This window comes from Bubalus kerabau, chromosome 2 (assembly GCF_029407905.1).
Source record: "Bubalus kerabau isolate K-KA32 ecotype Philippines breed swamp buffalo chromosome 2, PCC_UOA_SB_1v2, whole genome shotgun sequence".
In the NCBI taxonomy this organism is placed as follows: Eukaryota; Metazoa; Chordata; class Mammalia; order Artiodactyla; family Bovidae; genus Bubalus; species Bubalus kerabau.
The window spans coordinates 16,368,429-16,512,141 of NC_073625.1; the positions used below are offsets into that span (position 1 = coordinate 16,368,429).

The 143,713-nt window shown below is 43.1% G+C and overlaps 3 protein-coding genes, 1 long non-coding RNA gene, 1 other non-coding gene and 1 pseudogene across 7 annotated transcripts; 3 read left to right on the top strand and 3 right to left on the bottom strand.

The window, feature by feature from the left end:
• Positions 1-1,247: 1,247 nt before the first annotated feature.
• Positions 1,248-1,352, bottom strand: LOC129645182 (small nucleolar RNA U13). The gene has a single exon (XR_008711269.1). It is a non-coding gene; the product is annotated as a small nucleolar RNA U13 (small nucleolar RNA).
• A 641-nt stretch (positions 1,353-1,993) lies between these two features.
• TTI2 (TELO2 interacting protein 2) lies at positions 1,994-15,308 on the top strand. The gene is made up of 8 exons (XM_055567117.1): positions 1,994-2,752; positions 3,861-4,047; positions 4,637-4,729; positions 9,240-9,427; positions 9,501-9,644; positions 11,726-11,888; positions 12,737-12,920; positions 14,836-15,308. The coding sequence occupies exons 1-7, from the start codon at positions 2,106-2,108 to the stop codon at positions 12,839-12,841; spliced, it is 1,527 nt and encodes a 508-aa protein (XP_055423092.1). The 5' UTR covers positions 1,994-2,105; the 3' UTR covers positions 12,842-12,920; positions 14,836-15,308.
• MAK16 (MAK16 homolog) lies at positions 12,293-22,423 on the bottom strand. Its single transcript, XM_055567118.1, has 10 exons — positions 22,276-22,423; positions 19,970-20,019; positions 19,768-19,877; positions 19,598-19,662; positions 19,251-19,402; positions 18,474-18,528; positions 15,643-15,717; positions 14,804-14,917; positions 13,741-13,806; positions 12,293-13,570 (listed from the first exon to the last, which is right to left on the bottom strand). Exons 1-10 carry the CDS (start codon positions 22,288-22,290, stop codon positions 13,379-13,381), a joined length of 894 nt encoding a protein of 297 aa, XP_055423093.1. The 5' UTR covers positions 22,291-22,423; the 3' UTR covers positions 12,293-13,378.
• A 129-nt stretch (positions 22,424-22,552) lies between these two features.
• On the top strand, positions 22,553-23,628 carry LOC129643048 (uncharacterized). 2 transcript variants are annotated; one of them, XR_008710035.1, is made up of 2 exons: positions 22,553-22,928; positions 23,389-23,628. It is a non-coding gene; the product is annotated as an uncharacterized LOC129643048 (long non-coding RNA). The 2 variants fall into 2 exon arrangements; XR_008710034.1 differs by having other exon boundaries at positions 22,553-22,682.
• A 6,656-nt stretch (positions 23,629-30,284) lies between these two features.
• FUT10 (fucosyltransferase 10) lies at positions 30,285-107,580 on the top strand. Of its 2 annotated transcripts, none has more exons than XM_055567124.1 (5): positions 30,285-30,760; positions 37,691-37,920; positions 45,272-45,566; positions 95,982-96,817; positions 105,260-107,580. In XM_055567124.1, exons 2-5 carry the CDS (start codon positions 37,774-37,776, stop codon positions 105,482-105,484), a joined length of 1,503 nt encoding a protein of 500 aa, XP_055423099.1. In that variant the 5' UTR covers positions 30,285-30,760; positions 37,691-37,773; the 3' UTR covers positions 105,485-107,580. The 2 variants fall into 2 exon arrangements, with proteins under 2 accessions (XP_055423099.1, XP_055423100.1); XM_055567125.1 differs by having other exon boundaries at positions 30,296-30,760; positions 37,691-38,044.
• On the bottom strand, positions 85,020-85,974 carry LOC129642904 (PC4 and SFRS1-interacting protein-like; annotated as a pseudogene).
• Positions 107,581-143,713: the final 36,133 nt, after the last annotated feature.

Consider the following 143,713-nt stretch of genomic DNA (forward strand, 5'->3'; position numbering starts at 1 on the left):
TTTAACTTCTTTATTTCTCATACCATTCCTAAGAAGACAGTATTACAACCCACAGAGAAGTTACTGAAATTTTGGCCAAGGTCGGGGATGGGGGTCGGGGGAGGAGGGGGTTAGAAGCAGGAAAGAATTGCAGACAAGATCTACAGATAGGGTGTTTGATGCTTTTGAACTGTGGTGTTGGAGAAGGCTCTTGAGAGCCCCTTAGACTGCAAAATGATCAAACCAGTCCATCCTAAAGGAAATCAATCCTGAGTATTCATTGAAAGAACTGATGCTGAAGCTCCAATACTTTGGCCACCTGATGCGAAGAACGGACTCACTGGAAAAGACCCTGATGCTGGAAAAGATTGAAGGCCGGAAGAGAAGGAGAGAACAGGGTTGATATGGTTGCATGTCCTCACCTACTGGATGCAAGAGAGTTTGAGCAAGCTCTGGGAGTTGGTGATGGACAGACACCTGGCGTGCTGCAGTCTTATGCGGTCACTGAGCCGGACAAAACTGAGCGATGGCACAACAGTCCTGTCCACGGCGGAATGAAAGTTCAAGTTTCCCCTCACCCTAATCATACTCTGGGGATCGGAATCTGCTCTTGACACCGTCCCACGCCCCGAGATCTGCCTCAGGACGGCCTAGGGGCTCAAAACCCAGAGGAATCCGAGAGACCGGAGACAACCTGATGGGCACACCGCGGAGGCTAAGCCGGCCCTCGGGGCCGCGTGGGTTTGCGCAGCGACCCCAGGCCTCCCTCTAGAGGCGGCCAAGGAGGCTCTCCGACGCCCCCCCCGGGTGTCAGCCGCGCGTTTCTCCGCGCGCTCTCCCGCCCACGCCTGGGCACAAACGGAGTGTGCTTCCCCAGATTCCTACTGCACGATAGAAGTTACGGGAAATCACCCAGCAAATTCCCAGACCGGCCCCTGAGAAACGCGGGAACCAACCTTCACGCCGGGAACCCACTGAGTCAGTGGCCGGCTCTTTTCCAGCAACTTCGGGTGGCGGCCCCACCCCCACAGTCGCGAGAACACAGGCCGGCAAGCACGTCCTGACACCCTACCCTCGCGACCCCTCAACGTCCCCTGCGGGTGAGTTCCCCCACAGAACCGCGACTACACGCGCCAAACGGTTCTCAACATTTGACGTCAAACGAGAGTAAAAACAGTGCGCGCACTAAATATGTGAAAAACATCAACCACAAAAGTACAACTAGTTTATAAAACTTTCTTGTAATTATAAATGATCCTTTTAGTTCACGTCAGACGGGTAATGTGCCAGTGTCGTAACAAGGTTTGCGGGGAGGCACATATCACGCAACAGCGTGAACACCCAATCATCACGTTCATGAACTACAAAAGGATCAGCTTGGCTACCTGATTCAGGCGCTCCAGGAACGGGACCACTAGCTTTTCACGAAGGACGACAGGTGTAGGGCTTATTTATTTATACTTGCATATAAAATCTTGTGCATTTTATCTCCGTCACCGACATTCCGTGATATTTCTTTTGTTTCTACCTTAGTAGGCGGAAACAGAAAGAAAATATCTAGGGCGGTTATTCTCCATGCAAAACTCCTCCTCACGGCTCCACCCTTTTTGACCCTGGGACGCCATTGCTTTACGATCGTCCGTCGTGAAATGACGGAGCGTTGCTGCGGTAATGGCGGAAGCTAGCCTGCTTTGCGGCAACGACGTTGGCTGAGTCGGATCCTGACACGCCCAGGCGCGTCGCAAGGGCTTCAGGTAACAGTGGCCTTGCGAATGTCGTGCGTATAGAGTTTATTTCTTAAAACTCTTTTTTTTTTTTTAAGTCTTCAGAAAGGCAAGAGTAACTTACCCCTCCATTTTGGGAATCAGACTCTGTTACTTCCAGAGAGACCTCTTCCCCGCATCTTTTCCTTTATATCTTTACTCTTCTGCCGGTTAGACCGTCTCTCCCCGCGGTCCTCCTAGACGTCTCACCGTTTTATTTGAAAAAAAAAAAAAAAAAAAAAAAAAAAAAAAAAAATTTTTTTTTTTTCTGTGCTTTTCGAGAATCCCAGGCCCCGAAGTGATCTTTCCTCCCGCTCTGTAGCGGATCCCCGGCCACCTCCGTCCGCGTTCTCGGTCTGAGGGATGGAGCCTCACGGCCCTCGGGAATCCCCACCTTGGGAGGGTTCTTCCTTGCCCGGAGCATGGTCTTCCTCCGCCCTCGGGCAGGCCTTCTCCCAGATCTTGCACCAGTTTGCCGGCCAGGAATCCCGACGGGGCAAGGCCAGAAGTGCAGCTCTTGAGGACCTCGCTGCTCTGCTCGAAGCTAAAGAATGTGATCGGTTATTTGAAGGGAGTGACGCCTCGCTCCGTGGAATGCCTGAGATGCTGGGGCAGGTGGCAAAAGCCCTAGGGAAGTATGCAGCCCCTGCCGAGGAGCCGGAAGGGAGAGGTGACCGCCACCCCGACGTGGCGGAGAAAGCGGCGGCAGTTGCGTTACTGTTTCTTAAGCTCTTGAGGAAGGTCGAGGCCGCCAAGAATTCCTTGGTTTGCCCTGCATGGAAGACAAGCCTCCGTCCCTTGGCAGGACCCATCTATATTTTTGCAGTCACACACAGCTTGGAGCAACCGTGGACCAGCCCAAGATCTCAAGAGGTCGCTGGACAGGTGCTCGCCTTATTGCTTCAGGTCACTGAGTGTGGTTCTGTGGCTGGATTCCTCCACGGAGAAAATGAAGACGAGAAAGGGAGATTTACTGCGATCATGGGGCTTCTCAAACCCGATTTGAATAAGTGAGTACTCTTGCCAATAAAGGCCATCAACTTGAGCATCAGCCTAATATTTTAGAAGGCTAGAGCTCAAAGGAGTCTTGTTTTTTCATCACTAAGATGAGGGCGTTTAATAGCAGGTCTCTTAAGGCCCAGAAAGATTGTGATTTGCTATAAATGACATTAAGTAGGTAGTGGCAAATTCGACATTAGAACCCAGGTCTTCGGACTCGATTTTCCAGTCCTCCTGACGACTGCCCTGCAATTGGAAGTTCTGTCCCATTTATTTAGACTTAACTTTGTTTAGTTAGGTGGGGTTAGGGAGTTGGAGATTTAAAGATAAGGTTTAAATTTAAACTATTGAAACTCATCGCTGTTTATTAGATGTGGTAGTGATGTTTGGTGGCTCAGTGGTAAAGAATCCGCCTGCCAGTGCAGGAGACGCAGAAGACACAGGTTCGATCCCTGGGTGGAAAAGATCTGGAGAAGGAAATGTCAGCCAACTCCAGTTTTCTTGCCTAGGAAGTCCCATGGACAGAGGAACCTGGCAGGCTACAGTCCATGGGGTTGCAGAGTCGGACACAACAACTAAACAACAACAACAATGGAGTTAAAAGACACTTTTGAGGCAGTCTAGTGCTGGTTTTCATTGCTTTGGAATAGGACCAGTTTCATTGTTTGTAATATAAAGATAACATTACCTGTTAGACTGTATTTGAAGATTGGTTGAGTAATGTATATAAACTCACTTATAGGTTATAAATTGCTGTTTGAATGTTGAATCATTTGCTCCCTTATAGTAATAATAATAATGTTACTGAAGGCACTTCCTTTCCACCTCTCTCCCTTCTCAAGACTTTCTCACTGTAGCCACCACCACCATCACCACAGATTCTTTACATAGCTGTGGCTGTAACTGCCTACTTCTCCTTGGATATGCTTTAGGCCCAGAGCCCTGGGTAATAAATGTATTTAGTGTAAGTTCTGTAAGTTACTTTGATCCAAATCTTAAAAATGTATGTTATAACATCGAGTTATCTTATGTAGGACTTTTTTTTTCAAGTCCAAGAAAATACATTTGCGCTTCACCAGGACACCATGTCACTTAATGTGGTTTCACATTTCCATTTAGGGACTCCTGGAAGAATAACCCAGCCACCAAATATGTTTTCTCATGGACTCTGCAAAAGGTCCCTCGACCCTGGCTGAGCCAACATCTGGAAAGAATACTTCCTCCATCATTGCTCATCTCAGATGACTATCAGACTGAAAACAAAATCCTGGGTGTCCACTGCCTCCATCACATTGTGCTTAATGTGGTGAGTGACCTCTGCTCCCTGGCATGTGTATTGATGGCACAGACTGAGTCTTGGCCATTCCTCATTCACGATATCACCAATTTATTGTTGCTTGTATTTATATCTTTTATTAACTATTAATGCTGTTATGTGACTCAATTCAGTAATTTATATTTTTGCCTATATTTTCCTCTACCAACCTAGAAGCTTGTGAGGTGAAGTGAAAGTCTCTCAGTTGTGTCCAACTCTTTGTGATCCCGTACACCATAGCCTGCCAGGCTCCTCTGTCCACGGGATCTCCCAGGCAAGAATACAAGTAGCTTGTATCTCAGAGGTGATATATATAAGAAACACAGACCATTGTCAGACTGAAGAACCAGACTTTGACTAATTAACAACTGACTTTCAAGGAACAAAAAATTCAGAAGCTGAAAGGGATTATACCCAAATGTGTAAGCTATTACTCAAGGAAACTTTTTTGCTTCTGTGTATTATGAGCTTTTGAAATATACACAGAGTAGTGTAACCCACATACCATGTTCAGTCTCAAAATTTATCAACATTGTGCCAACCTTGGGAAGCTTTAATTGGGTAATTTGTCTGATTGCAGCCAGCTGCTGATTTGCTGCAGTACAACAGGGCTCAGGTCCTCTACCACGCCCTTTTCAACCACCTGTACGCACGGGAACACCACCTCATTCAGGTAATTGTAAGATTTGCTCATAACGGTAAGTCTACGCTTTCAAATTTGAGTAGAAGGTGGCATTATGTGAATAATAGTTGGTAGCATTTTTCTCTTCTTGGAAGGTGGGGATGATAACTGAGAGCCACTAACAAGTTGAAAATACAGGGATAGCTGGACTTCCCTGGTGGTACAGTGGTCAGGAGTCTGCCTGCCAATGCAGGGGACACAGGTTCGATCCCTCGCCCAGGAAGATCCCACATGCTGCAGAGCACCTAAGCCCCTGTGCCACAGTCCCTGAGCCTGCGCTCTAGAGCCTGTGGGCTGGAGCTACTGAAGCCAATGCACCTAGAGCCCGTGCTCTGCAACAAGAGAGCTCAGCCTCATTGAAAAGTGAGTTTGCTGCAACAAAGAGCAGTCTTGCAGTCTGCAACTAGAGAAAGCCCTTGAGCAGCAGCAAAGGTCCAGCACAGTCAAAAATAAATACATTTAAAAAAAGAAAATGGGGATAGCAAATGGCGAGTGAAAATAGCTTCATCTGGGTCAATTATATATCACTTGGGGGCAGTTTTATGTCTGAAACAGTTCTAGTTTCAAAAAATTATTTTTTGTAGTCTCACCTATTTATGAACAAGAGAGAAAGATGGGATCTTTCTTCCCTCTGCCTCCATTTTTTTTCTTTTTAGCCACATGGTTTTTAGGATCTTTGTTCCCCCTACCAGGGCTTAAACCCTGGCCCCAGCAGTGGAAGTGCAGAATCCTAACCACTGGACCACCAGGGAACTCCCGAGTAAGTTCTGTTTTTATTACGTGTCCTTCCTTCTGGGCTGCTTTTATATCAATACAGACACGGGGAACTCTTTGTATGTTGGGTAAGTGTCACTTGCTGTTTCATCCAGTACACTGAGTACCTATTGTGTGTAACCTATTATGTGTAACCACTGAGTTACCATTGTAGGTTCCAAGATTGAATGAGTCAGGCATTCTGGCTTTAAGAAATCCTTTGCAGACACATTTATGTAAATATATATACTGTAAATATAAATACAGTACAGAGTAATCTATTAAAAGAGGTTTGTATAAAATGCGGTAGGTGTTTAGCAATAGGCAGCTAACGAGGTTTGGTGGTATTGGGGTGTTTTTGAATGCAAAAGTAGGAAGTCAAGAAACACCTGGAGTAACAGGCAAATTTGGTCTTGGAATATGGAATGAAGCAGGGCAAAGACTAATAGAGTTTTGCCAAGAAAATGCACTGGTCATAACAAACACCCTTTTCCAACAACACAAGAGAAGACTCTATACATGGACATCACCAGATGGTCAACACTGAAATCAGATTGATTATATTCTTTGCAGCCAAAGATGGAGAAGCTCTATACAGTCAGCAAAAACAAGACCAGGAGCTGACTGTGGCTCAGACCATGAACTCCTTATTGCCAAATTCAGACTTAAATTGAAGAAAATAGGGAAAACCACTAGACCATTCAGGTATGACCTAAATCAAATCCCTTATGATTATACAGTGGAAGTAAGAAATAGATTTAAGGGACTAGATCTGATAGAGAGTGCCTGATGAACTATGGACGGAGGTTCGTGACATTGTAGAGGAGACAGGGATCAAGACCATCCCCATGGAAAAGAAATGCAAAAAAGCAAAATGGCTGTCTGGGGAGGCCTTACAAATAGTTGTGAAAAGAAGAGAAGTGAAAAGCAAAGGAGAAAAGGAAAGATATAAACATCTGAATGCAGAGTTCCAAAGAATAGCAAGAAGAGAGAAGAAAGCCTTCTTCAGTGATCAATGCAAAGAAATAGAGGAAAACAACAGAATGGGAAAGACTAGGGATCTCTTCAAGAAAAGCAGAGATACCAAAGGAACATTTCATGCAAAGATGAGCTCGATAAAGGACAGAAATGGTATGGACCTAACAGAAACAGAAGATATTAAGAAGAGATGGCAAGAATACACAGAAGAACTGTACAAAAAAGATCTTCACGACCCAGATAATCACGATGGTGTGATCACTGATCTAGAGCCAGACATCCTGGAATGTGAAGTCAAGTGGGCCTTAGAAAGCATCACTACGAACAAAGCTAGTGGAGGTGATGGAATTCCAGTTGAGCTATTCCAAATCCTGAAAGATGATGCTGTGAAAGTGCTGCACTCAATATGCCAGCAAATTTGGAAAACTCAGCAGTGGCCACAGGACTGGAAAAGGTCAGTTTTCATTCCAATCCCAAAGAAAGGCAATGCCAAAGAATGCTCAACTACTGCACAATTGCACTCATTTCACACGCTAGTAAAGTAATGCTCAAAATTCTCCAAGCCAGGCTTCAGCAATATGTGAACTGTGAACTTCCTGATGTTCAAGCTGGTTTTAGAAAAGGCAGAGGAACCAGAGATCAAATTGCCAACATCCGCTGGATCATGGAAAAAGCAAGAGTTCCAGAAAAACATCTATTTCTGCTATATTGACTATGCCAAAGCCTTTGACTGTGTGGATCACAATAAACTGTGGAAAATTCTGAAAGAGATGGGAATGCAGGTCAGGAAGCAACAGTTAGAACTGGACATGGAACAACAGACTGGTTCCAAATAGGAAAAGGAGTTCGTCAAGCCTGTATATTGTCATCCTGTTTATTTAACTTATATGCAGAGTGCATCATGAGAAATGCTGGACTGGAAGAAAGACAAGCTGGAATCAAGATTGCCGGGAGAAATATCAATAACCTCAGATATGCAGATGACACCACCCTTATGGCAGAAAGTGAAGAGGAACTCAAAAGCCTCTTGATGAAAGTGAAAGTGGAGAGTGAAAAAGTTGGCTTAAAGCTCAACATTCAGAAAACGAAGATCATGGCATCCGGTCCCACCACTTCATGGGAAATAGATGGGGAAACAGTAGAAACAGTGTCAGACTTTATTTTTCTGGGCTCCAAAATCACTACAGATGGTGACTGCAGCCATGAAATTAAAAGACGCTTACTCCTTGGAAGGAAAGTTATGACCAACCTAGATAGCATATTGAAAAGCAGAGACATTACTTTGCCAACAAAGGTTCGTCTAGTCAAGGCTATGGTTCTTCCGGTGGTCATGTATGGATGTGAGAGTTGGACTGAGAAGAAGGCTGAGCACCGAAGAATTGATGCTGAGCACCGAAGACTCTTGAGAGTCCCTTGGACTGCAAGGAGATCCAACCAGTCCATTCTGAAGCAGATCAGCCCTGGGATTTCTTTGGAAGGAATGATGCTAAAGCTGAAACTCCAGTCCTTTGGCCACTTCATGTGAAGAGTTGACTCACTGGAAAAGACTGTGATGCTGGGAGGGATTGGGGGCAAGAAGAGAAGGGGACGACAGAGGACGAGATGGCTGGATGGCATCCCTGTCGATGGACGTGATTCTCAGTGAACTCCGGGAGTTGGTGATGGACAGGCAGGCCTGGCGTGCTGCGATTCATGGGGTCGCAAAGAGTCGGACATGACTGAGCGACTGATCTGATCTGATCTGAAGAGGATCTGGTAAGGTGATATTTGCTTATAAAGAATGAATTAGAATTTCTGGGGGATATTGTGTGGGGAAGGGTGCCAAGACCATTCTGAAGTCAAGAAGTTACATAAAATTAGAGTTAGAAATAACCTTGTTTCTTATTTTAGGCCAGATATTCTCCCTCCTCCTACCTCAGCCTGCCCCTTTCTTTTTAAAATATTATTTTAGATTTTGAGAATCTAGGCTATCCTAAAAGACAGGAAGGTTAGGGCTCTTGGAATGGTGGTTAGAAAGTAAGAGAAACAAAGATCCCGGGAGAGCTAAAAGGGATTGCATGGACACTGAAACTTCAGAGAGGGAGGTCAAAAGTGGATACAAATAGAGTCATCTTAGATTCTGTTTGGGAGAGGTCTTATAGTAGATATTATACTTGTAACTATCAACTTAGGTATTTAGTGACAATAGACTGAGACTCCTAAATTCTGGATTAAAGTCTTGGCCCTGCTCCATTCTATAGATTAGCAAAGAACAGTCCTGCTGCTGCTGCTGCTAAGTCGCTTCAGTCGTGTCGAACTCAGTGCGACCCCACAGACAGCAGCCCACCAGGCTCCCCCGTCCCTGGGATTCTCCAGGCAAGAACACTGGAGTGGGTTGCCATTTCCTTCTCCAATGCATGAAAGTGAAAAGTGAAAGTCAAGTCGCTCAGTTGTGTCAGACTCTGCAACCCCATGGACTGCAGCCCACCAGGCTCCTCCGCCTATGGGATTCTCCAGGCAAGAGTACTGGAGTGGGGTGCCATTGCCTTCTCCGAAGAACAGTCCTAGGAGATTTTAACTTGAGACTGTCTGATGGAAATAAAGAATGTTTAAAAAGTTTGAAAATATAAAGTAATACATAACACGTAATGTATTATTATTACTAGCATCTTTTAGGATTCTATGACATGGACACTGAGGATGGTAGATGAGTGGAAGTTGCAAGAGAAATCATTGAGTGTTATGACTACCGACTGGTGAACTACAGCTCCTTTCTCTTACTTCCTCCTAGGCTGTGCTCCTGTGTCTGCTGGATTTATTCCCCATCCTGGAGAAAGCCCAGCACTGGAAGGGAGATGGGGCCCGACCCACCACTCACTGTGACGAGGTCCTGCAGTTGATCCTGACGCACATGGAGCCCGAGCACCGCCTTCTCTTACGCAGGACTTACGCGAGAAACCTACCAGCTTTTGTGAAAAGGTGAGTCTGAGCAGCTGGGTCTGGCCATACTCCTCAACTTCACTCTTCATCGCATCTTCTCTGTTGTCATTAGGTTGGGGATCTTAACTGTCCGGCACTTGAAAAGGCTGGAGCGAGTCATCATTGGTTACTTGGAGGTATATGATGGACCCGAGGAGGAGGCCAGATTGAAGACACTGGAAACCCTAAAACTTCTCCTGCAGTATACTTGGCCCAGGTATGACAGCCAGCAGTCAGGTGTGCTCAGGGGCAAAACTCCACCCATACTCCCTGCGGAACTTGCCCAGATGTATGTTCAGTACAAAGTATTAAGGACATGTTGTACAGATGGAATACCTTCCATTTTCCCGTACCAGTTGGACTTTAAACTGTGGAAGTGGCATTGACAAGAGATACACTCAGTTCCTTCAGGTGGACATCCTATAAGGCCTGTTAGAATCTTAAGGCTGTTGAGCAGTGCTACAGTAGACATACTTGACTTGGTTCACCCTTAGGTTTCTTAGGTCTCATTGAGAACAGAGCACTTCCAGCACATCATTGAACATGTGTGATCAGGAGAATGCTGATTTGGGATACCTTTGCTTAGCATTCCAGCTCTGGCTCAAGGGAGGTGTCTTGAACAGCAAGCTGGAACCCAAACACATTGAGTCTGCAAAAGGCTGTCTTGAAGGAAACGTTCAGTTCCTTAGTCGTGTCCGACTCTTTACAACCCCATGGACTGAAGCATCCCAGGCTTCCCTGTCATTTACTGTCTCCCATAGTTTGTTCAAACTCTTGTCTGTTGAATCAGTGATGCTATCTAACCATTTCATTCTCTGCCACCCCATGCTCCTTTTGCCTTCGGTCTTTCCCAGTATCAGGGCTTTTTCTAGTGAGTCTGAATGAAATAACAAGACTTAATTGGGCACGAGTCCCAGTATCTTAGCAACACCTATGTGTCTGTTCTGAACTGTATTCTCTCATCTCCTTATAATGTACTCCAGAATCACATTTGTACCCAGGTTGCATTTATTTACTTACTCTCTCCTCTGCTGAATTCTAAGCTCCAGGAAGATGGAAGATCACTTTAGGATACCGAGAACTCCAAAATTTACTCAGAACCTGTTTAGTCACTAAGTCGTGTCTGACTCTTTTGCAACCCCATGGACTGTAGCCTGCCAGGCTCCTCTGTCCATGGGATTTTCCAGGCAGGAATACTGGAGTGGGTTGCCATTTCCTTCTCCAGAGGATCTTCCCAACCCAGGGAATCCTCCTGAGCCAGGGACTGAACCCAAGGCTCCTGCATTGACAGGCGGATTCTCTACTACTGAGCCACCAGGGAAAGCCCAGTACCAAGTACATAGATATTTCAGAAGTGACTGGAATAGATGGATGAATGAAATTGAATCAATACTGATACTAAGTAGAAGTCAAGAAAATGTGGAGAGGTCAGAAAACAAATGTGAATATGGAGGGGGAGAGGTCTGGGGACTGACTGTGTTGAAAGAAGACAGGTGAAGTGCTGAATAGCACCCACGTTATTGGAAACCACTTAATGGTTTTCAGATCACGATGAAAGATGTAAACTTTTCTTCTCCCAGTCACATTTCTGCCCAGAAATGTGGTTTATTTTTATTTTCACACTACAGGTTAAAATTTTCAGCTTCCTTAGGGCTTTTTAGTTTTTTTTATTGTGGTTAAAAAATACATAAAATTTACCATTTTCAAGTGTATGATTCAGTGGCATTAAGCGCATTTACGATTTTATGTAATCATCATCATAAAAATGTTTAGAAAGGCAAAGCAGAAGTAAATAGAGACAGGGCCTAACTGGTGGTAATCTAGGATCTAGCATTAAAGTGACAGAAAAGTTAAATCAACACTGAATTCTCAGAAGCCAAGCTTATTTCCCTCACTGTATCTTTAACCTTCAGGCCTAAGACCACATCCAAGCTAAAGAACTGTGTGCCGTTTCCTGTTCTCTGGCCAAAAGTATAGGCCCCTGGTAGGGAGGGCCCAGTTCTCCCTTTTCAGGAGGGCTGTTTCCTAACAGTAAAACCACGAACTTCTGGAGGGCAACCAGGTGTTCTTGGGCAGGACAGCGTGTCAGGGTGTGTGGGCAGTGTGCTGTAGAGAAAATCAACAGGCTTGGAGTTCAGAAATCTGGAGTCTGGTCTCATTCTGCTTCCAGCTCTATGGTCTTAAACTTGGACTTCAGTTCCTTCCTTTATGAAATGAGGGCTTTCATATCCCAGGTGCCTTTTTCGGTTTTAATATCCTGATTCAGAGTATGAATACCATGTTTCTTCTTGATTCCAGAGTCTCCTGTAGACTTGTGGTCTTACTGAAGGCTCTGTTGAAACTGATATGTGATGTAGCAAGGGATTCAAGCCTCACACCTGAGTGTGTTAAGAGCGCCTTGTTAGAAGAGGCCACCGACTGCCTGATTCTCCTGGACCGCTGTGCTTCTGGACGGGTGAAGGTAAGGGACAGTCCACCGCTCGGTTTCGGTTAGGCCTCGACATCCTCAGGCCATTTCTGTGATAGTTTTGTGCCTGACCAAGTCTGTAATTGGACATGGAAGGTTCAAGTCTCTACCTCTGAGTCTTTTAGCCTTCAGCAGAGTTTGATCAATACCTTATTCTCCCTTTAAAGCTATTCAGAACTTTTTAGATGAAAAGGGAAGAGGATCAGTGGATGCTTCTGGAGCTAGGACAGAGAATGGGCAAAAAGATCATGATCAAGACTGCAAAATGGAAATTCTCTTCTAGTGGTCTGAATGAAGAGAGAAAGTTAAAATAATGGTCTGTCATCCACCAAGGAATAATTTAGGTAGAGTAAGTAATTCAGGTAACAGAGATGTTTCCAGTTTTTCAGAAGCAATGATGTTTTCCACATACTTTATTTATCCATTTGGGAATTCTTCCTTTGGTCTCATATTCCACAGAAGTTTACTTTTCCAAGCCATCGCATATAACAGCTGTGTGTCCACGTATACATAATTTATAAATCATTGTCTCAAAATCTTCAATTTACAGTTACAGGCAGCACAAAAAGAAATTAACATCCTAAAAATATTGAGGGATACTATATTCATCTTGGCTTTTTAACCTCAAGCAGTTTTCAAGCCCTAGATCTAATCTGCTTCATCCTGGCTGGTAGAAGGCTGCTGCTTCGTGAGCCAGGAGGACATTTCCAGTTCCCAGCGTTACACCAGTTCGTGAACTGCCCTAGTGTCATCAGTCCTTTCCTTCTTTGAGTCTGATACCAAGGAAGAACCACCAAGGTGAAGTAACAATCAAAACAAGCCTGTTTGGTTTCACGTTTCAGGGTCTCCTGGCTAAAATCCCCCGCAGCTGTGAAGACAGTCAGGTGGGGAACTGCATCCGAAGAGTGCAGCAGCTTTCTGAAGGAGCTCCCTGCGATGCAACTTAAGACTTGTATTACTTTCCTGAAGAGGAAAGGATTTTCTTTCTCTTCCAGTTGTTTTAAATGGAATTATTTCAGGCAAAAGGTATATTTATACTAAACATTATAACTTAGACCTTCTCTTGCCTTCTTTCTTTTTAACTCCCACAGAAGTAGGGAAAGGAGAATATGAACAAATGGAATCTGGACATTTCTAAATAAAGGGGTGGGGGAGGCCTGCAAGGGGGAGGATGCCAAGGAAACAGGGGTGAGTGGGTAACATTTAAATTTAGAAATATTTATACCCACAGACTCATCCCTTATGCTTCTTGGGCTCAAGCTGTTACTTCAGCACATGTCATGTAACAATGCTATAAAAATATTCACAATTTAGGCCTTTGTCCATTCCCTCCCAGATTTTTTGCCACACAAAACTAGCATAAATATTAAAAACACAAATATTGTGTTAAAAAATAAGATGAAGAGCAAAACCCAGAAGTGTTATGTGTTTAAGATGTAAAAAAGGAAAGTGTTCAGTCCTATTTACAAATGTCTGAAGGGAAATCACGTGGTTTTGGCCTTGGCCATGGGCTCTGTCTCATGCTCATACTCTATCTCTACGTAGGCTCTTTTCCTCCTCAAAGGCCCTTTCAGAGGTGTTTTGCCTTTGTGTTTGGCATCAAGGGTTTTTTCTTCTTCTTCACTGGAGGATTTATCATCCTGATCATCACTGCTGGCATCCAGTTTATCCATATCCTAACACGTGAAGGGGGAAAAAAAAGAAGACACTAGATTTATTCCCCAAACTCCTGTCTCTGTTCTATTTAGAACTACAATTAGATAATTTACCTATTCTGTGTGATCTGAACCTCCACCCCCCATTTTTGGTTGAAGCCAAAGGACAGTTTTTTACCCATGAACCTCACCTCAAAATCACTTATGTCACTCTCATCCACTTCATCATCTTCCACAAACTCTCTTTTTCCCACATCCTAAAATAAAACTAACCATTAGGTTCAAGATACATAATGAGAATTCAGCTTAGACATCTAGTTGTATTCTTTGATAAGTATATCAGTAACAAAAACACAATGAGAGAATGGTTACTAGGCAACCAAATCAACTTTTTTCTTTAGGGATATCAATTCTCATGCCTGATTTAAATCATCAGAGATAAAACAGCCTCATTTTAACCAGTTAAAATCAGTATATAGGAACAAACAATTCTTTATACATTCAACTAAAACTATTCATTTCAAATATTAAAAACTAGATTACTAATAGGAAAAGTATACCTGTGTCCCTATGTGAGTCTCCTGCAAATCAATTTGTTAAATCTGCCCTTTCCCAAAAATACTATCACTTAAGTACTTCCTGTATAGTAACAGTAAGATTAAACCCTTGGTAAATTTCAGTAGGTTCCTTAATGTTATGTTCCCTAAGGCAATAAGGACTCTTTGTCACCTTGCAGGAAAAATTTTAGAAGGCTACTAAGTAAGATTACGGAGAAGGCAATGGCACCCCACTCCAGTACTCTTTCCTGGAAAATCCCATGGACGGAGGAGCCTGTTAGGCTGCCATCCATGGGGTCGCTAAGAGTCGGACACGACTGAGCGACTTCCCTTTCACTTTTCACTTTCATGCATTGGAGAAGGAAATGGCAACCCACTCCAGTGTTCTTGCCTGGAGAATCCCAGGGACAGGGGAGCCTGGTGGGCTTCCATCTATGGGGTTGCACAGAGTCGGACATGACTGAAGCGACTTAGCAGCAGCAGCAGCAAGTAAGATTAAATTGTCAACATGTGGTTTATTGGCTGAACCTGGAGAACAAAGAAGCCACTACTGAAACAAATTAATAAAAAATGATAGGAAATGAGTGGCCAGCTAACTATTTTTTGGTTAGGGAACTGAAAATGATATTCTCTATTACATAAAAATAGACCTAATCCTACAGATTACTGCTTGACAGAGCAAAAACACAAAGCTTACTTCTTCATCTTCTTCATCATCTTTTTCCTCAGCATCCGAAGAGTCACTCTCTGCCTCCTGCTGTTCCAGGGCCTTGTCGAAGGCGTGGATGGGGAAGTTGTAGATGTCACCGTACTGAAGAAAAGAAACACGGGTCAGCTTTCGCCACGTTTGACCGTGTGCTTCAAGACCACTGTCCAACCAGCATATTATTTTTCTCAGTGATTAAGAACATTTAGTTTGATAAGTAATAGTACTATATTATATTCAAGCCTAGAGCCAGTGGTGTCTTTAAAAAACCCATATATGACATTTAAATAATCAGCAGTTAATACCAAACTGGTAACTTCTATCAAGGACGGACGCCAGATCAGTTAAAATTTAGTAGTATATAAAACTCATGGATTGAAACAAATGTAGTTTTACCAACAAAGGGGAAATAAGGTTTAAAAAGCATATTGTATTCATGTTGTATCTTTAAGTGACATTCATTTTTCAAAAGAGAATAAAAATTCATTTTAAAGAACCTTAAAAGACTAGGATGAATAAGCAGGAGGATCAAAGCTGTGTGGCTTTTTAGAGACCTGGAATTGCTGTGTTTGGAGGAGGAGTTGGGAATAATGGCAAAAAAGGAAAGGCCTCCAAACGGGTTAACTGCAGTAGTTTACATGCTTGCATTACAAGCCAGAGCTTGTACTTATTTTATAAAATGATACTTACTTTATTCCAGGAATAAAATCGAGGTAAGGCTCTTTCTAACATCTTTAAAAATAAATCCCATTTCCAACTAGTTCCATATCTCCTAGCATATTACCACCTAAAAAATAAAATCGGTACCCCAAAGTTTCTAGCTTTCTCACCGTATCCTGTTTCAGTCTCTCCAGCAACTCTTTTTCGATGGCATTGTCCAGCTGAGCAGCTATTAATGCCTTTTCCTATAAGAGAAAAAGAACAAACCCATTCACTTTATTAGTACTCATTGTTCAGCCTGTAGAAGGGAAGAAACCAAGTTTTTATGTGAAAGATGTAATCGCCTTTTCCCTCTTCCTGTAACAGGAACTTCTGCCTGTCTAACCAGATAGATATTTTTTTTCCTTTTCAAACCTTGGAAATCTTTCGACTTAAAAAATTCCTACGGTTTTATGAATAGATTTCTAAATTAAATTCTAAGAGTCTGATAAAGCAAACTGGTATATGAACACTTAAATATTTCAGAAAATTAGCAATCCTGAAGCAAGGCTATAAAAGCTGCAAAAAAGGAACAGCGACCGTCACTCATTTACATTTTCTAAAGCCATAGACACAACATGTTAGAAAAGAAGATAAAAAAATCTCTTCCTTCTCCTACTGTATAAATCAGGGAACTATATTAAACATCCTGTGATAAACCATAAAGAAAAAGAATATATGTGTAACTGAAGCACTGCTGTACAGCAGAAATTAACACAATACTGTAAATCAAATGTACTTGAACAAAATCTCTTCCTTTAGTGATTTCTTACAGGTGATGATACATGGTATCTCTGCCTTTACAAAACTGAAACATAAAAACCAAAATGTAGCCTCAATCTACCTTTTTCCCCAAAGACTGCATTAAGATGATAGTAGAAATCTCAGAGGATGTTAGCCTTACACTCTGAAGCTGTGTTAGAATGAATAGTGCATAGGATCAGTTACAGAGGGGATGGGGGCTCACAGAGCAGTGAAGAGGTTATTGTGATGTTCTACATTTTTCTCTAAAGTGGGTGCTTACACCTCAAAGGTGATCTACTGAGATGTAGGAAAGAAATGCTCAAAACTTCTGTAAATATTTTTTCTTTAAAATGCTACACAAAGAGTATGAAAGTGGTGATCTCATTCAGATTCTTGTAGCATACAGCTATTTGGTTAAGTTTGCTTGGTTACGTGGCTCTATAGATGATAGTGAATAGTTTGCAATAAGATAGGCAGTAGTTATATATGCTGGTTATTTAATGGTTTAGCACTTGAGTCTCAGAACTTAAAGAACCATGCATTTTTCTCACACACACACACACACACACACACACACACACATCGTTCAGATTTGTCAACATTTTCTAAGATAACAAATGGCTGTCAGTGGTATGTAATATAAAGAAGTTTTTAAAGTTTTGACAAGGAAGATGAAAACTCGCTAGCCACATTTAAACAAAGGTGTCTGCATAACTGGTGGTGGAGAATGAAAAGTGAACAGCAAGTACGAAATGCAGGCACTCAACAATACCCTCCTTTCGGTCTTTGAGCTCTATCACCTAATGACAGCCCTTAGAGGCAAATTTTACTTTGCTGAGAACCAGATCTTCACTACATCACAAACTATTATTTAAATATATCTACAGCACAAGTGTACATGTATAATAACATTTGCAAATAATATATTGGGGAGCAAATGTTCAAAAATTTTATTGATGGAGTGATCAAAAAAGTTTGGAGACCAATGACTCAGGCTTGAAATGCAGAACTCTATGTGATTAATGGAAGCAAAAGCATCAAGATTACTAAAGCTGTTTCTTGATAAGATATGACAAATGATGAGGTACGTGTTTGTGGATGTGGGGTAAGCAAAGCAAATACTTAAACTGACTGAAAATGTGAACTTGTCAGGAAGACCTAATTCCGGGTCTTAAAAGCGTAAGAATGTTCAGCCTGAGTGAGGTCCCATGAGGTTGACAGGGAGACTGCTCTTTTCCACAAAGGCTGGAATTTCCTGACTAGATCTTCCAGGGTTGGCATGATATTACCATCACTGTTGACTACTTCAGGAACAAAGCTGACTAGTTCAGAGAAACAAATAATCTCAATCCCTTACCAGCAATTTCAAAACCCCCAAAGCTCAATTTGGGCTTCTCTGATAGCTCAGGTGGTAAAGAATCCGCCGACAATGCGGGAGACCCTGGTTCGATTCCTGGATTGGGAAGTCCTCCTGCAGAAGGGATAGGCTACCCACTCCAGTATTCTTGGGCTTCCCAGGTGGCTCAGACGGTAAAGAATATGCCTGCAATGCAGGAGACCTAGGTTCGATCCATGGGTTGGGAAGATCCCCTGGAGGAGGAGACAGCAACCCACTCTAGTATTCTTGCCTAGAGAATCTCTATGGACAGGAGCCTGGCGGGCTACAGTCCACGGGGCCACAAAGAGTCGGACACAACTGAGTGACTAAGCACAGCACAGTGCTCAATTTAGAGGCCTAATACTACCTGGACTGGCGTGAGGCTACTTAAAAAAGTTTTTTTCAAAAAATTCTACCTACTATAAATTCATCTAGTGAAACACTGTTATATATCACTGTACAACTGCTAGTGTGTGTGACTAGAATACTCAAAATTAGCTGAGAGTAAAATGTAAAATATAAGATGGGCAAAACAGGATTCTAAATCTGAAATCCCTGACTCAAAAATTTCAGACAAGGAGCTATGGATCTCTGTTGAAGGTATTCTTCCTGTTTTGTATTACAAATGTCCCTGAAGCACCCACATTTTATACAGCTCTGAGAGTCATAATCTTCAGATACAGAATACCAGATACCGTATGCAGCTAACACTGTTGTCTGTTACCAGGGCGTGAACAGTTCACAGACAGTGGTGACTCAATGGTTCTCATGAGCCCTGCTTACACATCCCTACTCTTCAGTGAACGTGTAGACGTTGTGACTATCAGAACACTAAGTTACCTCTCTTCGTTTTTCCCTCCGCTCCACCTTCTTACTCAATGGAACAAGTTTCCTCCTATGGGAAATAAAACACATGATCAGAAAACACGTTCCTTTATTTAAAAAATGAGAAGAAAAAAGAACTGGAATTGATTTTGTAGGGCTCACCTCAATATAGCAAGATTATATACTAAAATATCCTCGATAATGCTATAAAGTCAAGCAATTTTACATATATTTGACAGACATGTTTCACATACATGGCTGTTTTTGTTTCTTTAGGCATTCTGAGATCTCTAAGGGCATTCACAATGCTGAAGATTAACGCTTCTGTGAACTACAAGAAAATAACTTTCTAGAGAAGTGACATCTCTAGCTTTCTCTGCAGGTCACAATGAGAAAGCATTAGGGCTGTCACTCCTTAAAGAAGGCATGCAATTAACTGTGTGGACTTCATACCACTTTTCAAAATTAGTTTTCAGTGAACCCAGAGTGAAGTTCTTAACATTCACTTTAAATTCTCTAGTTTTAGGATTCCCTCAGGGTTATAAAGACAATTTTCTGAAGCTGATTTTCAGACAGGAAGGGGATAATCAAATTGTACTATACGCTTTTAAAATCCTGCAAAAATCAAAGAGCACAATTTTAATTTGTGGTAAAACTGCTGCTGCTTAGCATGTTATTAAAAATTACCCAAAGCTGAACTTAAGAGAAAGCATTTCTAGAGGTTTCACCATCTCTCAGCTTTCATAATATGATGCATGCAAAGACACTTAAAAATGAATGATCAATACTTACTGTCGCTTAAGTGTAAGTTTTCGAATTCGAATTAGGTACTGGGTGATCTTGGTGAATCTCTGCTTACATTTGTGTCGAATGAAACGGGGCCAGTAAATTAGGTTTTCATCTATTTGCTCCAGTGCTTTCTCATAGTTTTTATGAAGCCGGACCTGTCGAACAGATTAATGGAAGCATGATGAACAAGGATAAATGATCAGGTCTTCACTGTTACTGACACCCATGTGGCCTCTTAGAGGCCTTAAACTCCAGGAGTTTAAGATAGATGTGGTCAAGGAAGGGAGAAAAACATGTGGCCTTTTTGCTGTTGATCAACGGTCATGGTAAAATAATACCCCAAGTCTTACCCGTTCCCAGAGACGCCTGGGGAAAGCTGCTCGTTCTATAACCTTCATATACAAGTAGCATTGTCCTGCAGGATACAGTAAATACTTCTATTATTATTTGCAGAGACACTAAAGAACATCCTTTTAAAAGCTGCTGAGTACTTCCCATGAAGTTAAACCTGAGGAGTTACCTTTCTCCTCTTTGATAGTGGCATACTGACTGTTTGCCAGGGGGCAGGATGACCGATTACACAGTCCAGTCAGGCTGTATTCATTTCTGCAGAAACTCTGAGTCTTGGTTCTAGAATAAGAGGGAACGAACCAAAATTATAAGATGGGTTACCAAGAGGGCAACTGAAAGAATCTCTGTTCAAGCTGAAAATCTAGACTCACCTTATTTTGAAGGAACAAAATTGCTTGTTTCCTAGTGTATCCCAGATAACCTGTAAGACAAAAGTAAAATCCATTGCAATTGCTCTCACCTAACAGACGCCACATTAATCCAAGAAAACAATGCCCTAGGGCAGCACCCTGCTTTACTGAGAAAGTCTCTGAGGAATGAGGACAAAGTGCTTTGTAAAATAGTCTGATTTATTTGTTATTTTACACAAATAACAGATTCTTACAGGAAAAGTAAATACAAATTTAACAATAACCATAACCTTACTGCCCAGAGATATAATTTCATTAGTATTTTATAAATAGTTGTATGTTATACCAACTAATATGCCTACATGGATATTTTGAACAATATGAGTTTGTAGTATGTATATATAAACTATATTATATATATATATATAATAGTAACTTTCCTTTTTTACTTAATATGTTCATTATCTATTGTGAAAGGCTGCACAGTACTAGGTTTTTAGATATACATTCCATGATTTTATCTCATTGAGGACAAGGAAAATCATCTACTATCTTCCACTAACTCTTGTGCTCTATATTCATTCGGCATTTAATGTACACTTAGTAGTTACGTAAGACACTAACACTTCAAAGTCCTGACACACAGGAGGTACTCAAGCACATGCTGAATGAAGGAAGGTACAGTCCTTAAAGAGTGTTCTCTATCTAGTTAGAAAGATACAAAACATCGGGAAGCAGTAGTTGCTAAATACCACAACAGAGGTGTATAAGCGCCTGAGAACCTTTGAGTGAGCCACCTTCAGGAGTTGCGAAAGGGCTCTAGAGAAGTTAAAGGGAAAAACACAAAGAACTGTTAAAGAACGAAACATTTTTGGAACCTTATGGGACCTGTTTGGTGAGGGACGGTAGGAAACAGGTACGAGGAAATGAAATTGGAAAAGCAGGAGCTAATTCTGGCTTGTGGTTTTAAATATCATCTCAAAGCTGATGACTCCCAAACTGTCATCTCCTAGTCAGACTTCTAAGCACCAGATTCGTATATACATCCAGCTGCTTACTTGACATTTCTGCCTGAAAGGCCTCGAACACATTAGCAGGTCCAAATGGAGGTTCCAATTCCACGCCTCTCAAAAGAATACCTTCCCTAGTCTTCCCCACATCCATAAACAGAATCACCACTGAACAGCCTGTTCAAATCCAAAAGCCCCTTGATTTCTTCCCTCTCCTCATCACACCATAACCAAGTCTTGCCAGTTACACTGATACAACAGATCTCAAATCCATCCACTTCTTTTCATGACCAGTACTACCTTAGTGGAACCTACTTTCATCACGCTGTAGTCTCCTTGCTTTCATTCTTTCTCTCCTTTCATAGGACAGAAATGTTCACAAATGCAAGTCAGATGTCATGTCACTTTAAAACCTTTAAAACACCTCCTTCAAGACCTCTACATGATCTTGTCCCTCAAAGACACCCAGCTTCACTACCTTTCTTCCCTTGACTCCTGTAACACAGTCACACGAATGTCCCTTCCCACATTCCTTTCTTACCTCCAGATCTTTGTACTATATTGTTCTATGGCCTGGATTGATTACTTTTCTTCTCATCTTTCAGATCTCGGCTTAGATACCTTCTATTCAGAGAAATCTCTGATCCGAAGTGGTCTCTCATCACTCTATCACCCCGGTGTTTCTTTCACAGCAGTACTACACATTTCAATTGTATTTAATTCGTTCACGTGTTTACTGTCTCCCCTGCCAGAACTCCAGGAAAGCAGAGGTCTTTTGCATGGCTTAATAACAACCAAATTGCCAGTAATTACTACAACGCCTGGCACGCTGTAGGCGCTTGAGTATATTCCATACAAATAATGAATGAACCTAGGATGCTTCCAAAATTATGACGCGGGCAGAGAGTGGAGCAAAGGTAAAGGAAAAACCTAACACAGGGAAAGCAGGCTGAAGAGTAACGCGCACGTGGATGAAAAGCACGCTTAACTTGAGTGCCTAAAGCTCACCATACCGTCCCCCACGCCGGCACCCACCCCTCGCCCCGCCGCCTCCTAAATTCCGAGGGACCACATGCAAAAGCCTCCCTTGCGAGGCATCAAGGGCCGTTTACACCGAACCCGGGGACTGAGGTGGCGGTGAGCGGTCCCCTTAACCCCGAAGGACCCGGGTAGACACGTGAGAGCCATACGCTCGGAAATCAGGGCTCTGGAGGCCTCGCTTCCGGAGCCCCACGAGGCTGACGGGTGGCTCTTGAGTCTCCTAAAGCAGGTGAGACACCCTGTGCAAAACCTGGGTGGCAGAGCATCAGGACTCACATCGTCCGACTGCATCTCGTCAGCAGTTCACCAGGTAGAGCCGGATCAATTGAAGGGAGCCGCCATGCTGCTTCCGGAGAATCACTTCCGCGAAGCCCAGTCTCGCCTATCGCGAGAGTTCTGATTTCACGGCCTTGCAACAGCGGCTCCTGGTGGTCTGAGGTTCACGCTCGCCGCCAGTCCCCGGACTGTCCCCACACGCTCGTTCCGCCGGGTTCTCGTCCCCGGCTGGCCTTGGGACTGTCAGCCCCGCTGAGGGTTCGTGCGAGGCCGCTCCTGAGCCGGCCGATTCCGATGCGAGAAGACCGTGGACGCCAGGAGCGCCCCCTGTCGAACCCGCGGTTTGTCGGTTCTCTGGAGAGTCGGCCGCCGGGACTTGGACGCGGGCTCGGGCTACGTGCGGGGCGGTAAGCTAGGCTGCCGCTTCCTCGCCCCGTCTGTGGACCTCAGACGCGTTCTTTTAAGACCTAAGACCCTCTCTTCCGCACTTACCACGCATTTGCTTGGTGTGGAATTGGGTCCTGACTTGAAATTCATGCATCAGAGGATATTTCAAGAGCAACAGGTTTTTTTCCACGCTTTTTCTTTTGACAAGGAAAGAAGAAAATCTTCACTAGTTCATACCGTTTTCCAAAAGAAAGGCCACGAGAAGAGTAAGAAAGACATACTCTCAGAATAAAGATGGTCCTTGATTTGCATACCACGTTATAAAATAATTCAGTGTGTCATAGATAGTATAACTTCGTTGCATGCAGATGAAAACCAGGAATTGGAACCACCCTGTTAGAACGCATTGATATAGCACTGGGTTTTGAAGCCAAACTTAAAAGAGTATAAAAACCGACTTCAGTTTACTAGATATTTGGGTGAGAGTCACTTAACCTTTAGCAAACTCAGGCGTATGCAAGCTCTAGAGGTATTACAATAGGGAAGAACAAATGACTTCATATTGGATTCCCGTCCTCCCCCCCCCCCCCCACCCCCGGTCTGTATTCCATTGCTCTTTTTACTCCTTAATAACTAAAAGGATGTTGCCTATAGCCTGAAATATATAGGGTGGCCCATTCTCAAGGATCAGACCTTTAAAGGTGTAACACTTTCCCATTCATACAGAGAGAAAAAGTTGCAGAACAGAAAATAACACTTCTCTTGTTGGACACTCATGGGAACATCATGACCTGACCCACCTTGACAGCTGTAAGAACAAAGGATTCTGGCACCAAGAAGTTTGCAACAATCAACCTAACCTTCCTTTTTTATAAAAAAGGCCTGAGTCCTCTATCTTCTCCATTGTCTGGCTTTCCAAATAAAATTGCTATTCCTTGCTTCAACAATTAATCTTTTTATTCATTGGCCTGTCTCGCAGCCAGCAGTAGGAGCTTGGACTCAGTATGTTAAAAGTATGGTTTACATTGCTTCCTAAAAAACAGTGATTTTTCTCACTAGCCTATTGCCTTATACAAGACTGGTTTAGAGACCATAGGAAAGTCATACTATAAATACACGTACCCTTTTAGCTTAGTAAAATCAAGTATAAAACAATGTGGAAGAACTGAAAAGCTGGGTATTACATAGACTACACTTACCACCTGGGCTACAGCACCCTCTCTGAATTAAGTAGGGGAAATCGTGTGGGTTTTTTTTTTCAAACTTTTTATTTTGTGTTGCAAGAGACCCCGTTTAATTCCTGGGTCGGGAAGATCCGCTGGAGAAGGGATAGGCTACCTGCTCCAGTATTCTGGCCTGGAGAATTCCATGGAGTGTTTAGTCCATGGGGTCGCAAAGAGTCGGACAGGACTGAGAGACTTTCACTTTCGCTTTAATTCTTCCCCAAACCCCCTACCCATCCAGGCTGGCACATAAGATTGTGTAGAGTTCCATGTGCTGTATCATAGGTCTTTGGCTATCAGAAATGGTGTCTTTTTTTCAGTTTGGTTTCGTATAATACTCTGTCCCTGCTCACCACCACCAGGTGAGTTCTGTGAATATATTTTTAGCTGAGGTATAATTAACATATATTAATTTCAGGACTATAACATAATGATTTGATGTTTATGTTGCAAAAGGATCACCACCTTAAGTCTAGTTAACATTTATCACTATACATAGTTACGAATTTTCTTCTTGTGATGAAAACCTTTTACTCCTTTAGCAACTTTCAAATTTGCAACAGTGTGATAAATTATTAATACCATACTATTTATTATATATACATACCATGCTGAATATATCTGTATGCTCCTAAGTCACTTCAGTCGTGTCCAACTCTGTGCGACCCCATAGATGGCAGCCCACCAGGCTCCCCTGTCCCTGCAGTTCTCCAGGCAAGAACACTGGAGTGGGTTGCCATTTCCATCTCCAATGCATGAAAGTGAAAAGTCAAAGTGAAGTCTCTCAGTCGTGTCCTACTCTTAGCAACCCCATGGACTGCAGCCTACCAGGCTCTTCCGTCCATGGGATTTTCCAGGAAAGAGTACTGGAGTGGGGTGCCATGTATATATACATATATATACCCCCTCCAAGCATTTTGTCCCCACCCCACCACCCCACCACCCCATCCCTCCCCTCCCCACCAATCTGTTCTTTGTAGCTCTGAGCTCTGTTGTTTTGTTTTTAGATTCCATATGTAAGTAAGATCATAGGGTATTTGCCTTTCTCTGGATTAATTCACTTAGCATTATGCTCTCAAGGTCTATCCATGTTCTTGCAAATGGCAAGGTTTCGTTTTTTTATGGCTGACTAATACTCCATTGTCGGAGAAGGCAATGGCACCTCACTCCAGTACTCTTGCCTGGAAAATCCCATGGATGGAGGAGCCTGGTGGGCTGCAGTCCATGGGGTCGCTAAGAGTCGGACGCGAATGAGCGATTTCACTTTCACTTTTCACTTTCACGCTTTGGAGAAGGAAATGGCAACCCACTCCAGTGTTCTTGCCTGGAGAATCCCAGGGACGGGGGAGTCTGGTGGGCTGCTGTCTATGGGGTCACACAGAGTCAGACACGACTGAAGTGACTTAGCATAGCATAGCATAATACTCCATTGTACATATATATGTATGTACATATATGCTGCATTTTCTTTTTAAATTTATTCATCAGTAGACATGATTGTTTCCATATCTTGGCTTTTATAAATAATATTGCAATGAATGTGGGAGTGAGTCTATCTTTTTGAGTTAATGTTTTCATTTTCTTTGGATAAATACCCAGAAGTGGAATTACTGGATCATATAAGTGGTTCTGTTTTTAAATTTTGGAGAAACTCCATACTGTTCATGGTGGCTGCACCGGTTTACATTCCTATCAGCAGTGTTCAAGGGTTCTTGAACATTTCTCCACACTGAGCATTTCTCTACATTTTCACCAACACTTGTTATTTCTTGTCTTTTTGATAACAGCCATTCTAACAGGTGTGAAAAGATACCTCATTGTGGTTCTGATCTGCATTTCCCTAATGATTGGTGATATTGAGCATCTTTTCATGTATCTATGGCCATCTTGTATATCTTTGAAAAAAATTATCTGTTCAGATCTGTCCATTGTTTAATCAGATTGTTTTTGGGTTTTATTTGCTACTGAGTCGTATGAGGTTTTTAAAAATATATTTTGGATCTTAACCCCCTATCAGACATATGATCTGCAGATATGTTCTCCCCTTTAGTAACTTGCCTTTTTGCTTTGTTGATGGTTTCCTTTGCTATGCAGAAGCCTTTTTAGTTTAATGTGGACTCGTTTATTTTTGTTCCTGTTGCCTTGGCTTTTGGTGTCAGATCTGAAAAATCAGCACCAAGACTGATGACAAGGAGCTTACTACCTATGTTTTCTTCTAGGAATTTTATGATTTCAGGTGTTACATTCAAGTCTGTAGTCTATCTGGGGCTGGTTTTTGTGCATGGTGTTAGACAGTGGTCCAGTTTTGTTCTTTTGAATGTGGCTGCCAGTTTTCCCAGCACTGTTTATTGAAGAGACAGTCCTTTATTCATTCAGTGTTCTTTGCTCTTTGTTGTAAATTAATTGACTGTATAAGCATGGGTTATTTCTGGGCTTTCTACTCTGTCCCATTGATCTGTGTGTTTGTTTTCAAGCCAATAACATACTATCTTTTATTACTATAACTTAGTCATATAGTTTGAAATTGGGAAGCATGATGCCTCAAGCTTTTTTCTTTCTTAAGATTGTTTTGGCTATTCTGAGTCTTTGTGATTCCATACAAATTTTAGGATTGTTTCATTTCTGTGAAAAATCCATTTGGAATTTTGATAGGGATTGCATTGAATCTATGGATTTCTTTTGGTAGTATGGACATTTTACCAATATTAATTCTCCCAAAACACAAGCACAGAATATCTTTCCATTTATTTGCATTTTCTTCAGTTTCTTTCATCAGTGTCTTACAGTTTCAATGTACAAATCTTTCACTTTCTTGGTTAAATTTATTCCTGAGTATTTATTCCTTTTGGTATTTTATCCTATCATATTCCCTACCATAAATATTATTATGCATTTAAATAGTTTTATTTTTTAATGGCCTATAATCTTAAAGCTCTATGTGTAAAGAAAAAGTTACGGAATGAATTATCACTGCAATTAGTATTAATAGAAATTTGACTTAAGACACCGCTGTTAGAACTTTTCAACATGTCTCATCTGTCCCTTAAATCTTCTCATAGTCAGTTAAGAGATTGCCCTTCTTTTTAAAAATTCCTTATGTCTTTATTTTTGGCTGCTCTGGGTCTTTGTTGCTGGGCGAGGACTTTCTCTAGTTATGTCGAGCGGGGGCAACTCTCTAGTGACAGTGTGTGGGCCTCTCATTGCCGTGGCTTCTCTTGTTGCGGAGCACGAGGGGTCTAGAGCACACAGGCTTAGTAACTGCCGCTCGCAGGCTCAGGAGTTGCGGCTCGTGGGCTTCAGAGCTCCAGGTCAGCAGTTGTGGTGCATGGGCTTAGTTGTCCCTCAGCATGTGGAGTCTTCCCGGGCCATATTTTTTGAGCAGAATATGGGCCTGATCTGATTTGTGACTTGAAAAGATCACCCTGGCTTCATATGGAGGCAGATGTGGAAACAGGGAACGGTTGGGAAGGTATTACAGTAGTCACGATGACATGATGTCAAGCATCTTTTCATATACTGATCTGCCATCTCTATATCTTCCTTGATGTGTCCAGGTCTTTCACCCATTTTAAAAATTGGGTTGTTTGCTTCCTGATTGTTGAATTTTAAGAGTTCTTTGTATATTTTGGATAATCAGACTCTATCACATATAACTTTTGCAAATATTTTCTCCTAGTCTGGACTTGTCTCATTCTCTTGACCTTTATTATCTTTTAATGTTCATGGGGTTAGTAGGCATGACCCTTCTTTTACTTCTGATGTTAGTAATTTGTGTCTTCTCCCCTTTTTACTGGTTATGCTAGAAAAGCGTTTGTCAATTTTATTGATCTTTTCAAAGAACTAGCTTTTGATTTCCTGTTAATTCTCTGCTTTAAGTTTCATTGATTTCTGCTCTAATTATTATTATTGCTTCTCTTCTGCTTACTTTGAATTTAATTTGCTACTCTTTCTTTAGTTTCCTTCAGTGGAAGCTTAACATATTGATTTTAGATGTCTTCTTTTCTAACATTCAATGCTATATTTCAGTGTTACAATTTCCCTCTAAGCATTGCTTCTACTGTATCTCATAAATTTTGATAGGTTATATTTTCATTTTCATTTGATCCTAAATATTTTTATTTCTCTAGATAATTTTTCTTTGACCCATGTGTTATTTAGAAGTGTGTTCTTTAATTTTCAAATATTTGGAGATATTCCAAAATACTGCCAAATATTTTAGAATATTTCTGTTATTGATTTAATTGGTTTCTACTGTGATCAAAACCATATTTTGTATGTCTGTTCTTTTAAATATGTTATGGTGTGTTTCGTGTCTTTTGATATATATACCTATCTTTTGATGTACATACATGTGCATGTTTCCTAGACGTATACCTTCGAGTAAAATTGTGGATCACAAAATAAGTGCATATTTGGCTGTAGTGAATACTGATAGACAAGTTTTCCAAAGTGGCTGTAACAATTACACCCCCACCAAGCATGCACTAGAGTTCCATGTGTTCCACAGCTCTGCTTTTGCTCTGTGTTACGTTTTAAATTCTGTAGCCATTGTGGTGGGTGTGTAGTAGTGTCTCATTAGAGTGTTAATTTGCATTTCCCTGATGACTAAAGCATTTAAGCATGTTTAACTGCGTGCTCAGATGCTCAGTTGTGTTTGACTCTTTTGTGACCCCATGGACTGTAACCCACTAGGCTCCTCTTGTCCATGGATTTTCCAGAGTGGGTTGCCATTTCCTTCTCCAGGGGATCTTTGCTGACTCAGGGATGGAACCAAGGTCTCCTGCACTGGCAGGAGATTCTTTACCACTGAGCCACCTGGGAAGCACTATTTTTTCTTGTCAGTTCACTTCAGTTCAGTTCAGTTACTTTGATCCCATGGACTGCAGCACACCAGGCTTCCCAGTCCATCACCAACTCCCGGAATTTACTCAAACAATGTCCATAGAGTCAGTGATGCCATTCAACCATCTCATCTTCTGTCCTCCCCTTCTCCTCCTGCCTTCAGTCTTTCCCAGCATCAGGGTCTTTTGCAGTGAGTCAGCTCGTTGCATCAGCTGGCCAAAGTATTGGAGCTTCAGCTTCAGCATCAGTCCTTCCAATGAATATTCAGGACTGATTTCCTTTAGGATGGACTGGTTGGATGTCCTTGCAGTCCAAGGGACTCTCAAGAGTTTTCTTCAACACCACAGTTCAAAAGCACCAGTTCTTTGGTGTTCAGTTTTCTTTATGGTCCAACTCTCACATGCATACATGACCACTGGAAAAACCATAGCTTTGACCATATAGACTTTTGTTGGCAAAGTAATATCTCTGCTTTTTAATATTCTATCTAGATTTGTCATTGCTTTTCTTCCAAGGAGCAAGTGTTTTTTAATTTCATGGCTGTAGTCAACATCTGCAGTTTTTTTGAAGCCCAAGAAAATAAAGTCTGTCACTGTTTCCATTGTTTCCCCATCTATTTGCCATGAAGTGATGGGACCAGGTGCCATGATCTTAGTTTTCTGAATGTTGAGTTTTAAGCCAGATTTTTCATGCTCCTCTTTCACTTTCATCAAGAGGCTCTCTAGTTCCTCTTCACTTTCTGCCAAAAGGGTGGTGTGGGTTCTTTACCACTGAGCCACCTGGGAAGCCCTTTCTTTTCCTGTACTCACTGGCTTTTGGATCCCACTTTGGTCAAATGCTGTGTGTCTTTGGTCCCCTCCCTCCCCGCTTCTACCAGATTGTGTTTCCTTATTGCATTGTAGCTGTTGTTGCTATATTCTAAATATGAATTCTTTGTTTGATAAATCTATTGCAAATATCTTCATCTACTCCCTGGGTTGTTTTTAATTATCTTCATAGTGTCGTCTGATGAACAGAATTTACTTTTAATGACATCCAGTTTATCAGTCTTTCCCTTTGTGTTTGGTGTTTTCTAAAAGTTGATGTCATTGTCATCAACCTGATTTTACAGAGAAGCTAACAGAGGTGCTGGGCACTGGTGCTCTCAGGGCCTGGAGGAGAGCGAGGCAGACCCTGGGCAGCAAACAGCAGTCACTGTCTGCAGATATGCCCAGGAGGTGCATGACTCTTAATCCCTCCTCAAGTTTTTATCCCTAGACACTCACCTAGTCCTGGCCCTCCCAAAGTCTGAAAAGACCCCTCTAGGTTTATCCCTTTCGGTCTAGACTAGGCCAAAAGTATTTTAATTGGATTCTCTGAATTTAGAAGTCAAGTAACTAAAATCACTTTTTCTTCTCCAGTAAAATAGAGCTAAGTGATCATCCTGCTCAGCCTACCTAACACTGACAGCTGATGAAAGGTACCGAGGCCTCTGCTTTGCTTAAAATGTCCTCAATTTTCTTGGATAGGTGACTTTGAATGAGCTGCGCTCAGAGTTTGAGAAGCAAAAATCCCTGGTGGCTCAGTGGTGAAGAACCCTCCCGGCCAATGCAGGAGACCCGGATTCGATCCCTGGGTCCGGAAGATTCCCTGTAGAAGGAAGTGGCGATCCACTCCAGTATTCTTTCCTGGGAAATCCCATGGCCAGAGGAGCCTGGCGGGCTACAATCCATGGAGTCACAAAAGAGTCGGACACGACTTAACGACTAAAACAACAACTTGCTTTAGAAGAGGATCTTGGGAGCCTCCCAGGAGCTTTCCAGAGGGTGGAGCGCCTGGGACAGGCAAAGGAGGGGCCGGGAGGTGCTTTTAAACACGACATCCGCGCGAAAACCCGGATCCAGGATCGCTAGGCCTGGACGCGCTCGGGGTTATGGTCCCTTCTCTCAAATCTCCTCTCCGAGTCTTCGCTCGAGCTGCGGCTGGGAAGCGAACCGAAAGTGAAAAACCGTGGGGCTGCACCCGGCAGAGCGCGCCTCCTTCTCCGCGCTGCGGTGAGTAGCATCTTCAGGGTCTTTCCTGAGCGATGGCTTGGTGGGAGCAGGGTGTCGGTGCGGAGAACCGAAAAGAGACTTTAAAGAGGCGCGCCGAAGTTGAGACTCTGCTCGCCGAACTCACAGCCCTAGGGAAATCTCTTTGTGCCAGAAGGGAGTGTGTGTGAGAGGAAGACGGAGTTAAATGCTGAGAAAGTGTCCGCGTCCGCTTTGGGAAGCCTTGGGCAGCGCTTTCCAGGGACCCTCCCTGAGATGCAAACCCATCTGGCTGCTGAAAAGCACAGGTGGGAGGAAGGTGATGTGCGGGGGCCTCGGCGAGAGCGGGTTCCCGCCCGCTCCCCCGTCCCCGCACCTCCCCCCAAGGAACGTTTCGCATCCCTCCCCGTCTGCCACCATCTTCCCAGCCCCACTAACTTCAGAATCTAACTTCACCTCTGTGCGCTGTGAACAGCTTCCTTCTCCCTGTCTTGAGTCGAGCATCACTTGTTGCTAGAATTGTGTGCTGAAGTAGGAGCGAGGCTGGCTGTCCAGTTGGGGAGAGCGTTGCCTATTTAAGGCAGAAGATGCTCTGGGAAAACCGCGGAACTGCAGGCTTTGCCTACGATATGCAAGCCATTTCTTAAGTATTTTGGTACCCTATTAGCATCCTCAGAATAGAACACATTTTATGTAAGCTATGGAAAGAACATTGGCGTGATTTTAAGACGTTTCCTGGGACTCTTAATGATTCTATAATATGTAGCAAATGCCACGCAAAATGACTGTTTTTCTTAACACCATGGCTCCAGCAGGCTGCCCCCTCCAAACCCCCAACACCAACAGAATCCCCCCCTCACCCCCGTCCGCAGAGCGGTCAGAGATAGTCAGGGAGAGTAGTATTCATGTCCGGACTTGGGTTGTTTATTTCAGTTGAGGGCTACGTGCAGTTTTGAATTTGGCAAGTTGGTCTTCAGGACCTCGTTCCCCTTTTATGTCCTCCATTCACTGAAGATGAGACCCGCCCCCACCCCGGACGCTCAGGGCCACTCGTGGACGTGTTAGTGACGCCACTCTACAACTGGGGCATTGTTTCTCCTGCCCGGCCCACGTGGTCTCTAGAGGAGCACCTGGATCGTGCCTCTCTGCCATGAATAAGCAGCCCTGGGTATTTGCACAATAAAGTGGCAGAGAAACCAGTCTAGCCTCAGTGTTAGAACTTTCTCCCTCTCCTGCCTGAAGCCAGAGGCAATGTCCTAGTACGGCTGCATCTTTTAAGTCAGCCCCTTTTTTGGAATTGCTGGGTGACTCTTCATTTGCTGCCTTCCTGCTAGATGGCAGTGTGTAACAGTCGATTTAAATACACAGTCTCAACTGTTACTCTTCTTATCGCTCATCTTTTACTCTTCAGTTTAAAAAATATATATTTTTCAAGTTTTGTCTTACCACAAACAACATATTTGAAAAAAATTTCAAACCAGAATTAAAGTTAGGAAATAAAGAAAATGAACATATTGTTTGGACAAACAATGATGTTATTCATATAAGTGTAAGCATTGCTCAGTTTGCAGGCATTTCCAACCCATATTTAAATACTTTCTAAATTTGGAATGTAAAAAGTTGATTTCAGATGCTCTGTGATGACCTAGTTGGGTAAGAGGGGTTGGCGGTGGAAGAGAGGTCCCAGAGGGAGGGGATATGTGTATACATGTAGCTGATTGACTTCATTGTGCAGCAGGAACTAACACAACATTGTAAAGCAATTATATTAGAAAAGAATTGTCCAGTTTCGATACACGATACTGGATGCTTGGGGCTGGTGCACTGGGACTACCCGGAGGGATGGAATGGGGAGGGAGGAGGAAGGAGGGTTCAGGATGGGGAACACATGTATATCTGTGGCGGATTCATTTCGATATTTGGCAAAACCAATACAATATTGTAAAGTTTAAAAATAAAATAAAATTAAAAAAAAAAGAATTGATTTCAGTATGAAATCCAGTACCTATTTCACATACTAGCCTTCTATTAATACAATAAACATTTGTAGTAGAGTTCTTGACTATGAATTTTTAAAAATTAAAAACAAGTTCATCTTTATTGACAGTATTTTTCAGATATTTATTTACTTGAAAATAAGATCTCAGTTTTTAAAAGTTAATGCTGAATTAGTCAAAAGGAGAATGAAGATCAAGTAACCCTAAATTGTCATATAGAAATATTTCTTGTTTTATATTTCCAGAAATCTTAAGTTTGTGATGACTCAGCTTGTCCCGATTACTGTCTCTTTACTTGATTGACTTTTCTTCTATGGAGTGTTCCTGGGCACTGTTCATGAGATCAGAGAACTTAATTTTGGGATGAAGATCCCCAGAAGATCATTTGTTCCAGCTCTTTGTTTTTAGGCACATGAAGTATTAGCCAGATTTTATCATGTTATTTGATTGTTTCCTCACTCATGATTACAGGAATGATCAAAGCAGCTGAGGGATTTTAGTTCCTATCTTTGCCAGAAAGGAAAATTGTTACAGAATAACCAGTAAGACCTTCCTGGAGAAAGAAGAGTTATAAAGAACACCTTCCAAGGAAAAAGCAGCTCAGCTCTTAAGTGTCATACAGAATCTTCCCAATAGTGGACCCCCGTCTTCCATTTAAAAAACCTATTGTTTTTGAATGCTTCTGTTTGGGTCTTCATGTCAGTCTTTTTATTTAGTTCTTTAGTGGGTTTGTTTTTATCTAGAAACTAGACCCACTAAGTGAGATTGTATTAATACTGTATACTTTGGGTGCTTCAGTTTGTGTCTGGAATTTAAGAATTTAAGAATGGCATCACTTTCAGGAGTAGAAGAATGAACGTGCTCATGCTGCCACTTCCATCCTCCCATTAATCTTTTTTATTAATACAGTCTTTTTTAATTTAAAAAAAGGTATTTATTTATTTATTCGGTTGCTCTGGCTCTTAGTTACAGCATGTGGGAGCATGGGAGTTCTCTAGTTGCCACATGCAAGCTCTAGTTCCCCAGCTAGGAATTGAACCTGACACCCCTGCATTGAGAGTATGGAGCCTTAGCCAGTGGACCACCAAGGAAGCCCCTAATCACCAGTCTTGATTCCAGCAGCTGCCAGTATCCCTTTCTCTCTAGTGAGTCGCTGTTTGTCTATCCTGCCATGTGTGCTTGGTCCAAGAGGATGACCCTCCCAGACAGAACTCTGTAAGGCAGAGCACCACTCAAAAAAATAAAGAAAAAAAAGCTCAACAAAGTATGCAGTCCATTAAAAAAGAGTGAGGAACACATTAACACAAATAAGGGTTAATAAAGAAAATGGGATGAAAAGGGAAACTGTGGAACCACCACACCATGCTCATCAGGTGCCCAAGGGACAGTCTTTCTGCAAATTAACAACACTGGTCAACTTTTTAATGTTCAATGGTTATTTTGTATTCATCCAATAAAGCAGCTTTAAAGAGTTGCCTAACTCCCCCAGCATTCTGTCCACTGATGTAGTAGAATTAAGCACAATGAATGGCCATATATCGTCTGACCTGGCACTAGGGTGGAGTAAGGCTTCTCAAAGCAGGTAGCCTTGAATGCCCAGAATGCTCTGGTAGTGAAAGAGGTATGGGTCTTGCAGGTAGGGACCAGAGCACAGAACAAGAAACTATATTCCAGGAACAGTTAGAACAAAGGGTTTGTCAAGTAGAAGGTAGAGAAGTAGGGCGGAGTCCAGAGACTCTTGTTTTCTAAGCTAATGAATTTGGTCTTTATCTTGAACTCTTTGGCATTGAAATCCGTTGATGAATTTTAATCAGAGGAGAGATACCCAGTCTACATTCCAACAACATCTCTGAGCTGAGTGGGGGATGCTAGCAGGTCAGAAATCCTAGTTATCAGACTTTTGATTTTTTTTTTTTTCTTTGCCACACCAAGAAGCATGTGGCAGCCTAGCTCCCCAACCAGGGATTGAACCTGACCTAGAAACACAGTCTTAACGCTGGACTGCTGGGGAAGTTCTTATCAGGCTTTTGGAGTCACCAAGTAGGAATAGATATGGAGTGTTGGTGAAGTCAAGTAGAGTCGAAGGCAATTAGTTCAAAATTGCCTGGAGATTTGTCCAGAGGCCCTTAGACTTTCCTAACTGCCTGCCACGTCATCTGTCTTTCCTCGGACAGCAGCCCCTACTTAAGGAGTGCTCCGAGGATTTTATACATTATGAAATGAAAACATCTTGGAATGTTTTCGTTTGAGAAACGACACTTTGGTGTGAATAACATGTCTGGTAATTAGACATATTCCTTCAAAAGACTCTCTCTGGCATAACTTCAAACTCAGTTAAGAGTCAATTATTAACCCAATGACTTCCCTGGTGGCTCAGACGGTAAAGCATTTGCCTGCAATGTGGGAGACCTGGGTTTGATCCCTGGGTCGGGAAGATCCCCTGGAGAAGGAAATGGCAACCCACTCCAGTGTTCTTGCCTGGAAAATTCCATGGACAGAGGAGCCTGGTGAGCTACAGTCCATGGGGTCGCAAAGAGTCGGACATGACTGAACGACTTCATTTTACTATTAACCCAAATGACTCACCAGTTACTAGAGGACAGAGGATCTAAGACTTCCCAGAGCTCGCTGGTGGGTGTCACCCAGGGTCGGTTTCTCATTTTCCATTCAGGACCACAGGGCAGAAATCACCTGAGTCCCATGGCTGAGACCGTTGACCCACACCGGGGACCGGCCCTGCATGGCTGGGGCCGTGTGGGAAGCTGGCATCCTCAGGCTGCTAATTCACTAAGATGTCCAGTCTCCCTCCTGTCTATTTTAATTCAACATAAAGCAGAGAACCTGGGAATGATTTTGGGCTGAAAGTGTTGCTGCTTTTAACGGGACAGCCCTTGCAGGACTATGCAGTGGTGACTCTCAGCTCCAGACCCCTCTCCAGGCAGCAGATGGCCGGCCCCAGGCCCTGTGCATGGCCCGACGATGCGTCTCAGTGCTCAGCGCTTGGGTCAGGCGGGTTGGTTAGTGAGTCCACTTCAGCTGTTATCGACCTGGTTGAGCAAACACACACTGCTCCAGCCTGAGAAGGGGTGTTCTGGGGGTGCTGTCTTAGAGTGAGGGTCTGAGATTCACCCTGAGGGCAATGAGGAAACAGAAGGGAGCTTTCTTCTTGGGGTCCCTTTGTCTTGGAGCTTGTCGGCCTTCAGGGTGCTCTCTGCAGGTCCATCTGTCCCCCCCGTCGGGGAACCGCTGATTTGATGACAAACTCCCAGGTAACTGGTGCTGTATGTGTATTAGATTGATGTGCCCCAAGGCCTGGTTGGCTGCCGCCTACTCTAAATCATCAGACCATCTACCCTAGCTGATTCTGTTCTTTAGTGCTGGGTGTTTACCCACCGCTCAGTCCTCGAGACCGTACTGTGTACATCTTGTTTGGGAACTATGACCTCTCTTGAGATTCTTTGGATGAAAGGGATTTTTGTAACCTTAAATTCTTCTGGCATGATTTGTGAAAAAGTGAAAGTGTTAGTTGCTCATTTGTCTCTGAATCTTTTGTGCCCCAGTGGACTGTAGCCCTGTATCCCATGGCTCCTCTGACCCATGGAATTCTCCAGGCAAGAATACTGGAGTGGGTTGCCATTTCCTTCTCCAGAGGATCTTCCCAACCCAGCGATGGAACCCGTGTCTCCTGCGTTGCAGGTGGATGGTTTACCTGCTGAGCCACCAGGGAAGCCCAGAATGAGAATGAGAAGAGCAAACGATTATTGGATATTTCTTTTGTATCAGGCTCTGAAATAAGTGTTTTACCAATTTTACCTCATAGAATTCTCACAGTAACTCTCTAATTGGGCACCTCTATGACCTGTATTTTGGGAATTGAATCGTGGTATCATGGACAGTCTGAGGAGTTGAGGTTTGAATCCTGGCAGGCTGACAAGAGCCCATTTTCTTAGACCCTGTGGATTGTAAGACTTCCGCGGATGAAAAAAAAAGTTTTTGACTGTCTCTGAGACCAAGAGTCATTTTGTTGCTGAGGGGAAGAAATAGCCTGGACTTAAAAGTTGATCAAGGTAGATGCGTGAGAGGGGAGCACACCTTTAAAACCAAGGTTTTAAAGCAGAATTCTGCATCACTTGTGTATTTCTCATTGGATCTTCAGCTCCATATCTGAGAGGTGTACAGTCAGATCTTAGGACCAGGCCCTTGGAGCACACCCTTCCTCTGAAATGTGGATCCTTGCTCTCCTCTGAACTCCACAGTGTGGTTTGCTCAGCATGTTTGACTTTAGGGAACCCCAGGGATAAGAGGCATTCTGTGGGACTATTTAGTTCATTTGAAAAGCTTTTGGAAAAGACCATCCATTTCAGATAGATGGACACCTTGTTTCAAGACATCCAGAGAACCATACTGCCCACACAATCCACTGCTTTAGTGCACTTGCTGTAAAAGACTAAGCAAATAAAGCAGTAATCTAAATTCCTTATGTTGTGGCCGAAGTGGTTTTCCCTGGCGGGAACTGAGGTCAGTCAATCATTTGCCATTTCTGAGCAAAGCCTGAAACTTTTGTTCTTTCCCTAATTTTTACAGGGCTGAGTGGACAGTCACGGCTATTTCTGCTCCACTTCTCTGTTCTTTTGAAACTTAGATGAAAGGAAATGATCACATGTCAGTGACTTTTGGAATTCAAGTCTGATGGCAAAGAAAATTAAGTGGAAGCATCATTTTAGTCTCGGGACCTGATTGTCGATCTCTCACTCTCCTCTAATGGACTGTATGACCTTGAGCAAGTCTCTTCACCTCTCTGGTCTTGGTGTCCTTATCTATGAGTGAGGTGTTAGGTCTAAATGATCCCAAAGATTCCTTTCAGTTTTAAAGCTTTTTGTTTCTACACTGCGGCCCTGCAAGACTGCATTAATAAAATCTCCTGTGCTAAGGTCAAACTATTGTTCATTTGTTACAGATATTTTTTGGATGTCTTCTGGTTTAAAGAATCCCCAGCTGCTCTGATGATAGCTTAAGAAGACTGCATGCTGTTCCCTTTCAATGCCAAGCCGGGCGCCCTCAGAACCTCACTTCTCAGTCCTTCATGGAGCCCCGATCCCAGCAGGAATGGCAGCGGAGGAAATTGGCACACAGATGGTTCCTCCACGTGAAGTTGTCTTGGTCTGCAGGCCGACTCGAGAACACCTGGTAACCAGGCTCGCCCTCTGTCAGTCACCCAGGGCAGGGCAGCATGGTGCGGATTCAGAGGGGGAAGCTTCTGGCATTTTGCCTGTGCGTCATGGCTACCGTCTTTCTGCTCATCACACTCCAGGTACCAAGAACTTGGATCATGTAGTGTTGATTCCTGGGCCTCTTCCCCTACTGCCAACCCCATCCCATGCTCGCCAAGGACTTTACTTTTTGCTTCATCTCTCAGGGTCGGGATGCGCTCTCTAAGGCAAGAAAAATACTTTCTTTTTATAACATATGGAATTGAGGTTTAGTGAGTGGATGTGGTAGGTAGAAACAAGATCAGTGAGTTGGGAAATTAGTTTGTGACTCGCAGGATCCTAGTTTTGAGATTTTTTGGATGTGGACCGTTTTTAAAGTCTTTTTTGAATTTGTTGCAATATTGTTTCCTGGTTTGAACCAGGGATCGAACCCACAACCTCTGCATAGGAAGGTAAAATCTTAGCTACTGGACCACCGGGGAAGTCCCAGAGTCCTGGTTCTAGTAGGGCCCTGTCTGTCTTGTTGGCTGAAGACAACTCTGAACAAAGTAGCCCTCAATGTATCCCTGAGGACTGTGTAACAGCCCCAATTGTGCTACTGATGGCGAAATGCAATTAAGATCCAGATGAAGGTTTAGCTTGGATGACTTCCTCCCAAGTCATGACCCCTTCTGAAAGATGCCATTCTTAAAGAAGCAGTGACTGTTCCAAGGACACCCTAATTTGTTCTGCAGAACACAAACGTCGGCATTAATAAATTTGTTGGTAGTAGGGTGAATGAACTGAAGCATTTCTTCAGTCCTCCTATTTATCTCATATGGTTGGTTCTTCTGAACTTCATTTGCTGATTTCAAAGTAAAATAAAAATTTCACAGTGAAGGTAAAATATAAATATGAGTTCAGATTTTTTAGCCCCCACTTGTGTCCCTCCTGTCCCTTTCAAAATCCAAAAGGACTTTGAAAGATTACTTCTGGATGTGAGTAGTTCACATACAGGCCTGATGGAGACAAAGTGTCCTCTGGGCGTTTTATTCTGAAGGATTGCCCTTCTCCTTGCTTAGGACTGAATGAACAAATGCTTATACCAACACTTTGGCAAGTAGTCTGCACTGTTTCCACCACCTTCCGCTGCCAGGTTGAGATTCTGATCAGAGCAGACCCCTGGCTCTCTGTCTCTCTTGGAGGTAAGGATCTAGGACCTGCTTGAGCTGGAAAGGCTGCAGTTTTCTGCTTCATTCTGTGGGAAATTATGAGAAAGCTTTGATCTTACTAGACAGCTGACCTCTTTTCCAGGCTTGAGGAATGCCTGTGTACAAGTTAAGAATTTTGCTTTTGATGTCAGAATAAATTACCATGCTTTTGGTAGGCATGTCATCTCTAAGTTTCCAGAATAGAAGAGGTAGTAGTGTGTTTATTGGAGCTGAACCTTTGCCTGGATCTTGATTGCAGTTTGCCGTTGGTGGTCTGATTTGGGGTGTTACCCAGTCCTCATGGATACATTGAGTGCTTCATTGTTCAGCGTTGCTGTAATACTGTTTTTATTTGAACACTATAAAATGAACAAATATAATGCCTGTATTTTTAGTGTCGTAGTCTGTGCACCGGTTGGAAAAGAATTTCCAGACATGAGGCAGAATGAGAGGAGAACAGAGTTTATTAGAGTGGGGGACGCTGTTAGAACAGTGGGCAGGTTCAAGGGAGAGCTGACCCCTTTTGTGGTCTCCGCAATGCGGGAGACCTGGGTTCGATCCCTGGGGTGGGAAGATCCCCTGGAGGAGGGCATGGCAACCCACTTTGGTATTCTTCCCAAGAGAATCTCCATGGGCAGAGGAGCCCAGCAGGCTACAGTCCATGGGGTCGCAAAGAGTCGGACATGACTGAGCGACTAAGGATAGCACAGCACAGCCAATTTTTGTAGCCTCAAGACAGAGAAAATTCCTGCTGGTAGGGTAACATGAGATGATTGGTTAGGATGCTAGAAGGTAGGTATTTTTACCTAATATAAGGTCAGGGGGCCTCCTGGCAATGGTTGATTAATGGTGCTTAATCAGTTCCAGAGATGATCTTGGTGCAGGGGTCCACATCTATGCCCTTGGTACAAGGCTGTACACCTGTGACCTTGGTAGAGAGCTCCACATTTAGGACCATTCCTGTTTTTACTGGCTTGTAGACTATGCAAGGTGAAATAATTTGCCATGTAGGTAGGGAAAAGGAAGGCTAAATTAAAAAAAAAATCATGTCATAATCCTGTATTAGTTTGCTAGGGCTGCCATATATAAAGTACCAAAGATTGGGTTGGGTGGCTTACACAACAGGAATCTATTTTCTCACAGTTGTAGAGGCTAGAAGTCAAGGTCAAGGTGTCAGCAAGCAGGGTCGTTCTCTCTGAGGCTCCTCCTTGGCCTGTGGACGCTGTCTTCTCCCCAGGTCTTCACACTGTCCTCTTCCTATACTTCTCTGCATCCCTGTCTCCTCTTTTTCTATGGACACCAGTCATATTGGATTAGGGCCCACTCTGATGACCTCTTTTTAACTTAATTGCATCTTTAAAGACCCTGTCTCCTAGGTCAGTCACATTCTGAGGTGGGAGGGGTTAGGGCTTTAACATATGAATTTGGCCAGGGGGGCAGGGGAGGGGGCACAGTTCAACCCAGGACAGATCTTATAATGTGATTAATAATCTAAACTTGAAATAAGCTAAACTTTCATTGACCTACAGTTAAACTAAAGCATTGTGGTTCTCTGGAGGAAGTCATTCATCTGAGACACTGTTTTTGATTCCCATTTAACTATATTTTATATATAGTATCTGTAGATTCTTTGGGTGTATGGTATCTTTACTTTTTTTTTTTTTGAATTTTATCTACCTTTCAGTTGCACAAATAGCTGACAAAATCATTTTATAGCAAATCTAAGACATATTATTTCACTTGAACTTTCTTTAATGTGATTCTCTAAAACAGGGGCCCCCAGTGTCCAAGATCTAATGCCTGATGATCTGGGGTGGAGCTGATGAAATAATAATAGATATAAAGTGCACGACAAGTGTTATGTGCTTGAATCATCTCGAAACCATCCTCCCCCCAGTTTCCTTCCCCCAGTCCGTGGAAAAATTGTCTTCCATGAAATCATTCCCAGGTGCCAGAAAGGTTGGGGAACCACTGCTCTCACAGATGGGAACTTTAAATTTAGTATAACCATATGACTGTTGTCATACTCAGCAAAATTAATATTACTCAGGACCATCTATGTCTCAGGCCATATTAAATTTTCCCCAGTTATCTCAAAAAAAACTTTTAATGGGTTGATTTGAATCTGGAGTAAACAAATCCACATTTTGAATTTATCTCAAGTTTTGTGGATTTTTTTCTATAAAAGTTTCTTCTGCCCCACATTTTATTCCATGTCATGGGTTTGTGGAAGAAACTAGGTCATTTGTCATTTTGAATTTCCCAGATTTTGGATTTGGCTGATTTTCTCCTCACGGTTTTGTTTAATATGTTCCTCTGTGCCCCGTATTTCTTACCACCTGGTACTGATGTCTGAGGCTAGACATTTTTTAAAAAGCTGTTTTGGTAGGACAGTCTCTCCTTAAAGCAATCCCTGTTATTTGGATATGACCTTATGCCTTGCACAGTAGATGCTGATGAGAAATGTGGAGCAAAATTTGTCTTCAAAGTTATACCCATGGCTTTCCCAACATGATTCTTTAAAGTCGCTGGTTGTACATTTGCAGGGAAAAGTTGGGTGAAAATATAGAGCATTTGTGGCTAAAGTCAACACCATTCCATCAAGCTCTGGGGAGTACCTGTCTTATTGCTGTGCTGTGCTTAGTCACTCAGTCGTGTCCGACTCTTTGTGACCCCATGGACTGTAGCCCTCCAGGCTCCTCTGCCCATGGGATTCTCCAGGCAGGAACACTGGCGTGGGTCGTCATGCCTTCCTCCAGGGGATCGTCTCACCCCAGGGATCGAACCCAGGGCTCCTGCATTGCAGGCAGATTCATAAAAGTGCCAGGGATACTGTTGGCAAGGGTTTTTAGTTTTCAGTGACAGTTTTACTGTTCCAACGATGACTTTAGTGTCACAAATGATCCATGCTTTTTTCAAGGCTAATAGAACTCTTTCCTCCTTTTGGAATACTGTGTGGCTTTTTGCCAAGTGGCTCTTAATAGTTTTTTTGGTCTTGGATCCCTTAGAGAATCCAGTGAACATTACAGACCCTCCCCTGGGAGTTACAGACCCTCCATCACATCAGTGGGCAGGGGCCCTTTTCTGGCACCAAAGGTAGCAAATGCGTAAAGAAGACGCCACCCTTGGCTGCTGAGAGTGGGGCCTGAGGGCCAACAGATAGTCTCCTCTGTTGACCGGTGGAACAGTTAATACATGAAAATATATCTTCTTTTAACTGCTTTATTCTTTGCATAGTCTGACTATTAATGTTTTGTTACATATGATGCAGACCATCCTCTACTTTTATACTGCTCTAACATATTTTGTAATTGTTAGAAATATATTACTTTTTTTGGTAATGTATTATATTTGTTTGTATTACATTTGTTTGCCATCTGAATATCAAACGTTTAAGTTTGATGAAATGGCAGCAATTTTGCCTCTGATTTTACTCTGCCCACCCTGCCCTGCAGATTACTTTGATTGATGGCCTTGCTCTCCAGAACCCAGACTCTCTGTCTCTTTTTTAAATTTGGCTTTGAACGTGAATGTATGTGCTCAGCAGTGTCTGACTCTTCGCAACCCCATGGACTGTAGCCCCCCAGGCTCCTCTGTCCATGGGATTTCCCAGGCGAGAATCCTGGATTGGGTTGCTATCTCCTTCTCCAGGGGATCTTCCTGACCCAGGGACCGAACCTGCATCTCCTATGTCTCCTGCATTGGCAGGTGGATTCTTTACCCCTGAGCCACAGGGAAGCTGTACCAGGTCTTGTTAATAGTTGTGGCACGTGAGATCTTGCATCTTTGTTTTGGCAAGCGGGATCTTTAGTTGTGGCCTGTGGGATCTAGTTCCCTGACCAGGGATGGAACCTGGGGACCTTGCCTTGGGAGCATGGAGTCTTAGCCACTGGACCACCAGGGAAGTCCCCAGACTGTCTTGAAATACATAAAAAACATGGTTTTAAGTGAGAAGGAGCCCAGCACTATGCCATCTCCATGCCATGGTGGATATTATTGGACTTCCAAGGTGGAACTAGTGGTAAAGAATCTGTCTGCCAATGCATGAGATATAAGTGACATGGGTTCCATCCGTGGGTCAGGAAGATTCTCTGGAGCAGGAAATGATGACCCACTCCAGTATTCTTGCCTGTAAAATTCCATGGACAGAGTTTTAAGTGAGAAGGAGCCCAGTACTTAGGCCATCTCCATGCCATGGTGGATATTATTACAGACATAAGACCCATGTTTTAACACCTTTGAAAAGTGAAAGTGAAAGTCGCTCAGTTACGTCCAACTCTTTGGGACCCCATGGACTATAAAGTGCATGGAATTCTCCAGGCCAGAATTCTGGAGTGGGTAGCCCTTCCCTTCTCCAGAGGATCTTCCCAACCCAGGAATCGAACCAGGGTCTCCTGCATTGCAGGCGGATTCTTTACCAGCTGAGCCACAAGGGAAGCCCTATGACACCTTTAATTGTACTAAAAGGAAATCAATAGGATTTTTATAATTCACTTTCCCCAGAATGTAATCTCCAGCATTAGCCAGATAATAGCCCTGACTCTTGCAGGTTTCATTAAGAGACACAACCACTTCTGGATTCTATATATGCCTACAAAATGGAGGAGAGATGTATCTGTTAAGTGTTTAGTAGAGAGACATGTCCTTGTTGGTAGATATTTTGGAGGCTGTGTCTCTACCCCTAACCCCCAGAAACTGTGATGTGTTATTTTACTTGTCTAAAAGAAAGAAAGTGAAAGTGAAAGTCACTCAGTCGTGTCCAACTCTTTGCAACCCCATGGACTATACAGTCCATGAAATTCTCTAGGTAGAATACTGGAGTGGGTAGCCTTTCCCTTTTCCAGGGAAAGGTTGGATCTTTCCAACCCAGGTCTCTCACACTGCAGGCAGATTCTTTACCAGCTGAGCCACAAGGGAAGCCCAGGAATACTGGAGTAGGTAGCCTATCCCTTCTCCAGGGGATCTTCCCGATCCAGGGATCAAACTGGGGTTTCCTGCACTGCAGGTGGATTCTTTACCAACTGAGCTATCAGGGAAGCCCACTTGTCAAAAGGGACCTTGTATATGAGATTACAGCGACATACCTGGAGGTAAGGAGATAACACTGAATTATGTGTGCAGGCCTGGAGGAACCACAGGAGTCCTTAACAGAGGAGGCTCTTTCCTGGCCGTGGTCAGAGAGTGATATGACAGAAGAAGGGTCAGAGAGATGCAGCATTTCTTTCTTTCTTTTTTTTTTTAAATTTAAAAAAGTGTATTATTTATTTTGGCCATGCTGTGAGGCATGTGGGGTCCTTCTTCCCCTACCAGAGAACAAACCCGTACTCCCTGCAGTGGAAGCACAGAGTCCCAACCACTGTACTGCCAGGGAAGTCCCAAGAGGCAGCATTTCTGATTCTTAAGGTGGAGGAAGGGGGCCACGAGCCCAGAACTGTGGGTGCCTCTGAAAGAAAACCAAGAAATGAATTCCCTGTCCAAGTTTCCTGAAAGGATCGTAGCCCTTCCAACACCTTAATTTTCTTTATTTTTTGAGGGGACTCCACACACTGAATGGAAGACTTTAGGGGGCAGGGAAGGAAGCTGCTGGGGTACAGAGACAAGGGTAAGAAGTCCCTCCAAATGGGAGTGGAGTGCCCGCCACCCTGCCTTGCCCTGAACATCTGCCTCCAGGGCCATGGCAAGAGTCCAGTCCATTAAGTACAGCGTACAGTCCTAGCACTTGGAGTCTCCTGTCCTTGTCAGTGAAGTGCCCAACACCTTTTAGCCCAGCAAGACCATTTCACACTTCTAGCCTCCAGAGCCAGTTTATTATTGTGAGAGTAAAGCTGTATCATTCGAAGTTGCTCAACTTGTAATAATCTGTTAAAGTAGCAATAGGAAGCTAATAAAACACTAAGTCAGGTTTGATCCCTGGGTTGGGAAGATCCCCTGAAGGAGAAAAGGGCAACCCACTCTGGTATTTTTAGCCTGGAGAATTCCATGGACAGAGGAGCCTCTTAGGCTACAGTCCATGGGGTCCCACAGAGTCAGACATGACTGAAGTGACTTAGCACGCATGCATGCAAGAAGCTAAATCCTCATGGTGCATAGGAAATTATAACCAGTCTGACACGGGTAATAGGTTGTCATCTTTTTTAGGTCGTGGTTGAGCTGGGAAAATTTGAAGGCAAGACGTTTAAAAATTCTCATTTAGAAGATGGACATGCACAAATGGAAGCCGAGCCTCTCCACCTCCATCCATTCTTTAAGAGAGGAGGACTGACCCTGAACAGGAAGAAGACATTGGCAGCTGACAGCTTCCCCATCATGCTCTGGTGGTCCCCACTGACTGGGGAAACCGGAAGGCTCGGCCAGTGTGGGTCGGATGCTTGCTTCTTCACCATCAATCGGACCTACCTCCATCATCACAGGACCAAAGCCTTCCTCTTCTATGGTAGGTAGGGCTTCTGCCTTTCTTCGTGTTTGCTGACATGCCCCTTCGAAGCTGAGTTACTGCTTTTCTCCCAAGGAGGACATGGGGGCTACACTTGAAAGCACATTGCCGGCCTGAACCCCTACACTTGCCCCGGAGAAGGCCTGAGCACTGAGCCAATACGATAAATATGCAAGCTGCACCAGCAGAGGGGTGGTGGGCCGGGCCACCTGGCATTTATTATGGGGGAGAAGAACTGTTTCTTCTCACCTTTTCACAGTTGGGTACCACGCTCACTGGATTTGGTATTTAGGAACTGGGTATTGGTTACACCGCTGATACCAATTCAGAATATCATCTGTGATAATGGCCGGGAGATTTTGATTACCGTAACAGATGTGTCATTGGACACACGCTCAGCACAGTTATTTTTTTATTTCACTAGTCAGAAATAAAGAGTGTTCCACATCAGCTTTCGAGAGCAAGTTGGTATTCATCCCTCCCCCAGGCTGATTATATGTCATGCTGGGATTGAAGGGCCGCCAGACCCAGCCAGGTGGAGGTGGCGAGATGCCAGCAGCTGTTAGAAATATGGAACTCTTGGACGCTGAGTGATGGTGGGTGTGGGGAAATGCAGATTAGCAAGCTTGATGGAAGACAGGCAAGATTAGTCACTTACGTTAGGAAGTCAGTGCAAGGACAGCTGCTTTAGAGTGGTGTGTGTGTGTGAATGTGTGTGTGTGTGCACGTGTGTGAATGTGTGTGTGTGTGTGTGTGTGAATGTGTGTGTGTGTGTGTGTGTGTGTGTGTGCGTGTGTAGTGGTGCTGGCTTTGGAGTGGCAGGACTGAGACTAGGGTGTAGGGCTGAGTCATCTTCAGTGTTCTGCCTGACAACAACTTAAATAAAGCGGAAAGTGGCCTCAGCAGGAATCAGGTGGTGTGTGGGCCCTACCGTTGGTCAGGGCTTCAGAGCAAGGGGGGCTTCCATGGTGGCTCAGCAGTAAAGAACCCGCCTACCAATGAAGGAGATGCAGGAGATGTTGGTTTCAATCCCTGGGTTGGGAAGATCCCCTGGAGGAGGAAAGGGCAGCCCACTCCAGTATTCTTGCCTGGGAAATCCCATGGACAGAGGATCCTGGTGGGTTATAGTCCATGTGCTCATCAAAGAGTCAGACATAGCTTAGTGACCAAACAACAAATAATCCTCTAAATGGTGTTTTGAGATAAAGCAGCATTAAATGTATGAGTTTAATTTCCCCAATTTTAACAGAAGCCCCTAGACATATTTCAGTTAGACATAAAAATATATAGGTAATGTATATAGAAAACCTATTACATAGCTTAAAAAATAAAATATTACAAGTAAAATTGAAATCTTCTCTGAGCCCTTCCCTGACCCCATCACATTCCCTTCCTTCTCACCCCAGAGGGGATCATAATTCTGAAATTCATATGTGTGTGTGTGTGTGTGTGTGCTTAAACAACATAAAGTATTATTTTGTATGTTTTAAAATTACCTACATAGCATGATAGGTTAACTTTCTGTAACTTACTTTTTCTCTTACATGATTTTTGAAGACTTATTAATGTGTCCTTATAGCTCTACTACTACTACTAAGTCACTTCAGTCGTGTCCGACTCTGTGCGACCCCATAGACAGCAGCCCACCAGGCTCCCTCATCCCTGGGATTCTCCAGGCAAGAACACTGGAGTGGGTTGCCATTTCCTTCTCCAATGCATGAAAGTGAAAAGTGAAAGTGAAGTCGCTCAGTTGTGTCCAACCCTCAATGACCCCATGGACTGCAGCCTTCCAGGCTCCTCCGTCCATGCGATTTTCCAGGCAAGAGTACTGGAGTGGGGTGCCATTGCCTTCTCCACCTTATAGCTCTAGTTCACCCATTTTACTGTTGCATGGAATTCCATTGTATTTATCACACTTCATTTAACCATTTTCCTGTTGTTAGACATTTAAGTTGTTTTAAAAGAAAACTTGCTTATGGAAATAGAGACACACAAGTAGAGAACAAATTTATGGATACCAAGGGGGAAAAGAGGGTGGGATACACTGGGAGACTGGGATTGACATATATACACTGTCAATACTCTGTATTAAAGAGATAGGTCTTCCGTCGTGGCTCAGATAGTAAACACTCTGTCTGCAATGCAGAAGACCTGGGTTCAATCCCTGGGTTGGGAAGATCCCCTGGAGGAGGGCACGGCAGCCCACTCTAGTATTCTTGCCTGGAGAATCCCCATGGACAGAGGAGCCTGGTGGGCTATATAGTTCATGGGGTCGCAAAGAGTCAGACACAGCTGAGCGACTTTCACATAACTAAGGTAACTAATGAGAACGTGTTGTATAGCACAGGGAACTCTTCTCAAAGCTCTGTGGTGACCCAAATGGGAAGGAAACCCCCAAAAAGGAGATATATGTATACGTATAGCTGACTCACTTTGCTTTACGCTGGAAATTAACACAGCATTGTAGAGCAACTATATGCCAATTGAAATGAATAAAAAAAGTAAAGCAAAACCTTGCTTATGACAAAAAATACTACAATAAACCATCCACATACATGTGAGATTCCATGAGGACTCATACCCAGCAGTGGAATTATTTGGTATGAATTTGCGTTTACTGGATATTTCCAAACCAATATCCAGAGCGATCGAATCACAGTCACTATCTTTTAAACATTTAAAACTTTTAACATGTTATATGTGCACATATAGCTCCAGTATTTCCAAGTAACGCACTAAGGTTGTGACTTCATGGTTTTCAGTTTTGGGGCATTATATATTGATTCTTGGGAGAAGGCAATGGCACCCCATTCCAGTACTGTTGCCTGGAAAATCCCATGGATGGAAGAGCCTGGTAGGCTGCAGTCCATGGGGTCGCTAAGAGTCAGACACGACTGAGCGACTTCACTTTCACTTTTCACTTTCATGCATTGGAGAAGGAAATGGCAACCCACTCCAGTGTTCTTGCCTGGAGAATCCCATGAATGGAGAAGCCTGGTGGGCTGCAGTCCATGGGGTCACACGGAGTCGGACACGACTGAAGCGACTTAGCAGCAGCAGCAGCAGCAGCAGCAGCATATTGATTCTTACTATGGAGGATGAGTATTTCACTGTCCTGCTTCACCCTGCTCCTCCCACTCATTTCCTAGCCCCACATTCTTCCTCAAAAGTTATATCATCATTTTAGACAAACATCTAGTTTCTATATCTTCATGTAGTCACAGTGAGCCATGATTTAAGATACTAAGATTTCTTTTGCTGCACAAATTGTTTTCCCTGGAGAAGCATCAGATATTCTTTTTTTTTCTTGATGTGGACCATTATTAAAGTCTTTATTACAATATTGCTTCTGTTTTACGTTTGTTTTTTTTTTGGCCTGGAGGCACGTGGGATCTTAGCTTCCTGAGCAGGGATCAAACCCGCACCCACTGCACTAGAAGGCAAAGTCCCAACCGCTGCACCACCAGCGAAGTCCCCAGATATTCTCAAAAAAGTGTCTCCCAGAGATTCGTGACCTGTCCACTTGAGCCTTCATCCTTTCTGTCTGGTGCCCAGGTACTGACCTGGCTGCTCATCACTGCGGGGATTTCCTCTATTTCACTCTTGTGTGGGATTTTCTGTTTCTGTTATGTCTTATCTTCCTCTTTCTTGGTTTGTGTCTTTATTTATTTATTTGGTGACGCCATAACGTGCAGTGGGCTTCCCAGATGGTACTAGTGGTAAAGAACCAGCATGCCGTCTCAGAAGACATAAGAGATGCGGGTTTGATTCCTGGGTCGGGAAGATCCTCTGGAGGAGGACACGGCACCCCACTCCAGTGTTCTTGCCTGGAGAATCCCACGGACAGAGGAGCCTGGCGGGCTGCAGTCTATGGGGTCACAGAGAGCCAGACACGACTGAAGTGACTTAGCACACACGCACGCACGCAGCGTGCGGTATGTGGGATCTTAATTCCCAGAGCAGGGATCGAACCTACTTCCCCTGCAGTGAAAAGCGCAGAGTCACGACCGCTGGACCCCCAGAAGTCCCAGTCTGTGTCTTTATTTCAGTGTGTTCTAAGAAGGGTTCATGGAAGGTAAGTTTTTCAGGGACTTTGTATGTGTGAACATGTGCTTATTTTACTTTTACTTTTCCTGATGCTTTCGCTCAGGACAGAATTCTAGTCTGGAAATTCTTTTCTTTCTGAATTTTTGGGACACTGTCCCCCTGTCTTCTGACTTCTAGTGTTATGAGGAATCCAGAGCTATTTTGATTTCCCATCCTTTGTGGTGTGCTTTTTTGTTCCCTTCTCCTTTCTCTGGAAAAATATAGAACGTTCACTTTTTCACCAGTTTGGAAATTCATTAATGATTTTCCACTGATTATTATTTTTTTTACACTAACCTTTAAAGTGTCACTTGAGAAGGTGAAACATTAACAAAAATAAGCTTATTATTTAAAATAAAGTAAAATATGAATATAAAACAGTGTTAAGTGTATATGTGTGTGGGAATCAGAAGAGGTCTGCCTACCTGGAATTAAGACTTTGGTATTCTTGACTCTGCTGACAGATTACATAAAAAGAATATTCTGGAATACAGGATAAAGTGCAGATGAAGAAGGGAAAACCACCACAGGGGGATACATTCAGGCTTGAAATGTAAGGTAAATCAGACAAAATTTTTCTAAAAGGTCAATAATCGATGATCTTGAATTATTAGGGAAAATATCTGAAAGTTTACAAATTACGGGGGAGTTACTCTGTTGAAATCATAAACATTTTCACAAAACATAGTATTTTACCAAATTACTGAGTAACTGGCATTCTATCTGAGACATTCATGTGAAGAAATTCAGTAATGGTTGCCTTGCTGTTTGTGTATTTCCTTCCGTTGAGGTGAGCACTCACGTATCTGGTTGCCGGGAAGCCTGGCGTGCGTGCATGCTCAGTTATGTCTGACTTTTTGAGACCCCATGGGCTGTAGCCTGCCAGGCTCCTCTGTTCATGGGATTCTCCAGACAAGAATACTGCAGTGGGTTACCATTTCCTCCTCCAGGGGATCTTCTCCACCCAGGGACTGAACGCTTATTCCTGCAGGCAGATTCTTTACCACCGAACCACCTTTGTATATACCATGAGAGAAATGTCAACAAGTCTCATGGGATTTCAAAGACGGGAGAGAGCACATGATTGGGAGGATCAGGAAAGGCTGCATAAGATCTTCATAAAATAGGGGGAAGTTGAAGTGGGACTTGAAGGAGAATGGAATTGGATTATATTGGGAATGGAGGACATTTCAGTATGAAAATCAGCATGAATGGGAGCATAGAGTTAGAAAATTATGGGTAATATCTGAGGTTACAGCAAGGAGATCGGATGGCTATAGCCTAGTTTCATGTAAGAGAGAGATTAAGATTGAAGGATATACTGAAACCAGAGCATGGGAGACTCTTGAACTTTGGCTTAAGATTTTGCATCAAATTAGAGGACAGTGTTATGGAGCCAGTGAAATTGAATGGCCTTTTAGAAACCAGCTCAAGGAGACTTCCCTGGTGGCCCATGCTTGACTCTGTGCTCCCACTATAAGGAGTATGGGTTCAATCCCTGGTTGGGGAATAAAAATCCTGGATGCTATGCAATGCACCCCCCCAAATAATAAAAATTATTAAAAAAACCCAACTCAAATGTAGCACCTGTATTTATTATTCCCCTCTATTTGATGTAGCTTCTCTTCTCTAAATGTTCGTAGGCATTTTGTATCTTTTTTTTATGTTGTTTCATTGAGCCTCTACAACATGTTGGGCACAGCACCAGTAATGGGGAATAAAGAAGATAAATAAGGTAACGATGATATTTGCTTCTGTCCTATATCATTTCTTGCATGTTAGAGTGTGAAGTTCATTCATTCTTTCTTTTTTTTTTATGATGACGGGGCAGCACCGCCACATCTTTGTGTCTCCCCTTCCCTCTGTTCGGGCACAATGCCTCAGGCACATTTGACACTCAGGAAACAGTCACAGAGACTTAGAGCCCGAAAGGACCCAGGAGTATAACCTTCTCTTTGTACAGGCGGGTAGACTGAGGCTCGGGAAGGGTAGGGATGTGTCAGGAAGACACAGAGGTTAGCAGCCAGGAGTTGGGCGGAGAACCAAGGTGCCCTGACCTGATCCAGGGCTCCCTCCCCCAAACCGTCTGTGAATGTGCACTTGTGACCATAATAAAACTTGGATGTTTGGACTTGGGGATTGCTTACAGTATATGGTTTTAACAGGTTGAATTAGAGATTCAGTTCTTTAATAGGGTCTGTTGAGCAAACCGGAGTGAATACAGCATGCTTTGTCTGAGGCTCCCGAATTCTAATTAAGTAGGTCACCGAAAACTGCAGATGGGACTCTGGCTCAGCAGGATTGAAGAAGAAAAGGCAGGAAAATGATTCAGGTATCAAAGGCTGACCTAATTAATGGAAATGGAAACTCGAAGGGTTTTGTGACCTCGAAGATTTTGTGAACCAGAAGTTTTATTTTCTTTTTTGAAAGATTTTATTTCTATTGCCTTGGGAGACTGACCTAAGAAAACGTTCCTAGGATTTATGTCAGGGAATGTTTTGTCTGTGCTCTCTTCTAGGAGTTTTATGGTGCCATGTCTTACATGTAAGTCTTGAAGCCATTTTAAGTTTATGTTTGGGAGCACACATTCTTTCTTTATGTTTCTTGCTGATCCTGTAAGACCTCATTCAGAGGGTTTTCACCATCCCCTAACTGGAAACTGTGGCAGAACTCTGACTTCTGTACTCACTCTCAGGGAATGGGTAATTGTGTGGTCACTTTCAGTTGCAAACACAGTTTCAAACTTAGTAAATGGAGCGTTGAGCCCATGGCCATGCCTAGGGTTACATATTTTTGCATCCCCAGCTCGGACCTCTCTTAGCTTAGCTCAGTTTAGTTGTTCAGTGGTGTCCAACTCTTTGCGACCCCATGGACTGCAGCTTGCCAGGCTTCCCTGTCCATCACCAACTCCCAGAGCTTGCTCAAACTCATGTCCATCGAGTTGGTGATGCCACCCAACCTCTGTTGTCCCCTTCTCCTCCTGCCTTCAATCTTTCCCAGTATCAGTCTTTTCCAGTTAGTTCTTCGCATCAGGTGACCAAAGTATTGGAGTTGCAGCTTCAGCATCAGTTCTTTCAGTGAATATTCAGGACTGATTTCCTTTAGGATGGACTGGTTTGATCTTCTTGCTGTTCAAGGGACCTCTCTCACGCTGCCACAACCCTGCGATGCTTCTCCTTCTGCAGGGCAGGTCTTTCCTCCCTCTAACCTCTCCTCACCTCCTCCGTCCTGCACCACCTGCTTTGTGGAGCCTTGCAGAGATGCCAAGAAGACAGCGAGGAGAATTAAGCAGACAGGATATTTCTTACTTGGCCCGTGTGGCTTTATGTCCTGTGAACTCAACAGGTGGTTAGAGAGGATGGCCTTGATGGGGTGTGGCAGATGATTAAAGTATACTTTTTCTATTCTGGGGCCTTTCTGTGGCATTTCTAGTTTTCCTGCTGGAATCCTGGCGTTTCAGTGTCCTTTTCCAGGAAGTTGCATCTCTGCTTAGGGTACTCATGTGGGATGGCTTCCTAGCTCCTGGATCCTGCAGCATATCCAGCTTCTTTCTGCTGAGCTGTGTCTCCCTAGGGCTCTTTGAGGACCCAAGACTCCCCACGTGCTCACATGTGTCGGTGGGAGGAGCTTCGGGGGTGTAGGCAGACCACAACACAGACCCTTTCCTCTGTCATGCAGGCAGATCACCATACCCGGGTGAGACGTATCAGGGAGGGCAGTCGGACCTGATCCTCACCCTCCTGAGTTCCTTGGGTAGGCACGCATCCTCTGTGTCTCTAAATTTCAAGGACGTATTTCAGATTTCTCTAGGTAGCTCTGTTGGAGCAGGATTTTCAAAGCAGGGCAACAGCCCTCTTCATGGAAGTGCTTTATTCATCTCCTCACAGGCTCTTCTCTCACCCCTTTCTGTATTCTTGACCTCGCTGAGGAATCCATGAGTTGTAGAACAAGCTGTCCTTCATTCCCTCTGTGATTCTGCCAGTGGGGATGTCTGCACTGTACAGAGTGTCCTGAGACTTCATGAGTAATGCATCTGTGAACCGTTCTCAGGGGTAATTTCTGCTGATATCAGCCATTATGAGTCAATCCTTATTAGTGGTTTTTCTCTGGAGGTTGATTTTCCTGTGTGGGGTGTGTGTGTGTGTGTGTGTGTGCGCACACACGTGCGCGTGCTCAGTCATGTTGGACTCTTTGCGACCCCATGGACTGTAGCCCACCAAGCTCCTCTGTCCATGGGAATTCTCCAGGCAAGAATACTGGAGTGGGTTGCCATTTCCTCCGCCAGGGGATCTTCCCCACCCAGGGGATGAACCCAGGTCTCCTGCATTTTTGCCTCTGCGCCACCTGACTTTTCTGGGCCCTGCCTATTGAATGCAGGTAATAGGTAACTGCTTTTGCCAGATTAATATTTACTTAAGAGGTGGAGGAAGAAATGGACTTATTTTGGACTGTGTGGACAGCAGCAACATCGAACATGGAAAAGAAGCTCGTAACTGAGTGATAGATCATATGTGATGTACGATGTATGTATAGATATGTATAGGTGTATCTTTGCAGTAATCAAGCCCCATGTCCAAACTGCTATGTATGAAAAAAAATAGGCTACAAGGATATACTGTCCAGCACAGGGAATAAGGCCAATATTTCACAATAACTATAAATGAACTATAATGTATGAAACTTGTGAATCACTCTGTTGTATACCTGAAACTAACATGATATTGTAAATCAACTATGTCTCAATTAAAATAATTGACTTTTCATTTTTGCTTGAGCAAATAATTATCGCATAATCTTTCCAGAAGGTAAACCCATTCTCAGAGCTCTGCTCAGACACGTGCAGTGACCTCCCATCTCGTTAAAATTCCAGATCCTCACATGGCCTCTGACTCTGCGGGCCCTGCCCACAGCCCTCTTGTAACCTTTGTCACATCAGTGGGAGGTGATGGGTTATCAATCTTATTATAAAATCCTCCCTGTTGTGGTGTCACTGTCCATGGTTGGAAAGCAAGGAAACCAAAACCTTGGCCAAAACTTCAGTCCTTTCAGTAGGAGTTGTGAAAGTTTTATTGATCATTCATGTAATAGTTCTTTCACATTCATTACTATCTCTAGGAAGTTGCTGCAAGTGATACGAGAATGGGGGAGAACTGAACCAAAATTAAATTCTCTGCCACTTAAATTTCTAAAGCTTGAGAGTGTTTGATCTTACTTGTTTTGCTGTGGGTGAGTGGTTCCCAAACCTAGCTCATCCTAAGATCATAGATGAACAGAGTAACAAACAAACCCCTGTCTCTGGGCCCCACTGCAAACTTACTCAGAATCTCCAGTGTTGAAGATTCATGATCTGTTAGCTATATATCAATTTGTCCACAAGGGAGATTGGCTTGAGAAGGATTTTGCAGGTTGTGGGGAGGTGTTGGAAGGTGTGGGGAGGGTTGGCCCAGAGATTTTGAAACCAGACCAAATTAAAACAAAACAGATTTTGAAGAAAGAAAACTTAGCAGTAATGCACAGATTTGGCACAGCCATACACAGTGTTTATAGTTGTAATAATGAAAGCACTTGATAGACACTTAATCAGAAATGGATGAAGAGGGAAGACAAGTGTGTGTGTGATGGGATGGGAGAATTAAATCTATACCTTCCATAGTAACGAGACAATAGGTATTATCTAAAACTGAAAAATCAAGAAGTAGCCCAGTGAATGTGTTATTTAGGTATTTTTGAAATGCAAATACAGAAGAAACACCTGGAAAAATCGAGGTGGTGACTTTTGGCACGTGGAAATAGGGAATGTGGTGATAGCACCCTGCTCTCCTGTGTTACGGTCTTGTTGAAACTATCTCACACTGAAAGCTGTATGCAGGTATTAATTTGATATCAATAAAAAGTGAATTAACAAGGACATTTTGTCCTAGTAGATAGTGAAGGACAAAGATAGTAAGAACAGCTATTAATAAATTATCCAAATCCTAGACTTTTTTTGCTTTATTAAGATACCTTTCAGGAAGAGTGTTCATTATGCAAAGGCATTAATATTTTACAGCCAAGGTACTCATTTCCTTCCATCAAGAAACTGCCTTTTCGTATTATCTGATTTTCAGTCTTTCCAGCTAAATAAATCAGCCGAGTTTTGCTGGAGTTAGTCTGGTCTAAGGACAAAGGCTGTCATGAGCGTGATAATGTTTAGTTGTAAGAGTTCTCTGGTCAGGACTGGGAGCTCTCTCCCTCTTGTTTCTGACTGAGCCTTTTTGACCCTGTCTGGTCTTTGAGAGTGTGTGATGGTATAAAGATGAAAAGAAGAACAGAAGTGACTGAAAATCGGAAAGCACTTCTCAGGTTCGATTTACAAAGCTGAAAGGAAGCATGGAAGTGACAAGTGCCAAGAGCCAGGCCTTGTCCTGCTGGAGACAGCAGACAGATTGTATTACTGCAGTTTCAGCAATTTGGGCCACTGGATATGCTGGTGCCCATCCAGTTCTGGGCTGATTCTCTGACACCCAGAAATCCTGCGAGACCACTCTGGCAGCTTGTTCTTCAGAGCAGGCAGCCACATCTCTCATGGGCCCCCAAAATAAAACCAGGCAGCTTTAATGGATAAGTTTTCTTGCTCTTAAAAATTAAAAGACAAAACAAACCCAAAACAGCTTCAGCTGGAGAGGAAGTGCAGCAGCAGATTTCTTTTCGCAGAGTTTACATTCACAGTTTGATCCACCCCATCTCAATAAGTTCTAGGGCACAGATTAGAGTTTTCTGGCCTTGGAGAAGTGGGTTGTTGGGGAGATTCATGTGCCACTACTGTATATAAAATAGATCATCAATAGAGACCTACTGGATAGCACAGGGAACTCTACTTGATACTCTGTAATAACCTATATGGGGAAAGAATCTGGAAAAGAATAAATACATGTATGACTGAATCACTTTGCTGTACACCTGAAACTAATACAACATTGTAAGTCAAATGTAGTCCAAAATAAAATAAAAATTTAAAAAAAGGAGAAAAGAGAAGAAGGAAAAAATAACCACCAGTGTCTGTCCATCTCTTAGCTGGCTCTGTGTTATATTGTTGAGTAAGCTGGAAATCTCCTAAAATAGTCAGCATTTTCTTTATTAGTGAAAAAGTAACCTCTCTGAAGGAAGAAAGTAATCCACTAGGGCTGATAATGGAAATGAGGACAAAGAGATGTATTTTAAGAAATAAAAGGTCATCAGTCGTGTGTGCTAAGTCACTTCAGTCATGTCCGACTCTTTGCAACCCCATGGGCTGTCCATGGAATTGTTAGATATTTAGATAAGGAGTAGAACACTGGACTAACTTAAGGTTTGGATGTGTATGAATAGGCCACGGAGCTCCATTTTTTCAGGAAATCATGCGCTACATGTAATTTGGGAGAATTTGAGAATATCTCAGGATATATTCCTTCCTGAGGTACAGTTGGGATGGAAGAACCATTTTTTTATGTGTGGCACTATGCTAGCTGCTGGGGTTATAGTAGTTCCATAACCTGGTTCTATAAGCTCGTCTGCAGCAGGGTCTGCCCTCATGGGGCTTAGTTGGTAGCTGTTGTTTAGTCTCTAAGTCATGTCTGATTCTTTGCGACGCCTATGGACTGTAGCCCACCAGGTGCCTCTGTCCATGAGGTTCTCAGGCAAGAATATGGAGTGGGTTGCCATTTCCTTCTCCAGGGGATCTTTCTCAACCCAGGAATTGAAGACGAGTCTCCTGCATTGACAGAAGGATTCTTTACCACGGAGCCAAGAGTGAAGCCTCATGGAGCGTATGAGTTTGGTAAATAGGATGCTACCAGGCAGGGATAAGCATGTTGGCTTGAGATGGAGTGATCAGGGAAGCCTCTCTGAAGAGGTAACATTTGAGGTTGAATCTTGAAAGATGAGAGGACTCATTCCTGTGAAAATGAGGAAATTCATTTCAGGGAGGGGAAACTGCAGAGGGGAAGGAGTTTGATATGATGGAAGGTCAGAAAGAAGGTCACTGTGCTGGAGTCAGTGTGCGTGTGAAGGAGGACAGTACGAGATGAGATTGGAATGGGAGATGGGGGCCAGGTGAAAGGGCTCCCCAACATAGAGTGAGAGGGCTGGGTTTGTTGTAAGGGCAATGGGGAAAGAGCAGAAGGTTTTAAGCAGGGGTGCTGTGCTCTGATTTTTATTTTGCTCTGTTCTGAGATGTGCTTTGAAAAGAACCCTGTGGGTTCTCCTTGGAGAAGGGATCGGAATGTGGAAGTAGAAGCAGGACACAGTTTCTGTGAAATAAGTGGAAATGCTGCAGCTCTGTATTAGAGTCAAAATTCTCCAAGCCAGGCTTCAGCAGTACGTGAACCGTGAACTTCCAGATGTTCAGGCTGGTTTAGGAAAGGCAGAGGAACCAGAGGTCAAATTGCCAACATCCGCTGGATCATAGAAAAAGCAAGAAAGTTCCAGAAAAACATCTATTTCTGCTTTATTGACTATGCCAAAGCCTTTGACTGTGTGGATCACAATAAACTGTGGAAAATTCTTCAAGAGATGGGAATACCAGACCACCTGACCTGCCTCTTGAGAAATCTGTATGCAGGTCAGGAAGCAACAGTTAGAACTGGACATGGAACAACAGACTGGTTCCAAATAGGAAAAGGAGTATGTCAAGGCTGTATATTGTCACCCTGCTTATTTAACTTCTATGCAGAGTACCTCATGAGAAACACTGGGCTGGATGAAGCACAAGCTGGAATCAAGAGTGCTAGGAGAAATATCAATAACCTCAGATATGCAGATGCTACCACCCTTATGGCAGAAAGTGAAGAAGAACTAAAGGGCCTCTTAATGAAAGTGAAAGAGGAGAGTGAAAAAGTTGACTTAAAGCTCAACATTCAGAAAACAAAAATCATGGCATCTGGTCCTATCATTTTATGGGAAATAGATGGAGAAACAGTGGAAACAGTGTCAGACTTTATTTTTCTGGGCTCCAAAATCACTGCAGATGGTGATTGCAACCATGAAATTAAAAGACACTTACTCCTTGGAAGGAAAGTTATGACCAACCTAGATAGCATATTGAAAAGCAGAGACATTACTTTGCCAACAAAGGTCCATCTAGTCAAGGCTATGGTTTTTCCAGTGGTCATGTATGGATGTGAGAGTTGGACTGTGAAAAAGGCTGAGCGCCGAAGAATTGATGCTTTTGAACTGTGGTGTTGGAGAAGACTCTTGAGAGTCCCTTGGACTGCAAGGAGATCCAACCATCCTAAAGGAGATCAGACCGGGGTGTTCGTTGGAAGGACTGATGTTGAAGCTGAAACTCCAATACTTTGGCCACCTGATGCGAAGAGTTGACTCACTGTAGAAGACCCTAATGCTGGGAAAGATTGGGGGCAGGAGGAGAAGTGAACAACAGAGGATGAGATGGCTGGATGGCATCACCAACTCGATGGACATGGGTTTGGATAGACTCCGGGAGTTGGTGATGCACAGGGAGGCCTGGTGTGCTGTGATTCATGGGGTTGCAAAGAGTTGGACGTGACTGAGCGACTGAACTGAACTGAACTATTAGGGTGGGAGGCAAGGGAGAAAGAAATGGGTAGATATGAGATGTGATTTCAAGATAGACTCGATGTCCTGATGTCTTAGTGGTACCTATTTTCATTTATGTAGCTATCCAAGGAGCAAAATTCACTGTACACATTAGTTTAACTCCTCGGCCTCTCAGTTCAATCTTTTGTTACCAACTTACCACAACTGTGATGCATAAAAAATGCTATTCATTTCCTTCCTGATGCGATGAAAAAAAAAATAAGTAAATTATTGATCACTAAATATTTTGCTTCCATAAGCATGTAAATATTTAATCCTTAAGGTTATTGACATCTGGATACTTTACTTTCCTGAGTACAGGAAAGTACTGACGTCTGAATTTGACATTCAAATCACTGTGCTGTCCTTAGTTGCTCAGTTGTGTCCTTATGGATGGGAGCCCGCCAGGTTCCTCTGTCCATGGGATTCTTCAGGCAAGAATACTGGAGTGGGTTGCCATGCCCTCCTCCAAGGGATCTTCCCCACCCAGGGATCGAACCCAGGTCTCCTGCATTGCAGGAGGAATCTTTATTGTCTGAGCCACCAGGGAAGCCAAATCACTAGTGACTATATATTTCAGTTGCGTGCGAGGCGCAGTGATTAAAATCTAGGCTGTGCAAGGGTCGTCATATAATTCACAGCCAAAAACTTTAACATCTAAAAATGTGAATACAGATTCATCAGGCTCATTCGTTTACTGATGAAGCCATTAGCATTTGATCAGTAAATGTAGGAGAAAAACATGTAGTGTTACTTATATGAGTCATGCCCCCCTCCCTAGTGTCTTGAATCACCTGGAAGAGTTAAGAAGAAAATACAGCATTTTGTTTTCCACAGCGTATCTATACAGTGTCTCTGGAGATGAGATCTGGGAACCTGTGCTCTTTACCAGTATTCCAGGACGTTATGATGGGGCCAGACCAGGTGGACGGGTACTGGGAACAGCTGATCCCCTAGGTGACTTCCACCACTACCATTTTATGACTTAATATAAAGTCTCTAAGTTCCATCATGGGAATTTGTAGATGTCCTTGCTTTTATATCCCGTTGTCACTTCTGTGTGCCTATGATTTATTTGATGCTTAGTCTTTGGTAACAGAATATCCAATTATAACTCCGTGCCTTTGGGAAAATAAGCTCCTCTTTAAAGACATCTGCCTAGTGACAGAGTTTTCAAGAATGTTTTATGTTGAGACTGGAAAAGCGTTTGTAATTGAAAATGTGGATTTTGATGGTTCTTTCAAGGGAATTATGCAATTAGGGTATTCTTTTAGTCACATGGGCACAATTTAGTCTTTTGGAAGGACTTAGTTGTTGGACCAAGACAGCATCTGATGATGCCTGAAAATGTTAGAACCAGGGGCTTCTGCTTAGAATTTGATTCTTATTATTTAGCTGATGCTGAGCAAAAGCATGCATCCTGGAGGGCTGAGATAGAAGTTTTTCTCGATTGTCTCCAGCCAGCAGTGCACAGATCCAGAATGCACGGCCTCTCGGGGAGAGAGGAGAGGCTTCTGGGCGTTTCTGTAAAGCTATTGAGTAAGGCTGGCTGGGGAAGAGGGGAAAGGTGTTCAAGGTCATTTGGCTCAGCTGTCCGCTGCAGTGCATGTATTCCTAGGTTCCTTTAAAACATTCCTTAAAAATTCCTAGGATCCCTTTACATTCTTCATTGATCAATGCCTGTAAAGCTCCTAATTTCAGAGACTTTTGGGACTAAGTCTTGGGACTAGCGTGGCCCATATTCTCTTTATTCTCAAGTCCACTAAACTCTAGTTTTTATTTTCACACGTGGCATCAAGCAGCTTGCAGGCTTCCTAGTTGTCTTGTAGTTTAAAGTGAAGGTGAATACTCTTAATTTCTGAAGTTGCCTACTTTCAGCCTCTAAATTCAGTTTTCCAAACACTCCCTGGTTGGGTGGCCAATATCTGGAGAGGAGTTGAAAGCATAAAGAAACGAGCATTTTGTTTTTTTATGGCAGCCAAGTGACTGCTTGGTTTTTACTTATCCTATAACTTTGATCACTTTAGCCAATGCTCTGTCTTAATTGACATCTGGTACCAGGACACCATGGTGCCCACACAAGTAGATGATTTTCTCCATTTCAGCTTCAGTATATGAAATGATGGATGGTAATGGTGCTGGTGATAGAGGGGGTGGTGTGTTTCAGCACATGGAAAAGAGTTGCTAGGCTTAGATATAAACTAGATTCTTTCTTTCTTTTTTTCACCCCATGTGGCATGCAGGATCTTAGTTACCCAACCAGGGTTGGAACCTATGCCCCCTACAGTGGAAGCGTGGCGTCTTAACCACAGAACCATCAGGGAAGTCCCTAGATTATCTCTTTCATTTTAGCAGAGATCAAGTGTTTCACCTTCTTTTCCTCTGCCCTCATACCTCTTCTGACTTATTTACTGGCCAGCATTTTTGCCCTCATCTCCTCTTCTTCCTCAGTTGCTTCCTTCATTTCTGGCATGAACTATAGAAATCTCTTTGTAATACCCCACCATGCTCTATTTTGTATCACTTTGTTCTTTGGGAGAAAGAAGCTGAAAGTTGTCTTATGCTAGCCAAACTATTATGAAAAACACAGACCGACAGGAAGAACTTCTCTCTTCATGACCAAAGGCAGGTCAGTTTTATATATTTCCTTATTTTGCAGAGATGATATGGCTTTTTTTTTTTTTCTGGCAGGGAGGAGGTAGGGTGCGCTATACTATAACCAAACTATGTACCCCACATTGGTTGAGAAACTCTGTGGTGGAATGGAAAAGCCTGGGATTTGATGGTCAGTAAGAGCTGGGCTGAATTCATCTCCACTACTTGTGAGATCTGTGATGTTACAACTGTTACAATCTCTTTAAGCGTCTTTTCTTGTTTGTAATATGAGAGTAAGTCCAATTTCTTTAAGGTTTTTGTGAAGTTTTTAGATAATTCATGTAAATTGCATACCGTGTTGCCTGGGGCATGGTAGTTGCTCAATAAATAATGACAGAATTATCAATACAACCTGAGAGTTACTGTAATATTTAAAATATTCTTTTATTATCCTTTTGAGATCTATGGTTTCTGCAGGGACGTTCCCTTTCTCATTCATAATATTGCTAATTTATATCCCCTCTCTCTTTTTTTAGCCTGACTAGGGTTTATCGGTGTTATTGATCTTTTCAAAGATCTGGCTTTTGATTTTATTGATTTTTTTCTATTGATTTTCTGTTTTCAAGTTCATTGATTTCTGCTCTGATGTTTATTATTTCTTTGTTTCTACTTACTTTGGATTTAATTTGCTCTTCTTTTTTGTACTTTCTTAGGGTGGAGCCTTAATGTTATTGATTTTAGATGTTTCTTCTTTTCTATTACATACATTTAATGCTATGAAATTACCTCTAAGCACTTCTTCCTCTGTATCCCACAGATTTTTATAAGTTGTGTTTTCATTTTCATGTGTTTTAATTTTTTTTTTCCATTTTAAAGTTTCTTCTTTGATGTGTTATTTAGAAGTGTGATGTTTAATCTCCACATATTTGGGGATTTTTGTTACTTTCTGTGCTTGACTTCTAGTTGAATTCCATTGTGTCTGAGAGCAGACATGGTATGATTTCTGTTCTTTTACGTTTGTTAAGATGTGTTTTGTGGCCAGAATTTGGTCTTTCTTGATGAATGTCCCATGTGACCTTGGAGAAGAGTGTGTATTCTCTGGTTGTTGGATGAAATAGCTTATAGACGTCAATTATATCCAGTTGACTGATGGTGTTGCTTTGTTCAGCTATGTGTTTACTGATTTTCTGCCTGCTGGATCTCTCCATTTCCAATAGAGGGGTGCTGAAGTCTCCAGGGGATAATTGTGGACTTGTATATTTCTCCTTGCAGTTCTATCAGTTTTTGCTTCATCAAGTTTGGCAGTCTGTTGCTAAGTGTATATGCTTTTATAATCACTATGATGTTTATATTCAGATAAGCAAATTTAAAGCTAAAGAGCAATAATAATAGGAATGTAACAGATTAAACTAATAGAGGTTTGGGGGTAAAGAAGATTTCTTTTCTTTAGAGTAGATCATTGCGTCTCTTGCTGGTCCAAATCATATATCTGTTTTGGGGGAGAATAGAAGGGATACAGAAGGAAAGCTCAACATTCATGTTCAGTGTTGACTTTCATAAGAGGATATTTTCTGTGAGAGTAAACAACCTTCTCAAGTCAGACTGTTCTCTTGAGGACAGTTTTCTAAATTGTTTTTAGCTCCTGCTTTAACATAGCAGGAACTAAGACTAGAGGACTCAGCTCACATTTGTCTTGTTGAGAAGATCATCCTTCCAGCTGTGACAGCTTGGTCACAAGTCCGGCTGCTCCTTGGTGGGAGGAAGGGAGTTGGTGGGAACAGAACAAAGAGAGGGGAGAGGAGGAAGATGGAGGCAAGTTTTAAATTGTCCTTACCACCCTCAAATCGTGCCTTGGGGTCAGATTGTGAAGAGGAACCTTTAGAAATATCTTGATAAGTTGAGGAAACCACAATGACCAGCAGGTCTCAAGCTAAAATGTGGAGTCATTCACTGGGCAAGGAAGGGGGCCTCTGTGTTCTCGTGGTGGATGTCTCCTAACGGGAAGCTGTGAAGTGCATGCCAGAAAAGGCTGCAGGTGGATGCTTAGCCAAGGCCCTGTAGAGTGTGTAGTGGAGACGCAGGTGCGGGGTGACCAGATGTCCCAGTTTGCCCAGGACAGTCCTCTTTCCACCTATAGGGCCAGCATCCTCTCCGATCAATGCCTTCTGTTTAAAAATGTCCTAAATGTACCATCAAAGATGTGGTTATCCTCAGAGAGATGTGCCCCTAGAGAGCAGAGAGGACGGGTTGAGTCATCAGCGGAGCATCCCCAGCCTGGGCGGGGCTCCTCAGGACCAGATCACAGGCTATACCAGATGCCGAGGTTGGCTGCCCCAGCAGCAGAATGTCCACTTCAAGGTCAGAGAAATCAGAGGACACCACACAGGTTCCAGGGCATCTTTTTCCCTGGCAGACATGGTTCTGGATAAGAGGGAGGTAGAATCTGAGAAATCAACAGGGCTTTTTACCTGGAGAGAATGGGTGGTACTTCAAAGGACTGTTTTCAGTTTCTTCATTCGTTTGGACTGAATCCACTGTTTTCCCTTTATGCTCAGTGGATGGGGATTTAGGTGCAAACCTGGATTAGTTGCACGAGAGATACACTCCATTTCCTCTGCAACATCTGAACTACAGGGTGTGTGCACAGCTTGCAACCTGGTCACTGAACCTTTTCCTACAGCTTCTTTGCATCCAGGCTGTGTTTTCTTGCCCAATGTCTCTAAAGGTCTTTAGACAAGATGATTGTAAGCCTCGTAGCTAGTGCTCGAAGTTTCCTAAAAGTAATTTAGCACCAAAATGGAAGAGATGCAGTTCCCATTTTTCACTGCTTTCCATTCAATGCTCATTCAACACTGTCCACAGACATCAGCAGTGCTTCTTGTGTGATTGGAGTTCATCTGTATCTGCAGCCCCTTTAGGAAGATCTTCAGCATGCACCCCCATGTCCATAGCAGCACTGTTCACAATGGCACATGGGAACAACCCGAATGTCCCTCGATGGAGAAATGGATAAAGATGTGGTACATATATACAACGAAATACTACTCAGTCATAAAGAAGAATGAAATAATGCCATTTGCACACCACGGCTGGATCTAGAGATAGTCTTATACTAAGTGAAGTCAGACAGACAAAGACAAATATGTGATAGCACTTGCATGTGGTAAAATATGGCACAAATGAATTTATCCACAAAACAGAAACAGACTCCCAGACAGAGAGCAGAGCTGTGGTTGCCAAGCAGGGGGTGAGAGAGGGAGGGATTGGGAGTTTGGGTTAGCAGATGCAAGCTATTATATAAAGAATGATATTGAATGGATAAATAGCAAGGTCCTAACTAGTATATAAAGAATGATATTGAATGGATAAATAGCAAGGTCCTAACTAGTATATAACGAATGATATTGAATGGATAAATAGCAAGGTCCTAACTAGTATATAAAGAATGATATTGAATGGATAAATAGCAAGGTCCTAACTAGTATATAAAGAATGATATTGAACGGATAAATAACAAGGTCCTAACTATTATATAAAGAATGATATTGAATGGATAAATAGCAAGGTCCTACTGAATAGCACAGAGAATCATATTCAGTATAATGGAATTATACTCAATAATTCCGTTATGGTGATAACTACTTCCTTTCCACTGAAACAGCTCTTGCTGACTTGTCAGTGACATTTCTCTTGTCAGATCCTCCAGATTGCTAAGTAAGATGGAGGCCTTTTCTAGTCCTTGTCGTACTTCTCAGCAACATTGGATGTCATTAACTATGTCTTCCTTTTTGAAATATTCTCTTTCTTGTGCTTTTCCAACCCAGCATTTCTGTTTCTTTTCTGCTTTGTGTGCCCTTGCAAGACCCTTTTCTAGGTAGCCATTAAACATTAGAATCCATCAATGAAGGTTGGACCTTGATAATAAGAGAGCTACTGATATAATAAGAAACAATGTTGGAATCCAGATTTTGCTTTTTGGGCTCTAAAATCATTACGGACAGTGACTGCAGCCATGAACTGAAAAGACGCTTGCTCCTTGAAAGAAAAGCAGTGACAAACTTAGACAACATATTTAAAGGCAGAAACATCACTTTGCTGACAAAGGTCCTTATAGTCAAAGCTATAGTTTTTCCAGTAGTCATGTTATGGATGTGAGAGTTGGACCATAAAGAAGGCTGAGAGCTGAAAAATTGATGCTTTCAAATTGTGGTGCTGGAGAAGACTGTTGAGAGTCCCTTTGACTGCAAGGAGATCAAACTAGTCAATCCTAAAGGAAATCAGTCCTGAATATTTATTGGAAGGACTGATGCTGAAGGTGAAGCTCCAGTGCTTTGGTCACCTGATGCCAAGAGCCAACTGATTGGAAAAGACCCTGATACTGGGAAAGATTGAAGACAGGAGGAGAAGGGGATGACAGATGGTTGGATGGCATCACCGACTCAATGGACATGAGTTTGAGCAAGCTCCAGGAGATGGAGAAGGACAGGGAAGCCTGGTGTGCTGCAGTCCATGGGGTCACAAAGAGTCAGACATGACTGAGCAACTGAACAGCAATCAACACTCATCCAAGGCCCTCTCTGTTCCTGACTGTAGACTTTCTCCCTGGCCTGGTGGTCCCCAATCCCATCAGCCTAAGTGCCTGCTTCTTCTAACAATATTTAATTTTAAAAATATCATGCCTTCTCTGTAATATAAAGAAAATAACTTTGTATGTAATAGGTATTTCAGTATGTGTGCTTGGCCATACGAAGGCATCACGATGTAGCCACGTGCTAAGCCTCTGTGTAGAATCATCAGTTGTGAACATGGGTTCTCCTTATGGAGACTCTGTGGACAGACAAAGGGCTGTTTAACTGGCACTGAGTTGCCTCGAGCAGTGATGCGGTTTTCTGAAAGGGTGAGTAGGTCTGGGTAAAGACTAAACAGTAGTACGATTTCCCCTTAATTTACATGGTTCTTACATTCTTGAAAATTCAGTGTAAATTGAAACTAGGCACGAAATACAAGCTTTGGTGTGTATATGGCAGATAAAGTTGGATTCTAGGCTCACATAATTAAAAACAGGGTTTTAACCTCCATGGCACGTGGGACACGGGACATTTCTTCTCTGTGAACTGCGTTGTGCTTTGCAAGTTGTCTGGCATCCCGGGTTCCCAGCTGTGAATGGCAGTTCGCAACCCCTCAGTCACTGTGATATACCCGCCCCTACCTTCCCTTCCCTGGAAAATTCCCACCCGCCTTGGGGGTCTTGCTCAGTAGTTGAGAGCTACTGGCCTGGGCAGTCCCCTGTGGGACTGCAGCTCATGTTCAGATAGCACACAGGCCCTTACGCCTTCACTCCAGACCTCTCTTCTGGACTCCGTATCTGAATAACCGATTGTCTGCTTGTATCCATTTTATGGGTCACAGACTCACCTCCAGACTCAGATAGTGGGTGCAGTGTCCATCCGTTTACGCAGGGTAGGGAAGTAGGGGTCCTTGGAGCCCCGTTCCCTTTACCCTCTGTGGGAATCCAATCCATCATAAAATTCTTTTGATTCTATTTCCTAAACATGGAAAATAGTTCCTAAATGTTTTCTCAAATCTTTTCATCCTCTCAAGTTCCATCTTCACAGCTTTACCCTAATCCACTGTAACTCTTACCTGGTCCCCCCACAGTGGCCTCCAGCCCACCCAGCTGCGTTCCCCACCCCACCTTCTCTGGCTACACTGATTTTTCTTGTGATCCCTCTTACATTAGACCTTAGAACAGACTGGAATGTTCTAACTCCCCTTAGAACTGGAATGTTCTGACTCCCCTCTGGAATGTTCCTTCTCCTTCTTTGTTTATTCCACCCATCTTTCCATCTCAGCCTGGGTCACTACCTCCAGAAGCCCTCCTGGACCTCTCTGACAAGGTCAATCCCCTCTTATGGGCTCTCATGGCATTTCATAACAAGTTGAGTTCTGGTCTTCCATTGACTTATGTGAGTGGCTGATAAATGCCAGCCTCTTCCACTGTATAATGTAGGCTCCAGGAACACAGAGGCGTTTCTCATTTTGCACATCATTGTATCTCCGATACCGGCCACAGTGCCTCGCACACAGTAGGCCCTCAGTAAATACTGAGCGTTCCTGAAACTTGAAATGAGATTGTGGCCTGAGTGGTGACCAGTTCCATTCTGTGACAAGAGGGGGCAGCAGAGAGCTGCGAGAGGAGCAGCCTCTGGTTTGTCTTTTAGGTTAGAAGATGCCCTTTGTCAGGCTGTTTTAATCGGGAGTACAGGGGAAAAGAAGGGGAGAACACATGAGTGGAAACAGAGAAGAAAACAGGAACAGATTATCCAGAAGAGAAGTGGAGCCACAGGGAGAAACTTGTAGCTGGTGTTCGGTAGAGGAGCCTGGGGCGGGGCTGGAGTTGGGAGGGGAGCTCTGATGTGACTTGGGCAGGTCTGTGGCTTATTTGCTCCTCAGGAGGCCTCTCTGGGGTTGGAAAGATTCCTGCTCCAAGAAACCGAAAAGCTGTTGGTGATGCAGGTGGAGGCCTAAAGCAAGCGGTGAGGCCAGTTTCTTCTTGCTGGCGTGGCTTTGTTTAGAAGCTTGTGATACGTGGTGGTTGTTCCATCCCTTGAGTGGGAGATGGGACTGATTGGGGGGAAGGGGAAGGAACCTAGGGGTGCCTCGGGACATGGCAAGAGGAAAGGGGGGAAACTAACATTTCCCAAGTACTCTCTGCGTTACAGGCACAAAATAGACCTAGAAGGTCTGTCTTGTCCTCATTTGAACGATGAGGGTGCTGTGACTCAAAGTTATGATAATATGCCCCAAGTCATATTCGTACAGCTAAACTGAGTTGTGTGTGTTTTTTTTTTAATTCCTAACTCCCTTGGCTCAGAAACCCACATTCTCTCTCAGATACTCTGGTGACTTCTTAAAGACTTTGGCAATGGCCTTTAAAAAAAAACTTATTGTGCCTAAAGAGAAGCAGACAGAGCCTTTTCGATTATGTGCCATGTTGGTAGAGTCAGTGTTTATACTAGAAACTATTATACCTGTTTATGAACTTGTTGACTTTCAGGAAAGCAAGTGTGCCATAAATATAAAATACTGCAATTTAATCTCTGAAATGATGGAGTTCCACTCAGCTTGGGGTAATCATTCCATGATGTCCATAAGTCAAATCATTATGCTGTAAACTTATACAGCATGGTGTATCTATCATATCTCATTAAACTGGAAGAAGAAAAAGAAAAACCAAAAAATTATTTGCAATGTAACTGACAGGTTATGATCTACGATTTCCAACAAAGAACTCAGAATCTGAAATGTCCAAGTTCTATATGGCATGTTTGCCAGGGGCAGAAGTTTTGCAAGGATTATCATTCTGATTTTCTGTGGGTGGGTACAGGCTCATCATACGGTGCTTTTGGTCAAAATGTTTATCAAGGGAGTACTGATGGGGGACATCCCTTGGTTAAGACTCTGCCCTTCTACTGCAAGGGGTGCAGGTTTGATCCCTGGCCGGGGAACTAAGATCCTGCATGCGGCTCCGAGTGCCCCCACGCCCTCAAAAAGGGAATATGGATGTAGGAAATAAGGTCTCTGCTTATGGGTTAGAAGCTAATATCAGAATGACCTTGAGCCAGGTAAAGAACTTCTGACCTTGAATAGAACTGTTGGAGGAGGAAGATTAGAAGAGGGTGCTCCTCTGGAGAACCCAGCCCACGCTGCTGTAGTATCGATACAGCAGGATCGAACACTCAGGTCCAAGTGCATGTTTTTGTCATCAGCAGAGCGAGGGTGGGACAGGAGGGGGCAGCCACTCTGGGGACAGAAAACTGTTGGAGTTGGGGGAACCACAGGGCTCCCTCCCTTATCTAAGGGAGAGGAACAAATCTTGGAGCTGAATATGTGTCGAGATACTGACACACGGTATGTCAGTGTTTTGGCAAGGAAAGGTGGGTGATTTTATCAAGGAGTAAATAAAAGTTTAGGAAGAAAGTGCGTTCTTTTCATTGCGAAAGTATGGTGAAAAGTGGGTATTCTTGGGTTTTGTTTTTTTTCTTTTGAGAGGGGATAGAGGGTGTCAAGGGGGACCTTCCATCATTTAATCTCTCCATTTTCTCTCCAGAAATCATTTCGATCATATTCTCTGTGTTGCCTTGTCCATATTCCTTAAATATTTGGTTTAAAACAGTTATTCCTGACAACAATGAACACTTTCATATGAGACACTTCATCCCTCCAAATTGCCCACAAATAGCAAAATGAGTTCTGAAATCAGTCACTTGCTGGACTTACACATTGCTCTTTGAGCACTATATTTGATTTTGTAGGCATATACCCTCAAAATATTGAGGAAATGGCAAACATATAGATTCATTTCCCCTGTTGAATAAATAGTTGTTAAGAATTCAGGACACATTTCCCCGTTAATCATGACTAGGTTCCAAGACCTGCCAATCAAAACCTATTGAATCCATAATGAAGCCAGACCATAAAACTAATAGTCCAAACCTGATTTTGGGGTCCTAGAAATAGGAGACTTACTCCATGGAGAGGATAGAAGATCCAAGATTAAGAGAGCATGTGACATTTGAAGATTTAAGTAAATTTAAGAAATCAGTCCTGAATGGAAGGACTGGTGTTGAAGCTGAAGTTCCAATACTTTGGCCACCTGATGCAAAGAACTGACTCATTGGAAAAGACCCTGATGCTGGGAAAGATTGAAGGCAGGAGAAAGGGACAGCAGAGGATGAGATGGTTGGATGGCATCACTGACTTGGACACGAGTCTGAGCAAGCTCAGGGAGTTGGTGATGGACAGGGAAGCCTGGCGTGCTGCAGTCCATGGGATCGCAGAGAGTCAGACACGACTGAGCGGCTGAACTGACTGACTGATTTCCCATGACTTGACACTAGAGGGCAGTATGTACAGTCAAACCTCATAATGGAAACAGCTCTTGGCCTTATCATTTCCAGCTATGCTTTTTTATGTTCAAACGTCACCCCTTAATTTTTAATTTGCATTACATAAATAATGGGAAGAAGACATTAAAATTATATACAACTATAACAAAGAACAACTTAGGAGGATAAAGAATTTTGTTTTAACCAAAGTGAAAGTGAAGTCGCTCAGTTGTGTCTGACTCTTTGCGACCCCATGGACTGTAGCCCACCAGGCGCTTCCATCCATGGAATTTTCTAGGCAAGAGTACTGGAGTGGGTTGCCATTTCCTTTTACCAAAGTACTGCATAAACAATTTTAAAAATGAGATAGTATTAAAAGATGTTTAAAAAATTATTGGAGTGTAATTTATTTACAATGTTTTGTTGGTTGCACAGCAAAGTGAGCCAATTATACATGTACATAGATACCTTCTTTTTTAGGTTTTTTTTTTTCCCATGTGGGCCATTACAGAGTATTGAGTTGAGTTCTTCTTAACAGCTATTTATTTAACTGGGGAAATGAATCTATATGTTTGCCATTTCCTCAATACTTTGAGGGTATATTCCTGTGCTATGGCACCCCACTCCGGTACTCTTGTATGGAAAATCCCATGGACTGAGGAGCCTGATGGGCTGTAGTCCATGGGATCACGAAGAGTCGGACACGACTGAGCGACTTCACTTTCACTTTTCACTTTTATGCATTAGAGAAGGAAATGGCAACCCACTCCAGTGTTCTTGCCTGGAGAATCCCAGAGACAGGGGAGCCTGGTGGGCTGCCGTCTATAGGGTCGCACAGAGTTGGACATGACTGAAGTGAGTTAGCAGCAGCAGCCTGTGCTATACAGTAGGTCTTTATTAGTTATTTATTTTACATATGATAGTGTGTACATGTCAATCCCAATCTCCCAATTTATCCTCCCCTGCCTGACCCCCTGGTACCATAAGTTTGTTTTCTACATCTGTAACTCAGTTTCTGTTTTGTAGGTGAGTTCATTTGTTCCCTTGTTTAGATTTCACACTGACTGCTATTGTATGATATTTGTCTTTCTCTGAATTAAGTTCAGTTAAGTATGACAGTCTCTAGGTCCATCCATGTTGCTGCAAATGGCATTGTTCATTCCTTTTTATGGCTGAGTAATATTCCATTGTATATCACATCTTCTAAACTTTTTTTTTTCCTAATTAAGAGAAAATTCTCTTTCCCTCTCCCCTATACTTCTGTTTCCTGTAGTTTTCCTGGAATTTGTGTTCATATTTCTAAATAATATGTGCATACTTGTATTTCTTGAGATAGTTATTTAGTTTATTTTTAATGACATCAGAAATCATTTTACTATATAATTGTTAGAATTTTAAGTTTTCATCTTTGCACTTTTCATTCAGCTTCAACAGTCATCAATCTTCTCTAATTTGTATCTAACCATCCCCACATTTCTCCTTGCCCTCCTAATTATTTTAAATAATTTCTAAGCATTATATCATCTTACATTTCCCTTTTGGATATTTTTACCTGGAGCTAATAATTGTCTTCAAATGATTGCTTAATTTTTATTAATTATCATTTACTTTATTTTAGCAGTTTTCCATTTGAGATATATATATATATATATATCTCCCATATATATATATATATATTCCATAGATATATATACCTATCTATGTAGGTAGAATGTTAGTATGTATAAAACAAATGAATTTTAGGTACATAAATAAAGTTTAACATTAAAGGGTCTGTGTAGGGCGAGTTTATCCTCCTTCAGAATTTTGGAAGATTTGCACCAGTGGGTTCTAGAAGTCCACTGTCATTCTGATCCTTTTTCCTTTGTAAGTGAACTTTGTGACCAGTCACACAGGCTCGTTTAGTTAAGGGACATTAGATTTCTGATTTTAGTACAGTTTTCTGTCTTTGAAGGAAAGATACCGTAAGTATTGTACTAACTAAGAACACTCTGGAATTGGGTTCACCTTCATATTAGGTTATTACCTTTTTGAATCTGGTAGTATTTTTCTTCCCATTCCTTTGTAAATAACCAGTTTTCTAAAAATTCATAGTGATGTTTTTTTTTCCTATTGGGATGGACTCTTAGGCCTGTGATTGACTGGCCAATATTTTCTATCTTGCTTTGCGTGGCTCTGAGGCTGGGAGTGAATTGACCGGATCAAATTGCCGTTCCAGTGGTACAGTCATTGCTGTGTTTTTGAGGCCTTTATAAACTTCATGCTGGTGTACTCTTTATTCCCAGGGCTTCACTTTTGCTTTCCTTGGTTCTTCTACGTCTTTGAAGATATGTTGAAGGCTTCTTCAAGAAAGTAGCTTGGTAATGTTGATTTTAAAGGTCGAGAGTTTCACTGCTGGTGGAGGATTTTACTGTCTTAGATCTTTAAAGATAATGAAAATGTGTAGTCAATAAGGATGGGTTTTAAGTACGACACATTGTTATTTAGGGCTTCCCTGGTGGCTCAGTGTTAAAGAATCTGCCTGCCAATGCAGGAGACATTCATTTGATCCCTGGGTTGGGAAGATCCCCTAGAGAAGGAAATGGCAACCCACTCCAGCATTCTTGCCTGGGAAATCCCATGGATAGAGGAGAGGAGGCTGGCGGGCTACAGTCCATGGAGGCGTAAGTGTTGGACATGACTGAGCTAGTAAACAACAACAATTGTTATTTAATCATTGCTCGAATGTTAACTGTCAAAATGGTTCCCTTGGCCTATATAATGTCCATGAGGAGGTGTGACCCGATGTCCATCCAGAATTGGTTGGAAGCGCCTGTTCTGAGCTGTGAACGGTGAATGCCGGTCAAGTATAATTAAGAGTTTTGAGCTTCAGGACTCTCTGATGTGCTTAGTGAGGTTCACACGTGCTTTATTTAGACCTGGTCATGGCATGGTCCTCTAGATAAAGGGTCCCCAACCTCTGGGACCTAAGGCCTGATGATCTGAGGTGGAACTGATGTAATAATAATAGAAATAAAGCTCACAATAAGTGTAGTGTGCTTAAGTCACCCCAAAATCATCCCCACCCCCGACCAGTCTGTGGAAAAATTGTCTTTCAGGAAGTTGGTTCCTGATGCTGAAAAGGTTGGGGACCGCTGCTCTACATTGCTCCCTCTTCGTTTGGCCTGTTATTGTTTTAAACCCCAAATGAAGATTGTCTAAAGACTGCTTTTCTGATTAACTAATGGCACCGTGCAGTTTTTCAGGCTGAGACAGAGCCATTCTGTAAACGCATCCTCTTCAGCGTATCTGCAAGGGAGCAGATTAGTAGAAATACTACTCCGTGGTTCATCTTGGCCTCGTTCCAGCTGTGCTGTAGATTAGACACTACTTCGGCATTTCCCTGTCTCTCTCCTTCATCCTGATTTTGTGTTATCCCGTCTTAATTTTCTTATGTACCTTGGATCAGCGAAAGTGCTATTTTTCTCATAACGTCATTCACCGATTCTAATCCTCTCACTCCTTTCATGCGAGCTCAAAGATATCTCTCTGGTGCCATTATTTTTCCTGAGCACTAGCTCCAAGTTACCGGGGGAGGATTTATTTTCAAGGCTTGGCACCTGAATGGCCTGGACCGTAAAACCCAACCGCTATCCACGGCTCGTTATTAGACGGGAGGGGACCTGAGGATACAGTAGGAAACCTGAGTGAAACGGGGTCTGGGGTGGTCATCAGCGCCAGGCGGCTGGCCCGAGGGGTCCGCCTGGGCAGATGGCGCTGCACTGGGGCCCCTGCATGCCCGCTCAGCTCCAGGACTGTCTCTCATGTTTCCCCGGGGCCAGGATCTCGGCTATGGACCAGACTTCATTACATACCAGCAGATGGGAGAGTCAGCCCAGTTACTTTCCATTTCCCAGGCGGGAAATAATTCTGGGAAGACGTTTGGCTCTGCGGGTGCAGCGCGAGGAGGCGCTTTACTGGCTAGCAGGAACCAGCAGACATCTGGCACATGGCAGTGTACACGCATGCACACACCCGAGGCTCAGGCGTCTCTTATCCCTCGCCAGGTATGTAGCAAGTGGGAGAACTTCTGGCTTTTCGCTTGAGAAGTTTCCAGTGCAAGTTCATGGGAGCGCCAGCTGGCCGGACTGCTCTCTGCTTCCCCGTTCACCACCAGGAGGCAGAGCCTCCCCTCCTGTGGGCCTTGCAAGGTCACAGCCGTCCCAGGGCTGCCCAGCAATAAGGCAGAGTCCATCCATTCCAGCCTCGGATGCCAACAACCTGTAGTGCCTCCCAGATCTCTGGGCAGCGTTAGAATCAAGGAAGAGACGGAGAACTGAGAAGTGATGGTTTCCTGGGAGCAGGGCAAGATAATATTCTAAAAAACCAAATACTCGAGGTTGTGAAGGGTAGGATCACTTCATGATTGGCTGAAGGGCACCAGCTTGACTTCTCTGGTCCCCTTGGAGGTACCCCATCCCTCCATCCTGAAGGCCTGTGCCTCCATTCCCTAGTATCTCGCCAACTCTCAGATGTTTCCTCGAAGTGAGTAGATAAGACCTCAGGGTCAGAATGGAGACCACCTCCTGAGCAAAAGCCACCTCGTGCATTTTCATTAGATTAGGTTCCCATGGTCGGAATTGTCTCTGTTTATGTTGGGCTGCCCTAATGCATTGTTCAGAAGGCACTACCCTGCCTCCTTTGCTGTTGTGCCCCGGGTCTTCTAGTCTTCTGATGAGTTCATGGTTATAACAACAGCAAAACACTGCAGAAGGGGAGAACCGTGGCCATGCTTTTCTTTCGATATTTCCAGAGAAAGAATCTGTACAATTTCCTGTAATGGAGGGCTGCACAAGCTCTGAGTGAATTTATTTTTCACAGGGACTGGGGCAACAGGTGGCTGCCTTAGCTTCCTGTAAGCGTAGAGTTGAGAGTGACCGTGGATCTTTGACCTTCCTCAAGCTTCAGGGAGCTCTCCAACAGCATCCCTAAAAGATGTTGCTCCAGTCTGTCCTGCATCCTTTGGGTGATGGAAGATCTGGCTCTTTTTTTTTTTGGCTCCATCACGCAGCATGTGGGATCTTAGTTCCCCCACCAGGGAGCGTACTTGCACCCTCTGCAGCAGAAGCATGGGGTCTTAACTGCTGGACTGCCAGGGAAGTCCCTCACTCTTATTTTTAAAATCAACTCATGTCATGTATACACTACCGTGTGTAAAATAAATAGCTGGTGGGAAGCTGCTATATATAGCTCCGTGATGACCTGGGTTGGGGGGATGGGGGTGGTTAGGAGAGAGGTCCAAGAGGGAGGGGATTTATGTATCCACAGAGCTGATTGGCTTGATTGTACAGCAGAAACCAACACTACATTGTATAGCAGTTATACTCCAATAATAGAAATAAAATAAACTCTTGGAAGGTTAAGTTTACATATAACAAATGCACACATTTTAAGTCAGCAGTTGGTTGCAACTTATAGTTAAGATATAGAGCATTTACCCACTCCAGAAAATTCCCCTGTGCCTTCTGTAAGCCAGTCTGCCCTACTCCCTCTTCTCTGCTATCCCTCTGGTCTGATTTCTAGCACCATCGATTCTGGTTTTGCTCATTTAGAGACTGTGGACTGTCTTTTGTCTGGCTTCTGTCTCAAAGCATATATTTGAGACTCCTCTCACTTCCAATCAAAAAGAGATGAAACTTGGGACTCTCCTGGTGGTCTAGTGATAAAGACTTCGCCTTCCAACATATGGGGTGCGGGTTCGATCCCTGGTCGCAGAGCTAAGATCCCACATGCCTCGCACCCAAGAACCAAAACAGAAACAGAAGCAGTCTTGTAACAAATTCAGTCAAGACTTGAAGAGAAGAAGCAATGAGACTCTGATTTGTAGCCCACACTGTAGACGTATCTGACAGGCAATAAGACTCCTGCCTGCGTCTGTTGAGGGCCTGGACATTGTTTTCTTTGATGGGAGTGTGGTCTGGGGGGTGACTGACTGTCCCGAGTTGCCCGGGGCTCAGGTAGTTCCTAGGGTACCGGATTTTCACTGGTAAAACTGGAGATGCCCCAGGCAAGTTGGGATGAGTGGCTCACCCTGGCTTCTGTACTAGAGGCGGTGAAGAACATTAGGCTGCCAGGGGAGTGAGCGTCTAAACAATAGACAAAGGACAAGAAAAAGGGACATGTTAGGTTTCTTCACCTTGAGTCTCAGCTCCATAGACCTGGCTCCAGGAGAACCCTCCGCGAGCCTTGCAGTTGGAGGGTTTGCTGACTTTGTGTCACTTACCCGGTTTCAACTGATTTTTTAAAATTTTGTTTATTTTTTAAATTTTTCATTGGAGGATAATTGCTTTACAATGTTGTGTTAGTTTCTGCCGTACAACAACATGAATCAGCCATAAGTATATACATATATCCCCTCCCTCCAGAGCCTCCCTCCCCACCCCCGCCCCCATCCCACCCCTCTAGGTCATCACAGAGCCCTGAACTCAACTGATTTTTGTAAAAAAAAATTTTTTATAGTTTAGTTCCTTATTTTATTAAGGACGTGTTATGTTTCATTACTTTTCTACTTTCCAGAATACTCCTTTAAGAGCTCCAGCACTGCCAGCTTTTAATACTTTTCAATGTAATCAAAAATTGTGAAGCCCTATTGAAAGCACGAAGATCAACATTAAAATAATAATAATTATTATTATTTCAAGGTGCTTAGTTTGATGGGGCTCCAGCTTGGTTATTTTGATGTGTTTAATTTTAAAAATCCAACCACTTTTTCGACTGAGTTACAAGGCTCTGCCCTAAGGTGGCTTCTCTGAGGATGTGTGCCAATCTCTCGTTTATATCTGAAGTAATTCACTCACTGCATGTTAGCTGGACACGTTTACTTGTTGATGGTCAAGGAAGCTGTAATCTGCCTGCTTTCCTTTTGGGGCAGATGAAATTCCTGGCAGTTGACTGAGTCACATAATTTCCAACATAAATTCTGAAACATAATGCTCTTGTAAGCAAGCATGCTGGATTCCAACGGAAATCTTTCAAAAGTAGCACTGGGGTGAGGTGGCAGTTCTGGGCTGTGATTTGGGAGCCTTTATGTGCCATATAGAATTTGTGAGGCTTTTTAATGCTTCTCTTCAGAGAGGTGTCCCATTTTTTCCCTTTAAAAAAAAAGGGAAGAAAGAAAAGAACCCTTTTGGCTCTGCTGTGCAGCATGTGGGATCTTATTTCCCTGACCAGGGATCAAACCCTTGTTGCCTGCCTTGGAAGCTCAGAGTCTTAACCGCTGGACCACCAGGAAAGTCCTGCCTTTAATTTTTTTGGTTTTTAAAATGTACACAATTAAGGCATGAACAAATCACTGATGCAATTTAAACAATAAATATAGTAAGTGAAAACGTTCAACCTTACTTTCTCAATCCCTTTTCCAGTTAGATTTTCCTTCTAGAATTTTTATGTATAATTGAATTCAGCCTGTAGTTTTTTTTTTTTTTCAGCCTGTAGTTTTGTCTGTTTTTTTTTCTTAAACTGAATCATACCATAGATATATATTGTTTTTTTTCCCATTTAAACATGTTTTAAAGTTTTTTTTCATATTAGACTATATCAGTTTACTTCATTATGTCTAAAGTTATGTTGATTCAGTAGTATGGCAGTACCTACATTTACTTAACCATTCTCCTGTCCATGGTTATTTAGGTTGCTGTTTTTCTGTTACATTACCATGAACATACATATGTCTTTGCCTATATGTACTCTTATTTCTCTAGATATTTGATAATGGAGTTATTGTGTCAATGGATAAATTAAATTAAATTTTGGTATACACTGCCAAATGGGCCTTAACAAGGCTGCACCAATTTCCCCTCAAAGTATAAATTCTTTTAACATGTGAAAATTTTGAAACAAAATGAAAATGGATAATTAAATTTTGCAAGCTCAAACAGCAAATTGAGAATTTGCTCTGTTTTCAATAAAATCTTATTTATTGCTTACTTATACATCTGATTTGTATAAAGCTCAGAAAAGACTTTAGACACTTGGCTTATTGATTTAACTTGCCAGTTATAATTTCATGGACTTTGCATGAGCTCAGGATTAGAATGAGTTTTAATGATTTTCCATGACTGACTGCTAAGATGTTTCATTAGAATAAACACTAATGAAAATGTGGTCAGCATGGAATTCTCTAGAACTCTACCTGTGGAGAAGGAAATGGCAACCCACTCATGTATGCTTGCCAGGATAATCCCATGGACAGAGGAGCCTGGTGGGCTACAGTCCATCGGGTCACAGAGAGTCGCACACGACTGAGCCACTGGACATGCACGAATGACCTCCGCCTGAAAGATCTCCTGTATGGAAACTCAGCTAAGAGTCTAGTTCTTTAGTATTTCCTTACCATCCTATTAAAAAAAATGTATTTATTTTTGGTTGTGCTGGGTCTTTGTTGCTTGGAGGGCTTTCCCTACCTGTGGTGAGTGGGGGTACTCTCTAATAATTGTGGTGGTTTCTCTTGTTGTGGAGCACTGGCTCGAGGCGTACAGACTAGGCGGTTGCCACTTATGGGCTCTAGAGCTGGGGCTCAGTAGTTGGGGTGCACGTGCTTAGTCACCGTGAGGCATGTGGGATCTTCCCGGACCAGGGGTTGAACCTGTGTCCCCGGCATTGGCAGGCAGACCGCCATCCACTGTACCAGACTAGGGAAGTCCACTATTCCATGTTTAATTTTTATAACTCACTAATCCTTTCTCACATCATTGGCTCTGTCAGTTTTTTGCTTTTTGCAGAGAGTTAATAACTGGATGCTAAAGTGGTGTGAAGACTTCGTTATTATTATTGTTTTTTTAATGAGCAGTAGTATCACTAGTCTACCATGAAGTATTGTCGTAAGTAATTAAAATAAAATTGCTCTACTTGTTAGAGCAAATGAGGCAGGAGAAAAGTCCTAAGATGATGTAGTGATTTTTCTCATCATTTCTTCTCTTTCTCCCTAACAATATATCCGTTTATGTTTAAAGAAACCTGTTGACCTCTTCGGGTGGAGATGCAGGTCATGAAATCAGACATCTAGGATTGTGAACTGAAATTCTTGTTTGCTTGTGATGGCACTGATATATTAATAATTTGCCAATGGCACTTGTGGAAAAGATTTCTTTTTTATTTTTATTTTTTTTTAAGATTTCTTTTTTAGAATTCTCAGTGGTTCCACATTTGAGCTCTATTCCCTTGACACATGCTTGTCATTAACACCCTGTTTCTTTTTTAAAAAAATCATTTATTTATTTATTTTTGGCTGTGCTGAGTCTTTGTGCGGGTTTTCTCTAGTTGCGGCGAGCGGGGGCTACTCTATAGTTGCAACGTGTGGGTTTCTCATTGTGGTGGCTTCTTTTGTTGCAGAGCACAGGCTCTCAAGTTTGCCCTTCAGTAGTTGTGGCTCACAGGCTTAGTTGCCTTGCGGCACATGGGATCTTCCTGGACCAGGGATCAAACCCCTGTCCCCTGTATTGGCAAACAGATTCTTAACCACTGGACCACCAGGGAAGTCCCAACATCCCATTTTTACTTTTACTTCTTTCTCTTTCACTACCTCTTCTTGCCCAAATAAGCTTTTGCAAAATAAGACCAAAATGTATTTATATTTATTTCCCAAATATCGTTGAGTACCTGCTATATCCAAGATACTATGTTAGGTTCCACAGCAAAGATGAAATAAGACATGGGTCCTCAAAAGCCCCTCTGTCTGCTGGGGGGCTGTACAGATGCTCACATAATTATACTTGAGTGTGAGAAATGTTGTAGTTCAGGCTTATGCAGAAGACCACGAGATAACTGAATAGGGAACGATGAAATGAGGAGCAGGGCAGTTTGGAAAACTCATCTTTCAGATGTGTCCTCCTCCTCAGGTCCGTTGGCAGTAACAATTTAGCCTGTTTTAGAAAAAGAACAGAAGGAGCATTGTTCTTTTTCAAATTTAACATCTCTGAAATCAGCATGTATTTTGCCTTTCTGTTGTTCAGTCGCTCAGTTGTGTCTGACTCTTTGCGGCCCCACAGACTGCAGCACGCCAGATTTCCCTGTGCTTCACCATCTCCCGGAGTCTGCTCAAACTCATGCCCATTGAATCGGTGGCTCCATCCGACCATCTCATCCTCTGTCACCGCCTTCAGTCTTTTCCAGCATCAGGGTTTTTCCCAGTGAGTCAGCTCTGTGCATCAGGTGGCCATGAGCATTTCTAGTCTTCGTTCAGTCACTGCCCATGGAGCATCACCAGTGATGCAGCTGAGACTATCTGTGTGGGCATGAACTGGGCTGTCCTTCCACCTGGCACGAGGGGACCACTGCATCTGGTGGATGTTTCCATCCCCAAACCAGTGAAGGGCCATTTGAGGAAAATATGAGTCAAGGTGGTGTCAGAAACCTTTCTTTGACGGCTTCTAGTCACACCGAGAAAGCATCGGCATCAAAAGTTGGGAATGGGTGTCAGTGGTTTGGGAGAAAAATCTTGGAGACAGTACTGGAGCACTTTTTTAAACAGTCTGTATTGCCAGCAACCTTTTTTTCTTTTTAATGGAGTTGTATTTGACTTACAGTGTTGTATTAGGATTGCCAGCAGTCTTAACAGCACAGAACAAAATAGTGTGTTCAAAAAGAGACATCAGAGATTGGAAAGTGATTCAGAAGAGCTGGACTCTGTGAAAGTGTGTTAGATACTTAAACAAATTTTCACCTCTATATTTCTCACAATATTAACAGGAGTGATAAGTGATAAAAAATGTATGAGAAAATCTGAAAGAGTTCTTTCAGTAAGTATAAATAAAAATTCTCAGTATGTGGAAGCATTGTATCAACAGTTTAATTGAAAATATTTTTATTTTCTTTATTTTTGGCACACCTTGTGGGAGGCAGATCAGGGATCAAACCCGTGCCTCCCTGCAGTGGAAGAGCAGAGTCTTAACCATTGGCCCTGTGGAAAAGTCCTGAAATATTTTTCTTAGTGACACAAAAAATAATAGTACATCATATAATTTATTTTTCCTGGATTCGATTCAATTAAATGTGACTGCCTTCCTTCCTTCCCTGGTTCCTCCCATTTTTAAAAAAATGCACACGTGCGCACATGTGAGTGTGTGTGTGTGTGTGTGCGTGTGTGCGTGTGTGCTCAGTTGTGTCCAACTCTTTTCGACCCCATGGACTGTAGCCTGCCATGTTCCTCTGTCCGTGCATTTCTCCAGGCAAGAATACTGAGTGGGTTGCCATTTCCTTCTCTAGAGGATCTTCCCGAGACAGAGATCAAACCCACGTCTCCTGCATTGGCAGGCAGATTCTTTACTGCTAGTGCCACCTGGGAAGCCCTTTTTTAAAAATGTGGAACATAAAAGAAACACAGGAGAGGGATCTGGGTGCCTAAGGGATGAGGAGGAAGATACTGTTTCTTACATAATCTTTTGTTCACTTCATTTTAATTTTTATGAAAGCCATACATACTCCAAATTTAGAGAGCGAATAGCTATCTTCTGATGTTACCACTTAAGACTTTTATCTGACTCCTTTGGTTGCTATCGCCAGATCTCTAAGTATTCTAACATAGTGCATGCGTGCTCAGTCACTCAGTTGTGTCTGGCTCTTTGAGACCCCATGTTCCTCTGTCCATGGAATTTTCCAGGCAAAATTACTGGAGTAGGTTGCCATTTCATCCTCCAGGGGATCTTCCTGGCCCAGGGATGGAACCTGCATCTCCCGGGTCTCCTGCATTGGCAGGCAGATTCTTTACCACTGAGCCAAGTGAGAAGCCTAAGTAACACAGGGATATTACTATTTCATAATTTTTCAGCGTTAGGCATTAACTTCTGACTCTATCTTGGAAGATCAGGATTTATTCTTTTACCTTTTTTTGCTCAACACACACATACACACTCCCCTTTTAGAACCCTTGCCTTCCACTTTCATTATTATATTCGATAGATCAACACTCACCATGCATTATATGGCCACCCAAATGATATTCATGGATGAATCAGTACACTGATTACTTTTCTTGTTTACCCCGAGTTAATAATTAGATTTTTTTAATAGCTTGATTTTTTTTGATAGAAAAATTCTTTAATCAAAACAAGTTTACATGCTGACAACTTATGGCTTAACTAGAATAAATCTGTCCAAGTTTAAATTGTGTAAGGACCAAACAGATATAATAGCCAGAGTTCCCTCAAAACAGTGGGTCCTAGTTCCATTGTAAGACCTCTCAAAAGCAAAACTCCAATTACTGAAATGATTCCAAGTTTTCATAAAGATGAAAAACAATTACCCCAGAGGTCAAAGCATGCAAATTCATGTCACACGCAAACACTGGTATTAAGCCTTTTCCCTGTATTCCTAGTTTTCAAACATGAGAAGCATCTTTTAAGCTACTGCAAACCACCAACTGACCTGGTATTCAGAATATCTTAGAAATGCTGTTTGTTAAGGTTGTTCTTAAATTTTGTGTTAATCTTGGTTCACTCTCATTTAGTCCATATACATGAATATACAGACAACTTCTTTACTTTTGTCTACTGCCTCAGAGTAACTAGCTTTTTGCAATCCTGTCACATGTATGCATTAGAAATAAAAATTCCCTTCCCATACAGCCATGTTTTCAAATACGTTAGTTTCCTTATATAGTATTTATTTTTATTTACTGCAAAAAGCATTATGGATTGCATTTTTTCCAATTTAAAAAATACTTAATGACTTCTTTAATGAGTGGGACTTTTTAAAAAATTCAGAAACTTGAGACATTTCTCAAAAATAAACTTTTATCATCTAGTTTTCAGTTTCAGCTACTACTACCTGTAAAGGATCTTAAATGGTTTAACCCTAAAAGCCAAATTCATTCCTACATACACCACTGCTTACTGCAGGAAACTCATGTGACTTTCACGGAATTCTCAGCCACAAAACTAAATTACCTTCAGAAGTTAACATGAGTTTTGCACCTCCTAGAATTGTCAGTTCAATGTCAGTTGGGTATCTAGTTGTCATACAAAAAGACATACAGATGCACATTGTTACAAAGCAGCAGGACAATGTAGCACAAGGTAGACAGATTGAAATCAACTTTGGATAAAAGAAAGGAGGGTGTGAGTACTTGTATAGAAGTAACATTTTATCAACCATAAAAATGCTTAAATTATACAAAACCCACAACAGTGAAAAGACAGCCTGGTAAATCCAAGATTTGTAAAAACGATGCACAAAACACATAGTATCTGAGAAAAGAGGAAAGGTTTATACAAGTAGCAGTTTTAAAAATGTAACTTTTTTCTACTATCAATTACACATTAACATACACACACTAAATGAAAATATACTACAACCAATGTCTGGAAGAGCAGTTTAACATTTCCTAAATGAACTTCCCCTCACATTCACTGTATAATGTAGCTGTTAATATTGCACACGTACAATTAGCAATGTTTAGTCACTTTTAAAGAAAGATAAGGAGATTACTCCCTCAAAACAAGTTTCAAACATCAAAACCTATGCTTATAAAAATTTAAAACTTTCAGCAGTCTAAATATTTCAAATGAAAACCATTGCAAACTTCTCAAATGTTCTTTATATTCCAGGTATGTCAACCTTATCTAATTTAGAATCTTTCAGAGATATTGCAGTCTCTCTCTCTTCACTGGATGGCTTTTTCTTCCTGCTGGCCTCGGTTGTCCTTGCTTTCTTCATTGTTACCTCCATCGTGTTGCAGTTGATTACTGTCTTGAGCATCCGATCCTCCATTTAGACCCTTTGAACCTGTTTGTTCCTTTTCTAGCTTTTTGTTTGGCCCTTTCTTCCCCTGATCCTCGGTTTTATTTGCTTCCTCATGCTGTCCTTGTTCAGCAAGAGATTTGTTTAGCACTTGTGTGATCACAGAATCTTCTTCACCAACCAAAAACATGTTCTTAAACTTGTTATACAACATTGCAGACTTTTCCATGATAACCTAACTTTGAATTGCCGTACTTTGAAAAAAGCATTATCATCTCTGTGTTTTTGAGCTTGTTGCATTGTGTGATCTGAAGTGAAGCCAGTTCATCCAAGGCCTCAGTACATCTGTTGACATCAAGATTATCAATTTTGAGTGAATTGTTAATTTCAGCAGGTATTCTTTGAAGTGGAGAATCCATTGATGTTTCTTGCTTCTTTTTTTTTTTTTTAATTTTATTTTATTTTTAAATTTTACATAATTGTATTAGTTTTGCCAAATATCAAAATGAATCCGCCACAGGTATACATGTGTTCCCCATGTTTCTCGCTTCTTCTCCACTTTCTTAACTTCTGGCTTCTTTCCTTCATCTTTTTTATGTTACTCAGTTTCCATTTGCTGTTCTTGCTTGCGTTTTCTATTGCGGCTTCTTTCTCCTGTTGTCCTTTGAGCATATTCCCTCTATGAGCAGTTTCAAAGTTTCCCCCACCTTTTCTCTTCACCTTCTTGATCATCTCCTTCCTCTTCAGAATCAGAGGTTGATGTAACCCCTGTTTTGGCTAAATCTTTCCTTTTTGATTCAACTTGCTTTTCCCCCTCTTTTTTTAATCTCTTTTCTTGGCTTTTCTTTTTCCTTCTGGCCTTCTTCATCCTTTTTAAGCTGTGTTTTAGGTTGTTTTTCCTCTTGCCCCTTTTTCTTGCTTTTGTCTTCTTCAGTTATCATGTCGCTCTCTGAAGGACAGGGCTGTTTGGCCGTTTGGGGTCTGCCTCTTGGTTTTGGAGTCGCGACCTCTGTAGCTGGAGCGTGTCCTCTTTGACTCACTTTTAGATCAGCAGATGCTGTTGCTGTAGCCACTACTCCGGCCTCAGTTTCTACTTGATTTTCTGGCTTTCTCTTCCTCCCTCACCCCCAGCTTTTGCAGTGGTTATGTCAGTTGCTTTCGTAACATTCATTGCTGGCTTTTTCTTCATGTTCGGGGTCTTCCTGTGAAAACACTTGTTTCTTTTTCTTCAACATCAGATGAGGGGTTTGACTGTTTAGCTGATGCCTGTTGACTTGAAAATTTCACTTTCGGATTGTTATCCATCTCCCATAAACTCTTCATTAAAGCCTTTTCATTCATTTGGTTGGCCCTACTTTGCCTTATTTCCTGAGGAAGGAAATACATCCTTTGGGCCTATAAAAGCAGTCTCATGAGTTCCAAAAAAGAAAATCGGAAGTTTGTTTGTAGGGTGGTTTTTCAGCTCGGTCAGGAACTTCATCTACCCAAGCTGGCCAGTGAGGATAGCCTTTCACCTTGGCGAAGATGAGGACCCCAGGTTTGAACTCGCGAGTCGTATTTCAGCGGCGAGGCCGGGTCCGAAGCCCAGGAGGTGCGGCGGCGCGGACCGCAAGGGGATCCGGGAGGGCGGACCGGGGCTGGGGCTCCGGCGGCGGGATGCGGGGAGGATGCCTCGGGGTGCCAGCCGCGACTGCCTACGTCCACGCAAGCCACTCACGCCACCGGCTGCCGCAGAGGCGTCTCAATGGCTCCGAATAGCAACTGCCGCCGCCGCTGCCCTGCTTGATTTTTTAAAAATGTTTATCAGAAATTCAGCTTTCAACTGTCTGACCAGTCAGAAGTAAATATTCCTTTTTTTCTCCTGCCCTAGCTGTTTGCCTTTGTATTATTCTATGTTGAATTTGGATGGCATCACCGACTCGATGGACATGAGTTTGAGCAAGCTACGGGAGTTGGTGATGGACAGGGAAGTCTGGCATGCTGCAGTCCATGCGGTGGCAAAGAGTCGTACACAACTGAGCGACTGAACTGAACTGAATGTTGAATTATTATACCCTGGTGGCTCAGTGGTAAAGAATCCATCTGCCAATGCAGGAGACCCGTCTGCCAATCCTGGATTAGGAAGGTCCCCTGAAGTAGGAAATGGCAACTTACTCCAATGTACTTGCCTGAAAATCCCATGAACAGAGGAGCCTGGCGTATTGCAGTCCATGGGGTGACAGAAGAGTCAGACACAACTGAATGACTAAGCAACAACAAGAAATGTTGAATTAGAGCTAATGGTTTAATATTTACATTTATAATCATAAGATACCTGAGACCTATTTGGTTCATGTTTGAAGCCACAGAGTTTCTAACTTAATGTTTTCCAAGTAGGAGGGTTCAGTGAAACCTTGCTCTTTTGGGTTTCTCTGAGTTAGTGGTGGTGTCTCCTGTCCCCAAGTACGTCGCCTTCAATAGCGGGATTCAGAATGTGGGGCAAAGAAACATCTGAATGTGGGTTTAATATTAGAGAGTAAATTCTCACGTGCCTTGAGAGAGACCGCAAACCCTAACCAGGGCCATGAAAGTTTCCTGTTGAGCAGAACTTTCTGGAACTTGTCAAAGTGGCTGTGCTAACAAGCCCTGGTGACAGCAGCCCCTGTCTCCCCAGGCAGAGAGAGGGCAGTGCTTTGGCTGCATGGCACAGTGTTATTTCTGCTCCGGTTTCTCCTTGGTCTTCACAGCACTTAATCCTCACTTTTTCTAATTATTACTGGGAAAGACACTGAATTTCTTTTTTTCACGTAGATTTAGAAACTGTCCAGTACTTAAATTGGCGGTTAAGCTTATTGCAGACAGCTGGGGCAGGGAGGTAGCAATTGTAATAGTTTATCTCAAAAACTAAAAGTTGTTTGGGCTTTATGATTTAATCCAAGGCAGGAAATGAGAACAAACTCAGTGAGGTCACTGGAAGTTCAGCTACAGCTGAGATGATTAACAGTAGGTGTGATTTATGAGCTATTGCTGTCTCCCACAATAACCATATTTTGCTCATTGTTTCATTAGCTTTTATATCTTTTGGCCATAGACGTGTTCATTTCTGAGGGGTAAAGGCTCTTTAATAAAATCTTTTATTTTATTAAAGCAACATGAAAGTCTTTATCTCTTTTTAGATTGTGCCAGAAATACAGCAAAGATGATTTGTAATTTGTGATAAAACTTAGAATATGGTCAGGTAGAGTTTCCTGGAAGACCTTCCCTTCTACCTCATCATTCTTTGTACTACCTAGGTCATCAGTAAGCCTGGAGTGCTGCTGTCCACGGGGCTGCAAAGAGTCGGACACGACTGAGTGACTGAACTGACCTGAGGTCATCAGTATTCTGTATATTTTTACTAGCAACTCAGAGAGAGACTTTTAAACATAATACCTGGATGAAGAATGTGCTTTTGATTTCCAGTAATTTGAGGGTTCCTTTCTTAAAGGGAGTCTCACCTTCTGATTTTATATTTTCTCTCCTTAAGTAGAAGGCTTGCATTTTTTCTGCCTCCACGTCCTCACCGGATGGAATAAGAGATTAAACAGAAAGGTCGTTTTCTTGGAAAATGGAAGCCTGGGAAGTGGTAACAAGGGGGTAGAATTATGAAGAAAGATAGCATTTTTAGAAAAATCAAGGAGAAAGAAACCAAGAGAAAACTCAGAACAAAACTTGGAATAAAAATTGTAATCAGATAGAAATCTCAAGTTTTGGAAACGGGCTTATGTATTAATCATAGTCTGAAAGGAATAAAGATTATCTTAGGTATTTCAAACAATAGGAATTTATTACAGGAATTGATTACAGAGGGGTTGAAGGATCAGTAGAGCGCAAGAAGAGAGAGGAAGACTGTGTAACCTGTGTAACTGCAGAGAACTTTGGGTCCATTTTGGGTGGAGATTGTTTAAAAAATGGCAAAATCTTCCACATACATGATGTTTTGTTCCCCATAGGGATTCCAAGGAAAAATGAGCATAAAAAGCTATTTATTGGTCCATCTTGTCAAAGCTTGAGGAACTGCTCAGATCTCTGGGGCTCTACACTGGGCAGCAACTCCTGGGTATTCTGGAGTCCTGTGTTGGAGCTAAGATTCCAAATATCTGTGATGTCGTTTCTGTAGCTTTATCCTTGGCCTTTTAAAGTGTGTCATGTGCCAAAGGTTATGATAACTCCAGTTCTGTGCACCTGAGATCTATTTTTTAAAAAATGAAGCGTTATGCTGAGAGGTAGAACTCCTGGCTTACTGTAAGAGCTTTAAACCAACCTTGGTGATGACGTTGATGGAGAAAAAGAAGACCCATAAAGGAACGGGTTTCAGAGCAAGATGGCTAATTTAGTCAGAGCCCCGTACTTTGTGATTGTCTCTGGACTCCCCAAGCAGAATTTTTCTGAATGCTGCTAGATATCTGGTCAAAGCTTCGGGGAACAGTCTGGATACAGTATAAATTTAGGATCCATCAGTAACTAGGTTGAGTTAAAAACCTCAGTGGAGATGGAACAACAGTAGTTATGTAGGCCTGTTTTAGAATAAATCATTGAAAAAGGAGTCATTTTTAAGAAAAAGTACTAAAAGGAGGTGATCACCCCTCCAGTCGCTCCTCTTCCTCCCCAACCGTATTGGGTGTCACTGTTCAGAAGTTTTCAGTCCGACTTTGTATCCTTGTGGAAGACCTGGGTTCGATCCCTGGGTTGGGAAGATCCCCTGGAGAAGGGAAAGGCTACCCACTCCAGTATTCTGGCCTGGGGAATTCCATGGACGGTGTAGTCCATGGGGTCGCAAAGAGTCGGACGCCGCTGAGTGACTTTCACTTTGTATCTTTGGTTTAAGGAATAGAAAAGGTACATCAGGCGTCTGTGTAGTTCAGAGCTTGAATTCCGACCTCCCAGTAACCGTGTTTGAAGAGGATCATATGCACCGTGAATTTGGATACTGGAATGTTTATACTTGCTCAGGAAGAGTCTGTGTGGTCTTCCTTCAGCTGTTCCCCTTCATGTGGGGCGAAGAGTCCACAGACCAAGGTCACTTGTTCACCTGTGCCCACAGAGCCCATGCTTCCTGACTGAGGCATCACACTGCACACACCAGGATGCCAGAATTCCTTGCCCCCAAGGCCAAGGTGGAGCCCACTTCCAGACCTTGCACTGGGCTGTTCTCTGCTTTATCCTCCCAAGGTCAAACTGGGCTGCTAGTATGCACCCCTGGGCTTGATAGACGGCTGGGGGTGACTGCAAACGTGTGGAGTGTAAAAGAAAAATTTCAGAGACTTCCCTGGCGGTCCAGTGGTTAAGACTCCCTGCTTTCAATGCAGAGGGTTTGATCCCCAGGTTTGGGAACTAACATCCCACATGCTGGACATCGCAGCGAAAAAAAAGAGAAAAATTCTACACTAGACACACTTGTTAAAAACAGCAAGGAAGATTTTACTGGAGTTACTGTAGTAGAAGAGAGAGGCTTTGGTATAGAACTGAGCTCAACTCCAAGTCCAGCAAAGACAGCTGGGGACTGAGAGCCAGCAAAAATGAGGAGTCAGCAGAGAGCAAGTGACTAAGAGGACATCAAAGGCAGGAAGATTTTTGCTAAACTGGCATAACAGGATTCTTGCTAAAGGCAGACTTTAGCCATTGAGTGTGGAGATTGAGAAACTTGTTCAGACATTGAGGGTTGATGGTCGGGGTGGGGGGTGTGTCTCACTAAACCAACAAGCAGGATTCTTTGCTGAAACTGGGTTCTGTGGGCCAAGGGGGGGGGGCTGCTGGCCAAGCTTGAAGAGTGATGAAAAGAGCACTCGTGATGGAACTTGGCCTTGCAGATTGAGGTCAATTTTCGGTGTCAATGTTTGCAAGATCCCCAGAGTGTGGGACAGAGCCAGGGTGGAAGGAAGGGGGTCCAGGCACCACTGCCTGCTAGTCTGGAACTCGGAGGAGCCTGAGAGTCCTGAACTTGAACCTGGACTTCGGCTGCAAGTTCCTTTGAGAGACTTGAAAGGTGGGGCAGAGGTGTCTTGGTGGGGGCTCTTTCAACCGGGGAGAAACCTTACAGACACACTCAAGTGCTTCCTGAGGTGGCTGGTCAGTGGGGAACAGAGAGGGAGAGACCCCGAGGAGGGAGAGCAAATGGGTGTTTCCTTTGTGGTCTCCTGAGTGAATGGGGGGCAAGGTCTGAGCGAGTAGGTGAGGGTGAGTCAGCAAGTGAGGAAGAGTCGTCTCCCTTCTCCTCTTGTCATGCCCTGCCAAGCCCCAAGAATCGTGGTTTGTAGTAGAGAAAGATGTTCATTTTGAGTAGATGTTATCCATGTTTGGTGTGAACTGTTGCTTTGCGTGATTTAAACAAAAATCATGAGTTGTGTATGTATGGTAAAGGTAGAAGACAAAACATTTAACAGCCTGTTAGATTGATTTATAGCCTTTAAATATTCAGGCATATGGCGGGTGGGACTCTGTTTGCACTCTTGCCTCTGGCCCTGCGCTGTTAGGAAGGGAACTGCAAAGTTATTGACTGGCCTGCAGCACCGGTTCGGTTCAGGGTGGTCTGAGAGATTTCCATGCTTAGAGGTAGAATACACAGATGCCTAGCTGAACGTGTATCATCGAGAGAGGTCCCTGAGCCCTGGGTGTGTTAGGAACTGGGCTAGGCAGCAGGAGGTGAACAGCAGGCTGGCGAATGAAGCTTCCTCTGTATTTACAGCCGCTCCCCATTGTTCGCATCATCACCTCCTGTCTGCTCAGCAGCAGCATTCGATTCTCGATCTCGCAGTTCACAGAGGAACTTGAATCCTACCGTGAACTGCGCATGTGAGGGCCCTAGGTCGTGCACTCCTGAACAGGATCATCCCCAAACCATCCCCCCTTCCCCAATCCATGGAGAAATTGTCTTCCGCAAAACCAGTCCCTGCCCAGTGGTCAGTATCTTCCAGGAAACCAATTTTTCCCGGTGTCAAAAACATTGGGGACTGCTAGGCTACATGACGTAGAATTGATGTAACCGTCAGATAAGCAGACTCATGAAGAGAGATGGCGGGAGAAGAGAGGAGAATATGGGTCTGGAAGTCAGGACCTCTCCCAGAGTCCCTCTGAAGTGGTGAGAGCCAGGCTGTCTGCAGAAGTGTGTGTGTGGTATTTTTAGGTAACCCTCAGAAACTTACAGAAAATAAACAATCTGATGGGCCATGTGGGTAAGTCTAGAAAATTCATGTGAAATGAATTAGCCGTGGACTATGCAGATGATAATATTATCAGAGAGCCCCTTGGCCTAAATTGTTTTCCTCTGCAATTTTAGATCCTTCTATTGGGGTTTTTTGCAGGATCACATTTTACAGGCCATACCATTTTACAGCAGAGGTCCTTTTTTTAAAAACAGGTGACCTTTGGGGGACATTGTGTGGGAACATTTCTTTTTTCTGAGTTAAGGCATGCCTCTTCCCAAGGGGACTGGGTGTAAGCTGGGTCATATTTCTGTGAGTGTCATGGGACTGCCAAGAGTCGGTTATTCAACAGCATCAGCATTGTAGCGGGGCCAGTGGTCTCTCTGGTCCTTTGCCATTAGCCAGTCTGAAAATTCTGGTCCCTACCAGGGATCTTTAACTTCAGATACACAACTCAAACCAAACTTTCTTCGTAGAGTGGGGTTAGTAACATGTGTTGCCTCCTGCTTTTCCCAGTTTGTGTGGGAATAATAACAGTATATGCCTCTGAAGAAGAAAGAGAGCACATAAACATTTCATAAAGGATGGTCACTCGGCTTCTCTGCCTTTGCAGATTCAGTCCCCATCATCTACATCCTAGCACCATTTGGATTTGACTATTCTAGGGACCTCAGATAAGAGGAATCACACAGTATTTTTTTTTTTTTTTTTTTGGTGACTGACTTACATCACTGAACTCAGCACAGCGTCCCCAAGGTTCGTCCGTGCTGTGGCGGGTGTCCGCCTCCCCTTCCTGTCTGAGGCTGAAGCACCATTTGCCAGCATGAATTGTATTCCTTCTGTGCTTCTAGTTGTGATTTCCTTTACAGGGGGCACTTTAGTGCTGAAGATCTATTTGTCAGCTAATAAAGGGACGAATGAATTAGTCAGTATTCAGGAAACACAAAATAACCCAGAGAAACGGAAGTTTGAATCCGAAGTTGTTACCTGTAAGAGCCAGTGAACGTGGCTGTACAAAACGCCTGAACCAGTCACATGCAAGTTAGTCACATTTGTATAGATTTATCATAGTTCAATTGATTTTCTTTTCTTTAAATACCCCGGTTCCGACTCTTGTTACAGTGGGCGTTGCCCTGGAGTCAGAGAGAGCTAAATAACTCAGCTGTTTCCTGACCCACATCCAGTGCCTGTGTGCCTGCTAAGTTGCTTCAGTCATATCTGACTCTTGTGACCCCATGGACTGTAGCCTGCCAGGCTCCTCTGTCCGTAGGCTTCTCCAGAAAAGAGTACTGGAGTGGGTTGCCATGCCCTCCTCCAGGGGATCTTCCCTACCCAGGGATCGAACCTGAGTCTCTTATGTCTCCTGCATTGGCAGGCAGGTTCTTTACCACTAGCGCCACCTGGGAAGCCCAAACCACATCCAGGTACCTTTGAGAAATTGTCGGTTGTAATATCCTCAGAGAAGTATTTTAGGTTTGTTATGGTTGTAACTTTAGAATTCTCGAGCGTTTACAATGATAAGCTGTAAGTGTAGGGGAGGAGCTTGCTGGGCAAGATGACATATATTTTTTAATCTTCCTCAGAGAATTGTAGTTAGGAAGAATTTGATAAAAAAAAACACACAACTTATTTCAATGTGGTGTGTGTGTGTGTGGTATAATGCAAGGTATAATGAGCCTGGAAGCCCTCACCTCCTAGTTAAAATGAATGAAAAGCTCATTATAACTGGTTCCGGACACACAGACTTCGATATTGGCTGTGACGAGGTCTCAACATGTTTCCTTCCTCTTGTACTTTACAGATGCACACAAGCAGTGATGAGAGTCAGGCCCCTCCATGCTCTGAAGCACTAGTTGTGTCCTTCTGCTTCCTCGCTCTGCAGTTTGGATCTTTGCCATGGTGACTGCAGGGTGAGGCGATTAAGAGTCACCCGTGTGCCAGGTCCCAGCAGCGTACGGCCCCTGGTGTCTGAGTCCCTCACTCAGAGCACTTGTGCCTGATCATTAACTCTAGACCCGCTTTCATCTTAACCATATCGCCTCCAGCCTCTAATTGTACATCTGGATCCCTGCCCTCTGTGCCTATGGATTAGAGTCTGGATCTTCCTCTCCCAGGAAAATGGCCTTGATTCTCTGCTGTGCCTTCTGTGGAAGCTTTATGTTCTAACTCAAATGTATGGGCTCAGTGCCCATCATTGGCCACTTGACCGACTTAGAACCTTTGTGAGCAGCTGCCAGTTCAATGCAGTAAATTGCCTTTCTTCTCAAGCTCTCTTTCATGTCTGATGTTTGTCTGTTACCCATTGCTGACCATCCAGCTCTACGTGCCATTACGGTTCAGGCGTGTGTGAGTATTCTTTTATCTATTTGTTTTCATCGGGTCTTAGCTGTGTCACGTGGCCTCCTCTCTAGTTGCGGTGCTTGGGCTCAGTAGTTGCAGCAAGGGCTCAGTTGCCCTGCTGCCTGTGGGATCTTACTTCCCCAACCAGAGATGGATCTGAGCGCCCTGCATTGGAAGGTGGATTCTTAACCACTGGACCACCTGGGAAGTCCCCTGAGTATTCTTTTCGCTTCTAAAGGACTTGTGTAGTAAATGCCAAGAAAACCAAGATATGACCATTTTTCGATGGTGGTCTTTCATTCCTCCTCATTGAGAATAAAAGCCTGTTATCAAGACAGTAATACATAACCCTCAGCAGTTTCTCTGGGGCTCAGTATACGTCCTCCAGCATAAACTTCTTTGATCTTTAATTGTTTAAAAGCCTCTCTTGATTAATTGATTTCTCACTGATGTACTGTTTGCACCAAAGAGTATGTGTTTATTTGAGAGGGTGTGCACTGGCATTACATAATTTATTTTTATGAATTCTACCAGAGAATAGGTCTCATTTTTCTGGAAGAATTTATTTGGTGTGTTTTTTCCCCAGTGGATGCTAGAAGATGGATTTTTGTGTGTGTGTGTGTATACCCTTTTCTTGCATTAAAAAAAAAATCAAGTCGCTGGGCCAAAATATCACCAGTGTCTGGAACACCTTAGAAATTGTGTTATGTATTGTGCTATTGTCTTAATTCTTCTTTCTCAGTTATGGAAGTTACTTCTTCCTGATTGGGTCTCCACCCACAGTCAGGAAACAATGGTTTACCACATCCATCATTTCTGTCTGCACATTATCATGTTTCAAAGTTTTCCCCCAATTACTCCTCTGGAAGCTAGAATCACTCACAGTTATAATCCTGTTACGCCTTCTTTATTTCATGATGTGCTTGTTATTTCACATCCATCCTTCAGCGATCTGTAACACAGTGCTATCATCAGCTCTTAAGTCTTTAAAAGCCTCTTATCTACCGTTTTGACTAAGACTGATTCACTGCACTTTGTTGAAAATCGATCATTTTGGATTTAAAAAAAATATCTATCCCGTGTATTTGTTCTGGCTACTTTTGCATAATTTCCTTTTTTTTTCTTTTCCATTTAATCAATCTGCCAAACTGGTTTGCTTTCCCCTTTTTGGCTTCCTTTTTCTTTTCTAAGAATTGTCTCTCTCTTCATTTCTCCTTCCCTCTTTGGGTAACGCCTCTGGAAAGAAAAAGCCAGTTGCAGGAGGCAGTGGAATAAATTCTTTACTCCCATTTCTCTTTTCATAAAATGAGAGGGAGGGTCCCTTTCCTTGGTGACCCTCCCTATAAGCAGTTTCTAGGAAAAGACTCTGAGGCTGGGAGGGATTGGGGGCAGGAGGAAAAGGGGACGACAGAGGATGAGGTGGCTGGATGGCATCACCGACTCAATGGACATGAGTTTGAGTGAACTCCGGGAGATGGTGATGGACAGGGAGGCCTGGCGTGCTATGATTCATGGGGTCCCAAAGAGTCGGACACGACTGAGTGACTTAACTGAACTGAGGTTGAAAGCTTCATGATTTTGACTGTTGGGCATTTAAAAAACTATTTATTTATGTGTTTATTTTTGGCTGCACTGGGTCTTTGTTGCTATGTGTGGGCTTTTCTCTGGTTGCAGTGAGCACAGGCTCCTCTCTAGTTGGGATGTGCGGGCTTCTCATTGCAGTAGCTTCTCTTGTCGGGCGCACAGGCTCTGGGGCACTGGGGCTTCAGGAGTTGTGGCTCCCAGGTTCTAGAGCTCAGGCTCAGTATTTGTGGCGTGTGGGCTTACATGCTTCACGCCATGGATCTTTCCGGACCAGGGACGGATCCCATGTCCCATGCATGGGCAGGTGGGGATTCTTATCCACTGCACCACCAGGGAAGCCAGGCATTTTGCAGGCAGTGTAACAGGCTTCTTATTTATAGCCTCAAGCTCTTCTGTGTACTAGTCTTCCCAGGTGGACTCAAACTGTAACACCAGAGTTCTTTTGGACATACTAACATGGTCTTTTTTTCTCCTAGGTACTGACTTTAGCATAGATAGCTTACCTCTGCCTCGGAAAGCCCATCACGACTGGGCCCTTTTTCATGAAGAGTCTCCAAAAAATAATTATAAGCTCTTTCACCAGCCAGTCATCACCTTGTTCAACTACACCGCCACCTTCAGCCGGCACTCCCACCTGCCACTAACCACCCAGTACTTGGAGGGCACGGAAGTCCTGACGTCACTCCGATACCTGGTCCCCTTGCGGTCCAAAAACCACCTCCGGAAGAGCCTCGCCCCGCTGGTGTATGTACAGTCTGACTGTGACCCGCCCTCAGACAGGGACAGTTATGTTCGAGAGCTGATGACATACATTGAGGTCGATTCCTATGGCGAGTGTCTGCGAAACAAACCTCTCCCTCCACAGTTGAGCAACCCGGCCTCGATGGACGCCGATGGCTTTTACAGGATCCTCGCCCAGTATAAGTTTATCCTTGCTTTTGAGAATGCAGTGTGTGACGATTACATCACTGAGAAGTTCTGGAGACCTCTGAAACTGGGGGTCGTCCCTGTGTATTACGGATCCCCCAACATCGCAGACTGGCTTCCCAGCAATAGAAGTGCTATCCTGGTATCAGAATTTTCTCACCCTAGAGAGCTGGCGAGCTACATCAGAGCGCTGGATCAGGATGACAGACGCTACCAGGCCTACATAGAATGGAAGCTGAAGGGCGAGATCTCGAATCAGCAACTTCTCACCGCGCTCAGGGAACGGAAATGGGGGGTGCAGGACGTTAAGCAGGACAACTACATCGATGCGTTTGAGTGTATGGTGTGCACCAAGGTGTGGGATAACATTAGGCTCCAGGAGAAGGTAAGCAGGTCCAGGTTTGGCAGAGAGGTGCTGGGATGGCCGTCTTGACGTTCTCTACTGCTCCCCATTCTTCTGTTGCAGCTGCCCCATCACTGTTCCTCATTTTTATCAGAGAGGCCAGGCTCTGCGGGAAGGATGGACATTTCATTTCTATTTGAGGACTGCCGTGAAGTTTACTAGTCTGTCCTGAAGGCTTTAAATTCTTCTGTATTGTTTCTTCTGGAGGTTACCACACTACAGGTGCTGGGCAGTGATGCATGGAAGCTGCAGGGGAGGCATGAAGGCCAAAAAATTTTAAAAAATGGCAAGTTCTGAATCTCATCCACATTTTCAGTCTTTCAGCCCAGTGGTCCCCAGCCTTTTTGCACCAGAGACCAGTTTCATGGAAGACAATTTTTCCATGGACCAGGGGACAGCGAGGAGAATGTTTTGGGAAGACACAAGTGCATTATATTTATCGTGCACTTTATTGCAATTATTATTGCATTGTAATATATAATGAAATAATCATACAACTCACCATAATGCAGAACCAGTGGGAGCCATGAGCTTGTTTTCCTGCGACTGGAAAACATCTCAGGGTGACAGGAGACAGTGGCAGCCACTCCCCAGGGCTAGCAGCGCCACTTCAGCTCCACCTCAGATCATCAGGCATTAGATTCTTATAAGGAGCACCCAGCCTAGATCCCTCTCAGGTGCAGTTCGCAGTAGGGTTCGTGCTCCTATGAGATTCTCACGTCAGTTGAGTTGGTCTAGTCAGGTGCTGAATCGCTTCAGTTGTGTCCTGCCCTTTGTGACCCTGTGGGCCATAGGCCAGGCTCCCCTGTCCGTGGGATTCTCCAGGCAAGATTACTGGAGTGCGTTGCTGTGCCTGCCTCCAGGGGATCTTTCCGACCCAGGGATCAAACCCATGTCTCCTGCATTGGCAAGCAGGTTCTTTACCACTAGCGCCACCTCAAGAGCTGACCTAAATTGGGTTTGCAGAACTTCTCTGGTAGTCCAATGTTTAAGACTCTGCCTTCCGTTACAGAGGTGAAAATTCCATCCCTGGTCAGGGAACTGAGACCCCACATGCCACGGGGTGTGGCCAAAAAAAGAGAAAAGAGAGAGGTTTGTGTTGTTACTGTTATGTTTAGTGCTCTACAGCTTCAAATTATTCCAGTATTTATAATTACAATAATCAATAATTAAATATTATCAGTATTAACTATGAAAGTTACCTGTGCTTACAGTGGGACCTGGCACAAAGTGGCTTTTCTCAGTCTTTCTGCCTGACCCTCAGCTTCTGGCAGGTCCTGTATTGCCGGGTCACAGAGGAGGTCTCCCTCCTCTTGCGCCTCCATCGGCAGTAAACTGCTGTGGCTTGTTGCTCAGCGACGGGCTCGCAGTGTGGGCAGGGTGGGTTCTTTGTTTTCTTGGCAGCATCAGGCTTAGGCAGGTTTTTGCATTCCTGGAACTCAGGAGTGAAGCTTTCTCAGTGTTCTTGCCTCTCCTTCAAGCCAGACTCTGCCTTGTATCTGTGGTTGGTTTGGATGGAAGAGAGTTCTGTGTCCCTTCAGGGGTAGGTGACCTCTGGTATCATGGTGGGATCCTAGATCCGGATTCATTTCCAGCCTCCCCCCAGACCATGAGACAGATGAATTTTGCATGGGGGAGTGGTAGATTTTCATCCTTTGGATCTGAAGATAAAAGGTTTGCTCCTGCTTCTTCAGTGTCATAAGACTTTTTCTCTTTGTGAGGGAAGGTTCTGGGGAGATGGAAGGGGCTTCCTGACGTTCCCCTCCCTACCCCAGGCCAAAGAAGGAGGCTGTTTCCAGTGTTCTGCCCTGGACCCAGTCTTATTCCTGGGCATCTGATGGAGGTACATGGAAAAAGCTTTGGGGACTTCCCTGGTGGTTCAGTGGTTAAAAATCTGCCTTGCAATGCCAAGGATGTGGGTTCAATCCCTGGTCTGGGAACTAAGATCTCACATTCTGTGGAGCAACTAAGCCAATGTGCCCCAATTACTGAGCCTGCATGCAACTAAGACCCAATGTTGCCAAATAAATAATTAATATTTTTTTAAAAAAGAAGAGCTTTTGAGTGAGTTTACCTCTTTTTGGTGTAACCCACCTACATAGCATATTGAAAAGCAGAGACATTACTTTGCCAACAAAGGTCCGTCTAGTCAAGTCTATGGTTTTTCCAGTGGTCATGTATAGATGTGAGAGTTGGACTGTGAAGAAAGCTGAGTGCCGAAGAATTGATGCTTTTGAACTGTGGTGTTGGAGAAGACTCTTGAGAGTCCCTTGGACTGCAAAGAGATCCAACCAGTCCATTCTGAAGATCAGCCCTGGGATTTCTTTGGAAGGAATGATGCTAAAGCTGAAACTCCAGTACTTTGGCCACCTCATGCGAAGAGCTGACTCCTTGGAAAAGAGTGATGCTGGGAGGGATTGGGGGCAGGAGGAGAAGGGGGCAACAGAGGATGAGATGGCTGGATGGCATCACTGACTCGATGGATGTGAGTCTGAGTGAACTCTGGGAGTTGGTGATGGACGGGGTGGCGTGGCGTGCTGCGATTCATGGGGTCGCAAAGAGTTGGACACAACTCAGTGACTGAACTGAATTGAACTGAACTGAGCTATTCTAAACTAACATGATAGCCCATACCTATAAGGATTTGTTAAAATTTTAGTTGATTTCTTGTTACCTACTTTGTGGTAGCCACCTCCTTCTCCTGTGTTCTGCAAAAGGTGAAATTGAGCCTGTGTCCATCTTTCCTGAGATGAACACATCATTTTGGGATTCAGTTCACTTGGTTGTTGTTTGATCTCAGTTCCCTGACGAACTCAAGAAGAGTTATGAATTTGTAGGTAATCTGACTTTTTCCTTATTGTTAAAGTAGGAGCCATGTTCTTCTTGGAAGCAAAATATTTATTAATTGTAGTTTAGGAACAGCTTGTTTTTCTGCCCAGGACTTCAGCTGGAAAGGCAATTTGGGATGCTGAAAGTTAGTTACTACTAAACGTGTCATAACTATTTCATCAGACACACTTTCTTCAGGTCACACTGTGAGACATTTCTGGAAGAACACTAGAGCTAAAAGAGTCCATTTCACAAGATTCCTTTCTCTATGATGTCACCTTAAACGGGACTTTATCCTACACCATTGGAAGAACTCTCAAGTGGGCAGGCAGGGAAAGAGGGTATTACTACTGACTTTCTCATGTAGACAGTTACGCAAGGTTAGGGTTGGGAAGGCCACTGAAGATTGTGTGGTCAGTACAGATGAAACTGGTGTTTCAAATATCACGACCAAGTCATCTGCTAATTTATGTTACATTTCCAGGGCTGGTGATTTCACCATTTTTTAGGGTAGCAAATCTTATCTTTTGTTAAATTTCTACGGTTATACTGGTCTTTGTATTGAACCAAGACTTCCCCTTCTATGGTTCTTTCTTAGCTACCCACTTCTAACTCTAATGCGGTGAGATACAGCTTTGCATATGCGACCATCAGTCAGGAAAGATGAGCAATGGCCTTTCCAAAGCTGTTTTGTAGTAATCAATTGGGGTCCTCCTTATTTGATACTGGTCTTGCTCCAAATACATGCTCTCCCCAGTCATGAACTCTGGCTGTAGTAACCCGAAGTTTGAGCCTGCATCTAATCCTTTGAACTTTGAGTTGGTATTTATTTGGCTATGCCGGGTCTTAGTTGCAGCATGCAAGAAGGATCTTCACTGTGGCATGTGGAACCTTTAATTGTGGCATGTGGCATCTAGTCCCTGATCAGGGATCAAACCCAGGAGCATAGAGTCTTAGCCGCTGGTCCATCAGGGACGTCCCTGGATGGGTATTTAGACTCCCCAGATTGTAAGTCTTAGCATTTTCTTGTGGTTTGCCATTTGGATTCCTGTTCTGGTTTTCTGTGCTCAATTTTGTCTTGGTAAAGAATCCTTACGCTTGTTCCAGGCTCTTGGAAGCCAAACTCCATGACCATCTGTGACTAGTTATCGAGAAGAGAGAATTTAGGCAACCCTATCCTTCATGCTCTACCAAACAAGTTAGTTCACTCTTCCATTTGTAATCTCTTTAGATGCTTCCAAACAAGCTTTATGTTCACTCAAAGTCATCTCTTTTACAGGCTAAACATCTCTAGTATATTTCAGATTGGTTTTTCTGCTCTGCTTTCTAAATTTGCTATGGATGAAGAGTAATCATTGCAAACCTGACTATTATCAACTCTAATATCTTCACATTAAAATGTTTTTTAGGACTTCCCGGGTGGTTCAGTTGTTAAGACTGTGCTTCCAATGCAGAGGGTGTGGGTTTTTTCCCTGGTTGAGGAACTGAGATCCCACATGCCATGTGGTGTGGCCAAAAGATAAAAAAAATTTTTTAAGAAAAAGACACACAGGTACATAGGTTAAAGTATCAGTTAGTTCTGCAAAGTTAGTAAAACAAAACAATCTTCTACTTCTTTTTTCTTTTCTCCTTCCCTAGAAGGCAGCCACTTACCACCGGCCATGTGCTATACTCAATCATGTCCGACTCCCTGAAGCCCCATGGACTGAAGCCCACCAGGCGGCTCTGTCCATGGGATTTCCCAGGCAAGAATACTGGAGTGGGCTACCATGCCCTCCTCCAAGGGATTTTCCCAACTCAGGGATCAAACCCCACATCTTCTGCATCTCCTGCATTGGCAGGCAGGTTCTTTACCACTGGCGCCACCTGGGAAGCCACTTACCACCATACTTAACAAATTATTTTGGTTTTTACTCAATGTTTCTGACTAACATGCTCTTATACACAATTTTTTTTAACACCCACTGTTTATATGATCATGTAACTTATGTAGAAATGAACCATGTAGTATAGACCATGATTTATTTTCCTTACCTGTACAGCTTTTAGTTTCCCTCGAGTTAATAACTGTCTTATTTCTTGTTTGTTTATTTTATACTTTTACATAACTAATTCAATCCTTGTTGATTGTTTAAACCTCCTTTGAAGATGTCCAGCTATACCAGGCATTCAAGTCATTTCATCTTGTTGAATAAATCTCTCCTGGAGCCTCGTGACATACATTAGGTACATCTGGTTGCCCTCTACACTGTGTAGAGACCACTCTGAGATCTCCCTTCCCTAGCATTTTGGGAATTGCCTTTCCTGTCTTTTTCTTTTATGTTGACACCTTTGCTTCTTGTATGTTTTTCTCATTTTCTCTTAACTTTCTTTTTATTTGGTTGATTGTACCCTCATCCGAAAAGATGATGCTGTGAAAGTGCTGCACTCAATATGCCAGCAAATTTGGAAAATTCAGCAGTGGCCACAGGACTGAAAAAGGTCAATTTTCATTTCAATTCCAAAGAAAGGCAATGCCAAAGAATGTTCAAACTACCACACAATTGCACTCATCTCACACACAAGCAAAGTAATGCTTAAAATTCTCCAAGCCAGACTTCAATAGTACATGAACCATGAACTTCCAGGTGTTCAAGCTGGATTTAGAAAAGACAGAGGAACCAGAGATCAAATTGCCAACATCCACTGGATCTTCAAAAAAGTAAGAGAATTCCAGAAAAGCATCTATTTCTGCTTTATTGATTACACCAAAGCCTCTGACTGTGTGGATCATAACAAACTGTGGAAAATTCTTCAAGAGATGGGAATACCAGACCACCTGACCTGCCTCCTGAGAAATCTGTATGCAGGTCAAGAAATAATGGTTAGAACTGGACATGGAACAACAGACTGGTTCCAAATAGGGAAAGGAGTACGTCGAGGCTATATATTGTCACCCTGCTTATTTAACTGATATGCAGAGTATATCACGCAAAATGCCAGGCTGGATGAAGCACAAGCTGGAATCAAGATCGCTGGGAGAAATATCAGTAACCACAGATATGTAGATGACACCACCCTTATGGCAGAAAGTGAAGAAGAACTAAAGAGCCTCTTGATGAAAGTGAAAGAGGAGAGTGAAAAAGCTGGCTTAAAAGTCAACATTCAGAAAACGAAGATCATGGCGTCCAGTCCCATCACTTCATGGCAAATAGATGGGGAACAATGGAAACAGTGAGAGACTTTATTTTTGGGGGCTCCAAAATCACTGCAGATGGTGACTGCAGCCATAAAATTAAAAGACTCTTGCTCCTTGGAAGAAAAGCTATGATCAACCTAGACAGCATATTAAAAAGCAGAGACATTACTTTGTTAACAAAAGTCCATCTAGTCAAAGCTATGGTTTTTCCAGTAGTCATGCATGGATGTGAGAGTTGGACTATAAAGAAAGCTGAGTGCTGAAGAATTGATGCTTTTGAACTGTGGTGTTGGAGAAGACTCTTGAAAGTCCCTTGGACTGCAAGGAGATCGAACCAGTCAATTGTAAAGGAAATCAGTTCTGAATATTCATTGGAAGCACTGATGCTGAAGCTGAAGCGCCAATTCTTTGGCCACCTGGTGTGTAGAACTGACTCATTGGAAGAGACTGTGACGCTGGGGAAGATTGAAGGCAGGAGGAGAAGGGGATGGACAGAGGATGAGATGGTTGGATGGCATCACCAGTTTGATGGACATGAGTTTGAGCAAGCTCTGGGAGTTGGTGATGGACGGGGACACCTGGTGTGCTGCAGTCCATGGGGCCACAAAGAGTCAGACACAACTGAGCAACTGATCTGAACTGACCCTCATATAGCTTCTTGACAAAGGGTGTATGGGGGGTGTCTGAAATGTCTTTATTTGATTCTAACATTTAAGGTATAGTTTAGCTGAATGTAAACTACTAAAATGGACATTAGTTTTGTTTATTTTTTTGTTCAGAATTTTGAAGGCATTTTGTTATTGGCTTTCTTTAAATTTTTTTTAACTTTTGAAAGGATTATGGGTTGATAGAAGGGTTGCAAAGATAGTGCAGAGTGCCAGAATTCTGTTCTAATGTTAATATTTTACCTAACCATGCACATTGGTCAGCACTGAGAAACCAATGTTGACTGTTAATACTGCAATGAGCTGCAGTACAGACTTGAGTCCTATTTCTCCAGCTTCTCCACTCACATCCCGTGTCTGTCCAGGATCGGATCCAGGATGCCAGATTGTAGTTGCTCCTCATGTCGCCTCAGATGCCTTCAGTTGTGCCATCTTTCTTGTTTTTTAATAACTGACATTTTTGAAGAAAATCAGTCAGTATTCTGCAGAATGTTCCTCTGTAGAGTTTCTCTGATGTTTTCTCATGTTGACACTTGGGTTTTGGATTTGGCGGAATAAGAGCACAGAGGTGAAAAGGACCTTCTCATTGTATCATATCAGAGGATGAGTGATATCAGCATGATGTGTTACTGGTGATGCTCTCTTTGATCACCTGCCTAAGGTGGTGTCTGCTAGGTTTTTCCTCTGTGAAGTCACTAATTTTCTTTTTCCACTGATCTAGTCAGTAAATCCAGCCCACAGTCAAGAAGAAGGGAATTAAGCTTCGCCTCCTTGTGGGAGGAATATAAACTACTTTGAGGATATATATATATATATATATATTTTTTTAATTAATTAATTATTTGGCTGCACTGGGTCCTAGTTGCTGCATGTGGGGTCTTTGATCTTCATTGCAGCGTGCAGGATCTTTAGTTATGCCAAATGGGATCTAGTTCCCTGACCAGGGATTGAACCCAAGTCTCTTGCATTGGGAGAATGGAGTCTTAGCCGCCGGACCACCAGGGAAGTCCCTGGACATATGTTGAAACCACCACAATAATTAGTAAATAGATGGGTGGAGATATATTCAGGCTATGCAACTTTTATTTTTCTCCTTAAAGTTGTACTTCCTAGTGTTAATACTCATCAATGAATTTCACCACTGCTTTTTAACTTCTAGTCTTACTGTCCAGAAATCCAAAACCATCCTAACTTCTGACCTTCCGAATTGATCTTGTCCTCTTAGGGAGTTTGTAAAGTCTCTTCCTTTTCTTCTGTGTTCTAAAATTCCATAAGGATGTACTTTGGCATGAATGGATTGAAGGATTGAATAAGACAGTCTGTGAAGCCCACCGAGCAGAGTATCTAATGCATGTGTGTTCTGTGCGCTCAGTCACTGTCGTGTCTGACTCTTTGAGACTCCATAGACTGTAGCCCCCCCAGGCCTCTCTGTCCATGGGATTTCTCAGCAAGAGTACTGGAGTGGGTTACCGTTTCCTCTTCCAGGGAATCTTCCCGACCCACAGATTGAACCCATGCCTCCTGCATCTCCTGCATTGGTAGGCTAATTCTTTACCACTGAGCCACCTGGGAAGCCCATCTGGTGCACAGGATATTCTCAATAAATTTTAGATACTTTCTTTCTCCTTTTAACTCTTCAGCAGTGTGACTATGGAGACTCCATGGAGTGAAGGTACTTGTTTTAGGTACTTACGGAGCATGAGACTTGTGCCAACTTACATTTTTCATTCTTCCCTCTTTCTCTCAATGCAGGGCTTACCACCCAAAAGATGGCAGGCAGACGTTACCCACCTGAGCTGTCCAGAGCCTACAGTGTTTGCTTTCTCTCCCCTGGCCCCACGTCGGCGCTCTTTGCGAGAGATGTGGATACCAAGCTTCCAGCAATCCAAGAAAGAAGCCCGGGCACTCAGGTGGCTGGTTGATAGGAATCAAAACTTTTCAACTCAAGAGTTTTGGGCCCTAGTATTCAAGGACTAATATCCAAAAAGCATTAGAGTTTTACTTTCTAGGTTGCCTTGCTGTTTGAATATAATAGCTGCTCTGTTGACGATCCATTAGGATGAGAATAAATGGCTGCAGTACTCAAGTGAGCTCTGTCCAATGATAGATATGAATTACCCTTAGAGGTCGCTTCTCTATTTTTTATACTAAAAAAAAAAGCAAGTATCGGGTTGGCCAAAAAGTTTGTTTAGGTTTTTCCATACCATCTTCTGGAAAAACCTGAATGAGCTTAACATTTCTTACCAAATACTAGTCACCTTCAGAGTGCACATCTAGACCCGTGTCCTTGCCATCCTGTGTGGAAATTCACCCGCTGCAGAGTGAATGTTTTCCTTGCTGCGAGGAACGAGGTCCTGCAAAGAAGGCAGAGGTGTATAGCTGCGGGTTCTTCCACTCCCCTCGCTGTCTGCATCAATGGGTATTTGGCAAGCCCAGTGTCCTGACGCTGAGCCTGAACAGGAAATGCATTAGAACTTGGCAGTGAGAGTTGCCATCTGTTGATTGCCAGGGGTGTGAGTGTGTCATGAAGGCTACGTGACATTGATCCGCTGTTGCGTCAAGTCTACAGTACGTAGTGCGTCTCTGTCTCCCGCATGCTCTCAGCCACCCCTCCCACCTTTCTTACCATCACTTTGCCCTGTATCCTCCCCTGTTCCTCTCGTGAAGTCATGCCTCCTCCTTTGATGTTTTGAGCGATGAGTTGTTCCCCGAGGTCCCATGTTCCACTGAGCAGAATAGTACCTCGAATCCTATGAGCTGGGCTGCATGGTCTGTGTGTTTGGATGGTGGTGAAAGCGCGTGCCTGCTAGAACTCCCGTCGTGTGGAAGCTGACTTGTCTTAGGGTGATGTACACCCTGTGGTGGGCAGCCCTTCATTTTGGGAGCATCCCCCTTCATTTCTGACCCTGTCACAGAGGAGTTTCAACTGTCTTGTCTGGAGCTTCCGCTGAAGCTTCATGAAAGAGAGGGAGAAAACACGAGCTCCCATTCTCTTTTCTTGGGAGCCTGGGAAGTCTTCTAGATGACTTTTGAGCCTGTTGCCACTTGCCGTGTGCTGGCTTTGTAGTGGAAAGACATAAGCTGCACAGGACAGAAAGGGTCCTGGTACTCATGTGCCTGACGTGGTATAAGGAGAAAGCTGAGGAAGGCACCCTTGGCACCAGCTGCCCATTTATCACAGGCGGGTGTCTTTTGGTGCCTGCCAAGGGCATCTCCTGTTCGCAGGTCTGTCTCTGGCTATGCCAGAGAAATAAAGATGAAACCAGAACATTCTTTCAGAGGCAAGAGGCGTTACAAGGCTTCTCACCTAGGACTGGGTTCTTTCCAACCCAGCTCTGCCATTAACTAAATATGATTTTGAACAAAGCTCTTGACCGCCCTGGGCCTTCATTTTTGTGCCTAAGAACACATACATAATTCTAACGTCATAGATCTTTAGTTCCTTCTGATTACAGAAATGAAAATGCTTGAGAAACTCAGAGGGAATATGGAATGATGAGCTGTGACTCTAGAGGAAGAAAAACCTGGTTATAGTCCCCCCTCTTCGATGTGCCATCTTTATTACCTTGGCCAAGTTACTTGGTCTTTTAAAGCTTGGGTTTGCTCACGTGTCGTGTTTGCTGTCTGTGCAGTCATGATAATTAAATAAGTTTGTGTTCATGAACTTCCCTGGTGGTCCAGTGGTTCAGCTCCGCACTTCCAATGCAAAGGGTGCAGGCTCAATCCCTGGTCCTATGTGCCACGCAGCCCAAAAGTAAAAATAAATAAATAGATACTTTAAAACAGACAAATAAATAAATCAGTAAATAAGCTTGGGAGGTTATACAGCCAGCCCCGATAGGCCGTTAGGAATACTTGGAACTTTACTATTACAAAATCCTTAATTAAAAAAAAAAACTGATTGAGTAGGTAAAGATTTTAGAGACCATCAATGTAGGTAGCGAGTGACATTAATGGTTTTAAAGCAAGGGCATTATCCCAGGAGCCTCACATAAATCGCTTCTCATATATACAGAGTAAACTACGATAGAGCAAGTTGACTTAATGGTGTTCTTGATGAAGTAATAAAAATGACTCATTTTATAAAACCTTGACCTTTGAGTATATGTCTATTTAATATTCTGTGTGACAAAATGGGGCATATGTATAAAACACGTTTGCTGTACACCAACGCACACAACAGGAATCTCAAAGAGAAGCACTTGTGTGATTGTTCGAGTTGTGAACTGAACTTTTCCGTGGAAAACCGTTTTTGCTTAAAAGAACGTCTGGCAAGCTGTGGTTGTTCAGTGATGGATTTTGTCAGTCATCTTCATGGGAATGTAGTGAGCCTGTCACTTTAAGAGGCTTGATCGACTTTGTTGCCAATGATAAAACTTCAGCTTTCAAATGAAATAACTTCATTTGTAAAATTTCTTTTTAGATTCCTCATATAAGAGATAGCATATGATGTTTCTCTTTCTCTATCTGATTTGCTTCGCTCAGTTTGACAATCTCTAGATCCATCCTCAGTGCTGCAGATGGCATGATTTCTTTCTTTTTAATGGCTGAGAAATATCCCCTTGCATAGATATACCACATTCAAATTTTGGAAAATGAATTTCCACCGTTTTGAACTTGACAGCTTCCTGATATTGGAGACTTTGCTTAGGAGGCTAACAGATGTTACTTCTGACATTGAATGGCAACAGAGATGATGGTGTGTAAAGGTGTTTTTAGTTTATTTCTTTGTTTTTATGACTCAAAGGAAGAAAGCAATATATTATATACTAGAGAGATAGGCATTTGTTTTAAATAATTTTTTTTGGTCGAAGAGTTCCATCAGTGAAAATGGAGTTTACAATGGATATTTTAAAAAAATAACTGTCACTTAAAAATTGAGGTGAGATAAAAGGTAATCAGAGCTTTCCATGTGGGAAATAAAGCCTTTGGGTTTTTTGTTTTGTTTTGTTTTGTTTTTTTTCAATTGGGAAATCAGAAAAAAAATGTTTAAAAAAACAAGAAAAATATTTTTTAAATATATTGAGGAAATTATCATTATTTGGGTCACTCAGAATGTCAGGCTGCCTGGAATTTATTATTTTACTCAATATTTTTTTTATTGTGCACCTAATATGTGCCAGAAATTATTCTGGGCCAAGGGTCTACAGCAGTGAGTGAAACTGATAAAACCCTTGCTACTATTAGAGCTTACTTGCTAATTCTAGAAGTGGATGAAAATAGAAATGCCTTAAGAAAATACAAGTCACTTCCAGGAAGTTTTTGTTTCTTTATTCTGTTAGAGCCCCATGAGATGGAGTTTACTTCCTGGATTTCTGCTATTCTGTTTGAGACATGAGATGTGATATAAACAGATTATATGGATAGGAGTGTATTAAATGTGCTATATTGACAAGATGATTCAAAGTACTGAAGGTTCGACTTTGGAGTGAGTGGGAAGTCTGGAAGCAAATTCTTTCTCTGTTCTTTTCATTTTTTTACTCCATTGTTTTATTCCTGTTTCCTAGAAGAAGAGGCATTTGTCCTGTAGACATTGTGTGATTTCCAGCAAGAGTAAGAACTGACTTGGGAATGGCAGTTAACAGGAGTGAGCTCACTGGGCAAGTGGTCCTGCCGGGAGGCTAAACTCCATCTGTTCACCTTCAGGACAAGGGCTGGGGCAAGTCAATATCTACTTAGTTGCAGCGCCTGACAGAGTTTTACCTTCCAAGCGGCCTTCAGTCATTGTGTATGTAACTCACGCACCATTCATAAGAAGACTCATTTCACCACTGAAATGATAATATCTGCTAGTCTGAAAGAATGCAGGTCACTTAGATGAACATCTTTGAGTAGTATATATAATCACAGATTCTACTTCCCGTTTTCATGGTCTAACCTCTCAGCTTCAATATGTCTTTAGCCTGGAGGTGATGAAGTGGAAAGAAGAAAATGAAACACGTCTTCTCTGACAACCCCTCCCTGGTTTGTTTGTTGGTTTTTGCAATAACTCTAGGGATGCCATTGGAAATATATTTTGATAATCTTTTTTCTTTAATTGAACTATAGTTGGTTTACAATTTATGTTAATTTCTGCTATATAACCAAGTGATTCAGTTATATATATATATATTCTTTTTCATATTCTTTTCCATTATGGTTTATTACAGGATGTTGAATGTAGTTCTCTGTGCTCTACAGTAGGACCTTGTGGTTTATCCATTCTATATATAATAGCTTGCATCTGCTTATCCCAAACTCTGAATCCATGTCTCCTCCATCCCCTCCTTCATGGCAACAAAGTCTGTTCTCTATGTCTGTGAGTCTGTTTCTGTCTTCTGAATAAGTTCATCTGTGTTGTATTTAAATTCCATGTGTAAGTCATATCATATGGTATTTGTCTTTCTCTGATTTACTTTGCTTAATAATCTCTAGGTCCACCCATGGTCCTGCAAATGGCAGTATTTCATTCTTTTTCATGGCTGAGTAATATTCCATGTGTGTATATATGTGTGTGTGTATATATATATGTATGCATATGTATATAAAATATCTTACATCTTCTTTATGTCTTCAGCTGTTAGTGGACATTTACGTTGTTCCCATGTCTTGGCTATTGTCAGTAGCGCTGCTGTGGATATAAGAGTACATGTATCTTTTCAAATTATGGTTTTTATCTGAATATATGTCCAGAAGTGGGATTGTGAGATCATATGGTACCTCTATGTGTTGTTTGAGGAACCCCCATACTGGTTTCTATAGTAGTGGCTACATCAGCAATGTTAGGAGGGTTCCCTTGAGAAAAAAACATTTTTGAGATAAGGAAGGTGGAAGCTAATTTTAAAAGACATGTGCTTTTACTTCACCTAAGCTAGTGAGGCAGAACATAGTAATTATATACATAGCTTATTAATACTGTGTCCCTAAGAAATGACAGATCCAACTTCAAACCCAAGATTGTTTGTTCACATTCTTTTTGCCATACTCTGTCTTCTCCCATGGCAGGACAAAGAGGTTCTTTGTCCTTTACAGTCCTTCACTGCAATTCATTTCAGTGGCTTTGAGAAAAAGAAAATGTCCCTTTCCCCACTGATATGGAAAAATCTAGTTCTACCCTTATAGCCTTTAAAATAGGTATGGAACTCTTTACTAGTGGAGGGGAGCTTGCGTCATTCTTGTAAGTCAATCTGTTTCCTCTTCAGAAATGTTCTTGTGATATTGGGATTATAATTGATTTGCTTTGTATGTACTGGGAAGTGAAACACTTGGGAAATCTCATTGTTGTTGTGGTGTTGTTCAGTCACTAAGTCGTGTCCGACTCTTTGCCACGCCATGGATGTAGCCCACAAGGCTTATCTGACCATGGGGTTTCCCAGGCAAGAATACTAGAGTGGGTTGCCATTTCTTTCTCTAGGGGATCTTCCTGGCTCAGGGATCAAACCCACGTCTCCTGCATTGGCAGGTGGATTCTTTACCACTGAGCCACCTGGGAAGTCAGCAGGAAAGCTCATATGTTGGCCTCAAAACTTACTCCCATTTTTGGGAAGGCCTCGGTTTGCTGGTATTGTGCCTGATTTGTTAGAAGAGGCTCATGCAACTCTGTCAACATGAGTCCTTTCTCTTTCCTGTTGTGAGAACTGACAGAGCAAAGCTCACCAAAATAATGACATGTTTATGCTAACATCAAAAACTCAAAACAAAATAGTTTGGATCTTGTAAGTGACACCATAGTAAACCATGATCATGGGAATGGAAAACCAGCTTTGAGGGTGAAAGAAAAGAGCTTATGATGTCCTTTCCTGTGTCCTGCTTATTATGCCCAACTCCACTCTGCCCATACAAGTCGCCCATCTAAGAAACAAAGGTTCCATTCATCAAGGCTGTGCTCCTTCTAATTTGAGGCTTATCCAAAATTTCCTTTAGTTTTGCAATTTTAGGGGATAATGTGGCTTCCCCCAAATTCTGCCCCCATCTTTTGGAAAAGCAATACCTCCAACTAAATTTTATAAGATGCTCTCACATTTTCAAAAAGTGAAGGGGAATGCAGATGACCAGGAACAGAGGGTATGGGCGATGAAGGAGAGAGGTGGTGCATGCAGTTTCAGAGGAGATGGCAAAAGAGCATCAAGCTGGTGAGACCAAATTGTACGCTGAGGCTGCCGCACATGGTCCTAGTTCCAGAGAAAAAGCCTTTCTACAGGTTTCTTTACAGAGGCCAGCATCTCCGTTTCGATTTCAGGAAATCCCCAAACAGGAAATGAGATGTTGCAGGCTTTAGGCTTTGGGGACAGACTCACGAGAGAGATAAATTTCAGCAGCCTAAAAACTGCTCTTCTTGGCTTCTGAGGACATGTAGCTGAGCCAAGGTGAACCCCGCTTCCTCCTCCTGTCCATGTCCGTGGCTCAAGCGCCTGGCATCTATCTCAGCACCCATCACCCCAGAACCAGTGTTCCCTACACAGCCCATGTTCCTCCCCTTGACACGGGAATCTGCTCACCTTGCACAAGCCTGGAACAAACTGGTCATTCATGGGCATCTTTAGGAGAAAACAACCCCTAATCTCGTGTGGACTGGGAAGAGTCTGTCTTGGCAGGCGCGGGAGAGGGGCTGCTGTAGAACTCAGGGCTGAAGCAGTCTGACCTCAGTGCTGGCAGCCTCTGCGATGACCTTGGAAAAGATCTCATGTCAACTTGATCAGAACCTCCAGACAAAATGCGTGAGTTCAGCCAAACATTTGGATGTTTCCGACGTTTGACTGTTTGCCATCGCGTGGAGACAGTCTTCATGGCACTAGACTTTGATTTGAACCTCAAAGAAAGCAGTTGAGAAGGGGTCCTTCTCCACTCCCAATCTCTCCTTTTCCAGCACCCCTGTAAACAAACTATGGGAGTGTAGTTGGGCCATGCAGATATAGCAAGCTCTCATACGATTCACATATTACTAGAGTACAGTGGAGGTGGGTTTAGGATAATTTGGAGATGACTGGAAAGTGGCACTAAGTCTGGGACCTTGACCGTGTCACCAGGACTTGCAGAACCTTCACGATGCTGATCAGGGCTCGCTGCTTCCCAGTGAAACAGAGAGCGTGGTCTCAGGCAGTGCCCAGCTCCCCTCACGTCTTGGGTTTAATGTGTCACAGATTTCTGCAGGGCATTGCCCAGTGGGATAACGGATTAATCTGAGATCGTCATTAATTGTTTGAAGCCTGTTATATGGGATGGGAGGGTGGTTTCAGTGTAGATGTAATTTGAGAATAGCCAGGGATGAGAGACAGCATTGCTTGTTTTCTCATCTCCTGTGGACTTCAGATCTTCCAAGTGAGCCTGGCAATTATCTAAGGAAGAAAAGAGTGACATGTGGTTTTTCCCAGTGGGGGCTTTCATTGTCCACTGGGGTCCCTGTGTTTACTGCAGCTCAAGGAAACCATGACAACCGTATTTGTCTCTATTTCCTCTCCCCTCGATGCTTCTGGTTCCATCTGTTCAGTACTCACCAAGGAAGTCAACATTTGGCCTCTTTTCTCATTATAAATAAAAGTATGCTTATATGAGTTTGTTTTGTAAGAAATATAGAGGAAAATAAAAATGGAAAAGTGGTGTGTGGCTTTGATAAATTGTTCGATACCTTCTCTACACCTCCTCTTTCTTAATTTTCACTGACTTGTGACATGTTCATTTGATTTGTCAGAAGGTGCCTTTGCGGTGTGCAGAGATACCCAAAAAACCTGCTTTGTAGGTATATGTCTTGTTGATGAAAATAAATGCCTCCTCGGTTTTCAGTCACAGTGGCACATCTCTAGATCTAAGCATATTTCTTTCACTTCCAAAATCGCAGAGGATGGCAGGTGGTTTTTACTTCTAAAGCTTTCTACAAGCTCTTAGAAAGCTCTTTGATGAGCCCCGCACAAGAAGACAGTAACTAAGAGGAAGAAATATATGGCTTCACCCCAGTAGGACATCAGTGGGATCCTTTTTTTTGTGGTGTAGGATGCCTTTTATATTTGAGTCCCACTGATGGAATAGCCCAGGACAGAGCCATCCTAGGTCAGGGGTCCTGGCTTGTATCTAGCGTTCCCTTCACTATTAACTACCTTTATGACCCTGAGCAAAGCATTTTACCTCATACGAACCCCAGTTCCTTCATATGTAAAATGAAGCAAAGCTAGATGACATACAAACCCCAAAGAGCTTCAGAATGGCACGATTCTGTTTCATGGCTGAGCACTCAAGGCTGTTTGATGACTTTGTGAGTTTTCCTCTCCTGCTCGTTCAGTACAGTTTTTGCCTGCATGCTGTGGCTCCGGCCCCTTGATCTTAATGAAATGGAAATCGAGATCTGTCCTCATAAACCTGTCTGTCAGATCACCAAAACTACACAGCTGAGCATCCTCTCTCTTCCTTCCCTGCCCCCTCTCTCCATGGCAACACATCCCACTTAGTGACCTATTCCTTTATCATAGTTGCATCAGTTCCTTCCTTCTGCCACTGCTTTGTGGCACACCCCACTGACCACAGTCTACTCCCCCCAAATTCAGGCACCCCACGGATCTCTTCCAAGGTCACGCCCCACATCCTTCCATCCGGAAGCCCAAATGACATTTGCATAACCTTTCCCCAGTTTATTTAGATGGTGTCAACTTTGTAGTCTGTTCACTTTGGGGCCTTTCTCTCAAGAAAAACTTTTTTCTTGTAAATCTAACACTCTGTAGCTTAATATCCTTTCTAGCCCCTCATTTCCTTTGGGATACATACTCTTCTGATACAGCCCTTACCTGACTTTCCAAGCTCACCTCTTAACGTCTCACTTGTTAATATGCCCCTGTGCTCTGTTGTACCAAACTAACCATATGTTGTCTAAACACTCCATGCTTTCTCCTCACTTCTGCATCTTTGTGTACACTGTTTTGTTTCCTCTGCTCCAATATCAATCTGATGAATCCCTACTTACGCTTCAAGACTCAGCTCAAATGACTTCCTCATGAAGCCTTCCCTAATACCCTCAAAGATTACTATTATTGTCGCTTCTTTCCCTTCATTGCACATTGTACATTTCTCCTTGTAATCACCAAGATTACCCTCCAAAGTAGAAAAGGAGGGAACAGTACAACCCATTCCCCAGCTCGTCTTAACAGTTGACAGGTTAAGCTCATACTACATGTATGCCCATCCCCATGCCCGCAGGGAATGAGGAAGAACACACTGAAGAGTCTTCGACCTTTGGGTCTACCTTCCAGCTCCTTTAAGAGTTTCAGTGAGGAGGTGAGCTATGCGAGTCTCTCCTGCCACATTTCACGAGCATCTTCCTCTCTGGTTTCTCTCAACTGGTCTGAGACTTAGCATCTTTACTTTTTGTTCCGCACTCAGGGTCCTGCTTCTTCTCTGCAGGTGAGTGTCCTTGCACTGCCAAGCCATCGGCTGGATGCCGACGGAGGAAAAGAGGCTTCCCTGATGTTCCGGACTATGTAGCATCTGCAACCCCATAGGCACGTTCTGTAGATTGTCCTGCTAAAATATCATCTGCCGCCTGTTCCCTTCTCTCATCCTAGTCTGATAGGCATCTGACATCAGAAGGAGAAAAGTCAGATGGGAAAAACGTATCCTGCAATGTCTATAAAAGGACTTCCTGTATGATCATTTTAGTGATCTGTTTACATGTTTGTCTCCTGTAGACTAAGTATCTCTAAGATCAAATGGTGTTTTTCTTTTTGTATATATCCCTAGTGCCTAAGAAAACTCAATGAATGAATCTCATTTATGAATTTGAATACTGTTTATAAATACATATTGGCAAAGTTAATGATTTATAAGTAGCATGTTCTTCCTTCATTTAAAACTTGCTCATGAGTGAGTTAAATTATGAACATCTACAAATATGTTTGAATTTAAAACATTTTCCATTTAAAATTTGCAATAAACATTGGCAATATTTTCATGTGCTGATACTTCTAATTCAAGGCATTAGCCTTTAAAATAGAAATTAAAGGCAAGCCAAGATAATTGATTTGAATAATTAATCTGCCAAGTCTTATTGCTGCTGGTGAACATATATATATAATATATATATATTTAATGTGTATATATATATATATATAAAACATATAGAGGTAGGCAATATTTGGAGAATCACGGGAACTTTAAAAAGACCAATCACAGAATAGCTCAATCACAGAAAATGCAACCAAATAGTATACCCTGTTTTTTTAGCACATTTGAAAAAGGAAGTTGGGTGTCAGTTCAGAGTGCTGGTTGCAGAGATCAACCTTGTTCTCAGGGGATGGAAAAACCTGGATGGGTCCTCTTGTTTCTGTACAGATGGTGGAAGGTCCAGGGGAAGGGACACCTGAAAATCATCTGGCTTTTGATAAATGTTTGTTGAAGAATTGATTGTATTGCTAGGTGTCAGAAAGTTGGGTAAAGTATTCAAGAAGTCCTTTGAAGACATACGTGCCTTTTAAATGAAGATAGTGCAGTGTAATTTTATATTTTATGGAGAGATTGCACTCCTTTATCAGAGGTCAAAATGTTTTAGCAGAAATATAGATCAGTAGAACAAAATAGAAAGTCCAGAGATAAATCCATGTGCCTATGGACACTCATCTTTGACAAAGGAGGCAAGAATATACAATGGAGAAAAGACAATCTAACAAGTGGTGCTGGGAAAACTCGTCAACCACCTGTAAAAGAATGAAACTAGAACAATTTCTAACACCATACACAAAAATAAACTCAAAATGGATTAAAGTTCTAAATGTAAGACCAGAAACTATAAAACTCCTAGAGGAAAACATAGGCAGAACACTCTCTGACATAAATCTCTGACTCTGACAGCAAGATCCTCTGACCCACCTCCCAGAGTAATGGAAATAAAAGCAAAAATAAACAAATGGAACCCAATTAAACTTAAAAGCTTTTGCACAATGAAGGAAACTATAAGCAAGATGAAAAGACAGCCTTCAGAATGGGAGAAAATAATAGTAAATGAAGCAACTGACAATTAATCTCCAAAATATACAAGCAGCTCATGCAGCTCAATACTAGAAAAATAAATGACCCAATGAAAAAGTGGACCAAAGAACTAAACAGACATTTCTCCAAAGAAGACATACAGATGGCAAACAAACACATGAAAAGATGCTCAACATCACTCATTATCAGAAAAATGCAAATCAAAACCACAATGAGGTGCGATGTCACTCTGGTCAGAATGGCTGCCATCAAAAAGTCTACAAACAATAAATGCTGGAGAGGGTGTGGAGAAAAGGGAACCCTCTTAACACTGTTGGTGGGAATGCAAACTAGTACAGCCACTATGGAGGACAGTGTAGAGATTCCTTAAAAAACTGGAAATAGAACTGCCATAAGACCCAGCAATCCCATTGCTGGGCATACACACCAAGGAAACCAGAACTGAAAGAGACATGTGTACCCCAATGTTCATCACAGCACTGTTTACAATAGCCAAGACATGGAAGCAACCTTGATGTCCATTGGCAGACGAATGGATAAGAAAGTTGTGGTACATGTACACAATGGAATATTACTCAGCTATAAAAAATGCATTTGAGTCAGTCATAATGAGGTGGATGAAACTGGAACCTATTATACAGAGTGAAGTAACTCATAAAGAGAAACATCAATACAATATATTAGCGCATATATGTGGAATTTAGAAAGACAGTAACAATGACCCTATATGCGAGACAGCAAAAGAGACACAGATGTAAAGAACAGACTTTTGGACTCTGTGGGAGAAGGCGAGGGTGGGATGATTTGAGAGAATAGCATTGAAACATGTATATTACCATATATGAAATAGATCACCAGAGCAAGTTTGATGCATAAAACAGGGCACTCAAAGCCGGTACACTGGGATAACCCAGAGGGATGGGATGAGGAGGGAGGTGGGAGGGGGGTTCAGGACAGGGGGACACATGTACATCCATGGCTGATTCATGTCAATGTATGGCAAAACCCTTACACTATTGTAAAGTAATTAACCTCCAATATAAATAAATTAAGTTCAGCTCAGTTCAGTCGCTCAGTCGTGTCCGACTCTTTGCGACCCCATGAACTGCAGCATGCCAGGCCTCCCTGTCCATCACCAACTCCCGGAGTTTACCCAAACTCATATCCATTGAGACGGTTATGCCATCCAACCATCTCCTCTGTTGTCCCCCTCTCCTCCTGCCCTCAATCTTTCCCAGCATCAGGGTCTTTTCAAATGAGTCAGCTTTTCATATCAGGTGGCCAAAGTAGTTATTTAAAAAAAATGTCTTGGAAGTTTTCTCTAACCAGCCTTCCTTATGATGACCTTTGCTTGCTTTGAGTGACTAATATGGGCTGTCTCTTCTCTGCTTTTATATAATGTATGTCTATATGTTTCCTTATTATGTGCTTGGTTGCCCAGTCATGACCAACTCTTTGTGACCCCATGGACTGTAGCCCACCAGGATCCTCTGTCCATGGGGATTTTCCAGGCAAGAATACTGGAGTGGGTTGCCATGCCCTCTCCAGGGGATATTCCCAACCCAGGAATTGAACCCAGGTCTCCCACGTTGCAGGCGGAATCTTTACCATCTGAGCCACCAGGGAAGCCCATATTTCCTTAGGATATTCCCACATTGTAGCTCATCTACTAGATTATCTTATCCTAGGGGTCCATGTCTTTATATTCATTCATAGCTCAGTATAAATCTATGTTTCAAACATTTTTCCTGTGGCTGTCTTGTGATTTGATTCTCAGACCAACTTTCTAAAGTGAACACAGTATTAGCTCTGATTTTTGCAGATGGAAAGACAGATGCAGAGTGTTGAGTAACTTATCCAAAGGCACACAGCAAGTGGCTGAGTCAGATATGTTAATAGATCAGAGTTCATGATCATTCTGCAGTATGCTTTTAAAGAAACAGATTATTCCAGAGGATGTACTTAGAGATCCTTTAGCTGACAAAATGGACAGGCAGCGTGTTTTGGAGTCATGGGATTGTTGTATTCATGTTGTCTAAATATTATGTCTATTTCATGTTAGTCATGCATGGAGTGTATAATCCAAGGCTCTGCTTTTAACTGGTGATTAAGAGAGATGGGTTTGTTGGAACTAAATTCTCAGATGACAGAAGATGATGGACATCTGTTGATCTAGAAGTTTATTCAAAACAATAAGGTAAGTATTCCAGAGAGGAAATTTAGCTCACTAGTAGGCATTTTGAATGCTTCTCAGAGTTTTTATCGTTTTCTTTCCCTCTCACTGAGTAAGGGGTTCTTATTTTTAAATAAATTAAATACCAAGTTCTGTAATTGCCTGACTACTATCATCTTTCCTCTTTTTGCTCCCCACTGCTCCCCTGACATGAGGCTGACACTTCCTTCAGGCACTCAAAATTTCATCCCTTGAAAATGGAGTATAAAAATGTATTAAAATATACCACACGTGGTGATTAATTGTCAGAAGAAAATCACCCAGACCCTTGATCTCAGACTTATTTTTTTCAAATGCTATAAATCCAATTTATCTCACGCTCAAGCTTCTTTGAATTTTAGTGTCTCAATCACCCTAAGGTAAGATTGCTCTCTTCTTCAGGATAATTTAATAAAAAGATGAAATTACCCAGTATATTGCACCCCTTTTGATAAAATCGGTTAATGTCAGAAGAGTTTTCTTTCCTGAATCAACTGCAAATATGTTTTTAATACAAACTATAGTAGTCCCTAAGAAATCTGTTGGTGCAATAGAATACTCATGAAAAAGATACTCTTTTTGGCTAAATTATGAGCACCAATTGCCTTAGACAGTTTCACATTAAATATTTATTTTGAATCCTCTTAGTTTTCAGCTCTGTTTATTTCTGGGGACCACATAGCATATCAAGGATATAAAAATATCATAAAAACAGGCCATAAATGAAATTACCTTTAGCTACAAACTAACTTATCTATATAAGAAAGTAAATTGTACTGATCACTGTTACTGAGCAAGGGGTTTGCAGATTGTCTCCAGGATAATTTAGTAACTGCTATCTTGGGTTGTTTTCTGTCTTTTTGATGTGTGTCTGTAGTCTCTGAAACATCTGTGATTTTAGTTGGAACATCCACTCATGACTCTGAAACAGAAGAGCTCATTTGCTTTTCTGCATCACCACCTTCATCTGTGTTTTTGTTTTGCCTCCGTGAGTGAAGGGGGAAGATCAGGGCATTCATCTCTCCTTCCATTAGAAGGATGTATTTCGGTTTTCATCTGATTAGCTGCTGTAATGTGAAGCTTTCGGTGCCTGCCGATAAGATGGGAGACTGGCAGTGACAAGGGTCCTGGGAAGCTCTCAGAAGGCACACTGAGAACTGTTATCATGAGTTTCACTCAAAAGATCAAGTGTCAGCCTTGCTCACCCCATCCTCAAATCCTTGCTTATTCATTAACCATCACCATGTGGTTACTCGGGGAGGTTATAGTGAGGCTTCAGACAGTTTCTGAAAGTCTCAAGGCACATGGAACCAAAGGAGCCAGTAATGAGTTCAAATGTCTTAGCCCAGTGTGTTCTCAGGGCCAAAGTGTTTAAGCAGCAGTCTTCTTTCCCTTTTAAAAACATGAAAGTGTCAAAATCTGAGAATCTTAATTTGACCCTTTATTCCTGGAGTTTAGGCTCCCCTGGTGGCTCAGTGGTAAAGAATCCATCTGCCAATGCAGGAAATGTGGGTTTGATCCCTGGCTCAGGAAGATCCCCTGCAGAAGGGAATGGCAACCTACTCCAGTAGTCTTGCCTGCAAAATCCCATGGATGGAGGACCCTGGCGGGCTATAGTCCATAGGGTTGCAAAAGAGTCAGACCCAACTTATTGACTAAACCACCACCACCATTCATGGAGTTTAGTGATCTCTTTTTTTTTTTGGAGAGCATTTACTGATCCTAAAGTTCTATTTTATTGTTTTTAATTTTATTTTTATTATGTATTTCTGGCTGCAGTTGGTCCTTGTTGCTGGTGCGGGCTTCTCCTTCTGGGGGCTTCTCGTTGCAGAACGCAGGCTGCAGGGCATGTGGGCTTCAGGAGTTGCACCACGTGTGCTTAGTCGCCTCACGGCATGTGGGATCTTCCTGGGCCAGGACTGAACCGGTGTCTCCTGAATTGGCAGGCGGATTCTCAATCCCTGAACTACCAGGGAAGTCCCTAGTGATCTCTTCGATATTAGCAGGGCAAAAGAACTAACAAGGAAGATGGAACTGGTTATTTCTGGAAACCTGAGAAGACGCCTGTAAATTCACAACACCATGGGGGGAGGCTGATTTGTGTAGGCGAAGGACTCGAAGGTACCAGCATCACATTTTTACATCTCTCTACCGCTTCCCAAAATATTAGTGAAGAACACCTGTACTTCTTAAAATAAGGCCAGAGAGTGTCTGAAAACTGTAGCCTGACGAGCAAGATGATGAATATGAAAGAGATTCTGTTCCACATTTTTGAAGTTGAGTATTTTCTTTTCTAGAATGCTCTTGCCTTTTCCCTAGGACAGTTCCAGCATCAAGAAAGCTGCTGTTTGTGAGAAATAAGTACACAAGTAAAATCCCTTCCTCACAAAGAGAAAACTCATGGACTTGAAATACCTGGTCAGTTACTACTGAGAACAAGGCTGGACTTTGTAAAATGGAGAAGTCAGATAGTAAACTTGGGGTCTGGCTGTCTCTTACTTCTTCTATCAGTAAAATAAAAGAGTTATGCACTTGGTAATTGTTAATACCTCTTGTGGTTTCAGTATGCTATGATTGGTGAGACAGCATATTTCCATTTAGAAATGGCAAATATTAAACTTGCATATTGCTATTCTTACTGGTTATATTCATGGCAGACTACACTAATTAACTGTGAGAACTTTTCCTGCCAACCTTGGAATTCTAAGGCCTCAGAATCCTTTTATCACAGAATTTCAAGCATCCACTATCCATCAGATGAAGACAAAACTTACATGCCATTCCAGATACAGTGAGCAGAGATGTAGTGACAAGGCAGGGGACTGGACAGAAATCTGGTCCTGTGTCCGCTTATGTACTTCCGTGTAACCCACAAGAGGGCAATTAAATATTTTAAAATAAAATTTGATATAAGTTTTTGTGTGAAAATAAGTTTTCATTTCTCTGGGATAAGTGCCCAGAAATGCAACTCTCGGATCATATAGTAGGTGCATATTTAGTTTTTAAAGAAAATTAACAAACTCTTTTTCAGAGAGACTGTAACATTCCCATCAAATACTTATGAATGATCCAGTTTTTCTGCATCTTCAGCAGCATTTTGTGTTCTTGATTTTTTAAGTTTTCACTATCCTGATAGGTGTATAGTGAGGTCTCATGGTGGTCTTAATTTGCATTTCCCAATAGCTAATAATATTGAACACCTTTCCATGGGCTCTCTTGCTCTCTCTCTAGTTTTTTTGCTGTGAAATGTCTCTTTGTGTCTTTAACCCATATTCTAATTGGATTGCTTCCTTTTTATTGTTGAGTTTTGAGAGTTTTAAAATATATTCTAGATGCTAGTCCCTTTGTTGTAGAAGTAGTTTGTAGTTTTCTCCCACTCTATAGCTTGTCTTTTCATCCTTTTTAACAGGGTTTTTGCAAAGCAAAATTTGTTTGTTTTGCATTTATCATTTTGTGCCTTTGTTTTTTAATTACGTAATTAACTTTATTTTTGGCTGTGCTGGGTCTTCATTGCTCTGTGTGGACTTTCTCTAGTTGCAGCAAGCGGGGCTGCTCTCTAGTAGCGGCACTCGGGCTTCTCGGTGCAGTGGCTTCTCCTGTTGTGAAGCGCACGGGCTTCCGCAGGATGTGGGATCTCCCCACATCAGGGATCCAACCTGTGTCTTCCGTATTGGCAGGTGGATCCTTTGTCACTGAGCCACCAGGGAAGCCCTATGCTGCTGCTAAGTCGCTTCAGTCGTGTCCGACTCTGTGCGACCCCACAGATGGCAGCCCACCAGGCTCCCCTGTCCCTGGGATTCTCCAGGCAAGAACACTGGAGTGGGTTGCCATTTCCTTCTCCAGTGCATAAAAGTGAAAAGTGAACGTGAAGTCGCTCAGTCGTGTCCGACTCTTAGCGACCCCATAGACTGCAGCCTACCAGGCTCCTCTGCCCATGGGATTTTCCAGGCAAGAGTACTGGAGTGGGGTGCCATTGCCTTCTCTGGGGAAGCCCTATAGGTGCACTTTAATCGAGTTGAGGAAGTTCACCTTATTTCCTATTTTTAAAAAATTAAATTTAAAAACAATTAAAATTTTTTTTTAATTATTCATGGCTTTTAAAGCTTATGAAATGCTTTTTCTACATTGGTCGCTATGATCATGTCATTATTTCCTTTTTAGCCTGATAATATGATGAATTATACTGATTTTTTTCAAGTATTGAATTATTCTTACACCCCCTGGGTCATAGTCTGCTCGGTCGTAACATATAATTAAAAAATATATTTATGAATTTTATATGCTAGTATTTCACGACTCAGATAATCACAATGGTGTGATTGCTGACCTAGAGCCAGACATCCTGGAATGTGAAGTCAAGTGGGCCTTAGAAAGCATCACTATAAACAAAGCTAGTGGAGGTGATGGAATTCCAGTTGAGCTGTTCCAAATCCTGAAAGATGATGCTGTGAAAGTGCTGCACTCAATATGCCAGCAAATTTGGAAAACTCAGCAGTGGCCACAGGACTGGAAAAGGTCAGTTTTCATTCCAATCCCAAAGAAAGGCAATGCCAAAGAATGCTCAAACTACCACACAATTGCACTCATCTCACACGCTAGTAATGTTCAAAATTCTCCAAGCCAGGCTTCAGCAATATGTGAACCGTGAACTTCCTGATGTTCAAGCTGGTTTTAGAAAAGGCAGAGGAACCAGAGATCAAATTGCCAACATCCGCTGGATCATAGAAAAAGCAAGAGAGTTCCAGAAAAACATATATTTCTGCTTTATTGACTATGCCAAAGCCTTTGACTGTGTGGATCACAATAAACTGTGGAAAATTCTTCAAGAGATGGGAATACCAGACCACCTGACCTGCCTCTTGAGAAATCTGTATGCAGGTCAGGAAGCAACAGTTAGAACTGGACATGGAACAACAGACTGGTTCCAAATAGGAAAAGGAGTTCGTCAAGGTTGTATATTGTCACCCTGTTTATTTAACTTATATGCAGAGTGCATCATGAGAAATGCTGGACTGGAAGAAACACAAGCTGGAATCAAGATTGCTGGGAGAAATATCAATAACCTCAGATATGGAGATGACACCACCCTTATGGCAGAAAGTGAAGAGGAACTCAAAAGCCTCTTGATGAAAGTGAAAGTGGAGAGTGAAAAAATTGGCTTAAAGCTCAACATTCAGAAAACAAAGATCATGGCATCCGGTCCCACCACTTCATGGGAAATAGATGGGGAAACAGTGGAAACAGTGTCAGACTTTATTTTTCTGGGCTCCAAAATCACTACAGATGGTGACTGCAGCCATGAAATTAAAAGACGCTTACTCCTTGGAAGGAAAGTTATGACCAACCTAGATAGCATATTCAAAAGCAGAGACATTACTTTGCCAACAAAGGTTCATCTAGTCAAGGCTATGGTTTTTCCTGTGGTCATGTATGGATGTGAGAGTTGGACTGTGAAGAAGGCTGAGCGCCGAAGAATTGATGCTTTTGAACTGTGGTGTTGGAGAAGACTCTTGAGAGTCCCTTGGGCTGCAAGGAGATCCAACCAGTCCATTCTGAAGGAGATCAGCCCTGGGATTTCTTTGGAAGGAATGATGCTAAAGCTGAAACTCCAGTACTTTGGCCACCTCATGTGAAGAGTTGACTCATTGGAAAAGACTGTGATGCTGGGAGGGATTGGGGGCAGGGGGAGAAGGGGATGACAGAGGATGAGATGACTGGATGGCATCACTGACTCGATGGACGTGAGTCTGAGTGAACTCCAGGAGTTGGTGATGGACAGGGAGGCCTGGCGTGCTGCGATTCATGGGGTCGCAAAGAGTCGGACACGACTGAGCGATTGATCTGATCTGATTTCATTAAGAAATTCTGTGTTTACTTACATTCATGAGAGATATTGGCGACAGTTTTATTTTTTATTTTTTTCTTTTGTGCTTCGTCTGGTTTGGTATCAGAGTAACACTTTCATAAAATGAATCAGAGAGCATTTCCTTCTCTTCTATTTTCTGGACGAGATTATGCACCAGATCTGGGCTCTCCACCCTCGTTTCCCTTTTGCCAACCTTGTCATTGCCTCAGCGCCCCTGCCTTGCCCCCTCCAGGCCCCTGCTACGCCCACTGTTAGGCAGAGCGACTTGTCTGAGTTCTTTCCTCACATCAGGAATAATTCTATATTCTACTGTGATTTCCATGACATCATCTGCCATTTTTTTGCCTGGCACCAAAAATCTTAGGTCTCAAGTCCTAGAGTATTCTCCACGTTCCCTGAATCCTTTTCTACATTATCCTCAAACCTCCCATCAAAGACCCCATGCTGTGCTAGAGCTGGCTCTTACTGGCTCATGAGAACCAGTGCTCAAACTTTTAGGAGCTTTGTGAGCTGGTTTTTAGAAACAGTCACTATTTAAATAATCTTACAATTAAATTATTTAAAAACAAAGGTTCAGAATGCTCAAAAATTTTTATCACTTTCCTGATTATTTCACTGCAGTTTTCTGTTACCTATACTCTTGAGGTTATTTCCACCTATTTTGTCTGCATGGTAGAAGCACCCTAGAAAGGTGAGCTAACACACATCTTCCCAACTTCACCATCAGTGATGGCACCTCAGTAACTTGGAACTGGTCATGGTGGGAGATTTTCTATCATGGAAGCTGAAAAATTTCACAAATTCAAAGCTGGATGTATTGCTTTGTTAATCAACTGGATTCAAGAAAATGATGGCAGAATGTTACCAGTGCACATTAAACTTAAAATTGTGTTATGTCTTAACCTGTTAGATTATAAATCGTCCCCAAATTGAAGAAATAGTCTTCCAGAATTCAAAGCTACCATCCAGTTCCACAAAAAGGTCACTGTCATGTCACTGGCAAATGAGAGATGTCCTAACATATGTTTTTGTTGCTTCGGTAATTTATTCATTAATATAAACAAAAATACCCACAAATATTTATGTCAGAACTACATTCATCCCATCAGTGACATGAATTGAGTTTTGCTAAACTGCATACTAAGCAAGCATTTTTTCCAGAGGCTATTTTTGTGAAAACATTGTCGAATTGCAGTTATAGATTAGCCACTGATACGAGTTTGGCAAAATACATGAAAGAATTCTGTAAGAATAAATTTCTATACAGAATTGACAACATAACCTGTTATTGGTAAATCATGGGCTGCATATCCTTTGTATGAGTGAAATTTATTATATATGTGTGAATTCACTCACTTTTTTCCTGGAGCTTTTATCTGTATAATACTGTGAAGACCTTAACCCTTATAAAGGTATTCCTTTTTTTATTATCAAGGTATTTCTGACATTTTATTTTAAAGGATGCTTTCATCACCAGACGTTGCACTTCAGGCAAAGTTATATGTGAAAAAATTTGCTCACTTGACTCAATTCTTCTAAGCCTTAAAATGTAATCCACCAATCTACCAGCAGGTGTCACTGTGGTGCAGAGGCACTGTCAGAAGGACTCCAGTTTCCGGCTTCCTGAGTATTGTTGGAGTTGAATTGCTTCCAGTTAAGTTACTCACTAAACATCTCCTAAAGTCTCTTTATAGAAACATATCTCACACCCAGGTTCTCTGAAAAAAGGCAGGACAGTTCCAGAGGCATAATCCCCTGGCTCTGTTTGCTTGCTTCTTTTGCATTTTTAACCCTGCTATTACCTGTATGTTCCGAAAGCCCCAGTACCTTCCATTTAGCTCTATTCAGAGTATGATTCATAGACCAGCATCTCGGGTGTTACCTGGGAGGATGTTTGAAATATAGCATGTCAGACTCTGCCCCAGACCTCGTGAACAAGAATCTGCATTTTACTAATGTCACCAGGGATCTGTATGCACATTCAAGTGAGTGTAAGAAGCACTAAAATGTAAGTGACTCTGTGAGGCTAAGAACAAGAGGAGAAAATAACTTTCAGTCTCATTGGTCAAGAGAATAAAGTTAGTGGGAATGAGAGCACCATTTTCCATCTGATATTTTCCTTCTTGCATGTTAAATTGCCTATACTTTTTCTTTCTTTAAAAAAATATTCTGGACAGATAGACTTTTCTGGATTTCCTGCACAACCTGGCCTCAGCCAGCTTCTCCAGTGTTATGTCTTGCCAGCTCCATTCTGCACTCTGTATTTCAGCCACACTAAATTACTTGCCAATGTGACCTTCTTAAAACTCTGATCTGATCTATTTCCCCACTGCTTAAAGTGGCTTCCTCATGCTCTTCGGATAGAGACCAAAATTTCTGCTGTGTTTTATAAAGGCTCCCAAGATCCACTGTCTGGCTGTGTGTTCTTCCTCAGAATCTCCATCCTCCATAGACTCAGTGCTTTGGCCTCAAATGCTCGCTCTCACTCTCTCTCCTGAGCCTTAGTCCATTCTGTTTCCTCTCCCTGGAATGCTCTACCTGCTACCCCAACTCGTCTATTTCCCAGCTGATACTTTCTTTAAAGAACTTGGGAAGCCTTTTCTTCTAAATCCCTCAGATGCACAAAAGTGCTTCATTTGACGATCCTCTAATACTTGCATTTTTACTTCATGGTGCTTATCATGTCTGCGATGACTGGTTTCATAAATGTGTATTTTCTCTGGTAGACCATTGGTCTGTAAAGGAAGTGGGTATGTCTGTTCTGTTCATCTGAAGACTCTGCCGTGGCCATCAACACCCTGCTTCGTCTGGTCCTTGATCTTTTCGCTCTCACCACCTCCTGTCACTCTCACCTGCCCGCTTCCTTTGTTCTCGCTGCTGTTCCACAGAACCTCTCACTGCGGGTCTGGGTCCTCACTGATCTTCCATGTGGCCATTCCTCATTTTCTTCAGACCGTTAAGTCTTTTCGCTGAACCCTAGCAGAATATCTAGAGGCAGACTGACGTCATGGGAGGTTTGGTGATGTGTCTTGGCTTAGGTCTTGCATCACATTTGCCTTTTGTTGGATTGCCTGTTGTCCACTGATAAACAGGAAATAGTTGATCTGTATTGTACGCGGTTTACAAAGATGTGACTCGGAGCAAAGTTCCCTTTCTCCATGAACATCTGGTTCCCGAGGTTCGCTGCTCCACAAGCTCAGATGAAGAGAATGGAGACGAGGTTGCCCTTGTCTTTGGGGAGTAATGTGCTGGGGCAAAGGAGACTTGGACGATGAGGGGACTGAATCATAGTCAGGATTGTTTATTATTATTTGGCTTATCTGTTAAAGTCTGAGAAATGTCTAAGACTTTTTCCTTCCTCATTTCTCATGAGTTTACAAAAATAATATTATTAATGCAAGGGAGAGGCTAAAATGAAGCCAAGCCATCCAAGTTGGATTTTTTTCTTAGCACTTAAAAACAAAGCTGTTGTTTTGAGAACAAATGTATGTCTCCATTCTTTCCTTCATGCAGCTCCCTGCTTAGAGAGCATCCACTCTGTGCCATGTCTTGCGTTTTCTTTTACCGATTAAAACTGGAGAAGGAAATGGCAACCCACTCCAGTATTCTTGCCTAGGAAATCCCATGGACAGAGGAGCCTGGCAGGCTACAGTGCCTGGGGCCACCAAAGAGTCAGACATGACTGAGCAACTAAACACACATACTGATTATAACACTACAGCAGTCCCTTAGCCCCTGGTGAATTTATCCTTCAAAGCTTTACAAGTTAAACTGTCTGCTCCTATGGGAAATCCTCCATGATTTTATTCCCTATGAAGAATTCTTCACTCTTTCCCTACCTTGATATGTATAGTTTTATTCACATGATTTAGTTTAACACATAGTTAATTCAGGGCTTCCCTGGTGGCTCAGCTGGTAAAGAATCCTCCTGCAATGCAGGAGACCCCAGTTCGATTCCTGTTTGGAAGATCCACTGGAAAAGGGATTGGCTACCCAGTCTAGTATTCCTTGGCTTCCCTGGTGGCTCAGCTGGTAAAGAATCCACCTGCAATGTGCGAGAGCTGGTTTAGATCCCTGGGTTGGGAAGATCCCCTGAAGAAGGGAGCGGCTACCCACTCCAGTATTCTGGCCTGGAGAATTCCATGGACTGTATATAGTCCACGGAGTCGCAAAGAGTTGGACACGAGTGAGCAACTTTCAGTTTCACTTCATAGTTAATTCAACAAATATTTGTTAAGTGTCTACCTAGGAAATGTGCTAGGTGTTGGAATGATGAATGTGAAGAAGCATAATGCCTTCCCCGAAAGGTTCACAGCCAGTTTGCGAAGCCTACTCTTGATGGAGAAGACACAACACAAGTCTCAAACTCAGAAATAGGAAATATGATGATGTGTCCGGGAAGCAGCCGCTGGCTTGGTCTGGCTGGAGCACAGGTTTTCAGGAGGGGATGAAGTGGCAGCATGAGATGAAGGGTGAGGCAAGCAGCAGCAATGCTGATACTGACACTAACTACGAGCACATTTGTCTGCCGGGCACTGGGCACAGTAGTTCCCGGGAACACGGAGACATTGAGTAACCTGTGTAACCCCACACGGATTGTTGGTGATGGAGCCAGAATTTGACCCGGGTGTGGTGCAGTGTGAGAATTTTATCATAGGCAAATCATCAGGCCAACAAGCATTGCATGGGCTCCGTCTATGCATGAAAGACTTTTCTACTTATTATGCCTGTCTGTCTTCCCTAGGAGTTTTGATTTCTCTTAGAGATGGAAACCTCTTTCTGTTCATCTTTGTCAATCTCATACCTAAGAGAGTGCTTGGGATGAAGCAACCATGTAAGGAGTTATCCTTCTTTCACGCTTTTCCCATCCTTGCCTTGCTCACAGCAATGCCCTTCTACTAGGGATCCGAGTTTCCTCTAATTGCTAACCCCAGCATCTTCTTCTCATCCCTTCTTTTTAGATAAGCTTGAGTATTTGCTGGTGAGAAGATTTAGAAGGTAAAAAGGATTGTTATTCCTTTATTTTCCCTTAGGCCATGCTTTTGCGTAAGTGAATCTTTGGATAGAGAGCAACTAAACGTTTTTTGAAGAAGAAGGACTCATTTATAACAAATACCAAAAGCCTAGTGTTGTGCTGATGGCAGATGAGAAACATATTAAACCTTACGAGGACAGCCCAAGATGAATACAATTCTCGGCTGCTCACGTTCACTTAAGAGTGAAATGAAAATGGCGAGAACTGGCACTTGCCCCTCTGTGGTTTCGTGTGCGGCGCTGGGGACTCCTGGCCACTCACGTGATGAAAGGGGTAATCAGCCGAGCGTTGCCTGTGCAATATCAAGAAGCCGTGTCACAGAAGTAATGGTCCTGGGCCCAGTAGCAGAATTTGAATAAGAAGTAGTAGTAATGGGAAGGGAACTTCCAAGCTTCTAGAATCTACCTAGAGATATCAGCTTCTCTTTTATTTATTTTTAAATTCAAGTTGCATATGTATTAAGAATATTGATTCAGAACTATTTAGTATGAAAACAGACATTTGGAAAACACAGCTGTTAAGAAGAACTAGGAAAGTAGGGATTTCCATGGTGGTCCAGTGATTGAGGCTCCATGCTTCCAATGCAGGGGACTTGGGTTTGATCCCTGGCAGGGGAACTAAGATCCCACATACCCTGTAGTGTGGGCAAAAAATAAAATAAACAAGCAACAGCAACAAAAAAAGGAGGAACTTGGTAAGTAGATTCTAGTATACCCACACAATGCAATATTGTCAATCTGTTTTTCGTTGTTTATATTTAATAAGTGAGGTAGATCTATAGAAAGTGACTTTACAAAGATACTGGTGATGAAGTGGTCGATGAAAATAGCAAGTTCTAGAGCTCCCAGGTGTGTTTACTATTATTTTTTAAATTTTTATTGGAGTATAGTTGCTTTACAAAGTTGTGTTAATTTCTACTGAACAGTGAAGTGAATCAGCTATATGTACACACATATCCCCTCTTCTTTGGATTTCCTTCCCATTTAGGTCACCACAGAGCACTGAGTAGAGTTCCCTGTGCTGTACAATTCGTAGAGACATAAGCCTCTCTTTTGATACACCTTGTGTGAATTAGTTTTATTTATTTATTTTTTGCCATTGTTATGAAGCTTTTACTAAGGATCTCCTGGGAACTAATGCCCATGGGAAGTTGTTTGATTTTCTATTTATTTATTTATTTATTAAAAATGTTCTTTTATATTGGAGTAGCATTCTTGCCTGGAGAATTCCAAGGATGGAGGAGCCTGGTGGGCTGTGATCCGTGGGGTCACAAAGAGCCGGATGTGACTGAGTGGCTAACACACACAGAGTTGTTTAACAGTGTCATGTTAGTTTCAGGCGTACAGCAAAGGGCTTCAGGTGGACATATACATGTATCTATTCTTTTTCAAATTCTTTTCCCATTTAGGTTATTACAGAGTGTTGAGCAGAGTTCCCTGTGCTATACAGTAGGCCCTTGTTGCTTATCTATTTTAAATATAACAGTGTGTATACGTTCTTCCCAAACTCCCAATTTGCCCCATCCCACCTCTCTTCCCCCAGTAACCATAAGTTTGTTCTCTAAGTCTGTGAGTCTTGAGAATTAGGTTTCGTCTAAGAAAACTCTCCTGTTGCTTTGTTTTCTGAAAACACACTTGAAAATAATCACTTACTACTCTTAGACCCTCTAGATGGCCTACATTTCAAATTTTCCCATAGCTAAATATGACAGATCTATACCAATATATCTTCTTCCCATCTTTCCCATTCTGAAATGCTTGTGTATTGCTAAAAATGTTCCATGTGATTCTTAGAGATGGGAAAGGAAAGAAATTGATTGGGAATGGTAGGACACTTAACACAGAAATTTAACATGCAGTGCATTCCTGGAAAAGCGCAGAAGGTAGCCATCACGTGCAGTTCCTGGGTGTTGCATACACAGCCTAACAGTCTTCAGAAGAGAATACTACATTTTACTATTGTGTCTAATGGATTCACTAGGCCTTACATCGAATGTTAAGGGAAGTATGACTGCTATCTTAGGTGATGTGTTAATGAGTGAGTTTAAGACCATAAGTTGAAAAGTGTATGAGGTTTGTACTGATGTGCAGTTGTCTGCCCAGCACCTCTTCCTCGGGGGAGTGCCCTCTGCCTAGCTCCCCAGGTCTCGTGGGTGCCCCTCTGCCATTCATCGGGTGCTCTTTCCCCATCGCAGAGTTGGGTGCGGGCACACAGCAAACAGTGCCCAGCTGTGTTCCACATCACCCTGGCTGTGCTGGTTAGTTCACGGGGAGCCAAAGGATTCATCAATGAACAAAGGATTTGACTTCCGTTTCTCTGCCAAGGATGGCTCTGGACTTGGGTAGATTTTATTTTGTTTATTTTTTTAAATAATTTTATTCACTTCTGTTGGCTGTGCTGGGTCTTTGCTGCCACACGGGCTTTTCTCTAGTCGGGGCGAGGTAGGGCTACTCTAGTCGCGCTGCTTGGATTCTTGGCGGTGGCTTCCGTAGTTGCGGCTCCCAGGCTCTGGAGCACAGTCTCAGTAGTTGTGGTGAAGGGGCTAAGTTGCTCCACTGCACGTGGGATCTGCCTGGATCAGGGACTGAACCTGTGTTTCCTGCACTGACAGGTGGATTCTTTACCACGGAGCCACCAGGGAAGCCCTATTTTATTTTTCTAATTGGAGAATAATTGCATTACAATGTTATGTTGGTTTCTGCTGTACAACAGCCTGAATCTATAAGTATACACATATCCCCTCCCTCTCGAGCCTCCTTCCCACTCCCAGCATCACACCCGCCTAGGTCATCACAAAGCACTGAGCTGAGCTCCCTGTGCTATCCTATAGCTGCTTCCCGCTACTGTCTCTTTTACACACAGTAGTGTGTGTGTGTGTATATCAGTGCTATTCTCCCAATTCCTCCCACCCTCTCCTTCTTGGGTAGATTTTAGATGAGGCCTTTCCCAATGCATGAAGATGAACAAGACAGACAGGTACCTCTGCCGAGGAGCAGTTGACTCCTGTTTTCTCCCTGCCAAAGGGTCTGTGCCCAGCGACCACCCTTCATCTCAAACTATCCTGAGGGCCTCTACAGATCCACCCACACGTGGAGGACTCTGGCCACAGCTGCAGATGTCTGCTTTCTACCTTTCTTCCTTTCAACTCCTATTCTCAGTAAGTCATCTGCTTTCTTATATTTGTGGACCATGTTAAAACCTCCTTGGATAATATCTCAGGTTCCAACCACGCCACACTTTTCTAGGTGGAGTTGAATGTGGACATCACTGCGGCTTAGAGGAAATTCTTGTAGCTACTCTGAATCCCAGGGAGTTCGTCCAGTGGCGCTGGAGGAGTGGCCTCTTCTTGCAAAGCCTGCACTGGAATTTTTATTTTCCCAGGAAACCTTTCCTCAATGGCTCTGTGGGTAAAGAATTTGCCTGCAATGCAGGAGACACAGGAGATGCATGTTTGATTTCCCGGTTGGGAAGGTCCCCTGGAGGAAGAAATGGCAACCTGCTCCAGTATTCTTGCCTGAAGAATCCCATGGACAGAGGAGCCTGGTAGGCTAAATCCATGGGATGGCAAAGAGTTGGACATGCCTGAGTGACTAAGTGCACAGAAGAAACCTTTTAAGCTGAGTCGAATGAGTTGATCAACTTTGGAGCCACTTGAGAGATAAGAGAACAAAACCGCTACTCTTCCTGGAAAAGATGGAAAGGGTCAATGAGAAGAATTATTTATACCTCTTGCTGCCACCTTCAGCAGGCAGTTAAGATCGCCCTATTGAGTGGCCTCTGCTTATTAATAGAAGGAGTGAATAAAGAAAAATGGAGTTAATGTTGCCATGAAGACATGACAGAGCCTCTGGTTTCCAGGATTGGCCTGAAATGAATTAAAGCCAGATTACACCAACAAATCTGTCACGCCGCCCTGCAAACAGGAAGCCTCAGCTGGGCCAACAGGAATTAGTCACGGCACACACACTGGCAAAGCCTACCAGACCAGGGAATGAAAAATCTGCTTCATCTGCAAAAATGAACTCTTGGAATTTGTACAGTGTTTTCCATTACCCACTTTCTTTTCTCCAAAGGCCGGTCATCAGATCTGCTTGGCTGGCTTCTGCTTCTGCTGTACCATTAAGCGTAGAAATTGGTATGTGCAACACGATCCCAACTAGCCGTGTGTCTTTGGATTCAGTGACCTCATCGTTCAGGACCTGAGTTTCACCTTCTGCAAAATAATGAGGTTGGCACCTCAGGATCCTAGTACTTTAACTCTTTTTTGGAGATTAGAACATAGTGTATAAGACATTTATTGCCCACCTGTGAAGTGCTCATCTGATGATACAAAATGTTGTCGATGAAGTTTTTTTTCAAGAGTTTTCAGTGTCTAACCAGCAAGGACCTCCTGTAGAGCACAGGGGACTCTGCTCAACGTGATGTGGCAGCCTGGATGGGAGGGGAGTTTGGGGGAGGATGGACACATGTGTATGTATGGCTGAGTCCTGTTCGCTGTCCACCCCAAACCAGCACGACATTGTCAATAGGCTATACCCCAAAACAAAATAAAAAGTGTTTTTTAAAAAGAGTTTCCAGTGTCTGTGGGGTGATGTGCATTTAGAAAATGTGTTCTAAAAACAGGGATAAGGTCAACAGAACTGAACATACTTAAAAGACATTTAACAGTGTGTCCAAATGGGTTTTTCCCTGCCCCAGAATTGTAGCTGGAGAAAGGTCCTGCGTGCATATTACAAAGACAGTCTTGAGCACACGAGGCCAGTGCTGCCTGCCTAGGGCTTACTGGGAGGGACCAGAACCACGCGGGTCCCAGCCCCACCATCCACTGTCATAAGAGTGAGTGGGGAGGGTGGGGGAGTCTTCTTTGAGTGAACAGCACAGTATCCCAGGTGAAAGACCATTGCCTCCCATTCCTAACCCATTCCTGAAGCCTAACAAGAAGGCTTCTAGGAGAATTTGTCTTAAAGATGGGAGGGAACTTTAAGACATGAAGATTGGCAGCTCACTCCTTGACTGGGCCTGTGCCAAGCTGTCAGCCTGCAGGGGCACCCCGATTCTCCTTTCTGTGCCCAGCCAATGTTTTCAGGGTTAGTGGAGGAGCAGACTGGAATCCTAGGGCAGAGCTTACATTGTCCTTTTCAGTCTCAGGTTTGGAGACGTCCTTAGACCAACAGAGTTCAGAGCTAGAGATTTCTGAGGATGAAGGGCCTGTCGGAGGACGCCAGGCTAGCAGGCCTGATGGGTTTTAATACAAGATGTTTGTGGAAAGGACTGGGCAGCTCGCACCTCATTCCAGTTCTCCATTGGCCTTACCAGGTGCAGAAGAGAGGACTCCAGCAGTCTTGGCCACTCCCCATCAAGAGTGCCAGGTTTCCCTAAGAAGCAGCAGTGAGCCTGCCAAGTGAGCGGAGAAATGGTGGCACCCTTCTGGGTGAGGTCGTAGGTGGTGGAGGGTGAAAGCTAATCTTTTTCTCAGACTGTCATCACCTACTTGGCAGCCACCAGCAGTGGACAGAACTAGATTGAGTGAGAGCGAGTTTGGGAAGGGCCCCTTACCATGCAAGGAGACTCTGGTCTACCACCTGTCTCTCTTCCCAACACTTGAGGGACATAAAGCTAGAAAAAGAAGGAGCAGGTGTCTAATGGCGTCTAAACCAGATGACAAGGCTTTCTGGTATCTATCAGGTACTGAAAATCTACTGAATCTGCTCCATGCTGTTAAGGGAGCCATTGCCCAGTGGGGAAGAGGGAATCCACGTAGCCCAAATGCAGGCAGCTCCTGTTCCATATTTATGCTCCACTAAGCTGAGAAAATTTAAACATTAAGTTAAAGTGTCATGATGGCAGACTAACTCTGCTTGGGAACACTCAAGGATTTAGTCAAATAGAGGAGACAGGCTCCATTAACTTTAGGACAAATACAACTGATAAGTGATATAAGTAAAATAAAATGCTGGTGGGGGCGGGATGCTGAGGCACGCTGGATGGATTCTGATTGGAAGTGAACGGCTGCTCTGAAAAGGTGACATCTGAGCTGGAAAGCAGGAATTTGAAAGAAGGAAAAAAGGGTGGGCTTTCTCGGTAGAAGAACCAGAATCAAAAAGACACAGAGAGCAAATAGTGAGTAATCGGTTCTGATTAGAACAGAGAAAGGGAGGGAGGGAGGTTAGAATTTAAGGCTGTCCCTACTTGCTTCCCAGGTGGTGCTGGTGGTAAAGAACCTGCCTGCCAATGCAGGAGATGCTAGAGATGTGGGTTCACTCCCTGGGTTGGGAAGATCCCCTAGAAGAGGGCATGGCAACCCGCTCCAGTCTTCTTGCCTGGAGAGTCCCATGGACAGAGGAGTCTGGCAGGCTACAGTCCATGGAGCTGCACAGAGTTGAACATGGCTAAAGCGACTTAGCACAACTTGCTTCAGCTCACTTTTCCAGCTCTAAGGATTGCCGTCTTTATGCTTACTGACAATGAAAAGCCATTGAAGTATCTGAGAACACAGTTTAGAATATTTTAAAGGTATTATTCTGACAGAGGGAGAGTTGGAGGAAGAAGAGATCAGAGAAGAGTGGGCATTGGGCACGATTTTGCAGCGCTTCAGTTGAGAGGTAATGAGTGTCTGAGTCAGAGCGTGACAATGAGGATGAGGATCACTGTGGCTCTGAGAGGTAGTGAGAGTCACTGGATGGAGGTAAAAGCTGAGTAAGAAGAGTCCAGTGCAGCTTCCAGCTTGGTCTACTAAGTAGGTGATAAATGCTATGAAGCATGAGAAGGGAAACAGATTTTGTAGGGGAAGAAGAAGAGGGACAAGAGAATAATAATGACCAACATTTATTAAGCCCCAGGACTTCCCTGGTGGTCTAGGGGGTGGTTAAGGCTCCGCCAATGCAGGGAGTGTGGGTTCAGTCCCTGGTCAGGGAACTAAGATCCCACATGCTGCATGCCCAAAAGATAAAATAGTAATAATAATTGAAAAATTTAAACAGTTTACTCATTTTGGGAGTTGGTCCAGTGGTTAACACCCTGTGCTTCCAGAGCAGAGGGCACCGGTTCGATCCCTGGTCAGGGAACTAAGATCCCATGTGCTGTGTGGTACATCTGAAAAAAAAAAAAAGTCTCCACTTGGTATCAGCACTTTTCTGAGTGATTTATACATATTAATTCATTTCATCCTCAAAACAACTTTAAGAATAGATACTATTAAGTATCACCATCTTACAGATGAGGTTAGATAACAACTTTAGTTTTCTGTGTGTCAAATTTGAGGTACTCATTCAAATATCAGATGGATGTACAGTATATGTGTGTGTGCTAAGTCTCTTCAGTCGTGTCCAACTCTTTGCAACCCCAAAGGCCAAAAGCCTGGCCTTTGCCTGCCAGGCTCCTCTGTCCATGGAATTCTCCAGGCAAGAATACTGGAGTGGGTTGCCATGCCCTCCTCCCGAGGATCTTCCCAACCCAGGGATCGAACCTGTCTCTCTTACATCTCCTGCATTGGCAGGTGGGTTCTTTAGCACTAGCGCCACTTGGGGACCCCAAATGTACAGTAGGTTTTTGGAAATTTCAGTCTTAATTAGGGAGGGGAGTTTTGCCCGGATTCTTGCGAGTATTCCATGATTAGTAATCTTTGCATCCTGAAAGTGTCTGGGGGCAGCAGGCCCTATTATAAGACTGAGAGAGACCCTGGGAGACCAGGAACTCCACCACTGAAAGAACAGGGAGGAGAGGAGTGTGGCAGGGATGGCTGGCTGCTCACTGTAATCCGTGCCTCTTCTTCCTGGGCATATCTCCCAGGATCCCTTGCAGCTATGCATGGTGGGTTGCTAGCCAGGAGGATGTGTAAGCCAATGTGATGTGGCCATAGTCCATGCAGCCTTTCATGTGGGCTTTTCTGTGTTCCTTTCTCTTCTAGCTGACTAGGCTGGAGACCTCCAGGGAGACTCTCATATGTAGTTAACAAATCCTTCATCAGCCTGGGTCTCTAAGTGAATGCGTGGAGCAGAGCATTCCATACCCTCATCACCAACCAGGATGACTTGAGATTACACTGGGCTCTTAAGTGAGTAAGGAATTTGTGTCTGTTGTGATTGAATCATGCAATTCTGAGTCTAATCTACAGTAGTTACCTACCCTAACCAAAGCAGAGAGAACTGCAAAAGACATTAAGAAAAGCAAGGAGGGACGAGAATTTATCTCTGTAGTTGCCTCTTATGCAGAATTGTTATTTCTTTCACAAGGAAGCATTTGGTTAGGTTCGATCCAGTGACTTCCTTTATTCTAAAATTTGTCACAGAATGGGTGAAAACCTAAATCCTGAGGTGACTTTTTTTTTTTTAAAAAAACTGTCTTCCCCAAATCCCTTCCAAAGCATTTGATTGCGTCTGCTGTCACTCTTGAATTAGGAGCAAGTCTTGGGTGAAACTTGTCCCACACAATGCTGCAGCAACAAGCTTATTGCTTCCTTTCAACCATCTGACTTGCACATGCTCTACTCTGTACAGTCTATCAGGGTCCCCTTTCTTTGCAGGCACAGCACAAAGTGAAGGTCAATCAGCACATAATTGTAGGAACATTGCTGTGTTGAAAGCAGACTTCATTACCCTCTGTAAGTGCTACCTGATATTGACTGAGACATCACAAGGAGGAAAAAAGCTTAATGCATCCTGCATATTTTGCAATGCAATGTATTGTGATTACTGTGGAGGATGTATTAGAACTTCGGTTGGAAAACGAAGCACCTTTCTGACAGCATTTTGCACAGGAATGTTGTAATGGGTTTTGCAGACAGAAAACATACTGTCCAAATTATCAGAACCCACATTTCCTACATTTTCTAGGATCAGCTGCTAAGTCACGATTCAGGCACATACTTTACTGCACATTGCATTTCAGGCCACCTGCAAATGTGAACCTCGTGTGTGTGTGTATGTGTGTGTGTGTGTATGAAAGTGTGAGTAAGAGACCTACAGAGACTGGACAGGGAAATGAAATGCCCAAAGGGAACCCTAAATAGACCTCATCCACTTGTACAATTGGCATCCTCCGTGTTAAGATGAACTTGGGTGGCAAAATACGTAACTGTCATTTAAACAGAATAAAGTCCCACGTAACAGGAAAACCTATTTTGGAAGTAAGACCCAGTTCACACTGAGTTCCACGGGAAAGAGAAGGAATTGAATGTGCTCCTCCCTCTTAAGCATATCCGAGAGACAGCCAGTCTCGTAAATTTCACATCAACCTAGTTTGGCCTCTAAACCAAATCTGCTGTAATGCTATTTGTAGATATAGATTGCTGTCTTTTTCATTACTGTTATCAAATGATGCATTTGCAGCTCAGCTCCGAACTCCTTGACCCATTAAGTGGATTAGATTGCCTGTTGCCTTTGTCCTTTTAGTTTTTGCTTTATCCTCAAATATTCCACCCTTTTATTCTGTGCATCTAATATACAGGCATTATTCTGCATGGCATGCACATACATATGCCTGTAATTCCAATTAGCCCAGTGGCCCCAGCCCTTCTGTTATTTTAAGAGGACTGTGTTCAAATCTCTCATCAGAGTCATCAATCCTTCCCTGCAGCACAGCAGCAGCTGAAACCCTCTGAGGAATGGCATGTCACAAGCCCAGCTCAGGGCTCCTTGTCGAGCTACACTCAGCAAATTGAAGATCATGCTCCCTATTAAGCTCCTGGCTGGTGCATCACGGTAGACTCATTTTCAAGAGCAGCTTACACCCCCCACCCCACTTCGTCTTGTGAATGATAATCACTACTCCGGCCCACAGGAGCTGCAGCAGAAAAAATTAATTCAGGATAAGTCTTGATGGTATTATTAATGTCAAAACAGATGCTCTTGTAGGGCTCAAGAAAAGCTGGGGCGGAAACAATTGATGAGAGAGACAAAAGACCAATGATTCAGTCCTGACTCTTGAAGCCAAGGGATAACTCCAGTGGGCTTCCATGATTGGCCAAACATTTACTGAGGATCCACCATGTGTGATGTACTATGTTGGGTAATGGGGATGCAGTTGGGGTTGAGTGAGACAAGCATTCTCAGAAGCAGCTACTCAAGGAGCTGTAGAGTTGGGCAAGTAATCACAGTAAAGAGCAGTAGCAATTGCTATGATATGTCACTTACAATTAAACATTCAGAAGGGGCCCCTAACATATTCTTGGGAAATCAAGGAAGACTGCCTGGAGAAGGTGACATTTGGGTTGAGGTGTGGCAGAGGGGTAGAAGAGCTCTTTTCATAGGAGAGCTCTGGATTTTTGGTAGGTAATAAAGAATACTTGGTAGCTTGCCTCCACGTGGCCACCGTTAGCTGGATAATCCCATGGGCAGAGGAGCCTGGCGGGCTACAGTCCATGGGGATGCAAAGAGTCAGACACAACTGAGCGACTAAGCACAGCACAGTTGCTTTACAATGTTATAAGAGTTTCTACTGTATAGCACAGTGAATCAGCTATGCTGCTGCTGCTGCTAAGTTGCTTCAGTCGTGTCCGACTCTGTGCGACCCCATAGACGGTAGCCCACCAGGCTCCCCCGTCCCTGGGATTCTCTAGGCAAGAACACTGGAGTGGGTTGCCATTTCCTTCTCCAATGTATGAAAGTGAAAAGTGAAAGTGAAGTTGCTCAGTCGTGTCCAACCCTCAGCGACCCCATGGACTGCAGCCTACCAAGCTCCTCCGTCCATGGGATTTTCCTATACACACATCCCCTCTGTCACCAGAGAGCACTGAGTCGGGTTCCCTGTGCTGTACAGCAGCTTCTCATTAGTTATCTACTTTATGCATAGTGCCAGGAGAATCCCTCTATTTTAAGCTTCCCAACAGACATTTGTTAAACCATGGCTGAGACTCCACTGAAATCCTCACTGATAACCAGGAAGTGTTTCCCCAGCAGACCTTTCTCTCTTACGTGCCCGTATTTCATAGATTCACGTGCTCTCCCAGTGACATCTGAGGAAGGTGTGAGCACACAGTCCTCCTCACCTCGAGACCTCCTCTTCCTGATCGTCGGTGTTCTCCTGACTTCTCATCCGGCATTCCCTGGTGTTGAGGGGAGGAGTGTGGAAATCATGGCACAAAGAACTGCTTTGCGAGAGCTGCAGATTGGCTCTGATGGTTAATTTCCCATGGAAACCTTTTGTTTAAGCAATTGAGAATTTGGGTAGAGGGCATTTCTAGGGATTAATGGCCAGGTGTTAAAAACCTGATCGCTTACAACCTTGTCAATGACTGTTTATCAGCAGGAAATGACCTGCTTCAAGGTGACGATATTTACTCGGAAAATTAGATGAACAAGGGCACAGGTACATTTTGAGGGATTCAAGGCTGACAGTATAGAGAGGCTGATAGTGTTCTTAGGCAAGACTAGCTTCTGGGTTTGCTCGTTGAAGCCTTTTGCTCTTGGTTTTACACAGAGGAGCTGTTCATAAACATTCTTTTAAGGGTATTATAAAGGGCTAAAGTCAAGAAATGAGAAAGGTATCAGTATCACTGTTGTTCAGATGTTTAATGTTCAGCAGGAATCTGAAATTATATGAGGCAATGGAAAGTATAATCAAAATTAGCACCCTGGTGCTAAATCAGATGTTGTCATTTCTTACCTGCATGACCGTGGACAAGTCACTTCACTTCTAAGTTTATTCATGTGTAAAATGAGGCTTGTGGAAGAAGTGATCCCAAAGGTATTCCCAGCCCTGTCATTTTGCAAGTATAGCTGCCAATTATTATCAAGTCATCTAGAGAAAATTTGATGCAGTCAGAAATACGATATTGTATCGGTGTAATGCTATTTTTTTTTCTGAGGCAGCCAAAGACTCCTGCACACACTGGTCACATGGGCTACTTGGCCGCCTCTTGCATGACTGAGTGGGCTGCCTATGAAATACCATGCTTCCCACTCTTGCCAACCCTGTCTCAGGACTTGATGTGCCCACCCTCTTGCTGTTCCTCCTGGTCTTGTCCATAGACAGCCTTTGCTATGAATGAATCAGGAAGAATAATCCATAAGCCCACAATCATTGGGAAGGGTTTACTTCATGGGTGCCAGATGTGTATGAAGGTTCTGAATAATGGAGGAGCTATTGGAGAGAGAGTCAACGTGAGTGGAGATACCATAGTATGAAGCCTTTGGGAAGTTCATGGGGCTGGAAGGGAAAGATGGGGCCCCGAGGCGTTCGTGTCTCTGTTGCGGTGATACTTGGATAGCCAGGACTAAAGAAAGGTCCCTTGTTAGAAAAGGCAAGTCAGGAGTTAAGGTCTCTTTGTGGGCTTCAAATGATGACATTCTTTTCTTCCAAGAACAATCTTCTGCATCCAAGGGCACATTTCACATTTTGTGCATTGCATCTGAAGCTATAAATTCCATAGGCTTTGCATGGAGCACAGAGACCACTAGAATCACCAGGATTCCCTCAACAGCTCTGTGCAGGAGGTGTTACTCTCACCACTTAGCAGGTGAGAATATTGAGGCTTGCCTCAGATAAATAATGTTCCCATGGCCATGCAATTGAAGTCAGATATGATTTTTTGTCTGTCTGACTCCAGGACCTATTATATCACACTCATTCTCCCCTCCCAGGGAAAACACAGAGCCGATAATCTACCTCCAAATAATTGGCAGTGAACTATGAATTTATGTATTTAATTTTAACTCCAAATGGAAGCTAACCCTTCCACAGTGTCACCATGAGCCCAAGTGCTTTCCATGTGTGACCTCATTTAATGCTCGCAACGTGCCTTGGACACAGCTACTATTATTAACTCCATTTTTCAGATGGGAAAAAGAGTCACAGAGCAGTTGAGTGGCTTATCCAAGATTCCACAGCCAGTAATTGGTGGATTTCAACTCTCATGGCATCGACAATTAACAATATCTTAGTGCCTCTTTTGATGATGTGTTTCTGTTGATTCTGGAAGGTAAGGAGTAAGAGAGAACACCAAGAAAACCAGTAAAAGATTGGAGTGGAAAAGGTTTACCCTGCACACCACATGGGTTTGTTTTCATAAGGGGGAGCAGGGCAGGGACAAGGGAGCGTGAATTTTCTGTGTGATCTCACCCTCACCAGAGAGGCTGGAGGGCCGGCACCAGCCCCTTCTCACTCAGACACAGTGGGATTCACCTCTGGCAAGGGAAGCAAAGGACAGAAACATAAGCTGCCATCAATTGATTTCTTTTCAAACATTAGAGGGGAAAAAATAGGCAGATGATAACTCAGCACTTTAAGGCTCTGCAGATTAGGATGGTGTTAATCAAATCTGTAGGACAAAGTGGGCAGCGTTAGATGGAGCAGAGAGTCATGCCTAGAGGTTGTCGCGTGCTGTGTGCTCTGACTGCCGCAGCTGCTGCCCTAACTGGTTTAATTTTTCCCAAAGCCAATAAAATCGAGGGGGAGGAGACGCCACGGAGTGGGAAGAGCCCAGAGCTGAAGAGTTAGGACGCGTCAACATTTCTTAGCACAGTCTTACTGATTCTCGGGTCTGTATGAGTCTACAGTGCCATACGGTTATTTTTTTTTTTTAACTTTACAATATTGTATTGGTTCTGCCATATATTGAAATGAATCCACCACAGGCATACACGTGTTCCCCATCCTGAACCCTCCTCCCTCCTCCCTCCCCATACCATCCCTCTGGGTGGTCCCAGTGCACCAGCCCCAAGCATCCAGTATCGGGCATCGAACCTGGAGTGAGCACAGTTGTGTTTGCACTGTCAGTCGTAAAGTACAGAGAATAAAGACCATCGGAGATGATGGTCCTGTTTTACTCTGTCCACCCAGAAGAGGGTACCAGTTCCAGGCACCATAATCGGAGAGGGTACAGCCAGAACGGGCACTCAGAGCACTTGTGATGATTCACCCCAAAGAGAAGGGAGGATGATGACAGGGGAGGGGCTAAAGGCTGGAAAAGAAGCTGTCCCAAATAGTAATAGGAATTGACCTTGGGCATTGAGGGGAACAACACTTTCCTAGAAAATCAAAAAGAAAAACCTATTGCTACTCAGAACATGTAAAGTTCGTACAATCAAGTACTCTTTTATTCCAATATGAGCTTTTATTTCTTTAGATTTATTTGGCTGCGTCGGATCTTTGTTGCATCATGAGGGGTCTTTCGTGGCACGGTGCTGGCTCAGCAGTTGTGGCACCTGGGTT

What these genes read in the sequence shown, in the direction of transcription:
- TTI2 (XM_055567117.1), top strand. Translation starts at nt 2,106, where the DNA reads ATGGAGCCTCACGGCCCTCGGGAATCCCCACCTTGGGAGGGTTCTTCC. An exon ending in CTCAAACCCGATTTGAATAA is followed by an intron (nt 2,753 to 3,860) that starts GTGAGTACTCTT and finishes ATTTCCATTTAG; the next exon opens with GGACTCCTGGAAGAATAACC. An exon ending in CTGCAGTATACTTGGCCCAG is followed by an intron (nt 9,645 to 11,725) that starts GTATGACAGCCA and finishes TCTTGATTCCAG; the next exon opens with AGTCTCCTGTAGACTTGTGG.
- MAK16 (XM_055567118.1), bottom strand. An exon ending in CACTATCAAAGAGGAGAAAG is followed by an intron (nt 19,663 to 19,767) that starts GTAACTCCTCAG and finishes TGTATCCTGCAG; the next exon opens with GACAATGCTACTTGTATATG. An exon ending in AGAGACTGAAACAGGATACG is followed by an intron (nt 14,918 to 15,642) that starts GTGAGAAAGCTA and finishes TCTTTTCTTCAG; the next exon opens with TACGGTGACATCTACAACTT.
- FUT10 (XM_055567124.1), top strand. Translation starts at nt 37,774, where the DNA reads ATGCCAAGCCGGGCGCCCTCAGAACCTCACTTCTCAGTCCTTCATGGA. An exon ending in GGCCGACTCGAGAACACCTG is followed by an intron (nt 37,921 to 45,271) that starts GTAACCAGGCTC and finishes CATCTTTTTTAG; the next exon opens with GTCGTGGTTGAGCTGGGAAA. An exon ending in ACATTAGGCTCCAGGAGAAG is followed by an intron (nt 96,818 to 105,259) that starts GTAAGCAGGTCC and finishes CTCTCAATGCAG; the next exon opens with GGCTTACCACCCAAAAGATG.